We start from the raw sequence: 117,080 nt of genomic DNA on the forward strand, positions 1-117,080 counted from the left end.
CGGCCCAGTCGGGGATCGAACCCAGAACCTCCGTCTTGTAAATCCACCGCGCATATCACTGTGCCACGGAGGCCGTAATGCCATCATCTTGCATTTGCCGTCATCACAGCGCATCATCACTTACCAACAGGTGAGATTGTAGTCAAGGGCTAACTTGTAGAGAATAATAAAAAAAAACATACCTAATTTGAAATGATCACGAATACTTTTTCAAGCAATTTACAGGTCCGTTACGTTTTTATCAAAGAACCTAAAAGTCTCTTTTTTATAGTAGTAATTACTTGACAGATAAAGATATCAAGTTATAAAAGTGTCATTTTACGGTTAAATTAACCTGAATTCGTGATAGAAGTTAATGAACTTAACTTAACGTTACTAATTCAATTTGGATTAAGTCATGGGAAAGATTTTAGTACTCTAATACCTCAGTAGCTCATTGGTGGACTAAAATCAATATATTTATTGATTATTTTGATAATATTAAAGTCAAGGATAGTGTAGCTTCCCAAAAGTGAAAGAATTTTTCAAATCGGTTCAGAAGTTTCGGAGAATATTCAATGCATACAAACAAACAATCAAATCTTTCCGCTTTATAATATTAGAATAATATGTAATCTGAGATGAATTTGATTTAAAAAAAACTGTTATTCCGGTAGATAAGTCGGTGAAGGTGGTTTAATATAGATAGAAACGGAAAAGGGATTTTTAATTGGTCCAGGTCTGGCTAGGTTACCGCCCTACCGGCAAAGACGTACCGTCAAGCGATTTAACGTTCCGGTACGACGTCGTGTAGAAACCGAAAGGGGTGTGAATTTTCGTCCTCCTAACAATTTGCCCGTTTGCATCTTAGCACCAGACGAGCAATAGAGGCATAGTGCAACAGAGACACTGCTGAGTTTGAGTGTGGTCCCGGAGCCTACCAAAATGCGCTGAGGGCATTGACCTCTTATACTAGACACTGATACCTTCCCTCCATAATAACATACTTAAATAATGAATGTTAATACCACCCGTAAACCTCCGACCATCCAAATGTTGGAGGTGCATGTCCCGGACCGGATTCGAACATAAACCCTTCTTATTAAAACTAGAGGTCAAATTCACTGGGCTATCACTATAGATAGTACTTACTACCGCCTTATATTTAACGTCAAGTGGCATTGCTGTGTATCATTCCCATGTCCCGGATGACATAAAAAATCAGAGACGTAAACACAAGAAAATAATAAAAGAAAAAAAAATATATATAATAAAAATATATATAGGTTTTGAAGTCGGTTGTATTTTTTTTACTAAAATTTTTATTATTTTTCCATTTTTAGTGTAAAATTTTATCTCAAACGAATACATCAGACCCCTAATGACAGTCACAACCTATCTTGGTACAAAGTAGCTACCGTAAACCGTTAAGGGGTTCCCTTAATTGACCTTGGTCTTCATCATCAGACCCCTAATAACAGACACAACTCATCTAGGTAGAAAGTTCTCAGCAATACGAATTAATCAAGTCCAAACACAAGGTAGTTACTGTAAACTGTTAAGGAGTTCCCTTAATTGTCCTTGGTCTTCATCACCAAACCCCTAAATGACAGTCACAACCTATCTATGTGGAAAGTTCTCATTCATACAAATTAATCAAGCCCAAACACAAGGTAACTGCTGTAAATCGCCAAGGAGTTCTCTCATCTGTTTTATGGCTCCATGATCAGATCGATTTTAAACCTTCATGAAATTGTAGTGCTTAAAAGTACTAAATGGAAAAGTATACGAACACACTAGACACTCATATCATTTTCGAAAGTTCACCTCAATTTCTCCAGGATTCCATCATCAGATCTTGACATGATGGCAATGGGACCAAATGGGGACTATACCGTTTCTAAAAAAAAAAAGAACTATTGAATTCGGTCCAGCCGTCTTTGAGTAATCGGTGTACATACATAAAAAAAAAAATAACGACCGAATTGAGAACCTCCTCCATTTTGAAGTCGGTTAAAAAAATATTGAAATAAATATATACCTACGTAATGCATCCATTGGCCTCTTATAATAAAAGGACGCACAATCATGTAGAAATAAGAATGGAACGCGAAGATCTCGACCATACTCTGGGGTGACCAATTGAAAATCAGGCGCACTACCGTCTACGGTTGACTAGGATTATCATTTTGGCGCTCTCTAGGATTTGGCGCCTGGAGCGACTGCTCCGTTCGCCCTAAGGACGGATAGGCCCTGGTCTCACATAACCCGTCTTCTCCCCCAGTAAGCCGGATCTCAGAAAGAGCCCCTTCCGTGACAAACAAAAGGAGGAAAGAGATGGGACGGAACGCCGTCATCATTGGTCGACATTTGTCTATTTCTCTAGGTCGTTAGGACTCGAACCCAGAACCTTATGATACGAATCCAGATAAGCTGATCACCAAGGCGAGACGTTCTGTTCTACACTCCAACAAATCTATATTCACTTAGCCGTCATAAATAAATCATTGCATAAATCAAACGCAATGATTTACTCATCCCATACTCGGAATTGGAATTGCTAATTGTTTCTCTTTTGAACCGCGATTTAATGTTTGATCTATTTATTGCACGGTCTAAGAAAGAATTCTCAACGCAAGGGCGTATTTGGAACCCTTTTTTGATCAGACTATAGGACGCATTTGGAACCCTTCTAAGTTTTTTTTGAAATGACAACTTCTTTTGGAAGGGTAAAGTGGTTGTAACGTAACGCGTTACGACGCCACTTTGTCTGGCTTTCACATATACAGCAGCGAGTTTAAGTTATCACTTCTGTCGAGCAGCGTCCCGAGATGATCACGTTGTTTTTAAAGAATTGACATATATACTCAAAGACACAATATCCGCCCACTTTAATATACTCGCGTCATATTAAAATTGGGCGGGTAATTGTGCCTTTGAGTATATTTTTAAATATGATAAAAAAATCATTTCACCCTGCCGACAAAGACGTACCGCTAAGCAATTTTGCGTTCCGGTACGATGTGAAACCGAAAGGAGTGTGGATTTTTATCCTACTTCTAACAAGTTAGCCCACTTCCATCTTAGATTGCATCATCACTTACCATAAAGTGAGATTGCAGTCAAAGGCTAACTTTTAAAGAATATAAAAAATTATGGTTTCTGCCTTCGATTCGGAAAGTGTAAGTTCGAATCCGGTTCGGGGCATAACTTTTCAGTAGTGTGGATTTTAGAAATCAAATATCACGTGTCTCAAACGGTGAAGGAAAAACATCGTGAGGAAATGTATACCAGAATTTTTTCTTAATTCTCTACGTGTGTAAATTCTGCATTGGGCCAGCGTAGTGGATTATTAGCCTAACCTCTCTTCATTTTGACAGGAGACTCGAACTCAGCAGTGAGCCGAATATGGTAGGATAATGATGATGAATGATGATGAAGTTCGAATCCGGTCCAGGACATGCACCTCTAACTTTTCTGTCATGTGCATTTTAAGAAATTAAATAACATGTGTCTCAAACGGTGAAGGAAAACCATCGTGAGGAAACCTGCATACCAGAGATTTTTCTTAATTCTTTACGTGTCTGCTAATCCGCATTGGGCCAGCCTAACCGCTCTCATTCTGAGAGAAGACTCGTGCTCAACAGAAAGCCGAATATGGGTTGTCTTAGGATCTCTAATGAGGTAGATGATGGTGAAAGAAGAACGATGTAACGCCATAACCCTTGTCACCATTACCATGAGCTCAGAAAAAAAAACAAATACTGAGTACAACACAAGGCGAGCACGCGGCGTTGCTCGGCTCGGTGACGCCGCGTCACGCGACACACGCTAATTGCCGCCCAATTATATGTGACAGGGGATGAAATATAGCCTTATACAGGATGCTTCGATTTTGACCATGATAATATAGATTTTTTTATATAAATATACTTAAACAATACGCATTAACAAGTATATTTATAAAAAATAGTATATTTATGATAATATAGGTAACTTTTCACCTATATTTTGACGGTCTCCGTGGCCCAGTGGTATGTGCGGTGGATTTACAAGACGGAGGTCCTGGGTTCGATCCCCGGCTGAGCCGATTGAGGTTTTCTTAATTGGTTCAGGTTTGGCTGGTTACCGCCCTACCGATAAAGTCATACCGGCAAGCGATTTAGCGTACCGGTACGATGTCGTGTAGAAACTGAATAGAAGGGGGTGTGGATTTTCATCCTCCTAACAAGTTAGCCCGCTTCCATCTTAGATTGCATCATCACTTACCATCAGGTGAGATTGTAGTCAAAGGCTAACTTGTAAAGAATATAAAATAAGTGTTAAATTATTATGAGAATAGCGATACGACGTCATCATGGAAGGGATAAGAAAATGGCGGTACTTGTAGGTATCTACAGGCTAACTTAGCTTAATTTAGCTTATTTTTAATTGTAATTTTTTTATTTAATATAAAAAAAATTAGAAATGGTATAAAAAACATAAAATAATTATTCGTCACTTCATTGGAGACGATTTTTAACCAACTTCCAAAAAGGAGGAGGTTCTACGTTCGGCTGCATGTATGTTTTTTGTGTAGTGACAACAGTATTTAATGTGTTCAAAGTTACTTTTATTTTTTTTATTCTTGAATCAAAGTTACTTATTAATGATCTTTGATTTTTGTTACAAAGTACATATACGCGTCAATAAATGATTGTGGATCGTTATTTTTATTCAATTTCCCTTCTGTTTCCTAAGAATATATATTCATTTTATACAATGACATGCTCTAGTAGTTATCCATTGTAACACTTAATGTACCTAATTGAAAGTTAGAATAAATAAATAAATCCGTCACGGTCATTAGGTTCGTTAATCTAAGTCAAATCTTTATTGTTTATAACTCGCCAACCCGCACTGTAATATCGTCGTGGGTCTAATTTCCAAATACCTTCTCCTACAAGAGAGGCCTGGGTTTATACCCATGTGGCCAGTCGATTCTCTTTCTACAAACGCTAACGCTTCGAAAACAAAAACAAAATAATTGGATTAACAGATCCGATTAATAATTTGATCACGTAACCAGTCGATAACGAATGTCATTCCCATATTTTTTTTAATTTTCTAAGCGTTTGTGATTGTAGAAATAGAATCGACCTATGGCCCTAGCCACGTAGGACCTAGTGTTACAAGTTCCTCAATTACCGGTGGTATTAACATTCATTATTTATGTTATTGTAGAAGGAAGGTATCAGTGTTAGTATAAATAAGAGAGTATGATGACTTGAGCTCAGTTGTTTGTGAGGCAGCGTAGACACCGTCACGCTGCCAGTCGCGTGACGTGTGTTGTAATTATTGATAGTGGTGTATGTTGCAATTATTGTTTATCATAGCTTAGTGTGGGCATGGAGAACATTGCGGGCAGGGAAGGTGAGTGTTTATGCATTCTTAAAGGTACCTACCCCCAAGGTCATATATATAACTATAAGTCCTAGGACCTGTTCGCATTTCCTCTGCCAATAATGGTACAATCACTATCGCTGCTATCCGTTACGTCACACTAGGTCATTAAACACGCTGATAATGATGATAATCGAGTGATTAGTTAACCACAAACCCCCTGTATAAGAAGGCACTCGGTATAAATCACAGCAAATGAAACGGCGGACGGACAGCGTTTTGGCGCGCGCCGAACTTCACAATTAGACGTGAGATGGATGCGCTCGCCCGGCTTATTGGTAATTGGTCTATTTAGACATGTAGCACCCTTTATGTGCCGGTAATTTCAAACGCTCCACGCGCATTTTTCTTTTATATTTATGAAATGGTGTTGTTTGATTACAAGATCACTTGATGGTAAGTGCAATTTAAGTTAAATATGGCAGAGGAATCTATTAGATATGGTAGTTTTAGCAGAAGGCTCAAAAGTAGATTTAAAAAACAAGGTAAATATTGAACAACGGTATAATTCACAACATTAATTGTCAGGACTTAAATAACAAATCAATCTGTAAGCAATATAAGACCCTAGAATGGCAGAGAATGACCTTGAGTCGAGTCACACACTGCTAAAGCCGGTGTGTAGGGTTAAAGACGTCTTTGACAGTTAACAATCATTCCCCTTTTCCACTTAAGTCACTCTCCCCGCCTATCCCAAGTAACCCATAAAAAATACACAACAAGAAATGTGGACGGCTCGAACGGCGAACGCGCCACCCAGCGTCGGCACCAGCCAACACGAGATCGAGCGACGTCATATTCGTCTCAGACTATACTAGTCTGAGACGAATATGACGTCGCTCGATCGTTTCCTACAGTAGATTAGGTACATACCATAAAAATATTATGGGCTCATACTTAGTAGAGGTGCTCAACAACATGCAAGGTATGTTCATCTGCCGCACTCAAGTATCTAACTACCAAATCACCTTCTACCGCTGTTCTCCTATATGTATAAACCGATTATATTTTAGAAGAAAATTACCTACAATTCAAGTCTTCAATCGTCAGACAGAGAGGTGTAAGGCTCAATAGCTCAGTAGTAAAAAGAACGGATTCATCACCGAGAGGTGGTGGTTCGATCTCTGCCCGCTGGATTATTGTCGTACCCACTCCTAACACTGTCTTTTTCTACTAGTTGGAGTTAAAGGGAATAAAAAAAGAACCATCGGACGCCCGCGACTACATCCATCCTTAGACCTCCTAAATCCAGTCATCAGTTAATTATGAACTACCTCCCTGCCAAATTTCAACACTGTACGTCAAGCGGTTTTCGAGATATCGTGACTCTTCACTATTAGGTAAATAAAATAAAAGTTAGCTATCTCTCATCCTACCTAACAAAGCTAAGCTAAGGTAGATCGTAACAACCCTTCGTCAGACACCCTTAAAATTATGAATAAACTAGCAGACGTCCTCGATTTCGTCCGCCCTTAGACCTCTTTAATCCAGCCCTGACAGTAGTATCTATCGCTGTAAATATAGAGTAACTTCTCCCGTTTTCCCAACATTTCCCTTCACTGCTCTGATCCTATTGATCGTAGCGTGATGAAAAGTATACCATAACCTGCCCAGGAGTATGAAGAATAATTGTACCAAGTTTCGTTAAAATCCATCGAGTAGTTTTTGTTTCTATAACGAACATACAGACAGAAAGACGAAAATTTTACTGATTGCATTTTTGGCATCAGTATCGATCACTAATCCCCCTGATAGTTATTTTGGAATTATATTTCATGCACAGAATTGACCTCTCTACAGATTTATTATAAGTATAGATTATCAACTGTCAACACACTCGTTACAGTTTTATAATGGTCCAAGATTACAAAATAATCTAGTTAACAGGAAGTGCTGACGTGCACTGTTAGGAGATAACCGATACGGAGTCCATCTCGTCAGATGACGGATGCTGTCGGTACACCCGTTAAAACTTCAGAAATTATAAACTATAGAAAAAGAGTTTGTCTGTGTCTATAAATAGGATAAATACATAAATAAGGAGCAATTTAGGGTTGTTTTTTTTTTGTTGAGATCAGAGCAAAGTAAAAAGTATCTAAATTTTTAGACTCATAAAAAGGCAATTATAGTTTTATTTTTTCTCCATGATAGCCCAGTGGCATTGACAGTGACTTCTGCATTCGATTGAGCTCACTGCTGAGCTCGAGTCTCCTCTCAGAATGAGATGGGTTAGGCCTTAGTCCACCACGCTGGCCCAATGCGGATTGGCAGACTTCACACACATAGAGAATTAAGAAATTCTCTGGTATGCAGGTTTCCTCACGATGTTTTTCCTTCACCGTTTGAGACGTGATATATAATTTCTTAAAATGTACATAACTGAAAAGTTAGAGGTGCATGCCCCGGACTGGATTCGACACCCTCCGAAATCGGAGGCAGAGGTCATATCCACTGGGCTATCATGCCCTATATGTACATATAAGTAGATAAAAGTTCAAAAACAAAAGCAAAACCGCCGTCGCTAACGAGTGCAGAACAAATGTCGGTCGCTGAAACGAGCGCATAAATCTGTCCGTCCGTAAATCATTGCTGCACTTACAGATGTGTTTGGAGCACGCTTCAGTTTACACTAAAAATATAATTACTTATTAATAATACATGGAGCCGCGATAGCCCAGTGGATATAACCTCTGCCTCTGCCATGCACCTCCAACTTTTCAGTTGTGCGCATTTTAAGAAATTAATATCACATGTCTCAATCGGTGAATGAATCGTGAGGAAACTTGCATACCAGAGAATTTTCTTAATTCTCTGAGTGTGTGAAGTCTGCCAATCCGCGTTGGACCAGCGTGGTAGACTATTGGCCTAACCCCTCTCATTCTGACTCCGACTGATTCAGAGAAGACTCGAGCTCAGCAGTGAGCCGAATATGGGTTGATAACGAATACATGCTTTGTTGGAGCAGTAGTTAAGTATTGGTTCGCTATTGCAGGCTTAGACCATTGATTTCCGATTGTTTTCTTAATTGGTCCAGGTCTGGCCGGTGAAAGGCTTCGGCCGTGGTTAATTACCACCTTACCGGCAAAGACGTACCGCCAAGCGATATAGCGTTCTGGTACGATGCCGTGTAGAAATCGAATGGGGTGTGAATTTTCATCCTCCTCCTAACAAGTTGGCCCGCTTCCATCTTAGATTGCATCATCACTTACCATCAGGTGAGATTGTAGTCAAGAGCTAACTTGTAAAAAAAATTAAATTCACTAAATTTAACGTATGTATTTTATTTATTCACTTATACGGCAACTAACATAGCGTTGCTATTGGTTGTTGTGATTTCGTATTCAATATTTTTTTAATGCTTACCTATTCAAATTGAGATTATACCCTGGTAAAAAGGCCATCCGGTATCTATTGACTTTTTGGATATCATAGAGTAATTAGATGACATTGATCAATGACGCCGTGGTTATTGATTTGATGTTAACTACTAGAATTAAGTAGTTAACACAAATCAAAGTTAAAGAATTGACCGTCTAGATCCCTGAAACCTGTTATCTACTGTACTGTATTATGTTAGATGCCTGGGTTGACAATCTTTCAGCTTTTAAAAAATAAGGAAGATGCCGCAGATAGTCCATAGTTATTTTTTAAAAAAGAAAAAAACCCAGCGCACCTCTTTACCGATCCTTCTAATCGATAAGTCATCTTGACTCAACTCAAGTCAATGTTGATAAAAGCAATCCATGCCATTATGGGGGTAGTTATGACAATTAGTGGGTGAAGGGAACAATGGGTAATGAGACAGACATACACACACATCACGATGATTGACTTAGGGCGAACGGCGGCTCTTCAAACACTGTTAAAACCAATCAAAAACTTAAAGTTTGGAAGTGTGAAGAACGAGGCCATATTTTGAGGATTATACACAATACTTATATACTGCATTATTTTTAAAATACTGAAACCAGTCTTGGATTATTAGCCTTTAGGTTATTTAAGCAATAGCTTAGCTTAGGCCATCGCGTTTACAGAGGCACTAGAGATGACTGAAAAAAAAACCGGGCAAAAATTAAAAAAAAAATTCAATAACTCAAAATTTTAAATTGACCTTGATTGAGTATTCTATCTACGGTAGGAACCTTAATGCCTTAATACATACCGATGTATTAAGGCATTAAGGTTCCTTAATTCGGAACTAACTGAAATAAGATCATGAATGAAATCAAGTTTGCCACAAATCCTGTCGGAATCATAGACTTTTCGGGATAAATGCTTTTAAATGACTTTCACTCGTCTACCTCCACTAATTTTACTTTGAAACCAGTGCATTCTCAGGAGATGACTCTACAATATTTAATTGTATGTAGTTTTTGTCAGTTCTGATAGACAGCGTGCAATGGCTAGATCTTTGTCAATTGATAAAATCTGAAAGTTTACCAGCTCATGGTTTACCATAGGTAAATACGGTAGGCAATTATCAAGATTGGACTACGATGGTTTTAGGAAACAGCATGTTTTAAGGAGTCCAGGTATTCAACGTATTTTTTTTTAATTTTCTACGGGATATTACGAGATTAAATTCCTAGTCCATGAAAGTTGTGCAAACTTTAGCTAGAAACCTTTGCCATTAGCTCTTAATAACACACTTCCTTTCTAGAACTGAGGGTCTAGAACTCTACTAGACCTTTCTAAGTACGAAAAGTTACCATGTTAGATGCGTTTTATCATCATCATCATCATCATTATCAACTCGAGTCTCCACTCAGAATGAGAGTCTACTAGTCCACCACGCTAGCTAGATTCGGATTGGCAGACATCACACACGCAGAGAATTAAGAAAATTCTCTGATATGCAGGTTTCCTCACGATGTTTTTCCTTCACCGTTTGAGACACGCACGTGATATTCAATTTCTTAAAATGCACACAACTGAAAAGTTGGAGGTGCATGCCCCAGACATAGGTCATATCCACTGGGCTATCATGGCTATATAGAAGCGTTTGCTGACAAAGTTTCAGCTTGTATAAAATAACAAAGATCTGGCCATTACAGGCGTTCCGGTACTGTATGTGATGATCGGTCTTCGGGCGCGTTCGGCAAACATCGTGGATAGCAATTAGCTGCGGTGCTAAGTTCTGTTAATGGCCTATCTGTAGCAGAGGAATGTTTACTTTTACTGTTATGTTTGTTTGTTTGTTACTGTTTTCACTTTACTGTTCCTGTACTGACCTATTTTGGAAAAGGTTTTGTTGGTCTAGTTGTTGGCCCAATGTATTTTATGGAATTAAATGAATTGAATCCTGTTGTGAAATATTTTATAAATATAGTTGCAAACTTATCTAATGTAAGTACTAGGTACCTCAATGTCATGCACTTTGTGTAAGTATGAGTATAATCCATACTTTAAAATTATGAAGTTCAAAAGTAAGTGTGTTCGTAACCTTTTTACAGCAAAACCGCTAAACCGATTTGGATAAAAGTTGGTACAGAAATTAATTGAATATTGCTGCAGAACATAGACTACTTTTTATACCGCATAAATTATGCTTCCTGCGAATTTCACGAGAACAGAGTCGCGGGCGTCCACTAGTGCTAGTGAAAAGTTTTCTTTAAATTTTCCATTTCATAAGCTCATCATTCATAGGAATTTCAAACCTGCGATTTGTTGCGATTAGGTTGCCTAAATATCTCCTGGCCAAAGTATCATGGCCATTCTCACAAGCGTTTTAAAAACGCTGATGCTGAACATATACTTCGGAATGTATTTGTTCTATATATTTGAACGCTTTTTTAACGTAGTTAAAGTTGCATGAACCGGATTCGAACCTACGCCCTCCGAACCGGAGGGCTATCGCGGCTCTCTGTAGTAAGCTTTTTTTTTTTTTTTTCTTTCCAAGTTAGCCTTTGACTACAATCTCACAATCTCACCTGATGTTAAGTGATGATGCAGTCTAAGATGGAAGCGGGCTAACTTGTTAGGAGGAGGATGAAAATCCACACCCCTTTCGGTTTCTACACGGCATAGTACCGGAACGCTAAATCGCTTGGCGGTACGTCTCTACCGGCAGGGTGGTAACTAGCCACGGCCGAAGCCTCCCACCAGCCAGACCCGGACAAATTAAGAAAATCTCAACCCAGCCGGGGATCGAACCCAGGACCTCCGTCTTGTATATACCACCGCGCATACCACTGCGCCACGGAGGCCGTCAAGCTATCGAAATAGACTGATAAAATTCAAATCATTGATGTGGTTTCAGTAAAAACCCGCTCGCCCCTAAGGGTTTATGTAACAGTAGCCCGCTATAGTTAGAATCGCCGGACCACACACGACGATACACTGCTCTGTGCATACACGCTCTGTTCTATGGCTTTTACTGCTATTTCTAGGTGTTTACCTAACCTTGTGCGTGTTGCCAGTGATGACTTACGCATCCAAGACTTGGTCACTAACTATGGGCCTCATAAGAAGGCTCAGAGTCACTCAGCGGGCGATGGAGCGAGATATGCTCGGAGTTTCTCTGCGTGATCGAATCAGAAATGAAGAGATCCGCAGACGAACCAAAGTCACCGACATACTCAGCGAGTCGCGAAGCTGAAGTGGCACAATGGGCGGGGCACATAGTTCGAAGAGCCGATGGACGTCTATCGGCTGATAAGGTAAGGTAATCTAACCTTAATACTTAGTTCAAAAACCTTAATAGTTCAAAGTTGAAGAGGCGGACCAATATTGGAGGCGAATGGGATCCTCTCCAATTAGTCGGAAAAGACTGTTTAGAGTGGGTACGACAATAATCCGACAAACGAGGATCGAACCTCGGTGATGAGTCCGACTTTATAACATGCATTAGCTTTATTATCAACCCATATTCGGCTCACTGCTGAGCTCAAGTCTCCTTTCAGAATGAGAGGGGTCCTCCACGCTAGCCCAATGCGGATTGGCAGTCTTCACACACGCAGAGAATTAAGAAAATTCTCACGTAGGTATGCAGGTTTCCTCGAGATGTTATTCCTTCACCGTTTGAGACACACAACTGAAAAGTTGGAGGTGCATGCCCCGGAACAAGATTCGATCCCACACCCTCCGGAATCGGAGGCAGAGGTCATATCCACTGGGCTATCGCGGCGGCTATTTGAGCCTAGTTTGTTTGTCTAGTAAAAATACTAAAATTGTTGAATATCAATTTTGAATTTTGGAATAAGCCAATAGTGTCGTCAAATCTGCAAATCGCCGCTCTGGGCAAATGCCGCGTTTGCCCATTGTCCAGAGTTACTTCAATCACATCTGATTCTGATGATAAGCGATGATAAAGCTTACAGTGAAATTTACTGAAAACCTCATTTTATGGCCTCGATGGCCCAGTGGCCTATGTGGTTTGGGTTCCCGAGGTCCTGGGTTCGAATCCTGGGTCGTGAATTTGAGTGCGATACAAGTCCAATGATTACCGACTAATGACGCAAAGGCACATAAATGGCACAGGCCGGTGTCGAGCAACAGCGACACGTGGTCATTCTTTTTCCTGAGCCGATGGACGTTGGGGTCCCAAGGTGCTGGAATGGCGACTCCGCACCAGAAAGCACAGTGTTGGTCAACCCCCTACTAGATACCGAGGACATGAAACGGATTGCAGGGAGGCGCTGGATGCTGGCGGCTCGAGATCGTTTTGCTTGGAAGTCCATGAAAGAGGCCTATGTCCATCTGTGATAAGGTAGATAATGATAATGATGATGATAAGTCCAATAGTAGGTAGGTATTTGGTCTGAGCCTTGAGCCCGTCAACCCGCTTTGGAACAGCGTAGTGGTTTATGCTCTATGTTCCTTCTTATAAGGAGGAAGGACCTCTGTGACGCAGTGGTATGCGCGGTGGATTTACAAAACGGAGGTCCTGGCTTCGATCTCCGGCTGGGCCCATTGAGGTTTTCTTAATTTGGTCCAGGTCTGGTTGGTGGGAGCCTTCAGTGGCTTGTTACCACCCTACCGTCACAGACGTACCGATGTCGTGTAGAAACCTAAAGGGGTGTGGATTTCATCCTCCTCCTAACAAGTTAGCCCGCTTCCAACTTAGATTGCATCATCACTTACCATCAGGTGAGATTGTAGTCAAGGGCTGACTTAGAATAAAAAAAAATGGCCAGCCCAGCTGTGGGCCGTTAAAATTGGTTGTGATTATTACAAACCTCAATGAAACAAGTTATACAAGTTCTAATTACACGCTTTGTTTGTTTGTTTGTTTGTTTGTCTGATCAGCGAGCTATCCGAGGCTGATCTGATGACGTGTCACTCAGTGTCTCGTGGGGAGGCGTTAAACCAGCGACGGCAACACACGGGGATGGATTACGAACGGGAAAGCTAGATCACCTAAAGATACCATAGAATCGCCTAGGGCCATCCTTTAACGTTTTTAAACTCGATAGATTGAGTTTCTAATTCCTCTTCATCTCTGTTTATTGCTTTATAATTCATTCCTATCACTCTCTGTCCAACAGAGAGATAGGAACGAACGAAACTCTGTAAGTTATAAAAAGATTGATACAGAATAGTATAAGGTTCATAACTCATTGAAGTCGCCCAATGAACCAAGCAAGCTCGTTCGTTGGAGGTTTTTAACTTACCAGAGTTAACCCACTTTGATATGTTAAGTAACTTTAAGTTTACGAATATTATTGACGGTTTAAAATAAACTTTCATAATATATGTTTAAGTTAACCTGGTGTTAATGAAAAATATAATTCTTGTTAGTGATACCTACCTATACCTGCCGGTAATTGTAATTACCATAATTTTTTAAATTGAAATATTCACTTAGACGTGCTTCTAGTGATGCTTTAATTAGTTACTTTCATCACTTGCAACATCAAGTGCAAATCTGCGCTTGATGTCAAGTGTAAAATCTATCAGAAACAATTATTAATTTATCAATAGACGTATAACAAAACGCTGCGTCTCAGTGCCATTTCTCACCCGTATGTCCCCAAGTCCCCGGTAAGGCAAGTACAATCGTCGGATCAAAAAACGTATTGGTGCAAGCTCCACTATTACCGGTGTAGTGCGACCGCGCCGCGCTCCGCCCGCGACACTCGGCTTGATACTTGACAATACTACTACTACTAATACTAATAAAATATGAGTCTGTCATTTTGATACTTCAAATGTTATTAGTACAAAATACATACTAATAAATATAAGTGACAAACATTTTGATAGTTTGTCCTAAAAAAAAAAAAACAAAAAATTGAACGAATTGAAAATTATGTAATTTTATCAATAAGTTGAAGCTGAATCAACTTATAATATTTAAATTTTATATTTTCTAAATTTGATTTCTATACTTCAAATCGGATATGCTTGAAGGGGACTGAACCTAATGACTTTGAGTCATTCCAACCCTTTTGAAGTTCTATAGAAAATAAGAGATTTGGAACTCTCCAGACTACCCTATTAAATTATAAATAAGTTTGATTTTACAATTACCACTAAAAATATTTGTGAAACTACATATATATAAAACCACTAAAAAATATTATACTTGAGCCACTATCAACTTCCTAAACCAAACTTGCTCTCTAAGGCACGGGATGCCTAATACTTTCGTACTTACTTCTAGATGTTTCTGAAAAATAAAAAAAACAAATAACTATCTAGTAAATGCATATTACTTACTAACCTAAGAATGGTATGTACCTATTTAAAAATAAATCTGGTTCGTATACCTACTAATATTATAAAGAGGAAAGATTAGATTGTTTGTTTATTTGCAATGAATATGCTCCAAAACTAAAACTAAACTGAACAGATTTGAAAAATTCTTTGACTGTTGTGAAGCTACACTAAGCGGGTGCTATAGGCTACATATTATATTTTTTCGCGATATTCCTACGAGAACAGTAACTACGCGGGTGAAACCGTGTGACGTCTGCCAGTATTTTGATAAAATTCTTCTCCGGGGGCTGTGAGGTCATCTGGGTACGAATCACATTTAGGTATTCATATTAACAAGTTAGTATTACCCAAGCAACAAACATTTCAACAACCTATTACCACTTTTACGATACCAAAAAAACTCAAAAAAGACGAACCAACAATCATTAAGTAATCAATCATCAATCTCGTTTCGAACACAAAAATTTGAATAAACTTACAAAAAATATCTAAAAACCTAGAACTCATAGATGGCGATCTCAATTTAAGAAAAAAAAACGAAAAAAATAGCGCATAAAAAAATAAAACTATCAAGACTAACAATACTTAATCAAGAACATGAATACCGCATCGACTTGGGTGGTCCGCGAGTATAAGACGCCTCCGTCCCTTTCTAACTCATTGATTTTATACTTCACCATCTCATTCCCGCTCGGTAGACTTGTCATAGATTATGTAAATGCAGTACACAGACGGTAATATAGATTATATTAGTGCTAATTTAGATTTTTGGAATTTATATTGCCCTTGTTCGATTTGGGCGTAAAATAGTTAAACTGGAATACTAAAATAGGTTTGTATAATAAAATTGACAATAACTGAACATAAATAGACGAATACATGTCAATGTTTTACGGCAAGTTGTTTAGATAAATATTGGAATGGTAAGGGTTATAAAATAACTAATAACATTTCAATTACCATTTTGATTTTATTATTATTATGCGATTTTATTTTATTGACTAACCAATACAAAATGATATTTGTCGTATAGGTCTCTTATAAAATTTAGTGATTGGAATTGTTGTAACTTTAGTAACTATTTCGAAATATTGCATTACTGCGTAGACGTGTGTTCGTACAGATTTATGTATTTACGCAAAACACTGAAAAAATAATTTTATGTATTGACCAAATAGGGCTCAAATAAGTAACTTGCAAATAGTGTTTAGTTTTGAAAAATTCTCAAGACTGTGCCTAAAATAGACATTTATTCGACCACTGTCTAAGTTGCAAATAGTGTTTAATTTTTAAAATTCTCAAGAGAATGCCTAAAATAGGCATTTGACCACTGTCATATCTGCAACATAATCTATGCATTTCACCTTTTATCGTAGCCCTTTTCGATGTACGATATCACTGTCACACCTATTAATTTCGCATCAGGCTTCTCTTTCGCACACTTGCACTTGTGACCTCATGAGCGAACTCCCCATCCCACTCCGTCGTATGGAGAAAGTTATGGGTATCCCACTCTAACGTCGGCCAATATGGCTCGAATTTTTTATTTCTTAATTGAAGCTCATTACAAACTGAAAACTGATAAAATGCGATTAAATTTTTGCTTAACCGCCATTTTTGGATAACTACGGAGATGGTGAAAGACAAAAAGAAAATTAACAAGTAATTATATTTTATTATTCGCTCACTGGTTAATCTGCCTCGCTATTTGGAAGTGGAGCCGAGTCATTAGTAATTCGATTGCGGGTCGTAAGTACTGGGTTCAAATCCCGGGTGTGTAGTTTAGGTATAAATATGAAATTAATATTGAAGATGTTCTTTTGTTCTTATAAATTAATACTTACTCCTGTGCTGAGAGAGACAATCCCAAATCATTAACTAATAGTGATTGATACAGATTCAACATATCCGTAAACCCACCAGCCATCATTGGAACAGTGTGGTGGGCATAAGTTAATCTTCTTCTCGCATCACTGAGCTGTACTACTTTTTAAACTTTTTATTAGTTATTATACTAATATTATAAAGAGAAAAGGTTTGATTGTTCGTTTGTTTGCATTGAATAAACTCTGAAACTACTGAACCGATTTGAATAATTCTTTCACTGTTGGGAAGTGTAATCCCCGAGTGTTATAGTGATATTTTATACGGTTCCCATTACCGTATTCCTACGGGAACGGGAACCACGTGGGAGAAACTGCGCGGTGTCAGCTAAGTTATGTATAAAGAGAAAATTATTAACTGAGAATATACTTCTAACCGTGAGAAACAAGGATTTTTCATGTCTGTTTATATCTATCTTTGAAAATTTTTAATTTGAAAGTTTTGAGTAACACATAAGAGACTACAACTGTCGTAGTCTCTCCAACTTCTGCAGTAGCTCAGTGGTAAAGGGGCCGGACTCATCGAAGGGTGCTGGTTCGATCCCCACCCGCTGGACTGAATTGTCGTACCCACTCCTAACACTGTCTTTTCCGACTAGTTGGAGGAAAACGGAATTATTGGTCATATTAAAAAATATACATGGCAAATATTCTATTGTATGGGAACCGAACCTAGGACGTTTTCTTATGTCGGTCGGTAGCCTGCAGCTCTTAAAGCATGCTAATTTCAACTGGGAATCGAACCCGAGATATAACAATAACCACGGCGACTTTGACCCTCTAAAAGTCAAGGATATTAATTAAGAAAAATGAATTCAAAATGTTCATTCAAAAAGTGTACGTTTTGACAGCTGATTGGCCATGCCCTGTCACGACACCTGTCAAACTGTCAAAAACGAGGGAGCTGTCAAAATAACGATATCGCTTTAATTGATCTAGTATGGGATCGATGAGATCTATATCATAGAACATAAAATATGAATAGACGTTCATTGTTAGGTATAAGTCCCGACAAGTAAGTCGAACCAAAATTGCGATTATAAAGATAAAAAAAATTCATAAAAAAATTGAACAGACTTCAAAATCAGAAAATAAACTAAAAAGCGAAAAATAACATCGTACGTGCTACCTTCTGATTACTTTGAAAGCGGTGCCAACACATTAGCTGAAGCCGTTTAACACCTACTGAATCGATTTCGTCGAAATTTGAAACGTAGATAGATTACAACCCTTAGATTAACACATAGGCTACTTTTATCCCGAAAAATCTACGGTAAGTATTTGTGAAATTTGAGTAAAACTGATGATTATGATAGTATGAATGTTTGTTACTCTTTCACGTCGTAATTAGCTGAAAGGAGATGGTCCAAAATTGTATGGAGCCCAGGTCCAGTCATTGTACCCTAGCGGAAATAAAAGTATATATTATTTTCAATTATTTTTGATTATACAAATCTAGGAATTTTCTTTGATTCTTTCAAAATAATTTTCATTATCTCCCAAGAATTACATTACTATAGGTAATAATGGCCGATTGACGACGTTTTCATTACAGTAATCGATTTGACGTTTGCTGTCAATTGTCATGTCATAGTTGCTCTATGGGCGCCATCTTGATATATCTCAACAACTTGGGTTTTTATTTTATTTATTTCTTATTATTTAGTTAGATTTGTTCACATTAATAAATTTAAATATCATCCTTGTATTTTTTAAAATTTTAATGATACGGGGTACAAGAATGGACCTGAAATGGACCATCTCCTTTGGAATTGAGATAACACCTTGGATTAACACATAGGCTTCTTTTTATCCCGTAAAAATTACGTACATATTTATTTTTCGCGGGTAACACCGCAGTGCGCAGCTATTTATAAAATAAAGGAGTTTTCGTCATTTATTTTTTTTCTGTATGTTACTGGGCCCAAAATGGTTGTTCTCCTTTCAGTTAAGATAATTCATTTTTTCTCCCAACCTCTCATCGATATTAACTTATAAGTAAACTTGTCATTTCTTTAACCCAATGGTTAATTCAAAAAGCGTGGAGCGTTTTGTCAAAATAAATTAAATTAAGCGCAAACCAAAAAAAAAAGGCAACACGCTTTTTGAATTAACAATCGGATATTAAAACAAGTGACAAGATTACTAATAACTACCCGCAGGTTTTTACTCACCATGTACGGAAAGACTTGGCAATTTGCATAGTTTTTAATCTGTATTTCCTTTTTTCTTATTTTTTTTTATTCAACGACAAGATGTATTTTTTTATTAAAGTCTTGACTTGCCTTGACTCCTATCTCAGCTGATGTTGTGATGGAAGATTTAACTTAGTTGGAAGAGGTCCAATTTTATTATATTATCTACGGAGCCATGATAGTTTCTGAATGAACCACGGGAAAGAACTGTCTGAAAATCGCAATATTTTATGATTTAACCCCACAAACTTTATCTCTTTATAATATTTATATTAGTATTAGTACCTATTAGTATTTGTACATATAATCATCATCATCATCATCATCATCATCATATCAGCCGATGGACGTCCACTGCAGGACATAGACCTTTTGTAAGCACCTTTGGACCCCAACGTCCATCGGCTCTTCGAACTATGTGCACCGCCCATTGCCACTTCAACTTCGCGACACGTTGAGCTATGTCGGTGACTTTGGTTTGTTTGGTTTATAGATATATATTACGTTATAGGTATACCACTTTTATTATGTGTTTTAACTTTTTCCCTGTGCGAGTAAAAAAGTTACAGGTCAATTAAAAAAGCGACTCTAATGCGAGATATAGCCATGAATCATGAAGCATGCACCTCCAACTTTTCAGTTGTGTGCATTTTAAGAAATTAAATATCACTTGTCTCAATCGGTGAAGGAAAATCATCGTGAGGAAACCTGCATACCAGAGAGTTTTTTTACTTCTCTATGGGTGTGTGAAGTCTGCCAATTCGCATTTCGCCAGCGTGGTGGATAAGGGCCTAACCCTTCTCATTCTGAAAGGAGACTCGTGCTCAACAGTGAGCCGAATATGGGTTGTTAACAATAATGATGAATCTATAGAGTTGGTATTGTTAACAATTAAAATATGAACGAGAGAAATATTAGACGCACATAAAATTAAATAAAATAAAACATCAAATCACTTCCTCTCAAGTTTTTAATTAATCAAATTAACAAGCGTATGTAAAAAATAATAAAATATCTAAATTGTAAATTGATATATTTGCGCGCGGCCACCCATGTCGCCATGTTTGTTTTTATTTGCGCGGGTGATAGATTGCGCGCGGCCATTGGGCGGCGCGCACAGGGCTGCCACACGGGGAATTCGGAAAACCATTCCAAATAACACCGAAAAATAACAAAATCTATACTAATATTAAAAAGAGGTAAAGTGTGTGAGGTTGTAGGGGGTAATATCCAGATTTTCCAAAACTATTTTGAAATTTTTTTTGGTGTCATACGCTATATCTTATCATCGTATTCTCATGGAACTGGTGAAACCGCGGGGTGTCGGCTAGTAAGTAAAATAAAGGGGTTAAGTTTGTGTGTTTGTAGGGTTTTAGGAGAGATTTATAGATAACTACCTACCTACTGAACCGTTTTTGTAAAATCTTTTACCACTAGAAAACCGCGTTATTTGTTAGTGCCATAGGTTATAATTATTTTATTCACATAATATCACAGGAACGGGAACTAGCAACCTGCGGTCTACTAAATTTTATACAAAAACTGCTAAAACTTACGTTATTTTTGTTGGAGTATATGCGCAATTAATATCTTAATTCTCTACGTATGTGAAATCTGCCAATCCGCATTGGGTCAGCGTGGTGGATATTGCTATTGGCCTAACCCCTATCACTCTAAGAGGAGACTCGATCTCTACAGTAGGCCGAATATGGGTTGATATGCGCGATTGACCGATTATTCATCGTCTGTGCTAGGAGTGGCTTCACCATGGGATTATTGAATATTAATACATATTTCGTTACCTAACTTTAATTAAATAAAAAGGTCTAATATTGGAATATTTAATACTTAATTGTGTTAATCCAAATTAAAATGTATTTTCATTTTAAATTTCAGCCAGATCGCTTGAGTAGCCGCAGCGTAGATAAAGGAACAAACAAACACACTTGCACACAAACTTATCAACATTGCTCAAAGTAACGGACTATATTATATAGTATGTTAAGATCCAAGAATTTTTCATATTGAAAAAATTAAGTAATTAGTGGATCGAAATATATTAAAACTCCTTTTCACTTGACCGTATTTTGAAAGTGATTGGCAATGATTTGTTTTTACTTTTTTGCGTGCTTAGAAACCATTACGCTTGTAGGGTTGTCAAACGTCGATGCTTTCATTTATTACGGCTGTGCTTTGCTAGAATCCACATGATTGTAAGCAATAATACACCTACAATGGCACATGCTTGCCCAAAAGAGTATATTTTACGTCACCAAGTTATAAATGGTGTAAAAATAGGCATTTTACATCTATTTTTGACATGAATGTGGCATAGCAGAATACGGACTCTTCTTAGTGGGTCTCAACTACTAACTTGGATTCATGTCTACAATGTTGCAACAATGCGAGGTTGTGGGCTACAATATTTATCAGATATTAGTGATAATAATATCCGAGAACAACAGCTTAGAGTTCTTTTAAAAACCTGTTTTTATATACTTACTTTAAAACATATAATAAAAAAACTGTCTAATTATTCTGAAATGCATCTAACAGTGTAAGACAGGAAAGTATAAATTATGTAGAGTCTAAGGGAGGCCTTTACATAGATTAGTTATTAGTTTTAATCGCATTAGACAGCTTAATAAACCTATTTCCTCGACACACCGCGCATTGCAATATTGTAACTGGTTCTGTTAATTTATTGTTTATGGTGGGTAGTAATATTTAAATTTTATGAACCCCTCGCTTTTAATTAACAACTCACTTAATTGAATTTAATTTCTAATCGATGTTTTGCGCTAAACATAATTGCCGCTTAGGTAATTCCTTAATGGATACCTACTGCATAATAGAATTAATGGTGTTAAAATGAAAAGGTATAAATATACGAATAAATAAATGTATGAAGAAAAATATATAATTCCCCTTTTTCAGATTTTATTAAAGGATATTTAGTAAGTATTTACAATGTAAGTAAATAAGATAGGTAGACACATATTATTAAGTAGATATACTTATAATATAAGATCAACTTGATTTTTTAAATAAACTCTAACCTTATTTCAGTTCTTACTTCCGGATCCCCGGAACAATGAAAAATTGACAACACTATAAAATAAATAGAAATTGCCAATACAATCACCAAATTCAGTAGAAAAATCAATGTTAACAATTTTCCGAGATTTCCTTTTTTACGATTTCCATACAGTTGAAAAGAAAAACGAATTCAATATTGCTACAGTTTGGTACAGCCCTACAATCAACGCCTCGTACGTTCTATTTTCAAAATTCCTCCTTGTATTGATCGCGTTCGATTGCTTTGAACTAATTACATTTTTTTTCTTTTACTCCCTTAAACGAATGTTAAAGAAATATAACATCTAATACAACCACGTAAAGTTCAAGAATCGGGATTATAACAGCAGATGTAAATTAGTCTTCAAATGTATATTTTTCTTATTGATTCTCTATAGACTCTATATCGACATGGCGCCATAATCAAATAAAAAGGTTTGTTTTTGTTTTTACGGTAGTTTGAAAGTGCTAATGATTTGTGTTTTATAAACAAACTTTTTTTAGATATTTAGTCTATGCTTTTTAGGATTTTTTCTATGGTTCCAGTCTACCCTGATTACAGATGCGTCTATTTTCTCGGAACTAATTTACGTTTAATTAACACAAAAATAGGTACCTACCTACTTTTTCGAAAGTATTCAAAGAGGTCAGTAATATTAGTTGGAATAATTTGAATTACCTCTATTTCTATACTTTACATTTAAATTTTGGTTATAAAATAGGTATATTGGACAGTGAATCTCCGATATAAAATGAGTTGTATATTTCAAACTATATGTTCGTAAGTGTAGGCCATGTTACACTGGTATTCTTGTATAAAGATAAGTACTTAATACAAATATAAAGAGGTCTCTATTTTAGTACCTAGCATTGGAAAGTGTAGTTCAAAATAATCTGGACTTTAAATCTGGTCGATATAATATTATTGCCCAACGTGACTTTAACTCTATTACGCTACTACTTCTTCGAAAGCACAGTTCAAAACAATCTGGATTTGCATGCCCACTTAAATGTGAACCGCACTTCCCCAATTATAGTTAATAAGTTTAGGTCAAGTTACATTGGACATGTTATTAAGCCCTAGTGAAAATCTCCATTATAAGTTGAACTGTAATATCTAGTTGAATATTTAAAAGCGCGGTTCAAAACATTTCGGGCAATTAAACTACCAATGTAAAATGAGCTTTGCGCTATTAGGTATAATTCTAAAGCACGGTTCATGTGATATTGGTTCTTGTATGAGTTAGTCTCGCTTCGTGGGTGGTCGAGATTTTTTACTCTGCCGTCATTGACCTCTGCGGATTACGCCGTATCACACCTGTGTTTAGGTATTTATAGTATTTCTTATTTTTACAGTTGGTTTATCATTTTTAACCGACTTTCATATATGAGGAGTTTTCCAGCGAGTAGTTATCTATGTGAATGGTCTACCATACTAATGGCCAGGCTTGTGGTTATAGGCGACGGGAGTTGGAGTTTAGGTCCACCATGCTCTAATGCAATTGGCGTTTTGGAAGGTCGGAATCGAACTCCTGTTCTGTGTTTTTTCCAAATTATTTGATCAGTTTTTTTTTTATTCTTTACTAGTTAGCCCTTGACTTTAATCTCACCTGATGGTAAGTGATGATGCAGTCTAAGATGGAATCGGGCTAACTTGTTAGGAGGATGAAATCCACACCTCTTTCGGTTTCTACACGACGTCGTACCGGAACGCTAAATCGCTTGGCGGTACGTCTTTGCCGGTAGGGTGGTAACTAGCCTCGGCCGAAGCCTCCCACCAGCCAGACCTGGACCAATTAAGAAAACCTCAATCGGTCCAGCCGGGGATCAAACCCAGGACCTCTGTCTTGTAAGTCCACTGCGCCACGAAGGCCGTCAAGTTACAAGTTTTGATGGCTTCTCTGGCGCAGTTGGTAGTGTGTAGTGGCGTGCATTTCATAGATGCGAAAAGCACTACCTACCCTAAGGGCTCAATAACTTTTACTTATAGTGCATACCCTAGTTAAAAACCTTATTAACCTATGGTTTTCAAAAGAGAAGTCCTGGGTACGAATCTCAGCATTTTAGTGGCATTAGTAATGGTATAGTATTTTTTTCCTTACATGGCAAAAAAGGTAAACAAAGATCCGTCGTCACGACATTCACATATTTCTCACAAACCGTCCGTTTAAACTAAATCATTTATATACACATCACTTCATTTAACGCGCACACCGCGAATTACATAAAAACTGCTTGTAATCTATACTAATATTATAAAGAGGTAAAGTTTGTAAGTTTGTAAGTTTGTCACATTTTTTAAATGGGGTAATCTTCGGAACTACTGGTCCGATTTTAAAAATTCTTTCACCAGTAGAATGCTACATTATCGAGGAGTGCTATAGGCTAGGCTATATATATATTTTATATTGGTATCATATATATTATCCGAGTTATCACAGTTTTTGTCATACAGGTCGGACTGAAAATCCTCTTAAACAGACTTATTCGCATGCGCTGCCTTAACTATTGTGTAAAATTGAAATTAATGTATGGAGGCTTTATGTATCTTTAAAAATTCTACAAAAAAGTCCGCGACACCATATATCTATCTTCTATATATTAGCAGATATAGTACCTTTTGTGTTTTAAAAATTATTAATTTTATATACTTAGGTTTACGTCATTATGTATACAACTAAACTTTAATCCTTATTAAAATAAATTATTTAATAATCACATATTATGGAGATAAGATTTGCCCTTTACAGTATGTTAATTATTTAAATACTTTCGGAGATAATACAAAATTTCTAAAAGGCGCAGAAATTCCGCTATATGACGCCCGGCGCTTTCATTTACGTAGTTCCCATTCCCGTGTGAATATGGAGATCAAACATAGCCTATGACACTCGCAAATAACGTAGATTTCTATTGGTAAAAAAAAATTCCAAATCGGTCCAGTAGATCCAGAGATTACCACCTACACACGTACCTCTTTATATTATTAGCATAGAAGTCTCTATTTCTCTTGGTCACCACCACTCTCGAAGGACTGGGCCGATTTTGCTAAGGGTAGGAGTAAGATAGAGAAGTTACAGGGTAGGGTAGGGTATGGGTAGGGAAGCGTAGGGGTAGTGTAGGGTAGGTTTAGGGCCGGGTTTAGGGTAGTGGTAGGGTAGGGGTAGAGGTAGGGTAGTGGTAGGGTAGAGGTACGGGTAGGATATGGAAGTGGTAGGGTAGGGGTACGATAGGCGTGAGATAGGGGTACGGGTGGGATAGGGGTAGGAAAGGGATAGGGTACGGGGAGGGTACGGGGAGGGTAGGGGTAGGATGGGGGTAGGGGTAGGTTGGGGTAGGGTGTAGGTAAGGTAGGGTAGGGGTTATGGTAGATGTAGGAGTTGGGTAGGGTTGGGGTAGTGGTAGGGTAGGGGTAGGGTAGTAGGGGTAGTAGTAAAGATGACATCGAAATTTACGCGGACGAAGTCGCGGGCGTCCGCTAGTTAACTAATAAATCACATTTATTTCACTAAAAACGAAATCACAACAAGTTTTATTTCTACAGATTAACGAAAATGTTGCGAATTTGACATTTCGTAATGCTAGATTGTCTATGAATTGAAGAGACGGGAAAGATACATGAAATTATAACTTGTCGATAATTATGTACATATTTTTTAATTTTAATATTTGTGTCCTTTGTGGCTTATAAATAAAATAAATGTGTATCTTTATTAACACAGCACCAAAGAATATATTATACTCCATGGAGAAGAAGTAAATCTACATACATGAAAACGTTGGACATAGCAGCGACATTATTTCCGCATACGAATATTTTTTCATAAAGTCAGTGGCAATTCTAAAGGACCTAATTGAGAAAAAACAAATAATAATTTAAAAAAAATATATACAACCGACTTCAAAATATTAACGTACCCACGAAATTAAAAAAGGGAAAAATAATATCATTATATTTTCTGCCAAGCCAGTGTATTCAATCTATTAATTCAAGGTGTACCCTATCGTAAAGATTTTTGTTTCTTAGACATTATTTTTGTCTGTCATGTGTTTTTTTCAGTAACGACTTAAGTCAACATCAGACGGGCTTGGCAGCGACTTCAAAATGATCAATAAGTAGAAAATATAATAATGTTATCTTTCCCTTTTTAGTTTCGTGGGTACGTTAACATTTTGAAGTCGGTTGTATTTTTTCATATTTTTTTTTTTTATATTTTTAATATACCTAATAAATAAATCAATCCATATGAAATTCAACCTAAAATCCACCCATCTGAAAGTCGGAATTTTCGGTTAGTTATATTATTGTTAGTCATACACTACTCAGCAATCAGCAATAATATAACAACCAAACAACAAATAAATAACAAGACTAACAATTGCAAACGAAACAAATAAGTAATGATGATATGGAACAAACATTGACACGACCTCACTGTGAGCATGGAAGCGACAATGTGGCACTTTTTGCTCGCAGTAAACTCATCCTAAACCGAGCTTAACCGATCGCGGCGCGAGTGCTCCCGAATGTTTGTAATTATATAGCACGATCAAAAATTATTAAAAAACCGATAAACCGATTCTTCAACCACTTGCAAAATTTTTAAATTAAGAATAAAGAAAACAATACACAAATACGACTTGAATATTATGATTGCTGAATCAGAAAAATAAATAAAAGATTTGAAATACTAATGGAAAAAATTTATTACTTTTGTTTCGCAACATGGTGAGATTTTTATTTTTCTGGTATACGTAAATCGTGACAGTCAGAGTTATTAGGATATTATATAAAGAAGTTTGAGAGATAGTGATGTACAAGGGGCCGAAACTTTAGTACAAAGGTTTTTGAATATATGACATTATGCGGTAATAAATTTAGTAGGTTCTAGAGCTAGAAAAATGTTACGAATTATAATTAGAGACAGACAGTAAGTGTACATTAATTCCAATTATGTTCTACATAGTCATTTGGACTAGTGGTGTATAACCAAGGTAAAAAAAGAAAGAAATAATAATCTTTAATTCAATAGAAAAATATTTTTGTCGCTTTTTTGTTTTTCTCAATTGTTTTCTTCAACAATTTAAAAATTAAAAATTTCCATTATTAATTGCCACTGACTTTATTTCAAAAATATTCGTATGCGGAAATAATGTCGCTACTATATCCAACAAAATGAAATGTAATGTTTTTTAACTTTTTTAACTTTTGTAACTTTTGTATCTTTTGTAATTTTTAAAAATGTAAACTGTAAATTTTTTGTAATTTATGTACTTGGAAATAAAGGCTATATTATTATTATTATTATTATTATTATTACTATATCCAACATTTTCATGTATTTCATGATTCACTTCTTCTCCTTGGTGTATATATTCTTAAAATGATATTTAATTTCCTAAAATGCACACAACTGAAAAGTTGGAAAACGAAACAAATATGGAACGTAATAGTTTTTTAAGATGACGTATAGTAACGGATATTTTAGTTTAGTTATTTCAGATATAACGATACCTACTTGATATCGTTACGATGCCCGCGGTTAACTTCTCAACCCTACTGATTGTCTTTGGTTCATAGTCAGCCATTATTGTTGTTTAAAATTGACATCTAAGAAAATTTCAAGTATAGTAGGTTTGTAGCTAGGCGCGGTTCTTACGATTTTTGAAAGTTCCCCTCGATTTCTCCAGGATCCCACCATCAGATCCTGATATGATGAAAATGGGACCGGACCACCTCAAGAATTAAAAAAAGAATTACTTATTCAAATCGGTCCAGGCGTCTTCGAGTAATCAGACATACATACAAAAAAAAACACACTCGAATTGAGAACCGCCTCCTTTTTTTGAAGTGGGTAAAAAAACTTAATTATATAATGATTTATTTATTTTGCTATCATCCGCGAAAAGTCGACGAACCCATGCGACAACGTCACCCAGGTCCGACAAAATACTCTCTACGTACGTTTCACCCCGAAACCGGAGCATCCTCAGGAGATGTTGACTCTACAACGTGCAATCAACATCTCCTGAGGATGCTCCGGTTTCGGGGTGAAAGTACGTAGAGAGTATTTTTTCAGACGTGGGTGACGTTGTCGCATGGGTTCGTCAGCTTTTCGCGGAGGATAGCAAAATAAATAAATCATTATATAATCATGATGAACTTCCGCAAAGTAACGCCTGCTTCTATCCAATATTTAAAAAAACTTAATTTAAAAAAAAAATATTTACAGTTCCTCTAATAAAAGCCGTGTTAGCCGTAGAACATCGCAGCATCAAGCCCCTCCCGAATCAATACAATAAAATAGCGAGTGGAAAAAGAAGTTAATTTCAACCCGAGGCTGTTTCGCGTGCCGGCGGTAAGGGCAGGGTTACATGGAATGATATACGAAGGTGTAGTCTACAAGAGCCGTAGATTCCGGAGGGTGTGGGTTCGAATCCGGCCCGAAGCATGCACCTCCAACTTTTCAGTTGTGTGCATTTTTAGAAATTAAATATCACATGTCTCGAACGGTGAAGGAAAACATCGTGAGGAAACCTGCATACCAAAGAGTTTTCTCAATTCTCTGCGTGTGTGAAGTCTGCCAATCCGCACTGGACCAGCGTGGTGGTCTATTGGCCTAACCCCTCTCATACTGACAGGAGATTGCTCAGCAGTGAGCCGAATATGGGTTGATAACTAAGTAGTCTACATTATTATAAAGATTTGTCTGTTTGTTTGATTGATACGAATAGCCTCCGAAACTACTAGACCGATTTTAAAAATTCTTACACCAATGGGAAGCTACATTATCGGAATAATAATGATAATCAGGAAAGTTTGTGTGTGTGTGTGTGTGTAAGTATGTTTGTTCCTCATTTACGCTGAGGTTTGCAAACCGATTTCGCTTAGGTAGGTTTTACCGACTTACAAAAAGGAGGAGGTTCTACGTTCGGCTGTATGTATGTTTTTTTTTTAAATGTACATAATATAGGTACTATATTATGTATATAATATAGGTAATATAGGTACTAGCGGACTCCCGCGAATACGTTCGCGTTAAATACTTACTGTTTCTTACAAATCGTGGATTTTTTCGGGATAAAAGTTGCCTATGTTCTGCTCCAAGGATCTATTTTATTTATCTTTACACTAAATTTTAACCAAATGTCAGGTGACAGTTTGTTTTACTTTTGAAATTTTGCCGCGTTTTACGAATTATTAGTACCTACCTACGTATTATGACAGTCATACAGGCAACTGTCACCCGCACCATGCTACAGCGCATATAGATTTCTGTCGTGGAGACCACTGATCGTTTTTAACCGACTTCCAAAAAGGAGGAGGTTCTACGTTCGGCTGTATGTATGTTTTTTTTTTTTTTTTTTTTTTTATGTATGTCCAGCGATAATTCCGTCAATTATGGACCGATTTTGAAAATTCTTTTTTTGTTTTGTAGGGTTTACTTCCAGGGTGGTCCCATTTTTTTCATGTCAGGATCTGATGATGGCATCCTGCAGAAATGGAGGGGAACTTTCGAAAGTTGTAGAGACGGCTAGTACGTTTGTTAGTGTTTCCATAAGGTATTTTAAACCACTACAACTTTATAAAGGTTTGGAGTTGGTCTGATGATGGAGCCGAAACACAGACGATGGAACTCGTCAAGGATTTACAGCAGTCACCTTTTGTTTGGGCTTGATTAATTTGTATTGATGAGTACTTTCCACCTATATGGGTTGTGACTCTATTAAGGGTCTGGTGATGAAGGCGAGGGACAGTGAAGAGAACTCCTCGACGGTTCACAGTAGCTACCTTGTGTTTGGACTTGATAAATTTGTATTGATGAGAACTTACCACCTAGATGGATTGTGACTGTATTAAGGGTCTGGTGATGAAGACGAGGGACAGTGAAGGGAACTCCCCGACGGTGCACAGTAGCTACCTTGTGTTTGGACTTGATCAATTTGTATTGATGAGAACTTTTCACCTAGATGGATTGCGACTGTATTAAGGGTCTGGTGATGAAGACGAAGCACAGTGAAGAGAACTCCTCGACGGCTCACAGTAGCTACCTTGTGTGTGGACTTGATAATTTTTTATTGATAAGAACTTTCCACTTAGATAGGTTGTGACTGTACACACGCAGTGGGTATGCTAACACTAAAAATAAAAAAATAAAAATTTTAATAAAAAAAATTCAACCGACTTCCAACTCAAAAAATAACTTTAACTAAAAAGCAAAAAATAACATCCTATCTATGTGCTACCTTCTGATCAGTTTGAAGGCGGTGCCAAGCCAGTGTCGTGTTTTAATTAAAGCTGTTTCTGGAATAACCACAGAAATTTTGTAGTTTAAACGTATTTAATTAAAACATCACTGGCTTGGCACCGCCTTCAAACTGATCAGAAGGTAGCACATAGGTAGGATGTTATTTTTTGCTTTTTAGTTAAAGTTATTTTTTGAGTTGGAAGTCGGTTGAATTTTTTTTATTAAAATTTTTATTCATCGTATTTTCGTTTTTTTAGCAGGTGCAAAGTAACGTTATTTTTACCATCCACTTCCTTTTCCTTTTGACGGCCTCCGTGGCGCAGTTTTATGCGCGGTGGATTTACAAAACGGACGTCCTGGGTTCGATCCCCGGCTGGGCAGATTGAGATTTTCTTAATTTGTCCAGGTCTGGCTGGTGGGAGGCTTCGGCCGTGGCTAGTTACCACCCTACCGGCAAAGACGTACCGCCAAGCGATTTAGCGTTCCGGTACGATGCCGTGTAGAAACCGAAAGGGGTGTGGATTTTCATCCTCCTCCTAACAAGTTAGCCTGCTTCCATCTTAGACTGCATCATCACTTACCATCAGGTGAGATTGTAGTCAAGGGCTAACTTGTAAAGAATAAAAAAAAAACCATCGGGTTAGATTGTAGTCAAGGGCTAACTTGTAAAGAAAAAAAAAAAATAAGACTTTGCCGCCATGTAATCCGGGTCTGAAATTCTCGACATTCCGGGATAGAAGTGGCCTGTCGACTTTGTACCGGGGAGGGCCCTCGCTCGCTCACAGACCAACACGTGTTCGCGAATTACTTACCACTTTGAACTACTTCAGTTGGTTTAAAGTAAATAAGAGCCGAGATAGCCCAGTGAATGATGACTTCTGCTTCCGATTCCGGAGGGTATGGGTGCGAATCCGGTCCGGAGCATGCACCTCCAACTTGTCATTTGTGTGCATTTTAGGAAATTTAATATTACGTGTCTTAAATGGTGAAGGAAAACATCGTGAGGAAACCTGCATACCAGTCAATTTTGATAATCCAGGTCGTTAATTTTTGTGTACTAATTGAATTTCATGCGTATTTGTTCAACATTTTGGATGATTGAGTGACAGACGTCCGAACTTACATATTAACAGTGGGTATTACTAGCGGATGTCAGCGACAGAAATGTTAAGCGTGGCAAACCTTGAACCTTGAACCAAGACGTGATGATGAAGACAAGACATGATAAAGGTTATTTATTTTTGCGAAAGGTAAGGACAATATCATCATCACAAAATCTCGAGAACTACTGGATGTACATAGTTGAAATTTGGCAAGGAGGTAGTTTATGGTTAGTAGACCATCCCCTAAGAACGGATTTTGCGAGAAGACCAGATTAAGGAGGTCTAAGGGCGAACGAAGTCGCGGGCATCGTTAATCTCCTATACAAGATTCAAAATACCAAATCAAAACAGTCCAGTAATTTCTGAGTTTATAATAACACACAGACACAGACAGACAGACGAGCAGACATGGCCGAAGATATTTATTTCTCAATGAGTGTGAAGTAGGATAAACCCAAACTGATAAAGTACGTTGAAGAATGTTAATAAAATCTTTAATTAAAACCCCCGAAAAGAAAAATTCGCACCCTCCACTGGGCACCCTTTGAAAAATAAAACACGGAATAAAAAATTGCACCGTGAAAACGCGGGAATCGAACCCGCATTCCCGATTCGCGCCGCCGCAAAAATTTTCAATAAAACACGCGCAGGGGTGTAAAATGTGTCAAGGGGTGATAGGGCGGGATAGTTTAATATACCCGCTTGGATCCGTTGGTTTCGTGGTAAAACTTGTCGACTATGTAAGGTTCGGGATTCGTTCCAAAAATTTTTTTTTCTGTAAACTACATCTTAATTTTATTAAGGATCTTATTACACTAATAAGCGTAAAACATATATTTCTTTTTAATTTGGTTACTTTTAAAGGTTTTGAACTCTTTAGTTACCATGTGCATTTTAAGAAATTAAATATCACGTGTTTCAAAAGGTGAAGCGAAAAATATCATGAGGAAACCGGCATACCTACCTCAGGACTCTACGTGTGTGAAATCTGATAGTTTGAATTGGGCCAGCGTGGTGGACTAAGTCATCTCATTTTTAGAGGCGACACGTGCTTAACAGTGAGCTAAATATGGGTTGTTAATGATAATGAAGGTTTTTCGAGCTTGATAAAAGAATAAAACACAAAAAATATAATTTTCTAAATTGTTTTAATACTTTTTTTATAAATTCCTACTTAGTTTTTACGTATTGAAAATATTCTTAAATAAACTGAACATTTTGTGTATTGTGTATTTCCATTTTTTTCTATTTCGCGGAGAAATAGACACAAATATTGGTAGGAGACAGTTACACATCTAAATTAATAAAATAAAACAACTATGTATGTACAACTATACATCGATTTTTTGTAATAACATTATTAATGTAAAACTTAACTGGACAAATAAATAATTAAACCTTCATAAAAAGTTTCATACCTTTACTCCTTTCGTGTCACAGTTTCAAGATAAGTTTATTAAAATTGGTTAATGTAGTGGGAAGTGTAAATATACATATATCACAAGTATCCGTGTTTATTGCACAACACAGCAATGCTGTGCCCCGATTTATCGGTCAACAGGCAAACGAGGTTTAACATATATTATGCGTCAGGCTAGTGGATACAAAACATTATTGATTAGTAAAGTTTTTTTTTTTGCGTTACTTGAGGCGATTATTCACTATAAGGGATCGTTTTCCACTTTTATAATAGATCGCTTTATCGGATACCTACCTATTACTATTAAAAAGTAAGGCTGAATTTATATTATGCAACTTTTTAATCACATCAACATTTTAATACGTTTTATAAAACAATAAACTGTACAAAAAAGACATTGTATATTTTTTTTAAACTAAAATTTCTTAGTGTTATATTTACGGTATGAATTTTATATTTTAATTGTTTAAGAATATTTCCAATACCAATTTTCGATCTAATACTGCTACATTGCACAATAAATAACTTATAAACTGTTAAGATCTGATTCGAGGGTTATTATTTACAATTCATTAAAATTTAACACATTTTTACAAGTCAATTCAATGACATTACACTAATTATAACGATTCACTTACATAATAACATTATGTACTTTGTTGAGATTTTAGATGATGGCAAGATTTTAATGACCTAAAATTAATGATTTGAATAGTTAATGGGTCCTAGATCAGAACCCTATTTTCAAAAATGATAGATTGTGAACTTGATGTAAATAATCACTTCTAATAGGAATACATAAATAGCCTCCTGGACTTATAAAGACCTTATGTGAATCTGTAAATCACTGTCCTTTTTAAACACTTATAAACAATACAACTATCGTTGAAGTTGTGCATGAATTTGATTTGACCTATATTTTCAACAATATCTTCTAGACTGAAATTCAGTCAATCGACCAATCTCTTCTTTGAACTAGCAATATTCCCTGGAAAGTGTTTGAGCTAACAAATGTGCATCCAGTTCATCGTCTTTAGTAGTTAGATGGAACAGTATAGTTACTTCACCAGATACAGCAGTACTATACATATAAATGTGTTTTTATAACTGAAAGTGTGAGTTTTGAAGTCGTCTCTATCTCTCTTTATCTATAGTATTGATGATAGAGAGATATAGAAACGAATACGAGAAGTTTTGAAAACATCGTTATAGAATATCGGAGTTGATCAACGTAACGATCGAAGAAGTTACCTCTGTAAACCTTAAATAACATTACATTTTGATTAGAACTCCAACGACAATCGTTAATTAATTTACACTATAACGTTTATATTACACTTTATTCAATCACAAAGTTCTTACAGTCATTCTTAATTTATTTGCACTTTCTCATAGAGAGCCACTACGGTACATAGTTGTGTACCTTCAACTAGCTTTAGTAGACATTTTTGCCATGTTGCCACATTTTAACATTTTGTATCATACTTTGTGCAATTTATTTTAATAGTATGGAAACACTGTAGTGCCCCATTTTTAAAGCACACAATAACTTATCGATTCTTTCATTGGCATCTAATCAGCTGTACAGATATCTTCGTTATCAATAAAATATTAAAGTTTAATTACTTCAATTCAAAATTGGAATTCGTTAAAATAATAAATGCGATATCTGTAGTTTTGGTAGGATGTTTAACACTATCCATAGATTTGGCAAATTATTCAAGAATTAGTGCCACATTTGCTACACAGCTTCTGTATAGTTCTTATCACTCTCATGGCAAGATATCTGTTTCGATTACAATGACACTCTTTCACTGATTGTGTCTCATTGCCTACTCTGTTCTCTTTCTCTCGCCTTCATTTCTAATTCTTCCTCTTCTTTTGTCAAGGGTATCGTGCTGTGGTTGTACAACCCTTGCGCCATCAGCTGCAGCGCTAGTGGGTTCCTCTGGCCTGACGCCTTCTTGATCTTGGCGCGCTTGTTCTGGAACCATATCTTAATCTGCGCTTCCGCCAGTCCCAGCTCTGCTGCGAGAGACTGTCGTCTCCTCTCTGTAAGGTAGCGGTTCTCTGCAAACTCGTGCTGTGGACAATGACACTATTTGAAATAATGAAAAATGAATCTTACTAATTTACTAATATTTTTATTGTTATTGTCAACACGCCCCGTTTTTTTTTCTTACTGTTTTGATATTGTCATAAATTTATTTATCTATCTGTTTGATAGTAATAATTGTCAGACCAAGCAGATGGTTACTTAAGTTACTTAGTTAATAAGTGGAAAACCATCGCCTATAAACAGAGCAACACTTTACAAGGTACGAAAGGCATTCGTCATAGTAAATGCTGTACTTCTTCTTTTGCGTGCTGCCAGTGATGACCTTCCGAGACTTGGTCGCTAACTACGGGCCTTATAAGAGGGCTCACAGTCACACAGCGGGCAACCGAAGAGCTATGCTGGGAGATGGCCATTGGGGTGTCAAGGTCCACTAGCAAGCGAGTGTTAGTCGACCTCCCACCAGGTAAACTGACGACTTCAAACGAGTTGCAGGGATTCGCTAGATGCAAGCGGTTCAAAATCGTAGTGTTTGTAAGCCCCCTTCAAAAGGCCTATGTCCTGCAGTGGAGTGGACGTCCATCGATTTATATGGCATGGATATTAAGCCTCATATGCCTGTAATTACATCGACAACTATGCTTTTTAGACCGAAACACAGCAACGCTGCTTGACGGCATAAATAAGCATCGCAGTAGATAGTATAAATTTCCCCGGACAAGCTCTGTTATCGAAGGCTCTACTACTACTGTGTTGCTATATAGGTACATACCATAAACAAAGAAACATTAATAAAAACCATACAAAAATGTTTGTGATTCACAAAGATAGTTATAGCAATTTAATTTAATTTAGTTTTAATTTAGTTAATAATTAATACCTTTAGTCTAGCAAGCTGTGGCCCAGAAAATGCAGTTCTTGGTCGTTTTTCGTCAGACTGATTCCCTTCCACGGGGGGTTTCTTCGGCCTTCTGGTGCGCGGACCTGGGTCATGAGAAATCATATAAGTATAAAAACACCTATTGAAAGAATTGGGATTTATTTACTTTTGTTTTATATAGGTATAGAAAATCACTATGAGCAACATACTTTCTAAAAAGACATTCGCGCTTTATTATGGCGATGTATTAATAAATAACGAATCAAATAAAAAAAAACAAAGTATTGTGTATGTACGAGTCTGTGTGATTACCTACTGATTTTAGTTATTTAGGTTTGATGCAATAAATATATATATTTTGAAATGTATACATCTGCGTAGATGTATACATTTTGAGTTAATAATTTATTGAGCTCCTCCTTTTTTGAAATCGGTTAAAACCACAAATTACAAAGTAAAATAACATAGCAACAAAAATAACTTTAAACACAAATAAAATACTAAATTTGTAAATGTACAGCCATTAGATAACAATCATACAATGTAATTTTTATTTAAGTATGTACTTATTTTACAATAAATGAAACAACGCAAACAAGCGATCAAAATAAAACAGTAAAATGTACACAAACAAAGCAAACACGAAACAGAGAAACAGGCACAAACACACGAACACAGCTCCCTTGAAGGCATGCCCGTAAAGCGGACGATGCAATATCTTAACCAATTCATACGGTACTTGATTATTATAAAATTGGTCAAAATATTGCACCGACCGCCTCACGGGTACTCGAGGACTGCTCCTGAAAGGCAATACAATTACAACGTATTTATTGACCTTATTTACTCGTGTCATCACACAAATATTATTAAGACAAAAGTTTGTGTGTATGTTTGTTACTCCTTCACGCTGCAACTACAAAAACCGATTTCGCTAAAATTTGGAATAGAATACCTTGTGGGCCTAGCTTGCATGCGACATATCTCGTAAAGAGAAATAGACAAAAGTCGACAAATAGCGGCTGAGTTATATTCCTAATCCCATCTCTTTTGTCCCAACGCGATGATAGAGATAGCAATCTTTTTTGAAATGAAATGAAATGAAATGAAATGAAATGAAATGAAATGAAATTTTATTTGCCTAATACACGTATACAAATGGTGTTTTACAAGTATAATTAGTCACAGTGTATTACCATTAACATGGTGTGCAAATTTTACAATTTTATAAAGCACTGTTTAAGTAATATTATTTACTTACAATGTTATAATTGTTACTAATAAAATAAATACAATTAAGATTGACATTTAAATATACCTACATAATTAAAATTAAATTATACGAAAATATGTCCAAATGAAATTACGATCTACCGCAGGAAGACATGTTATTTTAATAGTCAGATATAATAGAAAATTATAAGAGTATCATGCATTAATATTAGATTACACAAAATAAATCAAATTAAAATTTATCTAGCGAAAAATTCGTCTAACGAGTAGAACGATTTATTACACAGCCAACGAAAGAGATTTGTTTTAAAATTTCGAGTAGTTTGGCTCTTTAAATCTGCATCTAATTTATTGTATATTTTGATGCACATAGCGTGTGGTGACTTTAATGTCTGCTTTAATTTGTATTGCATTTGACATAACCGAAATTTATTTCGTTTACGTGGGTTTTCATTTAATTTAAAATATTCCGAGTGTCGGTGTACGAAAACTGAAGTCTCATAGATGTATAGACATGTCAGTGTAAGTAGATTGTGGGCTTGAAAAATGGGTCTACATGAGTCTCTTGGCTCCATAAGAAAAACGGCCCTTATGCACTTTTTTTGTGTAACAAATACTTTCATCATATTTTTTGTCGTTTATTGACTGATATTTTGTCTTTTTCTTTTTCACATTGCTTCCGTGGGCGTACGGAAATTAAATATAGCTTATGTTCATCGCTGACAACGTAACTTTCCATTGGTGAAAGAATTTTTAAAATCGGTTTTGTGGATTTATTGTGATCGTGAAAGCATAACTAACAAACAAACTCATATTCATAATATTAGTTAGAATTTAATAAATGCATTTATAAAGTCAATAAATAGGAGAATATTATCGTCAGAGTCAAATGAACTTACCGAAATAAGACATTTTCTCTAAAAATAATAATACTGAATTAAGTACATCATCACACACTATTTAAAAATTTAAAAATACATAAAACACATGAAATAAAATAAATTAAAATTATAAACAATAATTCAATTACAATGTTAAAAATACACAACAGAGAAAAAGCGAAAAATAGTAACACACAGGTGCAAATAAAGCAATACACAAAACACAAACTATTACATAAATCAGAAAAACATTTTAACCGACTCAAAAAAAGGAGGGCATTTCTTAAAATGCTTTTATTAGTTACCTACGAGGGTATTGGATAGAAACATGCGTTACTTTGCGGAAGGTCATCATGATTATATAATGATTTATTTATTTTGCTATCCTCCGCGAAAGGCCGACGAACCCATGCGACAACGCCACCGAGGTTCGACAAAATATTCTCTACGTACGTTTCACCCCGAAACCGGAGCATCCTCAGGAAAAGTTGGCTCTACAACGTGCAAATGCAAATTTGTTTGCAATTGCACGTTGTAGAGTCAATATATATATATATACGTACGTAGAGAGTATTTTGTCGGACCTGAGTGACGTTGTCGCATGGGTTCGTCGGCTTTTCGCGGTTGATAGCAAAACAAATAAATCATTATATAATCATGATGAACTTCCGCAAAGTAACGCCTGCTTCTATCCAATACCCTCGTAGGTAACTAAAACATATTAAAAATAAAAGCGTTTTAATTAAATAAATCATTTTATAACCTACGAGGGAGTATGTAACTTTGTCGAGATCGAACGATGGTAGCAAAAGATCAGTGTGCCTAGTGGGAGTTTTCAATATTTTCATACTGTTACGATCACGTTGACGTTTACGCAAATTTATATGGAATTGAAACAGTTGTGCAGTAGTGCGACTAGATGGCGCTGTTTCAATTTCTTAGAAATTCGCGTTTACGTTACGTGACAGTAACAGTATCAAACTGCCACTAGGCCCTCTGATCTGCTAACACTACTTTCTATATATGTTCGAACATCCAAATTGAAAAATGACATTTGACGTTTGACAGTATACTCTAGATTAAGTTTAAGATAAAGACTAATTCTTATAACAGTTTGAAAGCTCAATGTTTTACAGGCTGACCCAGGACTCGAACCAAGGACGTCTAGGATGTTAGTCAACCGCTGAGCCAGCGAGGCAGATATCACTACAATTAACGCCTCGAATAGAATGGCCGCTTATTTTTTGGGTAGCTTTCAAAAATGACTCAACAGAAACCGAACCCACTTCAAGTTCCTTGATTGATTGATTCAAGGTCGTCGACCTCTCCACTATTTTTTGTGACACTTTTTTCCGACCATTATAATTTAATTTGACAAATTCTTCAAATCACGGTGTCACGATGTTTTTAGTTGGAAAAAATAGAAAAAAATATATAAAAAAAATAATTAGGCTGTTATTTTAAATTATTTTTATCTGATATTTCACGATATTCGAACATTATGGTTGTTGTATTGTCTATGGAAAAATCTTCTATAGCTAGTAACAACAATTGATGGTTAAAATTCTTAGTTGAGTTGGTAAGTTGATGTTACACTCTCGTGCCTCGAAGACCACGTTAGTAACGCTGAAACTACTGAGTGAATTCAAATCAAACTTGGCACGCTTTAAGATCATAATACAAATAAGATACTTTTTGTCACGAAAATAAAATCAGAAGGGTTGGAAGTTTGTATTTAAAGTCATTTATTTTTTAAGCAAAAAAAAAGTGGTATAGGTATGTACTACCAGAAAAACAAAATAATTAATAATGTAATTCAAGATTTTAAAAAAAATACCCTAAACAGCTAAAAAGGGGTTGACGTTTTTTTAATATAAAATATTCATGTGTTGAGTTATATTTTTGTAAAATGATTAGTGGACTGTTTAATATAATTTTGTATAAAATATGCAAAAATATAAATAAAAGGGGGCGTTATAGGGGTAGAAAGTGTACGTCGATTTTGACGTCGCGGATCCGCTCCGCTAGTTATGCAATAAAATCCAAAAAGTACCTACTTATACTAAACAAAGCCTAATTGAAATAAATGAATTTTGAATTTGAATTTAGATCCTACTAAGATGTCGATTTTTCAAAATATGACTTCCTTTAACAACTAATATTAATTAATTCAGTGCATCTCACATTGCAGCTGTGAGCGCGTCCCGTACTTACTTCTTCCTGAAACAAAAGAAAATACATTAAAATTGCTACATCACAATCATAATAATACTTATTTTTTAAAGTGATAACTTCTTATTGGAGTATAAACCGCTTCGTAACGTAACGCGTTACGGCACCACACTGGCTTTCCTTTCTCTCACGCATATGGAAGCAGGTTCACTTCTGTCGAGCGTCCCGAGCCACACAAGCCCCACATTTGCTATCGACAGGTCACGTGATCAAGATTTGTCATTCCCACACATTTTTCTAGTTTTCGAAGCGTTTGCGATAGTAGAAAGAGAATCGACGTGCCACTTGGCTAAAGGGGAAGTTTTTTTAATTTAATTGTAGGAAATCCAGGAGATCCGCAGATAAAGCAAAGTCACCGACATAGCTCAACGAATCGCAACGCTGAAGTGGCAGTGGACAGCATATAGTTCGAGAAAAGGGAGTGTTGGTCTACCCCCCCACCAGGTGGACTGACAACATCAAGCGATTCGCAGGGCGTCGCTGGACGCATGCGGCTACAAAAGGCCTATGGTCTGTATCAACCGATGGACGTCCACTGCAGGACATAGGCCTTTTGCAGGGACTTCCAAACAACTTGCATCCAGCGAATCCCTGCGACTCGCTTGATGTCGTCAGTCTACCTGGTGGGGGGTCGACCAACACTGCGCTTACTAGTGCGGGGTCGCCATTCTAGCACTTTGGGACCCCAACGTTCATAAGCTCTTCGAACTATGTGCCCCGCCCATTGCCACTTCAGCTTCGTAACTCGTTGAGCTATGTCTAATTCTGTAGGATAAAGTGTAGGAAAATTATATTGCTCAATAACCTCCTCTATCTTCTAGTGAAAGTTTCATTTAAATCGGTTCGATTTTTAAATTCGAAATGCAATTAGAAAAAAAAATGGATTCAGCTTTCCGACACGATGTCGTGTAGAAACCGACTTATTCTGTATTTTCTTAATTAATAAAAATAAGTAACATTTTTGTACCGCGGGAATGCATTATAACAAAAACAGCTGGGTTTTTAACAAGTCAATGCCACCAACGAAGCTGTGTAATGAAGACATTTGCCTCCAATACAACTAATAACAGTTTCAATGATAAAGAACCTAAACAATCACATTAATAAAATACTACCCTATCCTTATACGTTTAGAGTTGAATTTCGTTTGACCGATTTACGGATCATGGTATTAATTTTACAATGTCTTATTCGAAAAATTTCTTTAGCTCTTCATATAAACTGCAATTAAATTTAGACTGTATTACTGTACAAATTAAGATTATTTTCTATTGTCGATGGTACGATTTATAAAATAAATTAACCAATTGAATTTAAATTTTATAACTATAAGCTTAGAGTATAATTTTCTTTGTCGATATAAAGTTTATTAATTAAAGATTATAAATAAAAATCAGCAATTAAGGGTTATTAAAGTTTATGTTTTAAAAGGGCCTATTATTAAGATCAAAGGCGGTTACGGAAGCCGATGTGTGTGACGTCATTTCCGGTTATTTTTTATTAATTAACCCTTATGAAGATGCCAATTTTTCGAATAACTTTGGTAATAAATCGCGATTCTTTGGGCATTAACTTCTTTTATTTTCAGGCCGCGGTTTTTAACCCTTTTATGTTTTAAAACTTTTCGTATACGAGCAATATTATCCTTTATCACTAGTATTGCTTCTTCGCTTTCTATCTTGCCTTATTTAGGTTCAAACTCGAGGAGGTTCAGGCAGTCACACCTGATGGTAAGTGATCAGTCTAAGACGGAAGCTCGTTAATTGGAAGAGATACAATGTGGGTAGATTTATTTAACATCATCATCAACATTATTCGGCTCACTGTTGAGCTCGAGTCTCCTCTGAGGATGAGATGGGTTAGGCCAATAGTCCACCACGCTGGCCCAATGCGGATTGGCAGACTTCACACGCAGAGAATTTTGAAAATTCTCTGATATGCAGGTTTCCTCACGATGTTTTTCCTTCACCGTTTGAGACACGTGATATTTAATTTCTTGTAATGCACACAACTGAAAAGTTGGAGGTGCATGCCCCGGACCGAATTCGAACCCACACCCTCCGGAATCGGAGGCAGAGGTCATATCCACTGGGCTATCACGGCTCTTTATTTAACTTAATAATACCTATACCTACCCCAGTTGCACTTCGTTTACCTAATCCGGTAATCGCATTTATAGTGGCATGCACAATAGTTGCAATTAAGGTAAGCAGTACCTAAGCATACAAATCTCCTTTTTTTACGAAGTCGGTTAAAATAGTAATGTTATATTCGAGTCAAGGTATCGGTTGAGCAAATTAAGCCAAGTCGACACTGGGCCGGTATGCTAATCGTTTGACAGCTATCAATATAAACAACATTCACAGTAACTATTAGATACAAGTTATGACCGAGGTTCCGTTCGAATTTCAAATTTAGTATACATCGTTAGTCTATACATTTTTGACCTGGGTTTGGCGGGAAAATTGTAGGAACTACAATTAGCTTTTGTTTATTTTATAGTTTTGTTGCGTAAAGTAGAATGCATTTTATTCAATAGGGGCAAAAATGAACTGGAGGTAAAACAAGATTAGGTAATTAATTTGATTTCCTCGCAGGATTCTATCAAAAGTTATCGCAAGGTTGCCATAAGTTGAATTAGGACCGACGGACGATGATGGAGGATGGACTTTTAACCAATTTCTCCCTAATGGTAGGCGTCCACAACTCCACATGTCCGCAACGTACGGATCCCACGAATCTACCATAAAATTGAAAATCGTTTGATGCAATGCATCCGATACGTACGTTCGGAACCCTAAAAACTAGCGGACTCCGCGTGGAATTCAGTTTTTCACAAATCTCGCGGAAACCATGGACTTTTCCGGGATGAAAAGTAGCTTATGGGGTAATCCAGAGTAAAATTTACATTCTAAATTTCAGCCAAATCACTTCAGTAGTAGCGGCGTTCAAGACAGGCCCTCAGCACGATTTTACCAAACACTCGCGGGCCCAGCTCAGGGAAACGAAGGACACTGGCTCTGGCAATGCAGTCTACAATAATGTATGCAGCACCAGTATGGGCAACAGCATTAGATAAAGAAATCTATAAAAGGACAGTGCTGAGTGCCCAAAGAATAATGGCTTTAAGAACGTGTTGTGCATATAAAACCATCGCCACGGATGCTGCCCTCGTTTTAGCGAACCTCATACCAGCTCACCTGCTGGCTCACGAACGGACATCCACGTACGGACAACTGCCAGAGGAAAGAAATAAAGCTAGGGACACTACACTACAGAAGTGGCAAAATGAGTGGGACCAGTCAACAAGTGGGCGCTGGACTCACAGACTGATTTACGACATACAGGGGTGGGTGAATAGAAAGCATGGACACCTAACATTCTGGATGACACAGTGCTTCACAGGGCACGGAGTCTTTATGCAGTACCTGAAACGCATAAAAAAAGAGATTCCGCTGAATGCATGTACTGCCCAGGGGAAGATGATGCGGAACACACTATATTTCACTGCCCAAATTTTGAACAACAGAGAGAAATAGTAAAACGTCAAGTTGGGAGCAAAATAGAAGTTGGAAATCTAACCAGCATAATGCTGGAGACGAAGGAGAAATGGGAAGCTATAAGTTTTTATCTGGAAGGAATTATAAAGTGTAAAGAGAAGGACGAAAGAGAAAGAAAAGCGGCGTTCAAGAGTAACAAACATCCAAACAAACTTTCGCGTTTATATTTTTTAAAAAGTTACTTGAGCTTTATGTAAACCTATGCAAAAGCTTAGGTCTACTGTTCTCATATTAATTAAATATACAATCTAAAGTTCTATATCTAAAGTTTTTTTATCTCATCTAAGCAAAATTATGAAAATAAAGGTTTTGTACTCGGAAGTTCGGATGCTTAAAAACATACATATTACGGGTCATACAAAAACCGAACTTTATTTTTGAAAAGTCGGTTAAAAATAAAAGATATACGTACAGACATACACAAAAACATCTATGTATTTAGAATATTAACGATATTCTATAACAACGGTTAATATTCAATGTAATTCTATTAGTGTGACCACTATGCTAATATCTGATACATTGACAGTCAGCGCAATAAATAACTTTTTGACATTTATCGCTTTATCTGCGCCCGCTAATGAGACGCCATGATGGATTTTTTTGATAAATAACTCAAATTTAGGCAGCGTAACTTTTACGGCCGTATTATGAAAATTCTTGCATAAATGTAAATATAAAAGATTGTGTGTTTGGTTGGGAATTATGAGGTGCAGGGTTCGACTCCAAGCAACCTGACTTTTTTTATAATAGGCATTGAATAGGCTCGGAAACCGTTGGAACAAATTCCCGTATGCATTATTATCATTGACAACCCATATTCGGCTCACTGTTGAGCTTGCGTCTCCTCTCAGAATGAGAGGGGTTAGGCCAATAGTCCTCCACGCTGGCTCAATGCGGATTGCAAACTTCACATACGTAGAGAATTGAGAAAATTCTCAATTCTCAGGTATGCAGGTTATTTAAGATGCTTTTATTTACCGGTTAAAACATTTAAAACTCTATAAGTCAGTCCGGTAGTTTCAGACCTAATGCAAGCAAACAATCTTTCTTCTCATAGTACCTATTAGTACCTATCAAGGATTTTATGCTATTAGAAAATATTACGTCACTAGCGCTTCGAAACTGAGGCGGACAAAAGTGGCTAATTGTCTTAATTTCATTTAGTCGCATTGTAAACAACGAGAGTTATTTAAACAAATAATACCTAAATATTGTCTACAATGTCGAGTTGTAGGTTCAGAAAGTGTAAAAACTATATACCTAGGTACTTACAAATACATAAGCAACTTACTTAAAAATATAATGGAAGTAAATACAAAATTGTTCATAATTATGTGCGCTCAGTGAAGTAGCTAAATTCGGATCGGATTTTGCTTTTTTTGGCACGTAACATATCTATAGCAGAAAATCTTTGATTAGTATAGATAAAGTAATAGCTACCGCTTTAAACTCCTGTTTGATTACCACCCACCACCAGGTGAGATTTTAGTGGAGCGTGTCGGAGAAAACAATGGAATTTAACGGTGCCCCATTAAAACTAATGAAAACAAGCAATTATTGTATTAATTGGACGGAATGATGTTCAAACGCAGCGCGGCACAAAGCCGCCGTCGGATGCCGAACGTTGGATGATTGTTACACAGAAATTCCATCGCAATCGGTACAGTCTTTGATTGATTAATTACGGATTGTTGTGGAAATGAGATGCGAATTTATTTATTTGTTTATTGACTGTTTGCGATTAAGTACTACAGTTCGCTTCATGTAGTTGGTGCGGGTTTTTTTTTATTCTTGACAAGTTAGCCCTTGACTACAATCGCATAAGTGATGATGCAGTCTAAGATGGAAACGGGCTAACTTGTTAGGAGGAGGATGAAAATCCACACTCCTTTCGGTTTCTACACGACATTGTACCGGAACGCTAAATCGCTTGGCGGTACATCTTTGCCGGTAGGGTGGTAACTAGCCCCGGCCGAAGACTCCCACCAGCCAGACCTGGACCAATTAAGAAAATCTCAATCTGCCCAGCTGGGGATCGAACCCAGGACCTCCGTTTTGTAAATCCACCACGCATACCACTGCGCCACGGAGGCCGTCAAAAAGAAAGTTGGCCGTGATTCACGATAATAGTACGTATTAAGAACGTCATACAGGCGACTGTCACCGTACCCATGCTACTTGAAAAACAAAATTTGAAAGAAATTGCCTCCGAAGTTATGGTGCCACAGACAGACAGACACGTCAAACTTATAGCACCCCTCTTTTTGCGTCGGGAGTTAAAAATATCGTTGGGAAAACTTTTTTTAATAAAACACTAATTGACAAATTTCCACTCGTTATCAACCCATATTTGGGCTCACTGCTGAGCTCGAGTCTCCTCTCAGAATGAGAGGGGTTAGGCCAATAGTCCACCACGCTGGCCCGATGGGAATTGGCAGACTTCACACACGCAGAGAATTAAGAAAATTCTCTTTTATGCGGGTTTCCACACGATGTTTTCCTTCACCACTTGAGACACGTGATATTTAATTTCTTAAAATGCACACAACTGCAAAGTTGGAGGTAGGTGCATGCCCCGGACCGGATTCGAACTCACACCCTTCGGAATCGGAGGCAGAGGTATCCACTGGCTTTAAATCTCCACTAGCTCTACTATAGGCAGGTACAAGTGTCTAGTGTGAAAACATGGTCCAACAGTGTGGTACAGTGTGGTACAGTTGGTACAGTACAGTGGTCTGCGGTACGAGTCAGTGGTACGCTGGTACAGTTGGTGGCGCCTAATTCTATACAAATGTATGGTGGGTGGTCGGCCCACCCAGCGCGGGACAAAACTGTGGAGCCGCTTGCGTCTACAGATATTTATAGACATCGTTATTTTATACAAAAATAATAACAAAAAAAATACATTTTCACTAAAGTATTGATTATAAAATGCCCTCCAAACAATATTTAGAAAATATCTTTTATGTAATTACCTACAGAATTGGACCAGTTACAGTTTTTTTAGTAGTTTTAAAATATTATCTAAATATTAGACAGACTCTAGCATTTACAAAAATAATTTAAAACTAAAAGTAAATATTACGTCCAATAAGAATCCCATAAGTAGAAAATATCCTCTTTCAAACCACAGATAAATACCGGTGTCATCATCATCATCATAATCATTATCAACCCTTATTCGGCTCGATGTTGAGCACGAGTCTCCGCTAAGAAAGAGAGGGATTAGGCCAATAGTCCACCATGCTGGCCTAATACGGATTAGGCTAGCGTGGTGTTAAACATGCCTGTGTACCAAACCAACAAAAACATAAACAATATTAACCAAATTTAGTTTTATATAAGATATTATAATACCATTTTCTAGTTTGAAAATAGTATTGGCAAATGGTATTTTCAAAAAATATGCTATTTCCAATTATACTGTCACTTACCATCAGATGTATTCATGTGACGGATTAAAGTTTAAGTGAAAAAATATCATAAAAAAATTCGATTCCATTCATCCCAAAACCGCATCGTATGCGCATGTCACCAAAACATTTCAAGATAGAACCACATTACTCGCAATGAAATATGCACTTTGTCCTACAGATTTAAAGTCGAAATTTGCATATCGATCAATATTAAAACAACTCTTTACTGCATTTCAAACAATAGAAAATCAATCTTATTGCACACTTGACAGAGTTTGTTTTTATTTGCAGAATTTATTTGTACAAAAATTTATTGCTAAACATGGATACTTATACGACTGCTCTCAATACTTTCTTGGACTTTAATTTCAAGCAATAGAGTCTATTTTTGTGTAAAATTATTTTCATTGATAGTTTGATTTTAGACTTTATAACTTACATATAAGGTTTATTATAGTTATCTGTATGTAAAGTATGTTTGTAATTTGTGTATAGGAATTCTTTAGAGTAAATTGTAATAGCATTATAAGACTTATTTTAAATGTCATTAGGTTGATATTTGCTTGTTAAATACTCGTTCTATTTGCAGTGTGTTTGTGTGAAGTAATTGAGTTGTCTTCCGTTTTGTGTTTTTTTGTGTGTCCGTCTTGACCGGTATGGTCTCGTGTTCTGGGATTAACGATTTTTTGGATTTTTACGACGACTTGATAAATCTCCGTGGGTTATAAATTTAATTGTCTTAAAACGTGTATGAGATAAAAAGATGGACACAGTTTCCAAAAGAGTAGGTACAGGTAATAACTACATTTATGTTAATTAGGAATTTACCAGTATTAGAACAAGAACTTTTTTACTTGAAGGATCTGCTACCTTTGCTAACTTGGGTAAGTTAGCCACCTAATATAATTAACATCAAATCGCTTCTTAGCGATAATTTCGCCTATTGTACCTACTCAATTTATTTCTTTTATATTCATTTTATATCTTTCGGTGTACAATAAAGAGTATTTTCATTTCATTTCAAATCACTAAAACCCAATTGTTAACGAACATCACAATGTTTAAGACACTTGTTAGTAATTTTGATCGGTTAGCAATAAATTATAGTGAATACAAAATCACATGAAACATTAACAATAGCTAGTTGGAATTTTTTTAAAGAGAGTGTGGTTTAACGCTATACAGAGTGTATCATTGTATGGAAAACAAGCTAAACCAATCAAAGCCATGTGATGTCGACGCTATAGCGAGTTTGTCGTTAAATCGAGTAACTTTACATGGAGTTTACACTGTAACTATGATTGTAGTCCCTCTGTTAGTCGTAATCCTTAGCTATGAAGGTCGTGACCTCAGTCATGACTGTAGTATTTTAAAAAATACAGTTGTTATTAACTAAAAGAAATTACAAATGTCATTTTATCTGCTGACGGTACTGCAATAAGCACAGCTGATTCGTTTTTATTGCAATTCTACGTGATGTCTAAGTTTAGCTAAAGATTATTTTAGATTTCTCTCCGAAAGGAAGCTTTTAATACCAGCATGATTGTGTTGGTTTTTTGGTCGACCGTATTAAATTGCTTATTATTTTTTATTGGTGTTACTTTTGGTAATCGAGTATTTTTTTATTCTTTACAAGTTAGCCCTGACATGATGGTAAGTGATGATGCAATCTAAGATGGAAGCGGGCTAACTTTTTAGGAGGAGGATGAAAATCCACACCCCTTTCGGTTTCTACACGACATTGTACCGGAACGCTAAATCGCTTGGCGGTACGCCTTTGTGATAGCCACGGCCAAATCCTCTCACGTCCATCTTGTTAGCACTCGTGTCGAGCTGCCAGCATCTAGCGGTAGCGCAATCGCTTGATATCTTCGGCCCATTTAGTAGGGGGTCAACTAATACTGCGCTTTCCGGTGCGGGGTCGCCATTCGACCACCTTGGGACCCCCATGTATGTCTATGAGGTCTCTGAATCCCCCGCCCATTACCACTTCAGTTTCACGACTCAGCTATAACAATGACTGGTTTTTGGACTTTGGTTCTTCTGCAGAACTTATTTCTGATTCGATAATACAGAGATACACCATTCAAAGCTGGTTCCATCGCTAGCTGACTGACTCTGAGCCTTCTTTTGAGACCTTTTTTTAATGTGAAGCCTGGCAGTTGTATGGTAAAATAGTGAACTAGATCAAAAAGTTCCCATGCACATACTCTTTGTCAAAAACATATTTAAAAACTATAATTTTCATGGAATGACGTCTTAAAAAATATGTTATTTTTAATCTAGTAGAACGATAATTAAATTCCTACAAATTAAAGAAAAAATCGAATAGAAAAGTCGCGTACCTATCTAAGGAACACGCTATGACATGAGAGATACGAGCTTCTACAGCTCATCTTGATGAGAAAAGTTGCTGGTAGAAGAGGCGTTGGTCGCAGGAAGAAGTCTTGGCTGAGAAACATCAGAGAGTGGACCGGGATCGCGAGCGCCGCACAATTATTTCGCCTCGCGAAGGATAGAGACGAGTTCAAGAAACTGACTGCCAACCTTCGCTAGTCGGAGAGGCACCCTAAGAAGAACGATAATGAACGGTATAGGCAGAATAAAGATTATACTTAAATAAGAATCTCCTTGAAACCAACTACTCTCCAAAGCAACAACGGTCTTTACCTATGGCATGAGCATAGACTGAAAGACTCTGAGCCTTCCTAAAATGTGGTATGTACCTACTGTTGCCACAGGCTATTGTCTAGATCTTGGTCTATTGGTTCTCATTTATGATGAAGAATACAATATGGAACTTAAGATAACTTAACCTAATAACTATAGAAAACATGGCCACTTGAAATGGTGGCAAGTACTGGCTGCATTTGCGCGCTGGACAGCCAGGCTGATTGATCCTTTGCGTTATTATGATTGAGATATTTTAAAACGTACAAGTACCAGGGCATTATGAAATTATAAGAGTACCTACAGACGTAAGTGCAGGAGTGATAGCTACTCGATCCTAGTACAAATGTATGTTTTAACTACTAATCGAGATCTCTGGATCTTAAGAGCTTAAAAAATTTAATCCGTCACTTAACCCTTCACCGACATGACTCACAATACCACCCAGTGAGCTGGCCGCGCGCCGTCCCGCTCGCACGTATAGCGCTGTCCCGCATTGGCGTTTTTTTATGCGTCCATTGAAGAGTTTGCTGTCAAAATAAGGATTATAAAAGCGTTTGGACGGTGTTATGCAAAACTTGGTGGTATTTAAAAATGTTAAGTGTAAGTTAAGTTACCTTTAATTAAGACTGAATTAACCCAACCGGATACATTGAAGTCTATTTTACTTATGGTCTATGGTCTATGAGACTATGATATATCGGCGTTTATCAGCCCATGCTCCTTAGATAAGTACGGAAGACATCTACGAAGTTTGGATCTCAGTAGCTGTAGAAGGTAGCAGGTTTTAATTGTCCGAAAGCAGAACTTCAGAATCGTCTAAGACACAAGTAGCCATTGTAGATAAATTAATTACCTTCTTATTGCCAATCGAAGAATTTTTAATTACATTAAATCAGCAACAAAGCTTAAAAAATCCCTTTTCCAAATCCGCATAAGTAAAGAGGCATAGTCCTTTAGTGGACCTATCCAAAACAGACTACGAGTACTTGGTGATGATAAGAATTATTCAAAATTAACTTAACTTGTACCTAATTGAATAATTGAACGTGTTGCATAACGCGCTCAATGGTGGTATTTAGAAAAAAAGAATCACTTGGATCACAGTGAGTGATGACTTAATTTTTAGAACCACCGCGAAGAGACGTAACCCGAGCCGCTGTACAGACAAAGGAGACTATGACAAACTTTTGACAATCTTTAAATAGACATACATACCTAATATCTTAAATACATAGATAATAGGCGTCAAAGCCTAATATGAAAACCTTATGATAAACGTGTAACAAACTTGACGTGTGATAAACTTACAAAAAAATCAACGCGAATTAACGTTCCGAAAAACTAGTCCAACTAGTAGACAAGCTTCCAACAAAGTTCATTCAAGAAATTTGCTCAGGTACCTAGATTAAACTAAGGTAAATGTTTTTTATGTCGAAAGGTACATTTATTGTAATGACCTTTTTGATGCAGTTGGAAAAATAACTTATATAATAAACGAGAATCCCTAAATTCTATTTCCAGATTGGATCAATTTGGGATTTTCTACCTTTCTAACTGGCTAAGTCAGATTTGGTAGTATTTTTAAGTTAATAACTGATTTAAAATTCAGTTGTAGAGTTGTCGTGAATAAATAAGTTAAAAATAAATGGTGTAAACTTTATTTAACGAATACTAATACATCAACGGTCAACAAGGTGCTATTTACTCGAAGGTTTTATAGTTAAAGTAACTGCAGATAAGTCAGTACTAAGTAAAACTTTTCCAGGAAACTACCTTTTCTTTTTGAGTCTTTTTTAATAACTCTAAAATAATTTTCATCACATATTGCGATATTTGCGAAATTATAAACAATTTTTATTAACTTCAAGTTGCGTAGGTACAATAGAATTTACAATAGAAAAAATCGTATAAAAAGCACTGATCAACTGACCCATATATTAAAAGTCCATGGTTTAACTGAGATCTGTCAATGTTGACAAATTTGACAAAGTTGTCAAACACAAAACCCCCTGTCGCAGTGCAGCGCAGCACACACGCGTGATGTATGGTATCGCACATTACACCGACATCCGATATTATATTCTGTTTATAATATTAATTGCCGGCCGTATCGTGACATTCAAAACCATTATGTTGACGAAAATTGGTTAAAAAAATACTTTTTTCTAATTTTAAAATTATAAAATATACCTTTTGGTTCAGTGGTTATTAAGTAATTTCGGATCACAAGGTCCTTGTCACAAGGGTTTGAGTCCTTGTCCTGGGTCGTTGGTGGTGTTTTTAACTTTGGTTTGTAAGTTTACAGAATGTGGGGGCTGACCAGATATATAGAATAGTTCGAATAGTTCGTTCGGGGCCCTAAGTCATGTGCTAAAATAATTAAAATCTAGTGTCTGTACTTTAAATAAATTTAATAAAATCCCAGCAAAATCAATAATTTTATTCAGGGTTTGCGTTAGTTACAAAAATGAACCAAACCTAACTGGGAATTTAAGCAATTGAATAAGTAAGCATTATGAAGGTAGGTATGCAGTGTTTTAATGCATGTATGAAGGGCACATCACTGGAGTAGTAAGTAGCTACTGAGCCGATTTTCATGCAATTTTCATAGGTTGATCAAGCGTAGTGTGGAGAAACATATAATAATAGGTATGACAAGTAGGTAGGCTTTGTTTTATCAAGATGGGATGTAAGGAAAAAGGTAGGTATACAAACCTACTGAATTTGACGCGGTTAAGATCGGTTAAGGTTATAAAACCTTTTTGTGTAAGCCCCTGTGTTACGTAGAGAAATTACTTAATTAACCGATAGAAAGCTTAGATTCAATTAAATTATCATCATCGACTTTATTACGTATTGTGATGCGAAGCAAAAATAATAGATTAGCCACAAATTATATAAACACAGGCCACAGACTCGCCAGAAGTCAATATGGCGGCGTAATCATAGACAATTACTTTTAACAAGAACGCCCACAGACAATTTCGTCTTGAACGTTATTTCGCGCGCTTATTTTAATCTGATGACTATCCATTGAGTATAAGAGCTAGTGGAAATTGTCTTTAAACTATTTTTACCTACTTGACTACTACTACTACTTTAGGTACATCAACATGACGGTAATGCTTATATTTAAAGTAATTAAATAGAAATAGAGAGAGAAAAAGAGCCGTGATAGCCCAGTGGTAATGACCTGACTCTGATTCCGGAGGATGTGGGTTCAAATCCGGTCCAGGGCATGCACCTCCAACTTTTCAGTTGTGTGCATTTTAAGAAATTAAATATCACGTGTCTCAATCGGTGAAGGAAAACATCGTGAGGAAACCTGCATACCAGAGAATTGTCTTAATCCTCTGCGTGTGAAGTCTACCAATCGTGGTGGACTATTGGCCTAACCCCTGTCATTCTGAGAGGAGACTCGAGCCCAGCAGTTCGTTATGGGTTGATAGCGAAATAGAAATACTATCATAGTACAAATTTATTTGCAGCGTCGTCGCCTTGTCTTAAAGATCTTATTGCCGGAGTAATTAAAAGACGCATGAACTTTTAAAGTTCATTCAAGTAGGCTTAGTTTATAAGCACATTTAAAACGTTAGTCTTTAGCCAGTCAGTGTCTTTGGACGCCTAAGTCTCAGGAAGTTGACGTAATATAGGGCGTTTTCCCAGCAAAGCTATAAGCTTTTTAGAGTTTAAACTATCGTGAGTGTTATTCATAATAATTTATTATGAAACACGGCTAAAACTCAAGTGATAGGTATAAGGTCGGAGTATGCCGACTAGTTTCGAACCCATACGGGGCCGATAGTCATGAGCTAGTTCTTGCAACGCGGCACGATCCAAACTGACTCCGAATAACGAATACCTCTCCGAATAACGCTTCTTAATGAATAACGAATAGGTAACATTATTTCATCTTTATTTCCACTAGCTCTTAGACTCAAGCGGGCAATTAATTAAGCGGGAAAATTTAAAAAAAGAACGCGTTCCTGAACCTATTTGTCTCGGCCTTAATGGCGGACAAAATGCTTGGATTAATTATTACTGTTACAGCCACGTCGTGTGGAAGTTTAGTCAAAAATATTAAATGAACGACTGAAATATCGTGTCGTAAATATGTTCGCGACATATCACCTCGTTCGTTTTAATAATCGTGGATACGTTTTAAAACGCATTCCGTGACGCTGTTTACATGTGACGACACGACTGCGATACTGTAACATTCAACGATATTTTATACTATAGATATACGTGCCTACAAAATCACCGCAAAAAGGGATCCGAATTTAGATACTGCACTGAGCGCACATATGCACATATTTTTACTTACCTACTTACATTATATATTCAAGTATATAATTATAGTTTTTACACTTCCTGAACACACAACTCGACATTGTAGACAATAGTTAGCTATTATTTGCTTAAATAACTTTAGTTTTTTAAATAGCAACTAAATGAAGATTAATGAGAGAGAAATTATATCAAATCTTTATAGTATTTTGTATATTGCACATTTTTAAATAAGTACATTAGACTTATTTAATTAATGAAGTGCTTCATTATTTTAATCTTGTCTTATTCTTCCTTCCTAAAAATGATATACGAGTAACTATGCGCGTACTATAATGATATAATTGCCGTTAAACCTGCAAGTGGTTTGGTTTGTAAATAACTGACGGACAACGTACTATAACGCTGGTTAAAATTTCAATACCTTTTTTCTTATTAATAATTTTTTAATTGTCATTTTTTCAGAGACCAGTTTTTTTTTGTAAATGTCGTATCGTTTTATTAAATTTTATATCGTTGAGTAAAACTATTAACAAATGGAAGCAGTGTGGAATGGAACTGTGAATATGACAGCTGCAGTTGGCGCCAAATTCGATGTCAACGTGACAGGCGATATGATTTACGCAGCAAACCGTTTTAAACTCAAAAATAATATGCAACCATTATGGAGAGACAAATTAAAAATGCTTTCGAATTAATTAAACTTGATATAACCGACCACACAGGTCGATGTTTTCGGATTAAAGATTGTTTTCATTCATGTTAAAACTGTTTGGACTTCCTCAAGAATGTTTAGAGGCTATTTTTAATCTGTACCGTTAATCGCTTAGCGGGCTAAAATGAGAATATGGTTTGTTTTTCGATACGTCACTTAGGGAGGCAATGATTGAAGATCACTTACCCTACGCCTATCAAATAGAATTTTTAATTTAAGATCAAAACCAAAATGTCTTTTGATTATTATCAAAATTATAGAGATACTCATCATACCTGTATATATGTATTTAAGAAATTATTAAGTTGTAAGTACAACTGTCTTCTAAACTTCGATGTTTTAGAAATGCTTGTAACCAAGACTAATGTAATCTATAGGTACCTACTAATATTTTACAGAGGTAACGTTTGTACCTAGTGCTGTAGGGGGTAATCGCTGAATCTAAGTACTAAACTGATTTTAAAAATTCCACTAGAAATTATTTGTGAGTGGCATGGACTATATTTTATTCCCGCATTCTCACAGGAACGGAAACTATGCTGGTGATACTCCTAGGCGTCGGTTAGTTAGAAATAAACGAATTTATGTACAATTTCTTCGAATGTTAAAAAAGCTAAAATCGTAAAATAAAAACTTAGACCGATATCTGATTTAAAATGTGTAAAATCAATAAAATAATAAACACTCAAGGATGCGATACGGTTGAGTAGGCTGTATGTTTACCAACCTTTGCCTGTTGCATTGAGAAATTAAAAAAAAATTGCTTATAGGTGGCTTAAATCCATGATCATTATTTGTTTCGTTATTAAACGAACGTCGTTTTTTTGACACACTTAATGGCGACTTAAGTTGTAACTTGATGGAAGGTTCTAATAGCGACATTAATTTGAGCTCGGTTCAGAACTAAAGTTTAGATTAATGACAGCCCATGAGCGCCCAGTTATCAATCTACATCGTACTTTAACGATGTCACAGATTATACTAGTTTGTATTAGGGTTCCCTATCCATAAGGCCATTTTCTGTCGCCTAAACACACTATCTATTTTTTTATAGGTATTTTTTTGCTTTGCAATGTAAAACCGTTTCTTTTTTATTATTTAGTATTTTGTATTATTTAGTATTTATTATGTAGTAGGTATTAGACACACTTACTATTTACACTAAGGTTGCCTCAAAAACTCCTGGACAAACTACTATTAGTGATAGTTAATAATAGGTTGGCCAGGAAAATTTTAGGCAACCTACTCGCAAAAATGTTTTAACGAACCTAAGTACCCATTTTATCCAACCTTCTACTATTACATTTTACATTTGTATTTTATATTTGTTCAACTTAGCTTAATTAAAATAAATTAATTTTGACTTACTTTTTACTTTTTATACTGTCACATAAAGCTTAATTGATAATAAGTAAGTACTAGTACTCTTGTCCAACTATTAGCATATATACGGAACCCTTGATTAAAATCGATCTGTTTCTCGCTTGACCAGTTATTTATTTTTTAATTTATGACACTGACCAACTAAACAACTTGATTATATTTATGGAGGTCGTAAATGACGAGTTTTAAGTGTTTATTTTTTATTTTTATATCCATTTTATAACTTATTGAATAACAATTTTTTTTTTAATATAAGTAAAGAAGTTTCTGAGGCATCGTTTATAATGGCTTTGGCAATAATTTTCTATGGTTTCATAAAATTTATTAGCCTCGTGGATCGTGGATTCGCATACAAAATAACCTAAGACTAATTGTCTAGTTTTATGCTGGTGATCTGTTTTGACTAAATTATTAACTGAACTAAAAATTTTGCCATTGTTTTTTTATGGATTTTTCCAATTATTCGAAATTCGACCTTTTTGTTGATGTTTATTTTTTAAATCTGGGCCTGTAGCTATGCGGCACGTCGATTCTCTTCCTACAATCGAAAATTACAAAATATACGGGAATGACATTCGTTATCGACAGGTCATGTGATCACGTTATCGATCATTTCCATAGATTAGTTTTCGAAGCGTTAGCGTTTGTAGAAAGAGAATCTATATCTTATCTCGTAATATAGTAGGGAATATAGAAATAATTATATGGTGTTTTCATAGTAGGTATGTATGCCACTTATCATCAGGTGATATTACTGTATAAAAAATATATGAAATTTTCATAGTAGCGACGCAAAGCTACGTAATATGATCCGAGGAAAAAAATAGAAAATTGAATGATATTAAAAACAAAAAATATCTCAAATGGACGATCATTTTTTAAAGCTTTGATCGATTCGTTCAATTGTTCACTCCCCGGAACCTATCAATTAGTCACTTTTGGGATTCCGCTGCACAATTAATAACATCGCCAAAAATAGTGAAGTGAATGAATTATATATTTCCGTAGTTATAAATATTTAGTAATTCCCGCGGTTCCGCCCGTTCTTATGTAAATTTTGGGATAAACGGTGCCCTATAGGTATGTATTGGAATAAACAGTGCCCTATATGTATTGGCATAAACAGTGCCCTACATGGATTGAAATAAACAGTGCTCTATATGTATTGGAATAAACAGTGCCCTATATGTATTGGAATAAATAGTGCCCTATATGTATTGGAATAAACAGTGCCCTATATGTATTGGCATAAACAGTGCCCTATATGTATTGGCATAAACAGTGCCCTATATGTATTGGCATAAACAGTGCCCTATGTGTATTGGCATAAACAGTGCCCTATATGTATTGGAATAAACAGTGCTCTATATGTATTGGAATAAACAGTGCATTATATGTATTGGAATAAACAGTGCCCTATATGTATTGGCATAAACAGTGCTCTATATGTATTGGAATAAACAGTGCCCTATATGTGTTATAATAAACAGTGCCCTATATGTATTGGAATAAACAGTGCTCTATATGTATTGGAATAAACAGTGCATTATATGTATTGGAATAAACAGTGCATTATATGTATTGGAATAAACAGTGCCCTATATGTATTGGCATAAACAGTGCTCTATATGTATTGGAATAAACAGTGCCCTATATGTGTTATAATAAACAGTGCTCTATATGTATTGGAATAAACAGTGCCCTATATGTATTGGAATAAATAGTGCCCTATATGTATTGGAATAAACAGTGCCCTATATGTATTGGCATAAACAGTGCCCTATATGTATTGGCATAAACAGTGCCCTATATGTATTGGCATAAACAGTGCCCTATGTGTATTGGCATAAACAGTGCCCTATATGTATTGGAATAAACAGTGCTCTATATGTATTGGAATAAACAGTGCATTATATGTATTGGAATAAACAGTGCCCTATATGTATTGGCATAAACAGTGCTCTATATGTATTGGAATAAACAGTGCCCTATATGTGTTATAATAAACAGTGCCCTATATGTATTGGAATAAACAGTGCTCTATATGTATTGGAATAAACAGTGCTCTATATGTATTGGAATAAACAGTGCATTATATGTATTGGAATAAACAGTGCCCTATATGTATTGGCATAAACAGTGCTCTATATGTATTGGAATAAACAGTGCCCTATATGTGTTATAATAAACAGTGCCCTATATGTATTGGAATAAACAGTGCTCTATATGTATTGGAATAAACAGTGAACTTAATGCGTTATAATAAACAGTGGATTATATGTATTGGATTAAACAGTGCCCTATATGTATTGAAATAAACAGTATCCTATATGTATTGAAATAAACAGTATCATATATGTATTGGAATAAACAGTGCCCTATATGTATTGGCATAAACAGTGCCCTCTATGCAATTTTAGAATATAATCTTTAGTTTGAGACGAATTCGCAGCTCACACATTTGAGTAATAATTATGTAACATCGTTACAGAATAAAATTACAGTTATTGTAACAAAAAAAAAAGCCTCCAAAAACACGGTGTAAAAAATTACGTATCGAAACGAAAACCTCTTTTGAGTACATTTAAAATAAATAAACAAAATAAGTGTGAAATGATCACACAATAAATCATTGGGTAAAATGTCCGCAGTACGAGGTGCCGCGTACTGCAGTGTGGGCGGACCCCACACGGTGATATAGATGTCAATGAGTACTTGACTGCTTCGTTGGCTCAGTGGTTAGCATGTGGCTTAGGATCACGAGTCCTGGGTTTGAGTCCTAGGTCGGGCTAACCCAGCTTTTCTTAATGGAATGCCCGTCCCCGGCCCCGGCCTACCCTAACCAGCCAATTTACTTATATCCACAAAATAAAGAGTGTTCCAGTCTGATGAATGAGTCTTTAAAAGCAGCGTGGTGAAGCCGGTAAAACCCATAAAAAGGGCATGGTCAATTGTCATCTATTTGTTTAAATAACTTGAAAGGTAATTTTTTTAAATTTAAAAAAAAATATTTTTGAAATCCTCTTGTCAATACCATTAATTTGATGTATCTTACGATGAAGTTAGTAAAAGTTATTTTTCCATCTTACCCCAATAAGTGTCCCCCATACCTACTCAAATTTTATCTATTTACAATACATCCCTGTATTTGGGTCATAGAAATTGATATGTGTACCACATTTCAATTGGATTGGTCCATTACATTAGGAGAAAACAGACAGACCTTAAAATGTGGGATGGAGGGGGAGGGGGATTATAAGGGTTCCGTTTTTGTACTACGTACGTACGGAACCCTAAAAAACCAAACGTCACGCGTCTCCTTGACATCCGCGTAATATACGAACTTTTTTCATAATTTGTAAACATCAGATAAACAGACCAACACATCACAGAACATGTATACAAAACGTCCTACAAAGTGCCGCCCTCTGTCCATCACTTCACATAACATATAAGGAACAGGTCCTACAAAGTGCCGCCCTCTGTCCATCAAACTGACTAGGTGTGATTACACCGACAACCATGCTCTTCAGACAAGAACACAGCAATGCTGCAGAAATAAACAAGGCGATAGCTAGGGATACGTCCCAGGACGGCTGTATCACAAAAATATCCAAGTAGTTACTACTAAAGTATAGATGTAACTCGCAATCGCCCGCGACTTCGTCCGCCTTTAGACCTCCTTAATCCGGCCCTGTCGTCTGCTACCTATGAACTACCTCCTTGCTAAACATCTTTGTAGGAAGACGTACGTCAAACGTCAAGAGGTTTTCGAGATATCTTGGTAAGTGACCTTTCGCTTTTATAAAATAGACTAGCGGACGCCCGCGACTTCGTCCGCGTGAAACTCGATGTAAACTTTCAACTACCCCTATCCTACCCCTACTCTACCCCTACCCTACCCCTACCCTACCCCTACCCTCAAAATTTCATCAAAATCGGTCAAGCCGTTTCGGAGGAGTATGGCAACGAAAACTGTGACACGAGAATTTTATATATTAGATGTACGGAACATTTAGCTATTTTTATGTGACTTATCTAACTACGTCTGCAACTTTAAATGACGTATCATTTTCACGTTAAAACAAAAAACTGAGAAGTTTTATGAGTACGACAAAAAAGTGTAATTTAATCTGTCTAACAATTTACCAGGACAGACGTTTGGACGTGAAATATCTTGTTAATTAATTTTGCGAAACTGTGTTAGGCTTCTGCTGTCCTATACACTAACTTGTCTAATCTACACTTTTAATAAAACTGGTCGTCTATACTTTTAATAAAACTAGTCGAATTCTATAAAATTATTCGCCATTTGAGATTTCATTTATGCCATTTGTAACAACAAACGTTAGTGTGGCATAGAGAACTACTAGCGCCATCTAGAATCTATACTTATAATACGAATTCTGTACATTCTGTACATCGAAGATATTATGAAAATTTTTGTTGGGGGGCATTATATAATCGATACTGAAGCTAAAAATAATCGATACTTTTTATTGCAAAAATAAAATGAGAAGGGGGTAAAATAGGGGTTGAAAGTTTTTATGGAAAGTCCTTCATTTTTAGAGTTACAGTTTTAAAGTTTTGTTCATAAATCATAAAAAAAATACAAAATATTATGTAATTCAAAATGTTTTAAAATTCTACCCCTAAAGTGGTGAAATAGGGCTTGAAAGTTTACATTGATTTCCACGCGGACGAAGTCGCGGGCGTCCGCTAGTAACCTAATACAATTATCATCGAATAAATAACAACCATATTTATTATACCCCGTAAAGCCACAGAAAACATATGTACAAGGTAAAGCCCATTGAAAACTAAATCCACAATGTCCAACAGACTGTTTAGTAATTTTTACCAATAAATTAATAGTGAATACGAAATCACGTTTCTTAAAAACGCCTAAAAGTAGCTAGCTAGTTGCTTTTTGTGTAGGTATATGCACATACAACATTAACAACCCATTCAGCTCACTGTACAACACGAGTCTCCTCTCTGAATGAGAGGGGTTAGGCTAATATAAGCCTTAATAGCTCAACGGTAAGAGGACTCATCACCGAGGAGTGGTGGTTCGATCCCCGCCACTGTGGTTTATTGTCGTACCCACCCCTAGCACAGTCTTTCCCGACTAGTTAGAGGGGGAATATTGGTTATATTATAAAAGATATGGCAAATATTTTTTTTATTAAAAATATATATATAATAGTCCACCACGCTAGCCTAATGTTGATTAGCAGACTTCACACACAAAGAAAATTAAGAAAATTATCAGGCAGGCAGGTTTCCTTACGATGTTTTTCTTTCTCTGTTTGAGACACGTGATTTTAAATTTCTTAATATGAGTATGTGCCTTTTAAGAACTGGACCGAAAATTTTAACACAATGAAACATAGATTATATAGACGCAGTTAGTATAAAAACGTTAGATCGTGATCATATACCTAATTTTGACAGTTAACGTCTACAGAGGGCAGGTCCCATGGTAATTGGTCTGAGGTTTACAAATACTTCAGTAGACAGTGTCTTAAGTGATGCTGTCTGATTACATATTACAGCCAGACCTTCACCTAAACTTAAGACGCAGGTCTGGCCTGGACAGGCCGGAAGAGCGAGTACTCCAGAGCAACTCCTCGGTATGTCGGGACGCGCTCGCGTATGTTTTGACAAATTCATTTTGCATCCGCCATCATGGTAATTATATTTTGAACGGCATTCAGGGCTGTGCCAAGCGATAAATGTGTCATTTATTTTTTTATCTACGATGAAGCCAAAGAAAGGGTTATTATTTAAGTAGTCACTGTATGTATGTACGTTTGTATTGATGTATGTTTAGAACTAATAATTATCATTAACAACTCATTCGTCTCCCTTTTTGGCTAACTCGAATCTCCTCTCAGAATGAGAGGGGATAGGTCAATAGTCAACCACGCTGGCATAATGCGGATTGGCAGACTTCGCACACGTATTAGAGAAATAGAAAATTATGAGGTATCCAGGTAGGTATATTATTCTTTTACCGTTTAATATTTAATTTCTTAAAATGCACCTAACTGAAAAGTTGGAGGTGCATGCCACCCTCCGAATCGAAGGCTGAGGTCAAAACCACTAAGCTACTACGGCTCTTATACATACCAATATTATATTTGTGATTTATGAGGTTGTAGGGTTTTTTTTGTTACATCTTCAACGAGTGAAACCGCAGGTTGTATCAGTATATTTAAGTAACGCCTAAACTATTCAAGGATTTTCGATGAATCTCAATCGAGGTTACAAAAATAGGAGATGATTAAAAGTTAAATTACACTTAAAACTACAAAATGACATAGGTTTTGTTCGGTTCTGTTGATTATCACTCTAATATAATAAAGGCGAAATTTTATGTAAGTCTGTATATTTCCTCCTTTGCGCTGCGGCTACTGGAGCGATTTGGCTGAAATTTATTAGAATAGAAACGGAATAGAAATAGATTGTACTCTGGATAAACACATAGGTATTACATCCCGGAAAAATCCATAGTTCCCACGGGATTTGTAAGAAACTGAATTCCACTGGCGTCCGCTAGTTTTTAAATAACAACTAAAAATATTCTTTCTTTCTTTCTTACTAAGCATTTTAACTAGAGTTGGCAGCCCTATCCAGCCTGCTGGGTGGCCCGCTTGTCTGATACCGCGGCAGCAAAATAAAACGACGCGAGCGAGCGGGACGCACTGTGCCGCTGCCTCGCTCTCACATCCGACAAATTGCGACCGATCGCGTATTAGATTGTACTTCATGATATATCCGACTGGGTGCTTACTCTTCTAGAAGCTTTCTTACCAATAGCATGCACTTCATAGCTACTAAAATATACTGCTTATCCATTCATCATCATCAACCCATATTCGCCTCACTGCTTAGCTCGAGTCTCCTCTCAGAATCAGAAGGATTATTAGGTCAAATATTTCACCACGCTGGCCAAATGCGGATTGGCAGCCTTCACACACGCATAGAATTAAAAAAAATCTCTGGTATGCAGGTTTCCTCACGATGTTTTTCCTTCACCGTTTGAGACACGTGATATTTAATCACTTAAAATGCACACAACTGAAATGTTGTAGGTGCATGCCCAGGACCGAATTCAAAACCACACCCTCCGGAATTGGAGACAGAGTTAATATCCACTGGGCTATCACGGCTCTTACGGGGCCTATCCATTACGAACATATATTGGAGAAAGAATTATCTATATTATTTTGTACAATTTATAAGTACAGTGCATACCCTAGTAAAAATCCTTGTGCACGCCTTCTTGCACTCAATCTTTCTTACTCTCAACGGTAAAGCGTCGGACTCATCACCGAGGGGTTACGGTTCGATCCCGTCCTTTGGACTGTTGTCATAACTATTCGTAATACAGCCTTTTCCGACTAGTTGTAGGGGAATGTGAATATTGGTCTTTTTTAAAAGATATGGCAAATATTCAAACTCCCCAACAAAATTCTCTGTCGCTTTTTGAGGGGGACGAGGTAAACTCACACTTTGAAAATATTTAACACCAATAGGTAAAATATATGTATAATGCGTTATTACACTACACACAACTATAAATTTAAATCGTAAAACACACATGTGTAATTTTAACACAACGAAACATATACGCAGCAACGCAACTATAGATGCAGTTTGTATACCGTTAGATCGTGATCATATACTTTTGACAGAGGGGTAACGTCTAGCTAGTCAGGTCCTGTGGTAATTACTCTGAGCACAACCCTCAATGCACAGTCGTGTAAAAACTGCACCCTCGCTAAAGTGAAAGTGTAAAAATGTAAACAAATAAAACGTGCAAATGATTCTCCCCCTACCCGCCATGCGCCGGGAGGGAGGGAGGAGGGTGACTAATGACTCGGAATGAATTCCTCTTATCTACTGCGGACACTTGTTTAATCAATTCCGGTGCAGGGAGACTGTGAGTCGGCGATTCGCTGTTTATTTTATTTTTTCCATTTCATTAGATTACCGACTTAAAAGAAGCAGTTTTGTTTTTTGCCTTGTAACTATCCATTTAGTAGTTTTAGTGCGTGACAAGTTATCTCTTAATAGTTATCTCTTAATTTTTAAATATTTATTTAACAATACGAGCCAAAACGCCTGTCGACCATGATGTATATTATATATTAACTTACACAATATGATATGTATCATATTTTATGTAACATATAGTTAAAAATTTGTTTGACGTTTAGTACATCAGTAACATTGTGACGTTACAAAATGGACGACAGCATTTTTGACGTTTGAAACATTTGAAAAATACATGATTTTTAAATTAAGTTGTTCAAGAAATCCCTTTTAATGAAAGAAACTTTAATTAATATTGATATAATTCGGATCTTTATTTCATGTACTACACGGAATTAATATCATTTATATTAAGTTTAATATGAATCTATTGTTTTTAATCTAGCCACGGCCGATACTTGTCATCAGACACTAACTAAAAATTTATTAAAATAAAAACTCGATCATAAACAGAATCTACTTTTTTTGCAATCGGTTAATAATAGGCATTGTAACGAAAATTACAGTCCGCAAGTATTCAATTAGAAGTATGTAATATTTTTTCTCGCTTGTGTGCCGAACATGCAATTACCTGTCCACACGTCCGCGAGTAATTATCATTTAATTTGTTCATTAGCACATGGCGGCCGGCTGAGGGAAACACTTTTATAATTACTGACTTGTATTTGTCTGCCTTGCGTTTGTCTATGTTCGTTTCTTCTTGAGTCCGTTGATTTTTTCTTAATAAGAAGCTTTACGGCTCTGGGTTCTAGCCCTTTTGAGCTGTTGAGTATTAAAGCCTCAGACTAATTAGGTACATAAGGACCTGCCTCGCTTGAAGTTAGTTTTCTGTAAAAGTATATGATCAACGATCTAATGCGATTATAAAAACTGTCTCTATAGAATAGATGTATCATAGTTGTAATCGTGATCGTCGGTTATAAATACCTTTTTCTGTAGTTGAATAGTGTAAAAAACGGCCAAACCTCTAGGTTAGTGTAAGATACTCGTATTACCAAATCTAAGCTCGTTTTCTTCAGATAATTTTGTTCGTCCTTATCTAATTAGTCTGAGACTAGAGCTAAATTTTTTTAACATAATTATTGTCTTGACTATAGTCTATGTTCAAAAACGTGTTAATTAGTGATACCACATTAAATACAGATAAATGTGCAAAACTTTCGTATCGACACAACTTTAAAATCGCATTTTATTTATTTTATTATGAACACCTAAGTACCTTCTTTTCTTTATATTTTATGTTTATGTTTATGTGTATATATACATGTATATATGTAAATATTAAAACAAGTCCAAGAGCAAGTCAGGCAATGCTCAGTGTAGGGTTCCGCAGTCGTGCGTCATACTGTCACCAATCACAATCCCGACTTAAGATGGTGGTTTTTGGCTCATCATCATCATCATTAACAACTCATATTCGGCTCACTGTTGAGCACGAGTCTTTCAAAATCACGAGATTTTCTATCATATTTTGTGTAGGTAATAAATATATTATGAGAGTGCAAGAAATGTTTGTAAAATTTAATTCAAATTTCAAACATGCTAATATGAAGCAGTGAAAACAAATTACATCTTCACTGGCAACACTGGGAGGAAAGCGCGGGAAACTTGTAAACGTCAAAAGTGACGCGCCGCCATCTTGCGCCGTGTCCGCCCCGACGCTATGCCCGCGATAATTACTTTAACTATTAGTCAAGATCCTTGCCGAGTTTACACCGTACCTCTTTTAGCAGACTGAGAAGTAATTACACAAATAAGAAAACTAATGTCGAGCAAAGCTTATGATTTACAACATTTGTCAGGACTACTTAATTAACAATACAAACTGTAACCAAAATAAGACCTGAATATAATGGCAGAGAATGGATTTGAGTGGAGTCACGCATTTGTGAACGTTGTGTGTAGGGTTAAAGGCGCCTTTGAGTGATAACAAACACTCCCCTTTTCCACTCAAGTCACTCTCCCCTATCCCAAGTAACGCATAAAGAATTACACAACAAGAGATGTGGACGGCTCGAACGCCACGAGCACACTGAAGCCGTCCGTACCGCAAGTCGTTGCAACGCGGCGATAACACATCTTTGTTTTGATAGTCCAAGTGGGTCCGGGGTTTGATTCTCGCGGTGACACTATTAGACCGACGGCCTCCGTGGCGCAGTGGTGTGCGAGGTAGATTTACAAGACGGTCCTGGGTTCGATCCCCGGCTGGACCGATTGAGGTTTTCTTAATTAGTCCATGTTTGGCTGGTGGGAGGCTTCGGCCGTGGCTAGTTACCATTCTACCGGCAAGGACGTACCGCCAAGCGATTTAGCGTTCGTAATATGTCGTGTAGAAACCGAAAGGGGTGTGGATTTTCATCCTTCTCCTAACAAGTTAGCCCGCTTTCATCTTAGATTGAATCATCACTTACCATCAGATGAGATTGAAGTCAAGGGCTAACTTGTAAAGAAAAAAAAGTCTGATGTCTGCCAATCTGCACTGGAAAAGCGCGGTGGACTATTAGCTTAATAACCCCTCTCATTCTAAGGAGAGAATCGTATTCGTAATAGTTAATTGAATATATGGGTTATCAGTGATGATAATGCCTACCTTAGGCAAAATCTTTGTGCACGCCACTATAGATGTTATGTTACAAGTCGGTGTGAATGCGGCCGTCTCTAACAAGTCGGCAGTAACGTTCGGCAGGTACTAATGATTGCGTTGTAAGACATGACTTTACTTATGTTCCACTAATTGCTGCGGACCCTTGAGGAGCATACTTAAGACTACATATCTCAAGTGAGAATTTAGAATTTACTCTAGAACACAGCCAGTGATGGTCGGACCTTCGTCGTGTCATGAAAAAATTCTAATTGATGAATTTATAATTGACAGAGATGCTTGGAAGTTGTTGAATCGACTTTTATCTTCACACACGATAATGAATATGATTATTTTTAACCGACTTCCAAAAAAAGGAGGTTCTACGTTCAGCTGTATATATGTTTTTTTTTAAATAGCAACTGTTGAGTTTATTTGCAGACCCTTCTCAGCAAAAACTGCCTTCCGAACCGTTGGTGGAGTATCTACAAGTAGTCAAACTTAACGTAATTCCCTGGGAAATGGGGCGAGCCCTAACGTGGGATGCTACATGCGTCGACACATTAGCACCGTGTCATATCAAAGAGACAGAAACAAGACCGAGAGCCGCAGCAGAAAAAGCTGAAACCGGTAAGTGGCTCAAGTATGCCTCTCTGACAAAGAGTTACACATTTGTAACTTTTGTGATACTGTATGTTTTTTTTTAAAGAACAACTGTTGAGTTTCTTGCCAGTTTCTTCTCAGCAGAACCTGCCTTCCGAACCGGTGGTAGAATCTTTACAAATCTCAGACCAATTATTGTATAGGACCTGCCTCGCTAGACGTTACTTTTCTGCCAAGTATATGATCAACGATCTAATGCGATTATAAAAACTGTCTCTATAGAATCGATGTTAAATAGTTGTAATCGTGTTCGTCGGTTAAAGAGCTCCGTAAAAATACCTTTTTGTGTAATTGAATTGTGTTAAAAAACGGGCAAAAAATTCTAGTTTAGTATCAGATATATACCAAATCTAAGCTCATTTTCCTCAGAAAATGACAGACAATTTTGTTCGTGACTATGAGTGCGATACAGGTCCTTCTATAATTGGTCTGAGTTACAAATAGTCAACTGACGTGTCAAAAGTGCTTGTAACTGAGCCTACTTGAAATAAATGAATTTTGATGTATTAAAAAGTTAAACAGAGATTCAAACCCGGAACTCCGAAAATCCGTAACCAAACCAGTTCCATAGAGCATCGAAGCAGCGTCTATTATTTAGTACAATCTGACGCCATTAGGGGGCCGATAAAACGCTAATAAAGTTAAGTTAGAGCTTGGTCTGCAGCAATTAAAACATAAAGTTAATTGCGGACCACCGGAGTCGCGTTAGCTATGGCTTCACTCGCTAACTTATAACTAACTTAACCGACTTAGATACAAATTCATATTCAAATCCTATTATTTAAAGTAGATTTTGGCTGGTGGGAGGCTTTGGCCGCGGCTAGTTACCACCCTACCGTCCAAGACGTACCGTCAAGCGATTTGGTGTAGAAACCGAAAGGGGTGTGGATTTTCGTCCTCCTAACAAGTTAGCACGCTTCCATCTTAGATTGCATCATCACTTACCATCAGGTGAGATTGTAATTAGAGGCTAACTTGTATAGAATAAAAAGGTTTAGTTTAGACTTTTTATTTACAACCGTTGTTTTTCATCGGGAATAAGAAGTAGCCTATATATTGCTGAATACCCTCCTCTATCTTCCAGTAAAAGTTCTATGAAAATCGGTTGAGCCGTTCCATATATTAGCCCGGACAAACGGACAGACAGACAATTAAAATTCTCGGTTGAGTCTATCTGTATTTTCAAGATAACTGTTTTCGTATACGTCTTGTAATTTGAGAAAAGTGTTTTCTCAAATTATACGATAGTAAACACAAACAAACTTTTTAAAGTGTTGTTGTCTGGGCTAATCATAACGGCTAAACGATTTTAATAGGACTATCATTGTAAAACAGACAAGGAGATTATTGAGCGACATACTATTTTTCATCAAAAAATATAACAAGTTTCCCACGGGATTAATGAAAAATAAAATTTCAGACGGACGTCTTTGCGGGCACCGGCTTGTAGATAAAATAATAATACCATAGATATATAACACATAGATAATGTGTAGTCGTGAGCCGTTTTATGTGCCCCGAAATGGGAGCCCTTGACGCATCGCCACGCTACGATTAGTACGTGTGTGAGTCGGCGAAATTTAGCTTAGCTCTTACACTCACACAGTCACAGAAGTGGCTTATGTCAACCACTGACGATCAAGCAATCTCACATCACAACTGATCGTGTGTTGGTCGCGATCAGCATGATGATCAGTTTTAACGGCTGCCGTTAGCGCTGCAGGCATTGCGTTTAAAGTGAAAAATTGTTAGGTGTTGCGGGTCTATAGGTTATTAGTCTAAGAGTAATAACTTCAAACTATTCCTATAAGGAGGAGGTTTCCAATACGGGTAGATATATTAACACCATTCCACGTTGTTACAAGATTTGCTTTTTGTTTAGTTAAGTAAGTGTTATGAGTGCTCAAACAATAGCTGTTAATTACCAGCAGAAGTGCTAATGAGGTCAATTAGTTAGTGATAACTCATTAACGCTCTCTCGACTACGGGAACAATTACCCACATTTTTTTAAATGTCAAATTATCCCTTGACTGCAATCTCATCTGATGTTAATGTGAAGAGGTACAAGATTACCTCTGACTAGCATTGCCCTCTCATACTGAGTCTCCTCCCAGTATGAGAGGGATTAGTTAGGCTAACAGTCCACCACGCTGGCCCAATGCGGATTGGCGACTTCACACATATAGAGACTAGAGTATTGAGAAAATTCTCAGGTATGCAGGTTTTCGCACAATGTTTTTTCTTCACTGTTTGTGACACGTGATATTTAATATCTTAAAATGCACATAACTAAGAAGTGCATGTCCCGGACCGTATTCGAACCTACGCCCTACGAAGGCAGAGGTCATATCCACTGGGCTATCACGGCTCTCTCCACTTGTGTGAAGAGTTTGATTGTTTGTTTGATTGAACGCGCTAATCTCAGAAACTACTGGTCCGATTTGAAAAATTCTTTCAGTGTTAGATAGCCCATTTATCGAGAAAGACTATAGGCTATATATTACCCCCGTATTCCTACGGGAACAAGAACCACGCGAGCAAAACTGCGCGGCGTCAGCTAGTAATATTATAAGATAGCATCGTATGGCAGTTATCGCTTCGTATAGCATCAGTAAGTTAATGGAGGGACGCGCTATACATAATAAGGAGAAAATGCTCTAACAATGGACGTGTTTTGTATATCGACTGCTATATATGGACGTTAAATGATTACTTAGAATACTACAGTACACTATATTACACAATACATAGGTATAATATCATCATCATCATTATCAACCCATATTCGGCTCACTGCTGAGCTCGAGTCTCCTCTCAGAATGATAGGGGTTAGGCCAATAATCCGCCACGCTGGCCCAATGCGGATTGGCAGACTTCACACACGCAGAGAATTAAGAAAATTCTCTTGTATGCAGGTTTCCTCACGATGTTTTCTTTCACCGTTTGAGACACGTGATATTTAATTTATTAACATGCACACAATTAAAAAGTTTTAAAGGTATAATATACTGGTATATTATCATAGGACATAGCCTAAGCCTGTCAATCCGCATTGAAACAGCGTTGTGGGTCTAAACCCCATATATCCATATTCCTGTAAGGCGGGAGGCCTGGCCTTTTAATTAGTATAGGTACGAATAAAATTTATTAGCGGACGCCAGCGACTTCATCCGCCTTTAGACCCCCTAAATCCGGCCCTGTTGCAAAATCTGCTCATAGTGACCGTCTAGTATTTTTTTGCGTATTTTGTAGGCACGTAACCTATCTAAAGTACAAAATTATCATTAGTTTATTAGAAGAACTATATAGATACCTAGATATTTTGCTATATATTTAACTTGCTATAGTATTGATTGGATAACCCAAATTTCATCAAAATAACCAAGTCAAACCTCCCACTTCAGAAGGGGGTCGGACCCCCTGGCATTGTAATCAAGCAAAATGGCATCTCCAAGTTAATAAAGCGCTTTCACCCGAAGTGACATTTGAGTGACTTTTAATTGGCAAACTTCTGGCCAATTGAAATTTCAGGAATGGGAGGAGGGAGGCTTTGAAGGAGATATTCTCAAGGGGGAATTTGTTTAACTATATTGAGAATTAGTTTTTTTATTTAAGTACCTGATTAGTTTTAAAGCTTATTAAATTTAAGTGTTTCAATCAAGTAAAATTAAAGGAAACTGCTGAGAAAATCACATCAATAAGCGATTTTGTGTGTTGACCGATTCGGGTGATATTTTTAATGGAGACTTTTTTTTAGAGATTTTCTTTCCATCCCGGAAAATCTATTGTTTCCGCCAGATTTGTTAATAATGAGATACAGTGGCGTGCACAAGGCTTTCAACTAGGGTATGCACTATAGTTACAAATTGCACAAAATGTAAAAATGTATCGTACATTAGTTTTTAAGTTAATTTCTTGCTTGTTATTATTCTTTTTGGTGTATAATAAAGTATATTTCATTCATTCATTCATTCAATTTCTCCTCCTGATGAGATAAGATCATAAGATGTTTGATGCAGGTATAGGATGCAGGATTATAGGATCGTGACGTTTGGAACGACTTCCCCTTCCATTTAGAAAGTGGTCCCTTCCAAAAGCCTATGTTGTACATTGGCTGATATGATGATGATGACTTCTGATGATGATAATTGGTGAGTATGACTATAGTGCCGACCAGACCTTTCTAAATAGATTCAACCGCTGTAGCCAAGTGGTACGATTCTCTTTCTACGATCGCTAACGCTTCGAGAACTTGAAAAATGTATGGGCATGACATTTGCTATCGACAAATCACGTGATCAAGATTTCAAGATTCCCATACATTTTTCAAGTTTTCGGAGCGTTAGCGATCGTAGAAAGAGAATCGACGAGCCACTTAACTACAGTGTTTTTAAGATCTTTACTAACTTACTCACGTAGCCCATAAAAACGCCTCCTATTTTTAAGTCGGTTAAACAAATACCACTTTCCCATACAAAAGCTTAAACAAACACACAAACAGTTCCACGTAGTGTTTAATAGTTGTGTGTAATCGTGCGTTAGTATGAATGAGTGTTGCACCAAATTTGGTATAATGGGTTGGAGTGGTGGGTTTTTACCCTGTTCCCAGAGCCCCGCTGCGCTGTCAGGCGTGTTGGGCCACTTTTTTATACGTTACACTGTTTCTATATTTAGGCCTCGTTCGCACTTAGCGTTTAATAAGCGCGCGCGTTGCAAGTTTGCAAGTCGCAATGTTTTCATTTTAAATGTTATCTAGCCGATGCCCCGCGGTTTGGCCTTCGTAGTTCCAGTTCCCGAGAATATTTGGAGATAAAATATAGCCTTTGACACTTACAAATACGTGGATTTCTAATGATGCTAAATGAAAATTCAAAATCGGTTCATTAGATCCAGAGATACATAATATACAGATATATAGATTATATAGATAGATAGATCCCTATAACACCACCAACATTACTCTTTATAATATTAATATAGATTTTGAAGTAGGTACAATTAAATTTATTTTATAATAATTATGTGTACTTAAATAAAAAGCCGAGAATTTGAGTGCGTCTAAATTGAATGTTATAATTAACAATAACTTGAATTTTTGTCAATTTATTTGATTAATCTTTATCCAGTTACTAGAGACGTATTGTCAGGAGGTTTTAACAATATTCACACAGACATTTAATTCACATTCACAGTCTTATCATTTTCAAAAAAAATGTTTATTAAGTAGTCCGCTACTTCGAAAAAAACTATATTTCAGTTTAAAAGTCCAAAAATTTGTAAATAATAAAATAAAAAATAAAATAAAAATAAAAAAAAAAAAAATAAAAAAGCCTTTTATTTCCAGTACAAACATACATATACAATTTTGTGAGAATTACCTACTTTTAAAAATTAATATGTAACTAATCTATGGTATTTATTTAAAAAAAACTATATTTTGCTGGAACCCCCCTCAGGTAAAGGCCTCCTCCAAAGATTTCCATTTTTCCCGGTCTATAGCGATTTGAAGCCATTGTGGGCCTGCAATTTTTTTAATATCATCGTCCCATCTAGAGTATGGTCTACCTCTGTAGCGTTTGCCCGCTGGACCTTTCCATGATGTCACGGTTTTGGTCCATCTTTTGTCTTTGAGTCTGGCTACATGCCCAGCCCATTTCCATTTTAATTTTTGGCTGTGTGTTACAGCATCTATAGATTTGATCGCAGATCTTAATTTAGTGTGATTTATTTTTTGTATTTTTTTAATGTTAAGCATACTGCGTTCCATTCCACGTTGACATGTAGTTAGTTTATTTTTTATTTTATTTGTAAACTTCCATGTTTGGCACGCATATGTTAAGCTGGGTATAAGGCATGAATCCAATACCTTTTTCTTTAATTTAATGGGCATTTCGCTTTTAAAAACCTCCTTGTAACCCCAGTATTTTTTCCAAGTGCTTTTGACTCTTCGCTCTACCTCTTGTTCATTGCTATCTCTGTTGAAACCAATTTGTTTACCCAAGTATATATATTGGTCTACATATTCTAATGGATTATTCTCAATTGTTATATTTGACTTAGAGTAGTTAGTCATAACCTTGGTTTTGTTAATATTCATCTCTAAGCCCACTTGTCTACTTGCCGTGTGTAAAGTGTCTAACATATATTGTAGTTGCGTGTATGTTTCGGACAACAATACCAGGTCGTCTGCAAATCTCAAGTGGCTTAGATAATTGCCCTGGATGTATAAACCACGATTTTTCCAGTCTAATTTACTTATGACAGATTCTAATATTGCAATAAAAATTTTTGGGGATAAGGGGTCGCCTTGTCTCAGTCCTCTCTTGACTGGAAAACTCGGGCCTACAGTTTCTAGTTTGACTCTACTTGAGCTATTTCTATATATATGTTTGAGTATTTCTATGTATTTTGGTTCTACTTTTTGGCTTCTTAGAGTCTCCCATATACTTTCGTGTGAAACTGTATCAAAGGCTTTTTGGTAGTCAATAAATGTAATGTAGAGCGGCCTCTGTTGTTCCTGGTATTTTTCAATTATCAGCTCTAATGTATGTATGTGATCGATAGTTGAAAAACTCTTTCTAAAACCAGCTTGTTCAATTGGTTGATTTCGTTCTAGCGTTGGATTTATTCTTTGGTTTATTATTGTAGAGAAAAGTTTATATATACATGGCAAAAGACTTATAGGCCGGTAGTTGCTGATGTCATTTGGGTCTCCTTTCTTGTATAATAATATAATGTCCGATTCCGACCATTGAGAAGGTGTGACACCAGTTTCGAATATCAAATTAAATAGGGTTGTTAATGGTTCAGCTAGTATAAAGCAAGCTGTTTTTATGGCCTCATTCGTGATATTATCTGTTCCTGGGCTTTTGTCTGTTTTCAGTCTCTTTATTGTCTCTATAAGTTCCGAGGACTCTATTGGTTTTATGTAGAGTTTCTCAACCTCGGTAGCAATTCTCAGACGGTTAGTGTCTCTAGTTTCGTTAGTTAGATCACTATATAATTTTTTGTAAAAACTAGTTGCTATGTTTATAATGTCTTTTCGACTGTAAGCCATTTCCCCGGAGTCTTTCAAACTATTGATCCATGTCTTACTTGTTAAAAGTTCTTTATAGCTCTTTTTCAGACTTCCTTGTTGTTCTAGATATTTTTGAATTGTATTAAATCTATAGAGCTTGTAGTCTCTTTTTATATATTTACTTATTAATTTGTATAGTGCTTTGAGTTCATTTTTCATTGATCGTGTTTTGTTTTTGGTTCTTTGTAGTTCTTGTCGTCGTTTTAGAAGTCTTACAGTATTATCTGTGAGTGCACGACGAGTCTTTGTCGAGTTGGAAGTTCCTGCAATTTGTAGACTATTTGTAATATAATTTATAAGTTTGTCGTGATATTCTTGTACAGACTCTACTGGCTCTATGTTGAGTTGAGATAATTGAGTTTTTAAATTTTCTTTATATATTTCTATTTCTACTTCGTTTTTAAGTGCACTGTTTTTCTTATTAACAAATCTAGTTCTTCTTTTTATTTGCTTAGCGAGTGATATTTTGGCTCTAAGCGGTCTATGGTCTGATGCAAAATTTACACTTAGAGTCTCTATGTCTTGAAATAAGTCAGGGAAATTTGATAGTATGAAGTCTATTTCATTTTTATGTTTTCCGTTTGGGGATCGCCAAGTCCACCTCCTTTTTGCTTTTTTCTTGTAAAAAGTATTAATAATAGCTAGCTTATTTTGGATGGCGAAATCAACGAGTCTTTGTCCTCTTTCGTTTCTTGTTCCGTACCCGTACTGTTTCATTACTAAGAGTTCATCTTTTTGTGGCATACCAATTTTAGCATTGAAGTCCCCCATCAAAATTAAATCTTTGTGTGCCTTGTCAATTGCTTCATACACGGTTTCATAGAAAGTGTTTATCTCTTCTTCGTCTGCTGCTTCTGTTGGGGCGTATACTTGTATGATTGTAAACTTTTTTTCTGATATTTTTAAATTTAGCATAGCAACCCGTTCAGACATACCTACATAGCTTTCCATGTATTGTTTAAGATGCTTTTGTATTATAAATCCAACTCCGAATTTCCCTTGTGTTTTACCAGTATAGCAAAGAATAAATTTTGGGTAAAGAAAAAATTTGTAAATATCAACGTTTAATAAAATCACAATTTTTCCTTTTTTATTAGGTAAGTACCTACATAATATAAAGCTTCTTTTATTTTGTATACTTTGTTGTAATAAATAAACATTAAATGCCTTAAGAACGATGTGTCCAAAACGCAGCGTCCACGCCGCGTTCCAGCGCCCAGTGCGGTCGGGGCCTAAACAGGAATTGCGTGCAGTTTTTTTCAAAATCCCGGTCTATTAACCAGCCTACGTCCATACTGGGTGGTGTTGCGTTGTCGGTACCGCATCATTAACAGCACATGTGATAATTAAAACTTTTAACAGAAATAAATAATGTAGTCTGTAGTCGAATTGTTTGTGGACTTAACATAATTTTATAAGATGCACTTGATTAAACTCAGTTAGGGCTTTTTATTTAATGTCAAATTAGCCCTTGACTCCGATCTCGCCTTTTTTTATTCTTCGACAGTTAGCCCTTGACTACAATCTCACCTGATGGTAAGTGATGATGCAATCTAAGATGGAAGCGGGTTAACTTGTTAGGACGAGGATTTTTGACACTAGTGGGCTTTTTATCCATACGATGCACTTGATTAAACTCAGTTAGGGCTTTTTATTTAATGTCAAATTAGCCCTTGACTCCGATCTCGCCTTTTTTTATTCTTCGACAGTTAGCCCTTGACTACAATCTCACCTGATGGTAAGTGATGATGCAATCTAAGATGGAAGCGGGCTAACTTGTTAGGAGGAGGATTTTTGACACTTGTGGGCTTTTTTTTGACGGCCTCCGTGGCGCAGTGGATTCACAAGACGGAGGTCCTGTGTTCGATCTCCAGCTGGACCGATTGAGGTTTTCTTAATTGGTCCAGGTCTGGCTAGTGGCTTCTGCTGCGGCTAGTTACCACCCTACCGACTAAAACGTACCGCCAAGCGATGTCGTGTAGAGACCGAAAGGGGTGTGGATTTTCATCCTCCTAACAAGTTAGCCCGCTTCCATCTTGGATTGCATCAGCACTTACCATCAGGTGAGATTGTAGAGAAGGGTTAAGTTGTAAAAAAAAATAATAAAAAAAAACAAATATTGACCTTTTTCCTTCCAAAAAAATCTTAGTAGCAGCAAGCAGCAAGATTTAAAATATTGGTGGTTTTCAGAGAGCACGTACAGCCATTGGTCCCGATTGTTATCGTTATCTACATATTAGCGGACTAAGCGACAAACAGAGTTTTTATCCGCTTATACGAGTATATAAGACAACACATTTCAAAAATTAGCTTGAACAAACAGATAGACGAAATTACTTTTGCACTACGTGTGGATTACTCAGAAGTAAGAAATATTTTTAAAATAAACCTTTAATAAAAATTCTCTTGAAGTTTGAGGCGCATATTTTTTCTTATACAAATTAAATATATTTTTTAAAATTCTAAAATTTCTTGTAACTGTTTTTAAACAGGTTATATAGAAAACAGATGTCCAAATTCCATTTGTTTTATAATTCTATAGAATATAACAAAAGCAAAAAATTGTCCTGAACATTTGTTTATACAATTCAAAGGCATTCTAGGATTTACTTTGAAACCTTTCGGATATGAATATTCCTTGGAAAATAATTACAACATTTTATTATATAAACTTTAATGTAATTCCGAAGAACTTGTTAAAATATTTCACTGCAAAAATACAAACAAACTTGTTGGAAAAATTCACTTGTAATACCTATTGGTCAGGTGCATGTAGGCACATTAATTACTGCATTTACGTACATTTTGGCAATAACATAGCTAAATTCATCATCATTAAGAACCCATATATGGCTCACTGTTGAGCACGAGTCTCCTCTCAGAATGAGAGGTGTTAGGCTAATAGTCCACCACGCTATCCCAATTTTCAGACTTCACAAACTTAGAGAATTGAGAAAGTTTTCAAGTGCAGGTTTCCTCACGATATTTTTCATTTAACGTTTGAGATTTTACGTGATATTTAATTTCTTACCTATCTAGCGTTTCATAACCCTGACCAGATTAGAAAATATGCCTTTCGAATCGAAGGCCTAGGTCATAAGCACTGGGCTATCACGGCTATATAAAGCTAAAATAAAAATTGAAAAAAAAAAACTCGCGCTCTAGTTCAGTTTTTCAGTCACACACTCGCAAAGCGCTGCTCTATATGCTCGTCAACTTGAGGTATTTGTTAAGTCCAAGGTTCGATCCCCATTCTAAGTTAAATAAAAGCTCGTAGAAATCAGTATCGATTGTTGCTGTAACTTGCAACCCTGAAATACAAAAGCTTTTCAACCTACGATGGCTAGACAAACCTCACTTAACCCATTGTCCAACCCGAACTAATCGGGTTAGTTTACTCCTCAGTTTTTAGTCAATACGCCCAAAGATTTTATAATAGAGATATGTCACTAGCGCGTCAAAACTGAAGCGAACAAAAGCGGCTAATTGACCACATTTTATTGAGTCGCATAGTACTTAAACTACGAAAGTTATATAGACAAATAATACCTTGATATACATATACAATATCGAGTTGTGTGTTTTGAAATTTTAAAAACTGTACATTAAATTTTCTATCTTCTATATCTATATTTATACTAATATTATAAAGAGGTAAAGTTTGTAAGTTTGTAAGTTTGTCAAATTTTTTAAATGGGGTAATCTTCGGAACTACTGGTCCGATTTTAAAAATTCTTTCACCAGTAGAATGCTACATTATCGGGGAGTGCTATAGGCTATATTTTATATTGGTATCATATATATTAACCGAGTTATCACAGTTTTTGTCATACAGGTCGGACTGAAAATCCTCTTAAACAGACTTATTTGCATGCGCTGCCTTAACTATTGTGTAAAATTGAAATTGATGTATGGAAACTTTATGTATCTTTAAAAGTTCTACAAAAAAGTCCGCGACACCATATATCTATCTTCTATAGGGGTAGGGTAGATGTAGGGGTTGGGTAGGGTTTTGTTGGGGTAGTGGTAGGGTAGGGGTAGGCTAGGGTAAGGTCAGTAGTAAAGTTGACATCGAAATTTACGCGGACGAAGTCGCGAGCGTCCGCTAGTCTATCTATATTTATAATAAATCTGTAGAGAGATCAATTCTCTACATCAAATATTTTTCCAAAATAGTTATCAGGGGGTGATTAGTGATCGATACTGATGCCAAAAATGCAATCCGTAAAATGTTTGTCTGTCTGTCTGTATGTTCTTTATAGAAACAAAAACTTCTTGACGAATTTTAACGAAACCTTGTACAATATCCTGCATACTCCTGGCTAGGTTATGGTATACTTTTCATCACGCTACGATCAATAGGAGCAGAGCAGTAAAGGGAAATGCTGGGAAAACGGGAGAAGTTACTCCATTTTTACCCGACTGCAAGAAGGGTTATTACAGTGATACTACTGTAAGGGCTGGATTAAAGAGGTCTAAGGGTGGACGAAGTCGCGGGCATCCACTAGTAAATAAATATAATAATAAAAAACGATAAATCCGCCTCTCTACTTATTTACTTATCTTATCTTATGTTATGTTAAGTTAAGTTAAGTTTTACTTTGTAGTTACAACACCCTCACAGGGTTCCATTTGTAATAATTATGAAATTTTATTTATGACATGTGGAAATGTAACTTAAATGAATAAATAAATAAATAAATAAATAACAAGATAGCCCGTTTCCATCTTAGATTGCATCATCACTTACCATCAGTGAGATTGTAGTCAAGGGCTAACTTGTAAACAATAAAAAAAGCTTTCATTAAATGCGGTAGATCTGTCTGTCTCAGTAAAATACATGTAACATGCCAATAAGTAGTTATCTACAGTTTTGTTATTTGTATACCAATCCGATGGTATAACAACTTGTTCGAATACCAATGAATTGCTAAACTTTTCCCATGACTATTTCCTACATGCAAAACTAAAATATTGGCAACTTTTGTAAGTACCTAAGGCAGGGGAATTTTTATGTTTGCTAAATTGCACTTCATACAGGCCAAAATGCACTGCATACCCTGAGAACTGATTCTTATCAACCTATATTGGAGGAGGATTTCCATTTAGAACAATTTCTTCGTACAGTGCCTACTCTTCTTTCAAACCTTGTGCACGCCACTGATTGGGCCTGATGCTGACACGCTTTGAAGAAGAAGAACTGGTGGTAGAAGACGCCGATATGCGCACCTCCTCCTACCCTTGTGGACACTAGTGCGTGCCTCGATGAGCGCGTTTAGATGTGAAAAAGCTTGTTTTGGCGATGTTTCATCATCATCATCATCAGCCGATAGTCGTTCACTTTTTTTTATTTATTATTCTTTACAAGTTAGCCCTTGACTACATTCTGATAGTAAGTGATGATGCACTCTAAGATGGAAGCGGGCTAACTTGTTAGGAGGACAAAAATCCACACCCCTTTTGGTTTCTACACGACATCGTACCGGAATGCTAAATCGCTTGGCGGTAGGTTGACAACTAGCTTCTCAACAGCCAGACCTGGACCAATAAAAAAAACCTCAATCGGCCCAGCCGGGGATCGAACCCAGGACCTCCGTCTGGTAAATCCACTGCGCCACAAAGGCCGTCGACAATGAGCGCGTCGAGACGTTAAAATGTCTGTTTTCGCTATCCTATTACATTCCAAATATGACGCAGGTAACTCCGCTGGGTATTAGTGGATATGATATGTTCAGTCAGTGAGTCCCACATACCCGGTAGTTCTGTCTCTCAGAATGCGTCCACTGCGTGAGATTTGCCTTTGGTAGCGACATCCAAACATTACGATTCGGAGCTGCCTACATCTCTGCGACTCGCTAGATGTCGCCATTCCAACACCTTGGGACCCCAACGTTCATCGCCCCCCGGATTACAGGGATTTTTTTCAGGGAAGGAATTGGAAGCAAAAATTTGTAAAATGTAGTTCCACAATCTCTACTTTCCATGGTAAAGTGTGCGCCCATAATTTGGAAAATCCTACATAAGTTAAGTCATAATATTTATTTTAAACGAGCATTTTCGTTTTATTCATTTTGGCCCCCTACCTAATTTTGTAACAGGGCCCCTCCAAGGCACCCTACGTCACTGATGTCACAATCAGATGAGCGATTCTGATGTTAACTTTCAGTGTGGGACAGAGAAGTGAAGATTATAACTCAACTAGCGGACGCCCGCGACATCGTTCGCCCTTAGACTTCTTTAATCCAGCCCTCTCGCAAAATCCGTTTTTAGTGGACGTCTACTACCTACGAACTACCTCCCTGCCAAATTTAAATTTCCTATGTCAAGCGGTTTTCGAGATACCTTTCGCATTTATATATTAAGATAGAGGAATAAGTCTTAGGGATTCATCGAGTCGCAGGGATTCGCTGGATGCAGGCGGCTCAGTATCGTGATGTTTGGAAGTCCCTACAAAAGGCCTATGTCCTGCAGTGGACGTCCATCGGCTGATATGATGATGAGAGGAAAGAGGAAGTCTACATAAAAGCAAGCAAAACCGCATTCGACTACTACTGCACGAAACATCGCTATCTCTATCACACGTCCCTAAAATCAATTGTAACGTTGCACCCCCTACGAGGGGTGGCTTAAATATTTATAAGCACACTTTCATGCTTCATGCGGTTTAATTTGATTGCCTTGTGTTTGTTTTTGTTAAGACTTTTCTATAACTACCCTCACGATATCTTATTATCTCTAGAAATAATTTGAATTTTGTACTGTAAAAAACCTACCCCGAAAATAAAATAGAGGTTCACAATTTTCATCATATTTTAAAGGTACGTCACTCCTCATAGGATATATAATCGGTCACCATAACGTTTTAGTAACTGCAAATTTAGCATCATAGCCGTGATAGCCCAGTGGATATAACCTATGCCTCAGATTCTAGAGGGTGTGGTTTGAATCCGGTCCGAGGCATGCACCTCCAACTTTTCAGTTGTGTGCATTTTAAGAAATTAAATATCACGTGTCTCAGACGGTGAAGCAAAAACATCGTGAGGAAACCTGCATACCAAAGAATTTTCTTTATTCTCTGCGTGTCTGAAGTCTGCCAATCCGCATTGGGCCAGCATGGTGGACTATTGGCCTAACCCTTCATTCTGAGAGGAGTCTTGAGTTCAGCAGTGAGCCGAATATGGGTTGATAATGATAAAGTTTAGCATCCCAGGCATTATTCATATGCAAATGCTAAAGCAAGCAGAACCAGTTGATACCATATTTTGCCCAATCTTTAGTAACAAACAACATAAGGAGGGCGTATATAGCCCCGCATTCTAAGCTACATTTAATAAAACATCACCCAAACCAAATAACAACCCCATAACGCAATCCTTATCTCCTTGTAAACCATAATCCCTAAATCATAACCCATAACATCTCAAAACCGCCCTCCGTATCTCGGAAAACATCCCCTAAACATCCCTTAGCGGCACTTATCAAATTAACATCCCTTTTCGGTACATTAGATGGCATGTTGTTTGATAAACTGAATGAGGGTAGGTCGTTGTTACACGATTCGTTCAAACGATTTTGTGTTCTATCTAATGGGTGATTAAGTTCATTTTTGTATGAACTAATTTAAACTGAAGGGATGGGCAATTGATTTCATTGTTTTTATTAAAACTTACTTGCTAAAAAGCTAAGTATAAAAATCGTTTATCTAAAAAGCTTAGACCAACACGTGAAGAAGCTTTCGTTTTACTGTTGGATCAAAACTCGAATACCTACAGAAAGCGATAATTCTTCTGACGGAAGCTAATTATGATAAGGTTCCTCACTCTATTTTACACCTAAAATAGACTGAATAAAATATGAAAATCGGACAAATACGAGTCGGATTCTGCCATCGAGGGTTCAGTACAAAGTAAGATATCATCTTCTTACAATCGTAACTAAAAAGTGTAAAATTAAATACTTAATTTAATAAAAAAAAAACCCGACTGCATAAAATATAAAAACTGAAAAGAAGAAAAAAACATGTTGTAACCTGAAGTATTTAAAGCAATTTGGAAACAGTCGGGAGTTAAATAATATAGGTAGATTAAAATCATTCTATCCAATATTGTACCGACTGTTTTCAAATTGCTTTCAACACTTCTGGTTACAACTTATTATGTTTTACTGTTTATTATGTACGTTGGGGTACCTACGTTAATATATGTCCGTATTATAAGCCGAGTCAGCGGGAATAAAAACACAACTGCCTTTTTCACCAGAATTATCGCATATAATCTATTGTATTTATAATACATAAGAATAATCAATGATAATACATGGGTATTTATGCACTTTTACATATAATTATTGACTTTTTCCTCACACCGATCTCTCTTTTGTCCTCTCTCTACCATATATCCTTTCCCTCCAACTCATCGACCCACTACGTCACTCTCTCTGCTCTGATTGGTCAATGTTTCTGATTGGCTGATTACAGTAAACTTACGTCTAAAAATCTAACATATCACATTTAAATAGTTGAAAGAGAATAGCTTAATTAATTTATCTGCTTCCAAATTTACGGAGTATCGACTATGGGATTTGTGGCCATCTTTAACAGAACCTAACAGCTCGGCCATCCTACCTTAAGCGAGTCCCATCGCTTTTACATCAATTTAATACATTAATTATTATTATTCTGAATACATGTTTTCTCTATACTAAATTATCTATCGTGTTAACATAAACTAGACTTTAATAAGCTAATTAGCTAATTAATCCATAACTTTATTATTATGATTACCAAAGTACTTATACAATTTTCTTTGGATAATAAATCATACTACATTATAATATATGTAAAAAAAAAAACAATATACAAGTAAATAAGTCTGAATATTGTTCGCACGCAACTAGCTCACTGTACATTTAGTAGATACATAATTATGGCTAAATTTGAATGAGGACACAGCTAGATCTACTCTTCTTCGGTATCATATTCAGACGATTCAGAATCAAATTTTATAGTGAAATTCATCCAAGGATGGATTTTGTCTATAGCCACATACCTTCGTATCTTTGACCTCCTTTTCGAGTAAGAGGTGTGTCCTCAATCAAAAATCTGTCATTATCGAGCAATTTTACTATGCGGTAGGGACCTTTATATTTTAAAACCTCCATAGTTTCTGTGATTTATCATCATGAGCTACTTGTCTTTCTACTCGCACTAGGTCTCCTTGTTGGTATTGGGTCGCCGTCTTCCTGTGCTTATTATAATTAATGGTATCTTTTATTTGTTGTTTTTTTTTTTCATTTTCTCCCTAGCTTCCTGCCTTAAATTGTCCAACTCTACTACTGGAATTCTGTTTAGTGTATCTATAATAACTTTGCTTAGCTTACTAATATCCTGTTAATAATGTTGAATCCAAACAGCAATTCTCAAGGACTCTTTTGAGTGGTTTTGTGTTTTGTAGTGTTGATACCAACCAGTATATCTGTGATATGGTCGTCCCAAGAATTTCCATCCCCGCCGTGAAAGGTGCGTCTAAAATGGTTCTATTGAACCGTTCAACTTGGCCGTTAGCCCTTGGGGTAGCTTGGGGTTGAATATGCTTCAATCCCGGTTAAATTCGTGTTCACTTACCGCATTGTACACAGGATTCCTACTGAGCGCATCTGCACGAGTCATTCGTGCGCCTGGTCGGTATTCAATAGTGCGGTCGTATTCCTGCAGCTGTACTATATCCACCAGCGTACGGGGAGTAAGGTCTCTTTTGACTAACGTTGCCCTGAGAGTATTGCAGTCTGTTAAGATCTTAAATGGTATTACAATAAGGTATACTCTGAACTCGCTTAGAGAGGCAATAACCGCCTCTCTCTCGGGTCTCTAATTCTTAAGAGTGTAACTTCCGTTCACCACTCATCACATCTTACGACTAAACTATGAGATTGGCTGTAGTGTCCCTGGAAAAGTATCCCCGCCAGACCTTCTTTGCAGGCACCTGTATACAGTTCTACTCACCCCTTTGGATATAGTGCGATTAAAGGTCGGCTTGTAAGTAATTCTTTTATCTTCTCAAACACTATTTCTTGCTCGTTTTTCAAAGACCATTCGACATTTTTTTTTCAAAAAAAGTTGTTAGCGGAGCAGTAATGCGTAACATTCAATGAAACTGAAGAAACCAGATAGACTAAGAAATTAGCATTCCTCGTGTTGATTATTGGATCGCGGGAACCGCTTCGCTTTTTCTACTGCCGGGTCCAAATGCTATCATACCTAACGTCGACTCCCAGAAAATCTATACAATCCAGAAAGAAATGGAACTTATTTAGCTTCAACGTTAATCCACCTTTTATAACAATTGTAACACTTCTCCCAATCGTTATATCCCTTCCATGAAGGTTTTTAATGGGATTAATAAGTCAACCGTTCTGCACCATAACGATCGGACTTGCGTAAGGTGACGATGACTCTCTTATTATTTTGTTGTGTAACATCTCTTGAACCATATTATTATGAGACTTTCGGCATGCGACATACGGTATGGACGATATACGACTGGATTCCTTGTCAATAGAACTTTGAGTTCTTTTCGCAGTTCTGTGTCTAAATTCGGGTTAAAATTCACAGAAATCATTGGAAAATACACTAAACGAGTTTTTGATGTTAGTTGTTGAAGACTGATTCCTTTTCCAACGACCTAGTCAACAGTCTTCCTTTAACGATGCTCATAGGTTTTGCCGAAATATTATAAATCAAAATTGCACTATGACCTTCTTTAATCGCATATTGGCCGGGAAGTAAATAATATTCTTTACCTTTTGGGCCATGCTTAGTACCTTTTATATGCACTTCACCGTATAATACTTGAATGTCAGTTACAACCTGTACTGCTCGCTTTGTGTTACAGGGAATCTCGGAATCATATGCCGCAACTAACTTCATTTTTAAATGGAGGCATCTTTTATGTGTAATCGCGTTTGGAGTTTTGATTATCAGTATATCAGGTTTTTCTGTGAAAGAATGCCCCAGAAGTACAGGATGCATCAGTACATAATCTTCCACGATATACAAATCAATCGTTTTTGCTACACCTTGCGCCACTACAGAAGCAAACTAAGCGACTATTCCTGAAAGGCTTACTAGACTGGCTCCTATACTGATACCTATACCCCTGAGGGTCGGCAGATTTGTTCCTTTAGTCATTTAAAGGCCTAGAAACTTGACAGCAATTACCTTGATCATACCTTGAAGAGAACATTGACTTCCCAGATCTACGTGACAGGAAACTGTGGAGCCGTTTACTTTTATGTCCATTACATATTTGTCTATTCCAGTGTTTTCAGCGACTACTTCGGGTACCTGTTTTTGTTTTGGATCATTACCTGTTGAAGTCACCGGTCTTCCAGCGTTCCGGTAACAGTTATAAGTAAGATGTCCAATTCGGTCATAAGTTTTTTTTTTCACAACTGGAACTGTGGTGACCTATCGCATCAAGTTATGGCACTTTAAGGGATGTTCTATTTCCTGGCTGTTGTAGCACCTAATTAAATGATTGGTGGCGTCACCTGATTTATAACAATCAGCTCGAAATGTACTGGGCTCGACTTGACATCCAAATCTCCCTCTCCACATGCTGTCTGGGTTATATCTGATTTGACCTATTTTTATAGATTTGAAATATTTAAGTACCCGTTCCGGGTCCTGAAGTAGAGCCGCTTGGAAGCCAACTTTCATCGCACGTTTCTCCACCATTACACCATTACACCATTCAGAAGACAATTTACGGCCTGTTTTCGGATGATTCTACACCTATTTAGTAAGTTAATCTTCGCATAGTAATAATGCTCTATTGACTATCCATATTTAACTTTTTTTTTTTTTTTTTACCTAGCATTTCGATTAAAAGTTCAGCATAATCCTCCCTACACGGAAAAGATTCTAGTTTTTTTTTTCCATTCGGACCACGTATACAGTACCGAAGTTAGACCCTTATACCAAATCTTGACAACACCGCTTAATTTTGGCATAGAGTACTGTACAATCTCTCTTTCTTCCCAACCATAAATTTTAGCTCATTCTTCCACCTTGTTGGTCCATATTAAAACTGTTTGATCTTTTGATACAGGGTCGAACTCTGGTACTACATTCGTCGGTGTGAATGTTAGTTTTGGTCTATCCGAAACCTTATTATTTTTTTTTAAATATATAAAGCCTTGTATCCCTTCCTTCTTCTGTAAATTTAGATGATTTTACTCTTTTCGGAGATGGTGTCTTGCTTCTCGATTCTAACGAACTGTAAGCCGCACATTTTCTCTTTCGTAAGCCTTCCATACCAAATCTTTCCCGTGAATTTTCGTCCCTTTCAAGTTGTGGTGAAGACGAATCGTCCTCGGTACCAGACGATGAAAGATACTGTTGCTTTCGTACTTTTGATCGACCTGTCCTTTTTCTTTCACTTAGACGTTTTTTTTTGTTCACACCACCTTGTATCGACTCTTGTCCCGAGTATGTTTCATATTCATCCCGATCAGCCATATCTCCCACTATACTCATTTCCTCAGATTCACTCCTAGTAATCAACAACCTTCCACTTAGGGTTTCATTCCTTTGCTTAGACCCCCCACCAAGGATTTTCATCCTATCCTTGGACCTACTCCCACTAAGCAACAACCCTCCACCTAGGGTTTCATTCCTTTGCTTAGACCCCCACCAAGGATTTTCATCCTATCCTTGGACCTACTCCTACTAAGCAACAACCCTCCACCTAGGGTTTCATTCCTTTGCTTAGACCCCCACCAAGGATTTTCATCCTATCCTTGGACCTACTCCTACTAAGCAACAACCCTCCACCTAGGGTTTCATTCCTTTGCTTAGACCCCCACCAAGGATTTTCATCCTATCCTTGGACCTACTCCTACTAAGCAACAACCCTCCACCTAGAGTTTCATTCCTTTGCTTAGACCCCCACCAAGGATTTTCATCCTATCCTTGGACCTACTCCCACTAAGCAACAACCCTCCACCTAGGGTTTCATTCCTTTGCTTAGACCTCCCACCAAGGATTTTCATCCTATCCTTGGACCTACTCCCACTAAGCAACAACCCTCCACCTAGGGTTTCATTCCTTTGCTTAGACCCTCCACCTAGGGTTTCCTTTTTATCCTTATACCCTCCACCTAGGGTTTCCATTTTATCCTTAGACCCTCCACCTAGGGTTTCCTTTTTATCCTTATACCCTCCACCTAGGGTTTCCATTTTATCCTTAGAAAGTAACCCCCCACCTGGGGTTACTTTCCTTCGACGCAACCCTCCACCTAGGGTTTTTTTTTACAATCATCACCAAGGGCATACTCCTCATTACTTTCGTTATCGCCTTTTCTGAAACTGACAGTTAGCAGTTCAATATTTTGTTACATTGTTTAATATCAATGTTGAAATCATTTTACCATTTTAGCAATAATATTTCTAATTGAATAATAAATATGTTTTTTTTTTTTTAATTTAAATTTTACAATCAAAGAAAAGTCTAAGCTAGGGCTATAGTTACTTGGTAATAGCCTAATGCTTGGTACAAGCGTTTAATAATAATCGTATTGATCCACCTGTTATACTAAAGAGTAAAAACTTATAAGACCGGAGTCATTATAATATGAATTAATCGAGAGTCGATCTTTATTTATACCTCGAAAATTTTTGTAAATCTAATTGAATATGTATTAATGTAACGAAGATAACTTAAATAATTTTGATCCTGATTCACTTGGTTTAGAAAGCTTAATAAGCCTAACTTAAAGTTATAAATAATAATAAATATACTTAAACAATATACACATCACTACTTACCCCCAAAGCAAGCTTTTAGCCTGTGTGATAGCTAATTCTATTAATTATAAATTTATATACTACATATATATACTTATATTATATGTATATAAACAAAACCCCCACACACTGAAAAACACCCATGATCATCACACAAATATTTTTCAATAGTGGAAATAAACAAAGTGAACTACTAAACACAATTAAATGTTTAAGGAAAGGTAACCATAAAGTATCATATCAGTATGGACTATTGTTATTTATATGAAAATATTGACAAAAATAAATTTTAAAACAATAAAAAAAACAATAACTATAATAGAATAGACAGAAATCAGAATATATTTCATTATGCTATCCTTTGTAAAATTGTGAATCTTTTTTTTTTTCGTTGAGGCAGGTAGGTACCTACATTTGTTATGAAACAAATTTTCAATTTGCCAACTACCGAGTTGTTAGCAAACCAAAAATCAACGAATGAAACCTTTTCTATAACTTGACGAGAGAAAAAAAAAAGAAAGTCTTAATTGAACAGGTTGTATGGTCAACGATCTTTGCCCATCCCCGTTGGGAACCAATTAGAAAAAAAAAACATGCTTGAAAAATTTATTGCATAAAACTTTAAATACTTATAATTTAATGAACTGTGAGATTATGTAATGTAAATGTAAATGCCTTAAATTTGTAATTAATCGTTACTTACGTTTCTTTTCTTTTCAAATTGAGGGCGTGACAAGAAAATATGAGATTTTCTCGACTATCCCACTACTGAACTATAAGCCGAGTCAGCGGGAATAAAAACACAACTGCCTTTTTCACCAGAATTATCGCATATAATCTATTGTATTTATAATACATAAGAATAATCAATGATAATACATGGGTATTTATGCACTTTTACATATAATTATTGACTTTTTCCTCACACCGATCTCTCTTTTGTCCTCTCTCTACCATATATCCTTTCCCTCCAACTCATCGACCCACTACGTCACTCTCTCTGCTCTGATTGGTCAATGTTTCTGATTGGCTGATTACAGTAAACTTACGTCTAAAAATCTAACATATCACATTTAAATAGTTGAAAGAGAATAGCTTAATTAATTTATCTGCTTCCAAATTTACGGAGTATCGACTATGGGATTTGTGGCCATCTTTAACAGAACCTAACAGTATTTTATAAACTTTGTTGAAAATTATTAAAATGTACCTCTTTTTACGCTCGATAGACGTGCCGTGCTAAATCTTCTGCCATGTGCGTGAGAGAAAGGGAGGCCAGAGTGGCGCCGTAACGCGTTACGTTACATACCCTCCCATATGAACTATTTACCTCAAAAAATAATTAACAATACAAGAAAATATAGCTTTAGGACTCACCGGAACTAGGCCTGTCACTGTACCTCGTGCAGTACACCCACGCCGGCCACACCATGGGCCCGTCGCTCGTCGTGCCTGCAACATATTGGACTCTTCATCATCATCATCACCATCATTTTTTTTTTTTTTTTTTATCATTATCATCATATATATAATATGGACGTCCACTGCAGGACATAGGCCTTTTGTAAGGACTTCCAAACATCACTTTACTGAGCCATTTGCATCCAGCGAATCCCTGCGACTCGCTTAATACGCTTACTTAATCATTTAAAGGCTCAGACTAAATAGATAAAGACCTGCCTCGCTAGACATTATTTTTCTGTCAAAGTATATGATCAACGATCTTATGCGATTATAAACACTGTCTCTATAGAATCGATGTTTCATAGTTTACAATCATGTCCGTCAGTTAAAAACCTCCTTAAAAATACCCTTTTGTGTAGTTAAATGGTGTAAAAAACGAACAAAAACCTGTAGTTTAGTATAAGATATGTATGAAATCTAAGCTCGTTTTCCTTAGAAAATGGCAGAAAATTTTGTTCGTGAATTTGGGTGTGATACTAGTCCTTATGTATTTAGTCTGAGTTTAAAGGGAAATGGTAATTCCCCAAGCCCAGGCCTTCCCCGACCACCCGGCAGTTTACTTATATTCAAAACATCTTGATATGTCTACTTTAATAATCAAATCAAAAAACGTTTGCTACAACGTTTTACGACATTTTTAATTCATCTTTAATTTGTCCACAACATGAACAAGCCAAGATCGTTGGCCATACAGCCTGAGATTTACGATATTTTTTCAAGACTTATGATTGGTTTGTTTGTTCGTTTTCTTATTTGTTAAGCTTGTTGGTAACAGAAAATAATAAAACAGCTTTAAATGTTACATCGCCTCTTTGGTGCGAACATTTTGCCCCAGAAGAGTGATAAAAAAATGTATTTTTATTCAAGAAACATACTTTTATTAAGCAAATTAATTTACCAGATCCTTATTTATACATCATTATTATCATTTCCATATATAATACTTTTATACGGGGGTATAAATGGGTTCTCAGTGCCGACGTTGATGGGCCAGTGGGCATTTCCCTTTACTAGCGGACGACTGCGACTTCGTCCGCCCTTAGACGTCCTTAATCCGGCCCTATCGCAAAATCCGTTCTTGGTGGACACCTACCAACTTTAAACTGCTTCCCTACTAAATTTCATCTTCCTATGTCCATGTCTCGCTTATGATAGGGGACAGCTAAGAAGCTAAGATCTACCTTACTGCTTCAATGCAATGACAGGCTTAGAATAATGTATAGGTATTCGATCCATGTTGTCTGAAGCTTCATGGACCAAAGAGGAAAACCACTGAATCCATCGATACAGCCTTTTTGTATAGGAAAATAATATACCTATCTACTAGAGTTTGGCTAATAAAAGTAGAAACTGAAATAGCTCGCTAAATTACAAAAAAATCGGAGTACATTCTGAAAATTATAGTGCAAATATTGGATTGACTGAGTTTAATATCTACTTTATAGATGGTAATGTATCCACAAACATAAAAATAATTTAAACAGATTATAAAAACGTATGTTTATTTACTTTGTTTAAATGATTTTTTAAATTTGCAGGCGATTTTAGTATCTACTTTCATTAGCCAGACTCTAGTCATTAGGTCCAGGCAAAAAATACATGTTTATGACAAAAAATACAAGTTTTGTGCATGTGATATTCATGACGAGTCGGACAAAATTATGGACGTAGCGAACCGTGGCATTGTGTATTCTGTGAGGTAGTGAGGCGAGAAATTTATAAGGTTGAATGTCAGTTTTTATTATAAAACAAGCAGACGCCACGCGATTTCACCCGCGTAGTTCCAGTTCCCGTAGGAATACGAGAAAATTTAGCCTAACCCAGCGATAGTATAGCTTCCCAACAGTGAAATATTTTTTCAAATCGGTTCAGTAGTTTCGGATACTATTAAATCGAAACAAACAAACAATCAAATCTTTCCTCTTTATAATATTTGTCATCAACATCATTATCAGCCGATGGACATCCACTGCTGGACATAGGCCTCTTTCATGGACTTCCAAATACAACGATCTCAAGCCGCCAGCATCCAGCGGCTCCCTGCAACCCGCTTTATGTCCTCGCTCCACCTAATAGGCGATCGACCAACACTACTCTTTCCGGTGCGGGGTCGCCATTCCAGCACCTTGGAACCCCAATGTCCATCGGCTCTTCGAACTATATGGCCTGCCCATTGTCACTTCAGCTTCGCGACTCGCCGAGCTATGTCAGTGACTTTGGTTCTTCTCCTAATTTCTGATTCGATCACGCAGAGAAACTCCAAACACAGCATCCCCCGCTGAGTAACTTTGAGCCCTCTTATGAGGCTCATTGTTATCGACCAAATCACTTCAGCTTAGCGACTCGCTGAGCTAAGTCAGCGACTTTGGTTTTTAGAGGTTTACCGAAATTCCTCAGTGTCTGAAGACGAAAGTCTTCGAACAGTGCCAGTGATGACCTACGGATCCAAGACTTGGTCGCTAACTATGAGTCTTATTAGAAGGATTAAAGTCACTCAACGGGTGATGGAGCGAGCTATGCTTGTAGTTTTTCTGCGTGATCGAATCAGAAATGAGGACTTCCGCAGAAGAACCAAAATGTATGGTCATGTCATATATAAATGTTTTACGTCTGTGCCCATGTATCCTAAGTACCTACCTAATATATTATTAATTAATTAATTATGAAATATAATTACCAGGTGTTGAAGATGCATTGCTGCAACTATCATCTCCTTTAGACAAATCTATGGCCCCTTTATCAGTTGGCTTGACGTCCGGCACTCTAGCCTCTACCTCTTTAGGGGGAGACTGAACCTCTTTGACAGGGGTAGATTTTGCCTCATACTGCCTCGTCTTCGTTTTTCTCTTTGTCAACGGATCAGTAATTCGTCTACCAAAATCAGCTTTCAGTATATTATCAATGCTAAATTTCAAACATCCTTGGTTGATAAAATCTCTACTTGACTCGTTTTCATGTAACTTCGGCGAATAACTCTGTCTTCTTTCGTTCAGTTCATTTTTTCTCGCATAATTCATGTAATTTTGGTTCAAATTCAAATTGTTTTGCTGCAAACCGATTCTCGGTAACCCTGATTTTAAATCCACTTGGTTTATTAAAGGGTTTTGGAATAACAACGGTTGGTTTAGGAACATTAACGGGTTTGGTGTTATTGGGTTGGGTCGTAGGAGGATTGGTTGGTTTATGTTTAAATTTTGACTTAACTGTGATATTGCGTTCAAATGAGTTTGTATATGTTTGAAGGAGGTTAAGCCTTGGTTCGGATCTTTGTCGTTTGGGTAATTGGTTGGTAAGGCTTCATTGCCAACAGATAGCACAGTATCATCACTACAACAAGAGTTGTCATCAACACTTATATCAGCTCTTTCATTGTGATCATCTTCAAGTCTCGGACTAACGCTTTCAGAGTTCCTAGAATCTTCAAAGTTCGGTGTACTTTGCAACAACTTTTCAGTTGAGAAGACGTTCTCAGGACTATTACTGTCTCTTTCCTTCTTAAGGACATTGTGTATAGAGAAAGAGGATGTGTGTATAGGCCTCTCTTGTTTGTCTTCTTCTATGAAGTCTGGTGTGATGGTGTCTCTAGTGTTGGGCGAGTAGGGGTCGTGCTCTTCGTCACTTTGGTCCTGGATCTTGATCTGGTCCTGTAAGTGAACGGAGGAGACTGCCGCCATCTTTGTGTGACTGGTTACGCCATCTGGTGGACAAAGGAAAAAAAGTTTTAATTTGTATCCAGTTTAGGGCAATTGTGGCAAAAGTTAAAACAATCTTGACATGTTCATAACAAACAATGTTAATACTAGGGATTAAATAGTAAGATATCTCAATAACAATGAACGATAGGTGAAAATGTAAACTTTAACTATAACAACAAAAAAGTATTGAATCAAAATGTTCGTATCACAACTGAGTACCGAGTTATTGTAAAAAATCAGAATTCAACCCTTTTTTTTCAATATGGCGGATTTTTTTTCCTTTTATTTTATAATAATAATAATATATTAATTACTATTACTTATCAAAATTTGTAACTGTACAATATAAATACCCTAGTTACGAGAATTATGTTATAAAGGAAGAGCGAGACCTTCTGACATAGGTATTTACTTAATTAAAAGAAGGTCTCAGCCCTATTATATAATGTAATGTTTAAAACGAATAAATTTCATTTTCGTTTTCAATTTTACATAGGAAATCTTGGTTGAGAATTTGAAGTTAAGCTTTTCTAAGCTCCCAACGTCTTATCCGAAATTTAGCTTTCTCGGTTCATTTGCATTTCGAAGCCGTTTTTTCCGACGTTGTAGTATATTATAAGCACAGATTAAGAATAGGCAGATAGAGCGCACGGAACACATCGTTGTCGTAGCCGTTCCAAATACGAAATTCAAAAACGAATACATTCTCGAGTCAGTACGACACGAAGCGTTGCATCAATAATTTTCAATATCAAGGAAAATGGCATCTAATGTTTTAAAATATTTTAAAAATTGTTCACAAAAACTAACGACATAATATGGAGTTTATTATTGATTATTATGATATTAATTTACGTAATTGTTGTTAGTGTTAAACCTTGAAGTACAAATTATGTCAAATTGATATGACGTTTGGGTTTTTATGGGTTTCACCGGATTCACCACGCTGCTTGTAAAAACTGATTCTTTATTCTGTGATTTTATGGTAAACTTATGCATCGTCACTTAACATCAAGTGAGGTTGCAACAAGGCGATAATATGTCATTTAATAAAATAAAGTGTATGTATGTAAAGTGCACGTGAACACTGAACACACCTAATGGTTAATGGTTGTTTATGAATCAACCGCATTGTTGCCGCAACCGCAGCGCCTTGCGGTTATGACGGGTTATGATCACGAAACGACGTATGCTCTAGCTTTTTTATATTATTTTTATGTTAGCATTATGTTAAATTGATTTATTATTTACTAGTGGACGCCCGTCACCTTATCCACGTGTAAACGAATAACCACGATGAGATTTATTAGGATTATAGAAATTACTGCGCCTCCGATTCCTGAGAGTGTGGGTTCGAATCCGGTCCGGGGCATGCACCTCCTCTCTTAAAATGCACACAACTTTCCAGTTGTGTGCATTTTAAGAAATTAAATAACACGTGTCTCAAACGGTGAAGGAAAACATCGTGAGGAAACCTACATACCAGAGAATTTTCTTAATTCTCTGTGTGTGAAGTCTGCCAATCCGCATTGGGCCAGCGTGGTGGACTATTGGCCTAACTCCTCTCACTCTGAGAGGAGACTTAAGCTCAGCAGTGAGCCGAATATGGGTTGATAACGAACGAATAGAAATTACTGCAGCTTCATTGGGAGACTTGCTCTAACAGAGAGTGGGAGCATCTGCGCTCAGCGAATTCGAGAGCTTGGAGATCGTTGGAGACTTTACTCACAATCCAATTTCAAGCTATTTTTGAAACCGACTATCAACGAAATTCATCACATCATTCATCAATTCACCGGATACACCCCCATTGCTTCCAATTTGACTACACAACACATGCGGTTATGTGACAAAACATGTAACTAACACGCGCTGACTTGAGCTCTAGCTTTTGAAATTAATTACTTTATAAACTTTGTATGCGACCGCAGGAGGGGTGTTCAGTTTGTTCGCCAGATTAAATATACGGTGTCACATTTTCTTTCAAGATTCAAGGCATTTGGAACACTATCTGAAATACTATTATCTGAAACCTTATTGAAACGTGCTATAGTAACACAGTGTCTCATTCTACATTTTATTTGTTTTACGTATTATTTTCATTATATCCAAACTCAATGGAGCCCACACATAGACTTACTTAGGGACACCAAGTTTTATGGACTAATGTTAGTCATATATGACAAATGCGTTTAATTGTATTGCGTTTAATCTAAATGCGCCTTGTTCTGAAATGAAAGAGCCCACAAAAAACTAAGCCAGGATAAGGCGTTTTTGTGATTTAATTTAAAGTCTGGAATATCCAAGAACTCTAAAAAATAAATGAAAAGGATAATTCAGGACATTGGGCACGCCTATCATCCAATATTAAAACCTTATCTTAAAGAGATCAATCAATTCCTAATCACAATAAGTCATATGTTATACAGTCAAGGGCTCACAAATGGAGCTATCTGTAATAAAATTATAATAAACATATGTTTCACCTTTATAAAATCCTTGTATTATGAAATACCAACACTGTTGCGTTGTAAATAATGAACAATCAAGTGAGATACATTTTACCGAACTTAGAATTCCGTATAATATTTTCACATGGAAATTTTAGAAATGCTTCTAGCATTACAAGAAGAAACGACCTAATTAATAAATTATTTTCAGATTAAATTTAGAACCTATAAACTTTTATTGATTGAGTTTTAACTTCTAAATCTCTAGAATATCCTTTTGTAGAACTTTATTTTGTTGTTGTTTATGTTACATTTCATTTATAGCAAATAATATTATGAAGCTGAAAAGATTGTTTAATTAAACGTGCTTATCTTTGAAACTACCAGTCTGATTGTAATAATATTTATGTGTATGATAGCGATACTCTAAAGGAGTAAAAAGTTTGTATGAAGTCTGTCCTAAAATTAAAATGATAAGCATTTTTCAGGTGAACAGAGTTGCTGGCAATAAATTATTTAAAAAAAATAATAAGTGACTCCATTACCGACATTAATAAAGCAAAGTTTCTTATGAAGATGTCTATCGACCTAAGAGATCTCGTTTAATTGTGCATAAATAATGTAAAGTTTTTACGTCCTATTAATTACGGAACGCTAAAAAAATTACCTGTATATATCTCATTCAACAAAAACAATCATAAAAAATAATGTCACACCTTCAATCCCATATTAGTATTAAAAAAATAAAAACTGATGTAACTGTGATAATTCAATTAAAATGCCTTTGTCCTTATTGAGATGTATGGTTGTATTGCATATACATAAAGGCTAGTCATCGCTGATGCATTCCACAGAGTAAAGAAAAACATAGATAATAATATGCGAAAGAAATAGCAACAATAAAGTATTTGAAGGAGAAACAGTAGCACTACATCAACCAATCAAAGCTTATGTTATATGCTAAAACAGGTAAACAGTTAAATATTTTATATAGCTTTAACTTATATAGTTAAATGGTTACGCTCAAATTAAATATATAGAATAAATAAGATATTTGCACAAATAATGAATAAAATATTTATTTTATTTATTTATCATTCTACAAAATACATTTTTAAATTAAGCCTAACCATGATTCAACACAAACCACAGTTGGTTTTACTGTGCACTGGTTATTATTATTTATACAATATTAAAAAATATATATAACACACAAAAAGAGAAATATAAAAAAAGAAGAATCATTAGCGGGTAGTAAAAATGATTTAAAAATGTAACATAATAAAATATTATGAATGTTATTTAAACGGGTACATACCACGTTAAAACGACGAGATTTTTTTTATTGTCGATAGTCGATAAATCTCGTCGTTTTATCGTAGTATGTACCCGTTTAAATAACATTCATAATGAACAACCACGAAATAAGTTTAAAATCATATAATAAAATATATTAGCAATTCAAAGTGAACGTATTTTTGTCTTTTGGTAGAATTCAAAAGCAACATCTTTGTTTGCTTTTAAAAATACGTTCTTAGCTCTGTCTATGTTTTGCTATAGTCACCGACTGCATATACATACACGCTGGTCATGGAAGTTAATATATGTGCATCCATTAAGTATATCTTTAACTTGATGAACAAGAAGTGACGTGGTCTTAAACACGCCTATCTCGATCTCCATACAACTCTGTAAGCTGTACAAACTGTTATAATTAGTTTGTTCAATGCGTTTAGGTGATTGTTATCATTTATAAGATAATATATGTTGATAACCTTAATTGGAAAACATACTGAACTAACTGTGCCTCCTTGTTTTATTACTTACTATGTTTGTTAATAACTATATGCGCAGCTACATTTAATTATAATAATATATATAGTACAAGAACTGAATGGACATCCACACTAATATTATAAATGCGAAAGTCTGTCAGTCACCTTTTCACGATTAAATTGCCAGACCAAATTAGATGAATTACCGCATAGAGATAGACATTCATCCCGTAAAAATCTAAGGCTTAAGCGAGATCTGACTTGACAAACAGAATTTCATGCAAACGGAGTTTGGTAGTTAAATATATTCACCGAATTCTAAGAAAAGGTCATAAAAATGTATGACTTTTTGTCAATTTTATTCTACTAATCTCTGAAATGATAGTTGTGTATTTACGTATAAGTAATAATAAATTTAATTTAACAGGCATGTTATTTAATAAAAGTTAGCTTAGGAGAAAAACATTAGTGTCATTTCTTATTTATTGATAAATGTAACATTGTAATTAATTTTATAAGAGCAAACAAAAATGATGGTTAACGATACAATAAAATTAATAAATAAGGCAAGGATTTTATTTTTCAAGTAGGTACATATCAAATAAGCTGTTTTTACTATAGTTTTTTACGTTGTTGTACGAAATCATCTGTAATTATAATAATTTTTTAAATATCATTTTTTGATGTAACTTAATTAATATACATAAATAGAGTACTTTGTCAATAGAGCACACCGAGTATGTATTTCGTCTTATTAAAATTACCAAGAAGGCATTTAATAAATAGAGCATACTTCCCGCGTGCATCGACCACACACGTCGAGCACGCGCCTATAGAATCAAGCATTTTCGTTTAATACCTTTGCAAAGATATATTTGAAGCTGGCCATTGAAAATTCAATCTTATAGCTTAAACAATAAGACAGAACGAAATAAATTTGAAGATCTTCTTGGTTCGTTATCTGCAACTTTAAATATATAAACTCTACAAAGAAAAATCAGCTTTGAAATGTGAGTTATAAGGACGAGATTAAGTGTATCATTTGTTTGGTTTTTAAAATGGAATTCGAATACACAACTTTAGATAAATCAGCCTATACAAAGAAAAATCAACTTTATGTTTTACAGAGAAAGAACTTTACAAATGCATCATTAATATTGTACTTAAATGGAATCCTGATGCGAGTTTAGGAATTTCGACTTAAAAATTTCAGTGTTAAGATTGAATGTTTATTTTGTTTTTATTTTTATAGAAATACACATTTTTTAAATTGGCATGAAAAATTGTTTACTGCAATTTCAACTTTAAATCAATACAGTTAAGGTGCAAAACACAATGGATATGTTTTTAAGTGTGAAATAAAATCTGTTTTCGAAGAATTTGTGTAATAACACCGTGATTGCAATTTAAACTTTATTGCAAAATAAATAAGGTGGAAAATTTTTCTTTGTTTTTTGTAGTAGCAAATTATCCTGTGCAAAACTTGCAAAACTCAAATTATACAGGGCCTGTGATGGAAAGACCTACCACATTTATTAACGTTTGTCAACTCATTATCTATCTACCATAGATACGGTAGACAACTTGCTATGGAGTTCGGACTATTACGTATTATTATCTAGTTGCTGAGATCCCAGAATTACTGAGAATTTTCTTAATTCTCTACGTGTGTAGTCTGCCAATCCGCATTGGGCCATTGAGACTCGTGCTCAACAGTGAGCCGAATATGGGTTGTTAATGATGATTATTGGTTTAATTAAATATTATTGTTTTAGTTAGTGTAAAAAATGGGGATGATGACTAGGTTTGAATATATTGATTTTTATGATACATTCGGGTAAATAATAACTATATATAATAATAATTAATAGGGCAATGTTAACTAATTTATACATAAAAAACAAAGATTGTCTTAATATTTGCAAAGTAAATGAGATTATACAATTTCAAAATCTATTAAAAATCTTTTATCGTAATTAGATGAAAATTCATACAGTTTTAGCTTCCTTACATTAAATGTGACATTTTTTAATAAATGAACTATAAACATAAACGCACAAATAACAAAGATATTAGTAATTTTGTTTGAACGCACATACAAATCTAACGATCATTACATTACCTACGACGTCATTAGTTCGTGCCATTTTGTATGGGGCGTTTATCAGGGATTTACAAAATTGCTTTACTATTAGCATACTCTTAATTTATATACAATTCAAAAAACTGTCATCATCCCTATTGTAAATAAAATGAAATAGGTAATGATTAACAGTTTCGTATGTCAGGCACATTATGATACGAATATCTTAGAATTCCATGGATTCACCTTGCAGGTGCCGGGTCCATCGCGTGGTAGAGAGTAAACTTCGAGTAAAGTCCTGGACTTGTGACTACTGGATGTAGGGTTAAGGAATTTCTTGACGATCGATCAACACTCCCTTTCGCCGCTCGTGTTGTTCTCCCTGCCGCCAAATTTGGTAAGATCCTATTAGAACAGCTTTGGATACTCGTTCTAATATAGAACTAGCTGCACTTCTTGAGAGGCCAAGGTCTTTAAGCAAGTTATAAAGAGATTTTGCTGGTAATCCTCTCGCACCTACTTCTACGGCTTACAGACTAACTACATAGCCATTTTTAGTTAGTTCATTTGTTAGGTCATAATATTTATTCACTTTTATACTGTGATCCTTCGGAATGTTAGTCTCCCACGGCACAGTAAGCTCTACAAGTACTATTCGCTTAGTTTGTTTGGAAAAAGGAAAATGTCTAGATCTCGAAATAGCGATATCCGCTGGGATTTTATAATGTTTCTCATACGTATCCATTAATAAAATCCAATCAGGTATAATGCGTTATAATTTACGTAAATTACAATGTAAGTAAACTATGTATAAAAGTTGTATTACGAAAACACGGAAATCCTAATTCTAATATATTAATGTATACAAATACATTGTGAGGCGCAGTGAAGCGATTCGTGTTAACAGACGGACATACATGGACATTTTATTGTTAATGCTCCAGTAAACTACCTCGTTCGTATTATTAGTGTATTCAGTAGATGCATTATAATAAGTACTAATAGATGCCGCGCGGTTTCACCCGCGTGGTTCCCTTTCCCGTAGTAATACAGGGACAAAATATAGCCTATAGCCTTCCTCGATAAATGGGCTATCTAACACGGAAAGAATTTATCAAATCGGATCAGTAGTTCCTGAGATTAGCGCGTTCAATCAAACAAAAAAACAAACTCTTCAGCTTTATAATATTAGTATAAATAACACAATTTTGTTTATAATTCCGACAGCAACGGTAAAGGGAATGGGCCATCTTCGGCCCAGGCCTACCATCAGGCCAGGCATCAGGCCCTAATATCCAAAATGTGAAAAAGTACGTGATACCCCAGTGGACAAGACCTCTGCCTCCGATTCCGGAGGGTGTAGGTACGAATCCGGTCCGGGGCATGCACCTCCAACTTTTCAGTTGTGTGCATTTTAAGAAATTAAATATCACGTGTCTCAATCGGTGAAGGAAAACATCGTGAGGAAACCTGCATACCAGAGAACTTTCTTAATTCTCTGCGTGTGTTAATTTACGTAGTTTAAATGTCTGCCAATCCGCATTGGGCCAGCGTGGTGGACTATTGGCCTAACCCCTCTCATACTGAGAGGAGACTCGAGCTCAGCAGTGCTCAGCTCTGCATATATATTCTGTGGATAGTCTAAGCGATGTGCATGTAGACTATCCACAGAATATATATGTAGAATATTCGATTACTTGATCGATTTTTTGCTGTTCCGTCAAAAGAATCGTTTTTTTTAGAAATCTTTTTTATTACTTTGATAAAATTATGGTAGAAATACTTACAAATGAAACGTTACTCCATCTTTTACTAAACTACAAGTTTTTGACCGTTGTTAATGCCATTCAACTACACAAACCGGCATTTTTAGGGAGCTCTTTACACGACGAAAACGATTACAACAATGAAACATCGATTCTATAGCAACAGTTTTTATAAACGCATAAGATCATTGATTTTTGATCTTTGACAGAGGGGTAACGGTTTACGAGGCAGGTCCTTTCTTTTTAATGGTCTAAGCCCTACATATATGCACTAGCCTTTACACTGCATCACTCAACTCAACATGGTGATGTCCAGTCATCTTGTCATTAAATGTAAAATATATAAAATGTAAATGAAATGTTAATGTACTCAACACGTTATAAGGTGTTGAAATAATGTGGAATATCAATTTATCGTATTCCTTTCACATGTTTTGTTAATCATCATTATAAATATGTTTTTATATGCTATTTGTATTATGTTTTCCTTGATCTATACCTTTATCTATGTCTGTCTGTAAATGTCTAATCTATCTTGCATCTTTATGGTCTCCTTACAGAATAACATTACCTGTATGTGTGAGAAATAAAATAATTGTCTATGTACTTATTTGTCGTATAAATAAATTAGCCCACGCCCCACGGATCACTCGCGTAGTTCCCGTTCCCGTGGGAATTTATACTTTCTATCTAATGTTATAAAGTTGAAAAGTTTATTTGTTTGAACGCGCCAATCTCAGGAACTACTGGTCCGATTGGAAAAATTCTTTCAGTGTTAGATAGCCCATTTAACGAGAAAGGCTATAAGCTATTCCTCAGTTCGCATTTTTATTCCTCTGGGTTTTCGATGAGATGACCTAGATGGAGGTTGCGTTTATGTATTAGAGCTGGACAATTTCATATTTTTTTTTGATTAAGAATAAGCTTGATCTTGACCACGATCTCACCAGATGGTAAGTGTAGATGTAGCCTAAGGTGTCACGCGCTTGCCTAGAAGATGCCTATTCACTCCCATCTTAATGATGCCTAGTCATGAGCTGGTTCTTGCAACGCAGCACGATCCAAAATGCGAAGCGGCGGCGCGACGCGCAGCTACTCGCATCGCGCGTTGGGAGAGGGGTTGAGTGGTGGAATGTCATCTTCATTAGAAAGAGCCTTAGCAGCTGCGCGTCACGCTGCCGATTCGCAGTTTAGATCGTGCCGCGTTGCAAGAACCAGCTCATGACTAAGGGCCCCGTATGGGTTCGAAACTAGTCGGACATACTCCGACCTAATATCACGTGAGATTTAGCCGCGTTTGATAATCAATTAATAAGACCAAATTAGTGAATAGGCCAGTTAAACTAGCTAACAGGAAATAAGGCTGACTTTACATCACATGTGGATCATAACATTTGTTTCAAAAATAAGTTATATTATGTTCTATGATATAAAACCGTCAGCGAAATGTTATTTTGAACAAAATTTACGAGCGCTCATGTTTGGATACAACGGCCTATCACTAAATTAAACTGGATGAAAAACAGTAAATCAAAAATTATATAAATCCTACTAATATTATAAACGCGAAAGTTTGTATGGATGTTTGTTAATCTTTAACGCCGCAACTACTGAACCGATTTGGATGAGATTTAAAACGAAGATAGTTAATACCTTGGATTAATACATAGGCTACTTTTTATCCCGGAGAAATCCATCCTTCCTGGATGGAATGGCTCCATAGATTTCACGGTAACGAAGTTCGCTATAGTCTGGCAAGTTCTTAATAACACTCCTATGATATGCGGGCGACAGGGGGAAAGACTGCACATGTGTGAAATCGTGCGTGCGGGGTGGTGACGTGCCACAGTCGTGGGTTTTTCATTCATCGCTACACGCCACCTGGCCCGCGCCGAACATCGGGAGCGTTACGAACGAAGTTGCCAAGCTATTAGTCTTATATACGTTTGTGACTTTGTCTGTATAAAATTCGATTTTTTATAAGGGCTCTGTGGTATAAAATAACATATAGTGACTAAAATATTGAAAGTTATACTTAGATGGGCACGTAGAGAAGATATGAAAGAAAGGAGATTAAAAGGAATTTATAAGGCAACCTTTATTAGTAGGTAGGTACCCTTAATTTTTATTTTTTACGGCAATTAAGAGCGGAGAGTATTTTCTCACAAGTGAAAATGTGTCAAAACAGGAAAAACTATTGATATTCTAAAAAACTATGGATATTCCCTTTGAGAGCTTGCGTTAAGGTTAAATCGACGCAAAAACCACTGTTACATAGTAGACCGAATTGTTCCTCTCTTAAAAAAGTAAAGTAAAAAGTCTTTAAAAAAATATTCTGCGGCAGTATGTTTTCCAATGATATTTTATACTAGAGATAGGGCACTAGCGCATCAAAACTGAGGCGGACAAATGTGGAAAATTGACTTAATTTTATTTAGTCGCTTACAACGAACGTTACTTAAACAAATAATACCTAAATATCGTTTACAATGTCGAGTTGTATGTTCAGGAAGTGTAAAAAATATATATACAATAAGCATTAAATGAATGAATTAAAGATTCGTGCATAATCTGACTAAAAATTGTGCATGTGTGCGCTCAGTGAAGTAGCTAAATTCGGATCACTTTTTGCGGTAATTTTGTAAGCACGTAACCGATCTATAGTATTTATCATTGATATTATCTGATAAAGTTAATTCGCAATTTTTTTTATGATAATCAAAGATTTTCACGCGGACGAAGCCGCGGATGTCCGCTAGTTCAGTATAACAGAAGTCAAAATAGATGTGACTTAGTTAACATCATAAAGAAAGATCAAATTGGACCTATTAAGGGTGTGCCGCTGTCCTAATCAATGACTCGTTTCTTAGTTGTGTAATTTATTGGCGTCACTAATTCACCCCCCCTCAAAGTGCCCGCATCGTAGGATAACCAATCAAATTGCTTCATCTAATTCAATATTGTATCATCTAAAGTTGCACCTCCAACTTTTCAGTTGTATGCATTTTAAGAAATTAAATATTACGTGTCTCAAACGGCGAAGAAATACCTGAGAATTTTCTTAATTCGCTACGTGTGTAAAGTCTGCTAATCCGCATTGGATCACCGTGGTGGAGCTAACCTAACCCCTCTCACACTGAGAGGAGACTCGTGCTCAACAGTGAGCCAAATACAGCTTGATAATGACGACAATGATCATCTGTAATAGCTGATGTAAGTATATCTATGACGGTTACAAAGGAGACATCACATTAATATCTAAACTAAGAGTAAGGTTTAATTATTAACCCATATTCGGCTCACTGCTGAGCACGAGTCTCCTCTCAGAATGATAAGGGATAGGCTAATAGTCCACCACGCTGGCCCAATACGGATTGGCAGACATCACACACGTAGAGAATTAAGAAAATCTGGTATGCAGGTTTCGTCGCGATGTTTTTCCTTCACCGTTTGAGACACGTGATATTTAATTTCTTGAACATTTTGATTATTCGTTTGTTTGATACGATTTAACTCATAAACTAGTCCACTAATTATAAATGAAATAATGTTTTTACAATGTCCAGTTTTATGTTCAGGAAGCGTAAAAACTATATATTATACATAAATCCTCAATTCTACTTCTCCTTTTTTTCCATATATTTATATATTTTCTTTGTTAATATAATAAATTCATTGATATTTAACTCGTATTTTTTTTTTGTATGTATTTAATATGTGTGTAGATATATGTGATTATACATATATGTATTATTATGTATTATTTTATACCTTAATGTATTATTTTTGTATATTGTATATTATTAAAGTATTGATTTTGTAAAGTGTATTTTTTTTGAGTTTATGTTTATGCTATTCTATTTTTTCTTTAAAATGATATACTAGTAAGCACGGTGCACGTTAGACCGTTGTAACGGAGCAAACTGAAAATCAACGCTGTGCACTATGCACAGCAGAAGGCTGAGTTTGCGACCAGTTGCCATGTTACTAGGTAGGCGAGTAATAATAAATAGTTTCTTTTTTTTTTCGTTTCATTTTTGTATTATAGCTTAAGCACAATAATTAAAATTAAATTGATTTTATGTATGCTTAGTAATAAGTATGGTAATAAAGATTATTTTATTATTATTATTATAAATAAATAATGTAAGTACTTAAACACAAAATTGTACATGTTTGCGCTCAGCGGTGTAGCTAAATTCGTATCAGTTTTTGCGACGATTTTGTAGGCACGTAACATATCTATACTATAAAATATCGTTGGCGAAGTAGATATAACAAAAAAATGTCGTAATAAACAGAAAACAGAAAGTGTAAAACCTAACCAAAGACTGTAATTAATAAGAAAAAAATATAATATTGTCAGTCCACGATAATTATGAATAGTATAATTATTTTTACACGATATAATTACAATTAAAAGTAAATTACACAGGTAGGTATTGCGTAGAAATATTTTAATTAGGCTACCACTCAGAGGCGTTGGTTAACGTAATTATTAATTAATTAGCTATCTACGACTATTTTTGTGTGTGTTATTTAATTAATTAGACATTTTTTTTCATTTCGTCGTGTATAATTTACTTTTTAAATAGGGTATTGGATAGGAGACTAATAACTAGGTTAGATTGGATTTTGATTATATTTTTTTAGTAACTAGCAAACTGCCACGACTTCGTCTGCAGTAGATATTTCATGATGAATATCTACTATCTATGATATCTATTATCTATGATACAGAGCGAGAGCCGTGATAGCCCAGTGGATATGACCTCTGCCTCCGATTCCGGAGGGTATAGGTTCGAATTCTGTCCGGAGCATGCACCTCCAATTTTCAGTTGTGTGCATTTTAAGAAATAAAATATCACATGTCTCATACGGTGAAGGAAAAACGTGAGAATTTTCTTAATTCTCTGCGTGTGTGAAGTCTGCCATTAAACCAGACTATTAGGCCTAACCCCTCTCATTCTGAGAGGAGACCCGTGCTCAGCAGTGAGCCGAATATGGGTTGATAACGATGATGATGATGATGATGACATCCTTCAAGCTACTGCTTACTTACTTGATGTACAACAAGGAAACCAGTTCTTCACAAATTCTGTGGAAAACATGAATTTTCCGGGATAAAAATCCAATAAATAGTCTATTTTACAATCCAAATTCCAGCCAAATTATAATACAAACAAACTGACATTCACATCGTAAATAATATTAATGTGATGGTGATAATAATAAGTTAAATACTCGTAATATAACATAACTAACTACTATTTTCATATAAAAATATTAACAAATAAATATTTTTTACGCAACATAAAAAAGTTATTACAACGCAAAACGTAAAAATGAACACAAAGTTGCCGTAACGAGTAGTTAACATTTGAAAATTTTCACGACTTTTCCAGTTACGATGAAATTTTCCCAGCTATAACGTTTTATAAAGGGGAACTAGATTAACAGTGGGATTTTCCCGACTATATTTACTACTAGCTGACGCCCCGAGGGCCCTACCGCGTAGTTCCTGTTCCTGTGAGACTACGGGTATAAAATATAGCCTATGATAGCCCCAAATAACGCGACTTGCTATTGGTAAAAGAATTTCTAGAATCGGTTCAATAGATCCAATGATTACTAGCTTACAAACTTTACTTTTTTACAAATTTATCTTTCTTTACAGCAAAATCTCTCTAAACCTTGCTTAAAGACCTTGGCCTCTCTAGAATTGCAGCTAGTTCTATATTAGAACGAGTATCCAAAGCTGCTCTAATAGGATCTTACCAAATTTGGCTAAGTAGGGAGAACAACACGAGCAGAGAACGGGGAGTGTTGATCGATCGTCAAGGAATTCCTTAACCCTACATCCTGTAGTCACAAGTCCTGGACTCTGCTCGGAGTTTTTCTCTGGACCCAGCACCTGCACGGTTAATCCATGGATCCAGATCCTTAGTAATTACTAGCGGAAGCCCCGCGGTTTCACCCGCGTAGTTCCCGTTTCCGTAACAATATGGGGATTAGATATAACTTATTTTACTCGGTGATGATGTAGCTTTCTAATGGTGAAAGAATTTCTAAAATCGGTCTAGTTGTTTTTTAGTTAAATCTTACCTACTTTTACCCTACCCCTACCCTACCACTAACCTACCCCTACACCTACCCTTCCTTACCCCTAACCTACCAAAGCTATCGTATCTTTCATTTTAGATCAAACTGCACACGGTATGGAAATTTCATTAAAATAGGTTAAATAGTCCATCCAGGACAAACTAATCTCATTGTATATAAATTTATGTGTCAAGTTAAACTTAATTTATAGGTACATGGATTCCATTTATCTTTTAAATATGTTTTATGTTTTAGAAACGTTTTGTTTCGTTCCATGAAAGATCATGGAACGAAAAATCAAGAAAACTGTGCAGAAAGTTAACTTTTTTAACTGAAAGCATTTGTGGAAGATTATGAAAAGAAACTTTAGTTAAAAATACAAATAGATATATTAGAACCCAAAACGCAACCAAAAACGCATGTTTGAATATTATGCTATAAGTACTAAAATATACCTATTCGAAAAAAACCTTAATATCGGTTCAACCACGTTCAACCTTTTTGAAATTATGCGTTCACAATAATCATTCGGCAATCAATTATTTTTTTTTACATATAAATGTACATTTTGTGTTGTTTTATATGTATATTCTATACAATTATACATATAAAACACAAGATATGTATGTGAGTAATTAATTTCAAATTATTCTCTATCCACCTGTTTATAGAAGAATGAGTTATTCATTAGTTTTCGTATCGTTATCGTCTGCCTGAATTTCAAAATTTTTACTTTCTTGGAGAAACTCTAGATTTTGTTTTTGTGATTCATTTATTTAGCATTTAAACTAATATTATAAAGCTAAAGAGTTTATTTATTTGCTTGAACGCGCTAATCTCAGGAACTACTGGTCTGATTTGAAAAATTATTCAGTGTCAAATAGCTCATTCATCGAGGAAGGCTATAGACTATATATTATTTCCGTATTCCCACGGGAACGGGAATTATTACGGGTGAAACCGTGTGGCGTCAGCTAGTGTGTAAATTAAAACAGAAACTGAAAGAGTACTTACTAAAAATTTAATTTAAGGGCATTCCAACCAATATTTTAAAATATCTTCAATGCAAAGAACTTGACCCTTTATTATAAGTATAGATAGATAGATATAGATATAGATAACTATATAAATGGATACATTTTATATATTAAGTAGTAGCGGAACCGATCAAGCTTCCCTTTGATTTATATGTGCACTTCTTCCCTACCCCTTACCCTACTCCTAACCTACTCCTACCCTATGTTACTTTATTCTACTCTACCCCTGTCCTGGTAGGTATCGTATTAAAGTTCAAATTGACTTTTAAGTATTACTACGAATAATTTGGGAGAATAGAAAAGCATATGCCACTTTTTCAGGCAATTTTTTAATTTTTTCTCTCTGTAAAAACCATCGTCGTCCTTGAAGGAATATTCTGAAAAAGAATTAGCCAAATCGGTTTAGCTGTTCTTGAGATTTGACCTTATAATTAAATTTAGAGATTAACTTTTATATTATCTATACTACTATTATAAAGCTGAAGAGTTTGTTTGTTTGATTGAACGAGCTAATCTCAGGAACTACTGGTCTGATTTGAAAAATTTTCAGTGTCAGATAGCTCATTTATTGAGGAAGGCTATAGGCTATATATTATCCCCGTATTCCTACGGGAACGGGAACCAAGCGGGTGAAACCGCGCGGTGTGAGCTAGTAGAAGATATGTATGGATTTAATACGACATAACTTCAACAGGGGATCAAACACTAGGTATAGGTACCTACCTACTCTCAGGAAATTACTCACAAATTATAATTACCTACTCTTATAGCTATTGCGTCTTATAATATATTTTTTGTCGAGATATGTATAAATATGAATAAATAAATAAAATAACAATATAAATTATGACCATAATAACAATATAAAACAATAGATTAAAATAATTAATAAATATTACCTAACGAGCTACCAGTTGCCTCGTTGGTTCAGTGATAAGCCTCAACTACGCAAATTATGAGGCCCTAGATTCAAATCCAGGATCTGACTATTTGGTATTTGGATTATTATTATATTTGCGGACGCCCGCGACTTCACGCGGAAGTTAGTTTTTCACAAATCCCGCGGAAACCATGGATTTTTCCAGAATGAAAAGTATCCTATGTTTTAATCCAGAGGAAACCCTATTTCCGTTCTAAATTTCAGCGAAATTGCTTCAGTAGCCTCAGCGCAAAGGATGGACAAACACACAAACTTTCGTCTTTATAATATTAGTGTGATTAGTGTGATAGTGTGATAGTCTGATAACCCGCGATTGTCTACGTAAAATTCAGTTTTAAAGAAACATGTTTCACAACAAAGAACAAGTTATTTTCAAATCACAGACACACTTTAATTTTTTTTTTAAATATACTAACAGAATACCACAGAATACAATATTATGCACAAGAATACACACATCACTACTTTTAACTTAATGAAAAGCTTCATATTTATAATGCTTGTCGGCCATGATGGTCTATAATTCAACTGTTTCATGACGTCACTATAAATCCTTTACAAACGGAGCGTTTGGCAAATATATTAGTTAACAATTATTTCGACGTTTAGTACATCAAGTAACATTGTGACGTCACAAAATGGACGACAGCGATTAGACGTTTGGAAAATTCGGAAGAATACCTACACGATTATTAAATTAAGTAGGTATATTATGAAATCCCTAAGTTTTATTAATTAATATCGATTTATTTGGGACCCATTTTTTTCATTTGTTGTTGTTATACGGAACCCACAGAATAAAGAATAAATCCAAAATGAATATTTACAAGCAATGTGGTGAAGCCGGTGGAACCCTTAAAAAAACCCATCCTTGACATCCGCATATACAATCTTTTTCATAATTTGTATTTCAAAATTTAACACTAACAACAATTACGTAAATTAATATAATAATCAATAATTATAAAAACCAATAAAAAATACTCCATCTTATTTCTGTAGTTTTTGTGAACAATTTTTAAAATATTTAAAAACTTAGGACGCCATTTTTCTTGAAAATTACTGTGTAACGCTTCATGTCGTATTTGTATTTGTTTTCGAGTATGTATTTGTTTTTGAATTTTGTGCTTGGAGCGGCTACGACACCGTCGAGTTCTGTGCGTCGTTCTGTGACGGAACCCTAAAAATATATTTTTTGTTTGTGATGTGTAAAGAATGTGAATAAACGCAATAACAATGCAAACGACGCGCATACGTGAGTGTCAATTATGTATTATTAATAATACAACTGAATAAATAAGATTATACCAAAGAAATACGTAATTATTCGAGCAAGGTGTGAAATAATGTTTATATAACTGATTAATTGCTTTTAAATAAATATTTATTTATTTACTAGCGGACGCCCCGCGGTTTCACCCGTCATTGCCGTGTGAATACGGGGATAAAATATGGCCTATGTCACTCTATAGCTTACCAGTGGTGAAAGAATTTTAAAATAGGCCTAGTGGTTAAAGCGTGAAGCCATGGTTAGTTATGCAGGGATAAAATATAGCCTATAGCACTCAGCCTACAGGGGATAGTGTAGCTTCCCAACAGTGAAAGAGTTTTTTCAAATCGATTCAGTAGTTTCAGAGCTTTTTAATGCAAACAAATGAACAATCAAATCTTTCCTCTTTATACTCTTAAGCCATGGTTAGTTATGCAGGGATAAAATATAGCCTATAGCACTCAGCCTACAGGGGATAGTGTAGCTTCCCAACAGTGAAAGAGTTTTTTCAAATCGATTCAGTAGTTTCAGAGCTTTTTAATGCAAACAAATCTTTCCTCTTTATACTCGTATTATAGTATAGACCAGGCCTCAAACTTTCAGCTCCACGAACCCTTGTTAAAATTTCCGAGTGAGAGTGAACCCCTTACCTACTAACTAATAACCCCCCAAGAAAAAATAAAATTTGACCGTTGAAGAAAATAAGGTTTTTATTTGAATAAAAGTTAACACATAAAGTACCAAAAGAAATGTCTTAGTAATATTAATGTGATGGGTGTGCTTCTTGTCGCAAATGGATTCAATGTTAGAAGTAATTTTGGACAGTTTTAACCTTAATTCTGACTTCTGACTCGGTATCAGTTATCAAGCCACTATTTCGTTTGTCGCGAACCCCCTGCTGTCAAATGGCGAACCCCTACGTAGGGGTACGTTATCAACCCATATTCGGCTCACTGCTGAGCTCGAGTTTCCTCTCAGAATAAGAGGGGTTAGGCCAATCGTCCACCACGCTGGCCCAATGATTGGCAGACTTCACACACGCAGAGAATTAACAAAATTCTCAGGTATGTTTCCTCGTTTCCTCACGATGTTTTTCTTCACCGTTTAAGACACGTGATATTTAATTTCTTAAAATGCACACAACTGAAAAGTTGGAGGTGCATGCTCTGAATTTATAATTAAGATAAACTAGTTTTTATTAATTGAGCAAAGATGGAAATAAATTAAAATAAATTTAATAAAAATTCTTACCGGCCACAATTTTATTAGGCAACCTATTTGTGAATATTTACTATTATTCATTTCTTATCCCAAATAAATAACAGACGAGGGTATAAAGTCCTTATGCCGAATCTCGTACTATTTCATCTATACTAATATTATAAAGAAGAAAACTTTGTTTGTATGTTTGTTTGTTTGTTTGTTTGTTTGTAATGAATAGGCTCAAAAACTACTGGACCGATTTTAAAAATTCTTTTACCATTCGAAAGCTACATTATCCACGAGTAACATAAGCTAAATTTTATTTTGGAAAAAAATAGGGTTCCGTAAGATATTTGGGTTTTTCGGACACAAGGTGTAAAAAATCAACCAGATAAGTTACTTATTTTGTGTACGCTGCCTAAACTATAAAAGATAGAACCATAAAATGTTCTAATTAATTGTAGATCTTATAAATATCTACAAAAAAGTCCGCAATACACTATAGCAATCTATGTCGAGTGAGGCACAACAACCATTTTCTTATTTAAAAATCTTGATTTTTTTAGTTTAGGAGTAGGAGTAGGGTAGGGATAGGTAGGAGTAGGGTAGGGGTAGGGTAGGGATAGTTGAAAGTTAACATCGATTTTAACGCGGACGAAGTCGCGGGCGTCGGCTAGTGGTTTATAAAAGAACTAGTGGAACCAGTCAAGACAATAACGCAACCAACTAATCGCAAGAAAACTCGGCGTCAAACAGAGTTTTTACTCGCTTATGTATTGTATGTAGTCGAATTTTATATAGATACTGTCTTGTTCTTTTCAGTTAATTATTTTTAAGCATTCGTGTTTTAGTTTTCATGCTTATTAATATTTTCATTTAATTAAATTAATTTTAATCAATGTAAAGACATTAAGGTTGTATTATTTTTATAACTTTTCAAAACTGTTATTTACAATAATATATTTGTAAGGAGGTATTATTAAAACTATAACAAAATTTTATTGTCATAAATAGCAGTTGTGTTTACTTTTGTAATAAATTAAAGTAAAATTATTTATGGTTATTTGAACATAATGACTATTATTGATAACTCTTTTAGCTCCATAAAGTTGATACATAAGTTAAAATTATTATAACTTATCTATACTAATAATACAAAGCTGAAGAGTTTGTTTGTTGGATTGAACGCGCTAATCTCAAGAACTACTGGTCCGATTTGAAAAATTCTTTCAGTGTTAGACAGCCCATTATCGAGGAAGAAGAATATACCTATATTATCCCTGTATTGTTACGGGAACGGGAACCACGCGGGTGAAACCGCGCGGCGTCAGCTAGTGATAATATAAATTTAAAATGTCGATATTTTTCTCTGTTAAGTAAAGTATAAGTTTTAAGCACAGCATAGAGAATGATACAGAATGAGTCTTTACAAGCCGTGAAGTAAAGCCGGTGAAATCCATTTAAAACAAAAGTCACGCTTGCGTCTCTTTGACATCCGCTGAATGTTGCTATATACCTACCTAACATATACATACTTTTTTCGTAATTTGTAGTTCTTTATCAACAATTACGTAGGTAAATTAATATCACAATAAAACTACCTATAACAAAATACTCCATCTTATTGTTTTCATTTTTGTGAACAGTTTTTATAATGTTTAAAAACGTAAGACGCCATTTTTTTGAATACTTAATATTGAAAATTACTGATACGACGCTTCGTGTCGTACTGACTCGAATGTATTAGGTTTTAAATTTGTATTTGGAATGGCTGCAACACCGCCGTGTTCCGTGCGCTCTATCTACCATTCTTTAATCTGTATAATTTTATTTCCTATTATTTTTTAAATATTTCTATATCGCTCTATTCCTAAAAATGCATGAATTAAGAACCGGAAAAAATTAGCCAAGTGCGAGTCGGATTCGTGCACGAAGGGTTCCGTGACGTGGTTGCCGTTTTTGTAGATAATCTATTAAAACAGCAAAAGTATTAAATTTTATGGGAGCCCATTTTCATGAGATACCTACATTCTAGTGACAGGCGGACGGACGGACAGAAGAGTTTTAGTAATAGGGCCCCGTTTTACCTTTTGGTTACGGAACCAAAAAAGAAGACCTGGGAGGGGCTTAACAAACCGAAGCTATGCGTAGCTAGGGAATAGTTAATGTTAAATAGATTTAAAAAATGGTACCTAAATAATTTTATTTTGCACCTATAAATTATAATTGAGGATTCCGTGGAACCCTTATCCTCAGACCACTTTGCTATCTGTCTATCTGTCTGTCAATGTTTATTAAATTACCTACCTAGGTACTATAAAAATTAATTTGCTTATTGTGGCCTTAAAATTTAAAATCATTAACTTAATAAATTATTATTCATTAATAATAATCTATATTAATTAGGAAGGTATAATAGGTAAATCTGTAGAGGTCAATTCTGTATATGAAATATATTTCCAAAATAACTATCAGCGGGTGATTAGTGATCGATACTGATGCCAAAAATGCAATCAGTAAATTTTTTGTCTGTCTGTATGTTCTTTATACAAACAAAAACTACTTGATGGATTTTAACGAAACTTGGTACAATTATTCTTCACACTCCTGGACAGGTTTTAGTACAGATACTTTTCATCACGCTACGATCAATAGGAACAGAGAAGTGAAGGAAAATGTTGGGAAAACGGCAGAAGTTACTACATTTCTACAGCGATACTACTGTAAGGGCCAGATTAAAGAGATCTAAGGGCGGACGAAGTCGCGGGCATCCGCTAGTAGTAAATAAATCATTAATTTATCTAACATATTTTAATATTATTTGTAGTTTCATAAACTGTCATAAAACTAACCAAAGCCATTTTAGCGCGTGAGCACGCCTTAGCCTTTAAGGTGACAAGACTATCTTGAATCTATGGAAGCTGAAATTTGATCAGACATGTTCTTTAGAACAAATACCATTGTGGTAATAGCTAAGACATACAATTTAATAGGATATCTAATTCATGTAGATATCTAAACTAAATTATAAAAAGGTAAGGTTTGATTTTTTTATTTGTTTCGATAAGGCTCTGAAACTACAGGATCGATTTTTAAAATTCTTTCACCAATTAGCCACATTATCAGCGAGTAACATCCAATAATCTGGCTACAATATAATCAAATTATCGGGCTTTATCTCCTCATACTGGAATGGAAACTAGGTATACGCGGGTGAAACGACGCGGCGTCTGCATAAAAGCATGTTATAAATTATGAGATTTAATAATATTAATTCAAGTAATAATTTTCTAAAAGGAGAAGATCTGTTTATTTTTTTGTAAGCTCTTTTCAATATAAAATCGTCGTGAGACAATGATACAATCAGTACAAACTGATTTGCTTGACTTTTAAAGGGTTTTGATTCTCAGTAAAATCTGCCTTCCGAACAGACTATATAATATACTATTTACAAATTACAGAATACACATTAGTACTATATAATAAAGACTTGACTATTTTTTTTTATTCTTTTCAAGTTAGCCCATGACTACAATCTCACCTGTGATAAGTGATGATGCAATCTAAAATGGAAGCGGGCTAACTTGTTAGGAGGAGGATGAAAATCCACATCCCTTTCAGTTTCTATTTTCTATTTGCCCTGACAAACACACAGGCAAAAATTAAAAAAAAAACATGATTGTATTTTAGTATCGGTTTATGGAAGCACTTGATAAAACATAGTTATTTTAAAATCACAAATTGACACTTTTTTGTATGTACCTATTGATGTATAAATGATAGATATTTATCTATTTTATGAAAATAATAACTTCTGAGTTTCTAGCAGTCCTGAATTAGCCTTTAAGCCATTTATGCAATAGCTTTGGACATCCCGTTTTAGGATCGACCAGAGACAACCAGAAAATGAACACACGAAAGTTAAAGCAATTTCAAAATTCATTTTAACTTGACCTTAATCGATAGATCTATCTATAGTAATATATTTTTACTTAGTTCTTTGTAGTTAGTACCTAGTGTCCTTATGGTACGGCCCACAGATTAATAGGGCGGCATCAAAATAAAATGTGTCTTCTGAACCGATAGTAGAGTCACTACAAACGGACAGACTTGGGTTACAAAGTTCCAAAGCAAGCCGGCCGGTATGAATTGTTTTATTAAACAAAAAATATTTGTTAACAAATGCACCATTCATTAAAATGTATCTACACAGTTGTACTAAATATCAAGATAAAACATAATTATTAATATCTAGAAGAAACCTCATAAAATATACACCTACCTCAAATAGAAAAAAAAAATCCCGCACTGCACTGCACTGGAAAAACCAAAAAAAAAAAACGAAAAAATCTTTAAAAAAGCAAACCCCACTCACAATCAGTCCACAGAAAACGCATTTTCACGTCAAAATCACCCTATTAATTGATTATTATTGGATTATTTCGGAAAATGTCAGCGGAAAACCGAATTTCCATTCAATTTACTCAGTTTTATCTTTAGATAGACGTACAGTTAACGCGAATGCAGTTGGAAACTGGCAAATACATGTCTCCCCACCAAAGTGCCTCCATAGCGAGGCGTGGCCACAACCGGTAAGTGGGCGGTCTCCTTTTTTCACCCTATTTATTATAGGAACTCTTTCCGAACGTTTATTATATTGTTTGTGTGTTTGTTTGATTTAAATAATATGTCGGCGGTTGATGTGCGCTCGTCTTAATTGATTTTTGTTCGTATAGTTCTTTTTTTTTTTTTCATTCGTTTCGTACTGACGGGT

General features: G+C 36.0%; 1 protein-coding gene across 2 annotated transcripts; it reads right to left on the reverse strand.

Moving 5' to 3' along the window:
- Positions 1-32,718: 32,718 nt before the first annotated feature.
- LOC112053006 (homeobox protein invected-like) lies at positions 32,719-116,859 on the reverse strand. Of its 2 annotated transcripts, XM_052886946.1 has the most exons (6): positions 116,589-116,855; positions 92,663-93,682; positions 89,899-89,973; positions 40,244-40,279; positions 35,946-36,049; positions 32,719-35,092 (listed from the first exon to the last, which is right to left on the reverse strand). In XM_052886946.1, exons 2-6 carry the CDS (start codon positions 93,657-93,659, stop codon positions 34,835-34,837), a joined length of 1,470 nt encoding a protein of 489 aa, XP_052742906.1. In that variant the 5' UTR covers positions 93,660-93,682; positions 116,589-116,855; the 3' UTR covers positions 32,719-34,834. The 2 variants fall into 2 exon arrangements, with proteins under 2 accessions (XP_052742906.1, XP_052742907.1); XM_052886947.1 differs by lacking the exons at positions 32,719-35,092; positions 35,946-36,049; positions 40,244-40,279 and adding an exon at positions 87,947-88,083 and having other exon boundaries at positions 116,589-116,859.
- Between the last annotated feature and the right edge of the window lie 221 nt (positions 116,860-117,080).

The sequence above is a fragment of the Bicyclus anynana genome, chromosome 18, assembly GCF_947172395.1.
Source record: "Bicyclus anynana chromosome 18, ilBicAnyn1.1, whole genome shotgun sequence".
Taxonomy (NCBI): Eukaryota; Metazoa; Arthropoda; class Insecta; order Lepidoptera; family Nymphalidae; genus Bicyclus; species Bicyclus anynana.

Excerpts from the sequence above, each read along its gene's own strand:
- LOC112053006 (XM_052886946.1), bottom strand. The coding sequence starts at position 93,659 with ATGGCGGCAGTCTCCTCCGTTCACTTACAGGACCAGATCAAGATCCAG. Across the intron at positions 89,974-92,662 it reads CAATGCATCTTCAACACCTG|GCACGACGAGCGACGGGCCC; the intron begins GTAATTATATTT and ends AATATGTTGCAG. Across the intron at positions 35,093-35,945 it reads CACAGCTTGCTAGACTAAAG|CACGAGTTTGCAGAGAACCG; the intron begins GTATTAATTATT and ends CATTGTCCACAG.